Source organism: Lathyrus oleraceus, chromosome 6, assembly GCF_024323335.1.
Source record: "Lathyrus oleraceus cultivar Zhongwan6 chromosome 6, CAAS_Psat_ZW6_1.0, whole genome shotgun sequence".
NCBI classification, from domain to species: Eukaryota; Viridiplantae; Streptophyta; class Magnoliopsida; order Fabales; family Fabaceae; genus Lathyrus; species Lathyrus oleraceus.
In genome coordinates, this window is record NC_066584.1 from 154,690,654 (window position 1) to 154,834,832 (window position 144,179).

The 144,179-nt window shown below is 38.6% G+C and overlaps 1 non-coding gene across 1 annotated transcript; it reads right to left on the bottom strand.

Annotated features, from left to right (window-relative positions):
* Positions 1–119,860: 119,860 nt before the first annotated feature.
* On the bottom strand, positions 119,861–119,967 carry LOC127098826 (small nucleolar RNA R71). The gene has a single exon (XR_007793519.1). It is a non-coding gene; the product is annotated as a small nucleolar RNA R71 (small nucleolar RNA).
* Between the last annotated feature and the right edge of the window lie 24,212 nt (positions 119,968–144,179).

Below are 144,179 nucleotides of genomic sequence, written 5' to 3' on the forward strand. Positions count from 1 at the left end.
CCGCGGTAGCTAGACAACGATGCTCCATAATCTTTAACTCAACCTTAAAGGTTCTATTGGCAGCTGTAACACCTCAAAATTTGCCCTCCTCTTCTTGGGACTAGTTTGGCATATTGCATTTCATTTTTTAGGACATTAGGCATTGCATTTTTGAATTTCATGAAAATAAGAAAGTCATCCTCCAAAGTCTTTTCAGAAGATGGAGAAGCTACATGATTCAAGCCTGAGGGTTTCTGTGAATTGATCCTAACCATCTGAGGGTTTGCACTTCAACTAGGGTTTCCTGATCCTTCAATGGTCTTGAGTATAATTTTTGTTTGCGAGGGTATATCACCATCATCATGGTTCTATCATCATCCAGGGTTTCATGATTCATGCTCAGGTTCCTTTGGATTAGGGTTTTGACCTCTGGTCAACCCTTATCAATTGCATTCTTCCAGCTGGGGTTTCTCAAGGAGATGAGGTATTTTTATTGGGATGAGGATCAAATGAGTATCATATTAAGCTTACATGAGTTAGTGGTTCATTTCTGAGCAAATTCCTCAAGTGGTAGAGGCTCAAGCTGATCAGAGCATTTCAAGGTCATTTGTGGACCAAAAAGTCAACTGTGCAAGAGCTGAGGGCTATGAGGTGGGGAAATGAGTTTCAACATCTCGATCATGTTCATAAGAGGTTCATTTGTCATTTCAAACCTCTATCTTGAAGATTTTGAAGTCAGGGCAAAAGTTTCCAAAAATGGAAAGTGACCTGTAATTGGAAGTTTCCAAAAATGGAAAGTTTTTGGTCCATATTCAACTTGATTTTTCAAAATCAAATAAGCTTCAAATGGATTTTTGGTGAACATGAAAGTTGAAGATATTTCTTTCCCTTTTTCAAAAAGTCCTATATCATGTTCATCTGATAATTGGTTGAGAAGTTATGGCCAAATGATCACAAAGTGTACATGGAAGTTCAACATGGCATAACTTTTGATTCAAAACTCCAAATTGGTCCACTCTTTTTGCAAAATGCTTGTTTTGACCAATACTTTCCAAATCAACCATTGCCTTGCATGAAAGAAGCTCATAGGCCAACTTGTTCATTCATGTACATTTTGGAGGGAAATTCAAGAATTTGAATTTGGTTGATTATGCAAGCCATTTGATCATTCCATCATGTTTATTGGATGTTTTTAAGTGAACTTGAAGCATAACATCGCACTGTTCACGTGCACATGTCCATGCATAAGCTCATTTTTCATTTTTTGTAATCCATTTCATAACTCACTAATTTTAATTAACCAAGCCTAATTTGGATTAGCATTGTCATTAACACCTCATATAAAAGCCTAATCATAACAGAATTTGCCATAACAACACATTCTAGATCTGAAAATTCATCTTTCCCTCCATTTTTCTCTCTCTTCAAATCTCAAAATTCTTCACACAAACACACAATTTCTTCATAGATTCATGATCATGGAAGAGTTTTGAGCAAGAAGCATTCATCATTCGTGGCAATTGAGCTGGTTTTGAAGCTATTCAAGTGCATGGACATGGTGATGGAACTTGAAGATTGAGCAAGATCCAAGTGCTTTCAACCATTAATTCTTATTCAAAGCTTCAAATCAAGGTTCAGGAGGTTGATCTGGAGCTGGAGGAGGCCTGAGAACACGATTTCAGTCACTGCCATTCCAAGTAGGTGAAATTTTCGTCCTCACCTTTTGATGTTTCATGAACATGATTGTATAGATCCTGTTCTGGTGATCATGCTGATGTGTTTAGATTTAGAAATGAGCAAGAAATGAGTTAGATCTGATGAATTAAAGTTTCGATGTTGAATTTGTTTTCGTTCGATCCGTAAAATATATGATGAATTAGGCTTAGATATTATGATATTCATGATCCTCGTGGCGAGACCTTTCGAATGATGTATGGTACGACAAATTCTGGAAAAAATTTGCTTCTCCGCCGTGTACACGGCCGGAGAAGACGGTTGTAACCATCGTCGCCGGCTCTGCAACTGTGCGCTAGGGTTTTTGCCCTATCAGCGCTGACTATGCGCTTGCGTGGCATTTCCGTTGGCCAGGATCCTTTTGACTGCCCTGCGTGTGCATTGACCACGCTGATTCGGATGCCAATGCATTAGTGAAACGGTGCGTTTCACAAGCGTTTCTTGATCCTTGCTTCCTGTGTTCGATTCCTGGCCTCGTGTGGTTTGTGAATTTATTTTGAGCGTTCTTCTTGAACCATGTGTGCACCTGTTCGATTCCTGGCAATGTGATTTCTGAATTTCATTTTGAGCGCTCATTTTGATCTTTAGGGCGTGAGTTCAATTCCAGGCCATGACATTTTCTGAATTTAATTGTTATATTCGCCATTGGTCCTTGAGACATGTGTTCGAATCCTGCTGAATGCTCATTCTGATTTCCATGTTGATTTTCATTTTCCATATTTCTTTTGTTATTTCAAATATTTCATGCAACTTCAAAAATCCATAAAAATTTGTAAAATGCTTCAATTTCACTTCAATTTTTTTTCACATTCTTATTTTAATGTCTAGTATTTTTTGATACTAATTTCATGATTTTTGTGTTTCTGGATTTTTAATTGTGCTTGTTTGATTGAACATGATGCCATATTGATATGTTGCATTCATTTGCTTGTGAAATGCTCATGTTTAATCCAATTGCCTTGAAATATTTCATGCTTAATCCTAACATGTGATGTGATTTTATGGCTTTGGTTTGGAATTTTTATCATATTCCATCACTGTTTTAGACACATGAACATATGGTGTGACAATTTGTGTCACATATTTGATGATGCATTTGTGCATTTTCATTTGCCTATCATCTGAGCTCTTCTGGATCTGATTTTTTGCATGATGTATGTTCATAACAGGTTGAATTCACATAAAAATTTTCATGATCAGTGGATGCTTTTCTGTTTTGATTTGGATTTTCTATTTTTGATGTTCAATTTTGATCACTTTGCTTGCCTTTGCTTTACATGATTTGTTTGAAGCATTTGCCTTATGTAACACCTCAAAATTTGCCCTCCTCTCTTGGGACTAGCTTAACATATTGCATATCATTTTTAGATCATTAGGCATTGCATATTGCATATCATGTGGTTACATTGTGCAAGTCATCCTCTTAAGTCTTGATCAGGAGATGAAGAGGTCATGTGCAAGCTAGGGTTTCATTGGACTGGTCATTAATCATCTGAGGATGTGGAGGTCCAAATTAGGGTTTCATGATTCTTAAGGGGGATTGATCTAGATCTTGGTTGAAGTGGTACATCATCATCATCATGGTTCTGATATCAGCCAAGAGATTCAAGTGTTTGATCAGGATACCTTGAGATTAGGGTTTTGACCACTGGTCAACCCTAATCAGTTGCATTGGGCCAATCAGGGCATAGCAAGGAGATGGGGTCTATGATTGATATGGGGATCAACATGTGATTGTATGGAGATTATTGAGGCTAGCGTTTCACCCTTGAGCCATTTCATCAGAGAATTGGGGCTCAGATTGATCAGTGCATTGCCAGATTCATCTATCAGTTGAAAAAGTCAACTGTGGTCAACTATGCTTGATTTTATGGATTTGGAGGTGGAATTGAGTTGGAGACACTTCATTCATGTTGGAACAAGTGTTATTTGACATGTCAAAGCTCAAGAATGGAGAAAATCAAGTCAGGACAAAAATTGCCAAAAATAGAAAGTGACTTGTAATGGAAGTTTCCAAAAATGGAAAGTTTTTGACCACAAAATTACATGTCCAAGGAAGCTTCAAATGAAAATTTGTTCAACATGAAAGTTGTAGATCTTGGTCTCACCTTTCCAAAAAGTCCAAGAACATGAAAATCCCATGTATGGTTGGCAAGTTATGGTCCATTCAATTTCAAAAATGACCCATAATCAAAGTGGCATAACTTTCACATGGAGTGTCCAAATTGAGTGATCTTTTTATGAGCAAACTCCATTTAACAAGTACTTTCATGGTGCATAATTGGAATTCATCAAAAATGGTCAATGCAAAAGGTCATTTTTCAAGTGTGCAATTAAAAATCCAAGGGCAAAATGGTCCAAGTTGAGAAATAATTGGAATTTTGGCATGGGAGTTTTTGCAACACACCACATATGCCAATTAGAGATGGTTTCAATTGTCATAACATTTCAAGGTCCAATATTTGGCTAGGTCACTTTTGAACTTCACTTGAAAATGCATTTTTTTGGTATGACATAGTGAAAATGAAAATTACAAGGCCAATTGATGTGGGACCAATGCCAACACATCACAACTGATAATTGGAGAGTGTGTGAGCTGTCATACAGCTGTCACAAGGCTTAGGGGGAAATGTCCATTTTGCCCTTGCATTGAAAATTGCATTTATGCTAATTACAATTCATTTTTGTTAATTGGAGATTAAGGAGGTGGATTAAGTGGAAGTATTTAAACTTAATCATAACTGAATTTGGATGAGAATCACAAATCACAAGAAACTCTAACAACTTTTCCCTCCAATTCTCCAAATTCATCAAGAACCTTCAAGAACAAAATTCATCCAAACTCCTTCAATTCTTCATCAATTCGAGTGATTCTTTTTGCTGTGTGCTCTATGAACATGGATCTTCAACTGTTTTGAGAAAGCATCTCCATAACCATCACGAATCTCAACTGTTCATTCTTGGTGCATCAATGGCAAATTGCATTTTCTTCCAATAGAAGCAACCTTGAGCTTACCTGATCATTCCAACTACCTTGCTGAGCTTCAATCTTCACCTGTTTCAAGGAATCACGCGCAGAAACCTCAAGATTCAACACTGTCTCCAATTTAAGGTGTGATTTCGAATCTCATCATTTTGTGAATTGTGATATGCGTTCTATAGTGCTTTCCATGTAGATGATCGTGCTAGATGTAGTTTTTGAAATGATGAACTGTAGAGCAAGATATCTTGATTTTAAGATTGGATGTCAAAACCTAAAGCGCTCGATCCGTGAGCTACAGTGAGAATTAGGCCATTTAGATGACATATCCATGATCCTGGCACTTAGACCTTTCCAATGACTATAGGCTTGTGAATTTTTGTTGAAATTTGATGTTCATGCGTTCTTGGCATTTTCTGGAAAAATGATGATGATGATGATGATTTTCTGGAAAAAAAGCTCGTTTGATCCGTTTACTCACATATGCCAATTTGAAAATGTGTTTGGCGCCACTGTTGGCCAATCACAACATTTCCAGGCCGTGTCTCAAAACGGCATCGTTTTGGCTCTGGTGTTAAAAATTACAAATATGCCATTACGCTATTTATTTAATAATTATTCTATTTTCTTTTTCATTCCATTTTTAATTTTGTTACCAAATCTTAGAAAATTGATATCTCATTCAAAAATCATCCAAATTGAGTGCAATTTTTTGCATTATTCTCATGAGAATGTGTAGAATTTAATGGTATTTTTTGTGGATTTTTTGCATGTGTAGAAAAATAAAATGCTTAGGGATTGTTTGATGTGTCACATTTTTGTACACTTTGCCATTTTCATCATGAAATGCTCATACTTTCAAAGAAATGAATGAAAATTTTTGTGCTTGTTCTGGATATGCTGATGGTGATTTTCATGTAGAGTTTGTGAATTTTGGATACTTGGTTGATTAGATATGAATTTTTGGAGTAAGGTGTGACAATTTGTGTCACACCAAGCTAGGTCAACTTTCTGATTTTATTTGCATGACCTAGGATTGTTGAATTGCTCCAATTTTTTGCGTGAATGATCATTGATTTGTCAAGATAACATGTGATTTTTGCTGGAATTTTTGATATCATTTTCTAATTGATTGATAATTTTCTTCACTGTATGCTCATTTTGTGAATTTATGTGACACATGTTGGCATTTTGCTTGTGAAATTCTCATAGTGTATTGGATGAAGATGAAATTTGATATGTGGATTGTAGACACATTGTAGGACATCATGATTTTGGTCCCATTCATTTCTTAATTGTTGTCACTGTTTTATGAATTATTGAAATGGATGCTTGCTTGGATGTCTTGAATTGGCTTACATAATTGTGTCTGGACTTTTTGATTTTCATTGACCTACTTTCTTTTGTCCAATTGAGCTGAAAATTGACATGCTACTTGTTGATTTTGTCCTGTTTAGGTGTGTATTATTTGAGGATTTTTGGAATTGTTTTGGTATGCCTTTGATTGAAGTCATTCTGTTTGGACTTTTGGTGTTGTATTTGACCTAGTTTGTGGTATATTGTGCATGAATTGATATTGGTGAATGGTATAAGCATGGGACCAATTGCATTTGCTTTTGAATGGTTTTAATTTGATTTTGGATTGGTTTTGCTTGCTGTTTAGATTTTTTTTATCCCTTTGGACCCTAGGCTTGGCCTAGTGGTCTAGTTTCTCACATTTGGTGTGGATTTTCAGGATGAAATGCACAATGCTTAAGGAGATTGCTTCAAGGCAATTTGAATTGAGTTTGGTTGATGTTTATAAACTAACTTGACTTTGTTTTGTAGGGATTGATGCTTGAGCTTGAGCTTATAGCTTGCACTTATGTGCATTAACTTGTGTTGTCTGTATAGATTGACTTTTGCTGTTTATTGTTTGTCTGTCTGAGTACTGATGATACTTGATTGATTTCAGGTACATTAAGTCGCTTACAGTTCTTTAAGAACTTGCTTGCTGCTGCTTGGTTTTTAAACCACTTGAGGTAGGACTTCTATTCTTCATGTAGTCTGGAAGACCTGGCCTGTTACTTGGCCAGGCAACTGTCTGAAGTCCTCCTTAAGAGGCGATGTTTGTGGTTGTTTACATTTGTGCCAAGCAGGTAAAGACCTCTATGAGGCAATTGGTGGATCAAAGGGATATGCAATCTATCCCCCACTATTCTGTGAGTCGTCCTCTGCTCACACGGCTGTGTGTTGATGCATTGGGACACAAACCCAAGATCTTGTACTTTGTACAGTTGTGTCAGAGTCTTGAGCGTAGAAGGGTCCCTCCATTCTGGACCCACGCTCCTTTGTCTGAAGCTCTCCCTGGTCAGGGATAAGAGCTGTGAAGTCTAATCTTCACTCACCTTTCATCTGCTTCACCTTAGCCCCGCAATGGCAAGGTTAAGAGCGAACACTACCCATGTACAGATGACTTGCTTCGGCAGTCAAACCCATTGTTTGAGCCTCACTTGACTGGATATAGTGTGTGCTTTGTGAATATTTGAAATGCGGTTTGCTTGTATGCTTGTATGCTTGCTTTCTTCCTGGATAGGATTAGCTTGCAGTTGTGCAAGTAGGTAGAAACCTCAACGTAGGGCAACGATACATGACAACACTAGGCTCGAGTCCAGCTCCCTGGTAGTGTGTCTTCCCTTGGTTTCTGGCTAGATTTTCTTTCCCTTTAAGGGGAACTACATCGCCCTGATCCTCGTTCCAGACGAGGTATGTAGGCAGGAGGTCGTGCGAGACCTCTCCGGGCACTTTTTTTCTTTTTGTGTGTGTTTGCCTGTTATCTTCTGGCATGTGTTTTGGTTCGGATGCCGACGTAAGTCCAGTGATTGGCGGTCGGGCTCCCCGTTTGCCTTCTGGTGTGTGTTTTGGTTCGGATGCTGATGTAAGTCCAGTGATTGGCATTCAGGCTCCATGTTTGTCGGTGTGTCTTGTTTGGCGTGCGTGAGCCGAACTACAGCAGCTCTAATTCTCGTTCCAGACGAGATATGTAGGCATAGGATGCGATGTCCTATCGAGCTCCCTTCCCTTAACCCCACCTGTGTTGTCTTCGGTGCGTGTGTGTGTGGTGTTTTAGCAACCTTTTCTTTTCTTAGAGCATGGATCCCGTCGAGTACGACGGACGTGAGGGGTGCTAATACCTTCCCCTTGCGTAACCGACTCCCTTACCCTTTCTCTTTGGTCGCGAGACCATTTCCTTTCCAGGTTTCTCTGAGCGTTTCCTTTCCCTATCTTGGGATAAATAACGCGCAGTGGCGGCTCTGTGTTGTTTTGTTTTAGCCCGCCGATTGTTTTTTCGCGGATGCGACACCTTATGATTTGGTTTTGGTCCTTTTGAGGACACTTTCTTGTTTGTTTAAATGTGCTTCGTGTGAAATATTGACTTCTGTTTTGGTCATTTGACTTGCCTTTGACCCTAGTCTTTGAACTAGTGGTTTGTACTCACCAATTGTGTTTTGTGTTTCAGGTATTGAGCATTTAACACTAATGTTTGGTTTGGTCTCATTACTTGAGATGCAAGTTGCTTTGATTACTAACTCTTGTTGTCTTGTAGGTCAATTGATGTGATGAATTCACTTGAGTTCTTGCACTTATGACTTGCATTGTGTAGATATTGGAAAGTTCCACTGTTGTTGTTTGTTGGTTTTCTGAATACAATATTAACTATTTGGCTTTTGTACAGGTACATTAGTTGCTTGCTAGATAGCTTTTGCTTAAGCTTTGGAGTGTGGTTGATACACCACTGAGGTAGTTTAGCCTTCTCACTCCATGTAGTCTGGAAGCCCTGTCGCTTTTTTGGCAGGCATTTGGCTGAAGTCCTCCTTAAGAGGCAATGTTTGTGTTTGTTTACATTTGTGCCAAAGACCTCTAAATGAGGCATGATATTTGTTAAGTCCTCCTAAGTGAAGAGGCAATTGACAGATAGAAGGGACTAGTAGCCAGTCCCCTGTTATTCAGTGAGTCGTTCATTATGCTCGCACTACGTGCTGATGCTCTTGAACATAACCCAAGATCTTGTATAGTGTCAGTCAAGTGGAATAGGGTCCCTCTTTCTGGACCCCCACGCTTTCTTTGATTTGAGCTCACCCAGGCCAGGGTTAAGAGCCATGAGGTCTAGCCATCATTACCATTTTTGATCTGCTCACCCTGACGGTCAATGTCAGTGGTTAAGAGCTTCAGCATACCCCTACAGTTTTGGCTTGTTTGTCGAGGTTGATATGACCCCTTGACTAAAGCCCAACCATTTGTCTGAGCCTCTTGTTTGTATATAGTGTGTGATGCTTGATCATTTGTGATTGGTGTTTATTTGCTGCTTGAACTGACTTGCTTCCTGTGTGAGTTAGATGCATGATTAGAGACCTCAACTTAGGGATATCTGATTGCATGACAACTTTTAGGCTCGAGTCTTAGTCTCTCTATTAGTTTGTTTGCTTCCCTGGTCTCTGGTTAGGAGAGAGTTTCTCCCCTGTTAAGGGGAACTACGTCGCCCTGATTCTCATACCAGATGAGATACGTAGGCAGGAGATCGTGCGAGATCTCTCCGGGCAACCTTTTCTTTTTTTCTTTTGTTTTTGTGTGTGTTTTTTGTGACAACTATTAGGCTCGAGTTCCAGACTCCCTATTAGCTTGTTGATATGATAACCTTTTGCTTTGGTGTTCGCTGGTTAGCGTGTGCTATTGTTTGGAGTCGGATGTAAGTCCATGTATTGGCATTCTGTTTCCTGGTTTGTGTTGTTTGTTTGGAGTCGGATATAAGTCCATGTATTGGCATTCTGTTTCCTTTTTGTTGTCAGGAGTCGGATGTAAGTCCATGGATTGGCATTCCGTTTCTTGTTGAGTGTTTCTTTTGACGTCTCAGTGTCTCCTTTCAGTGTTTTGTTTCGGCGTGCGTTAGCCGAACTACGAGTGTTCTGATTCTTACTCTGGATAGAGAAGATACGTAGGCATAGGATGCGATATCCTAGCGAGCATGTTTCCTATTTCCCCGAACTACGTTGACTCTGATGTTTGTTTCTGACAAACTACGTAGGCCCAGGATGCGACATCCTGCCGAGTCCCCTTCCTCCGTCTCCTTTCACCTGTTTATTATTCCAGTGTGTGCATTCTCTTTGAGCAGTTATTTGGCAACCTTGTCCTATTCTTTTGAGCGTGGATCCCGTCGAGTACGACGAATGTGAGGGGTGCTAATACCTTTCCCTTGCGTAACCGACTCCCGTGCCTTGCAATCTCTGCTCGTAAGACCGTTCCTTTTCCCTTTCTTAGGTTAGTCCTATGCTTCCTTTCCGTCATAGGATGAATAGCGTCAGTGGCGGCTCTGTAAACTTGTTTTTTTCCGCCGGTTGTTTTTTGCGTTGCGACAGCAGCCATCAACGCTTTTAAAATCAACACACCATTTGAATCCAAAACGCGTAAAATCTTGTCCTCCAAAAGAATTTTGTATCGTCTTTCAAGTAATTGGCTAATGCTTAAAAGATTACACTTAATTCCCAGTATACACAAGACATCTTTGATCCTTGAATGTCCACCATTCCTTTTTTCGATCAAAACATCTCCTACCCCTTCAGCGCTTAAAGTGGTGTCGTCGGCAAATTTGACTTTACTTTTTGCCGCTTGATTGATTTGCACAAACCAATCTTTTCGACCCGTCATATGTGTTGAACAACCGAAATCCAAGTACCACTCATCTCTCCCTTGGACTCCATCACGAACGGTAACCAATGCACTTTGATCCGAATGCGTTTTTTCGCTATTTTCCGGAACAGTACAGCTACTGTCCCGCAAACTGTCACTACTATAGTTGCTGCCCGGAACATCCCTAATTCCATAACTATCCTTCGTGATCATTACTAGAAGTGTGTCCTCATCATCTACCTCTTCCCTAGCAACCTTGGCTTCATTATTGTGATTCTCATTTGATTTACCACGACACGAATTTGTAAAGTGTCCAAACTTTCTACACTTGTAGCATTGCACCTTACTCACATCACGCTTCTTAAAACCATTGCTATGACCACTATCCTTGGAGCTACTTTCACCCTTTTCACTCGTCAAATGCTTTGAATTTTGCGAATTGTTTGAACCAAAATTCTGAAAATTTGATTTACCTCTCGTCGAAAATTTTCCTTTCGACCTCTTATTCTTTTCACTGAAACGCGCTTGCAAAGCAATCTCCGCTTTGGCTTTGTCGGTGCCTCTCTCATCCATCCTTTGTTCATGTGCCTCTAACGAACTTTGCAATTCATCCTTGCTCAAAGTTGTTAGATCCTTGGATTCTTCAATAGCCACAACTATGTTGTCGAAACATGACGTTAACAAACGCAATACTTTCGATACAACATTCTGCTCAAGAATCGTTTCCCCACAAGATTTGATTTGATTAACTAACCGGGTAATGCGCGTAATGTAGTCGTTGATCGTTTCTTTGTCTTCCATTTGTGTTAACTCGAATTGTCGCTTGTAAGTTTGTAACCTTACAACCTTTGCTTTGACGACACCGACATATGCTTTCTCCAAGATTTCCCATGCTTGCTTCGCCGATTCACAATCGCCAATTTTCTCGAAATTGTCGTTATCAACACACGAATGAATCAAGAATAGGACTTTGTAAGCCTTCTTCTTCTCTTCTTTGTGTGTAGCTCTTTGAATGTCGGTAGCTCATTGACGACGATCTCAAGCACCTCTTGATAACCAAACAAGACCTTCATTTGTTTCGCCCATTTATCATAGTTCTTCGAATCAAGAATCGGAAGATTGGTGGGAATTCGATCATTGGAAACGGTTGTCATTGTTGCAGCGAATTAGGATCAATAACCAGGCTCTTGATGCCAAATGTTAGAACATAAAACTCAAATTGAAGGTTTGACAATGGTGGAAGATAAGAAATTGGGGAAGATGAAGTTGAGAGAGAATTAGAGAGAATAGAGTAATATTGGATGAATAGTAATTTTGGCATTAATTGGAATTGAGAATATTACAAGAGTATTTATACATTGAGAGAATAAAATGATACAACTCAAAAATACAACTAAAGTAACTCAACAAATAAATTTTGTTAGTTTTTTGGAAAGGTAATAACAAAATTTAATTGCATTTAACACTATTTTCTCCAATAAAAGAGTACATAGTAAATGAAGAAAAGAAAATCTGAAAGAGTAAAATGGAAACTTTTCACCGTAATGACTGTCGGAGAAGAAACCGTGGTCGACGATGATATTGCTCGAAACAAAAGTGTAGCCGGTTCATTAGGAAGCCATTGAGATGAGGAATACAAATATGAATTTGGTATTTTCCGTTTGAGGAAGTGATAGTCGGGGACAGGGCGAAGAAAGGGGCGGTGGCGCTAGGGTTATAAGGGAAAAGAGACCAGAAAAGAGAGAAAATGGGAGAGAGAAATTGAAATGGTAAAATAGGTAGTACTGGATTTTTGAAAAGTGGAAATTGACAAATGGAAAAGAAGTACTCTAACATTTTGCCACTTGGTGGTTTTCGTGCATTTCATTGGACAATTACTATGGTATTAGTCAATTACATAAATGAGCTTTATTAAGTGTGATTAATATTTATAATGAAGGGTATATTAGGTAGTAGTGTCTTAGTATGTTTTGTGCATAGTTGATATACCAAATAAATAGATAATGTACTACCAAATTACGCAAGCATCCTTTGAAATATAGCGTCATGAATGCAGTTTTTGGAAATATAGTCGTATACCGTCCAATTCAAATTAAAAAATCCGTTTTCTATACTTAATTATAAGGATTTAATGGACCATCATAAAACATCAGTTTGACAATACGACTCCCTTCGTCCGTTGTTTTAATAGAAATTACTTTGAAATTTTAACATATTCAAAAATATAACACTCTGTATAGGAAAAAGAGTACAAAAGATTTTTAAATCAAACCGGACTTTTTGTGGGTATCGGTGGAATTCCACGAAAATTGAAGGATGATTAAGAGTGCTAATAGTTCCTTTGCGGTGTTGATTATCTCATATTACATGCCAATTTCGTTGATAGGGGCATTTACAAGGTAATTTCTAAAGTCATTGCTAACACATTATAGAAAGTGATAAGATTGGTTATATCAGAGTCTTAGTCATTAATTTTATCAAATAGGCAATTCTTTGATGGAATATTAATTGTAGAATTGAATATTAATTGCAAATCAAATTATGGATGTGAATAAGTCTTATTATTTAAAGTTGATTTCGAGAATATGACTAGGTGGATTTGAGTTTTTTGAACTGTGTGATGTCAAAGATGAGATTACATGAGAAATGGATGAGATGAATATGTAGCGGGAAATTCATGATCATCAAGCTATGGATAAGTTAGAGATCAAATAACAAGAGTCGCCACCGCACTTTTATTGTTTTCAAGGGAAAAGGGAAAAAGTACGAACAAAATCCAAAAGTAAGAAATTTTCAAATCAAAACTAATAAAATGTCAGAGATTACAGGTAAGGGGGTTGGTTACACAAAGAGAAGGTGTTAACACCCAAAGTGTCCTAGGTACTCCTAGGGAGCCCTTTTTGTGTGCATATGTAATTGGTATAAAGTGGTGTTTACAAACAAATAGAATGGGAGGATGAGAAAAGAATTCGTTAATTATATTTTTGCGTTTGACAAGACTTTCGGTCTTGTGCCTACGTACCAACATAAAAATGAGGGATCGAAACCTCGTAGTTCGTGATAAAAATTTCAAAGTGGATGCATTGTTTTTAACAAAAATTAAGTTTGAAAGGCACAACGGCCTAAAAATTGTTTGAATGAGTTAGTTCTTTTTGTCTTTTTGAAATTTTAAGTCAAGTATAATTAAGTCTATTTACAAGTTTGATTTAAGAAAATAAGTTTGAAAATGCAATGGCATAAGGCCAAAGTTTCTATCTTTTTTTGCAAAAGTGGTCAAAGTTTAGAACCAAAAGTAGTTCACACAAAGAAGATTTTGAAAAATGGAGAGAGAGATTTTGAAATTAAAGAAATGGGGAGAAGATGAAGAGACTATCCTATGTACAAAATTAAAAGTTTTAGAGTTGAAAAGATCTGACCAAACGGGTAGCATTCCAATAGACAAGAATGTCAATAGAAACCCGGAATTCCCTTGGACTTTTAGAATCAAGCAACACACAAATGCACAATCATATTATCTTGAAGAGCAAGGCATCAAATAAAGATGGCCACATCCAAGCTTATTCATTCCATGATCTTCTCCAAAATAGCCTATGTAACAGATGAATTCCACAAGTCATAGGTTCAAAATAACAGCTTCACAATGATCATGTTGCAGATGAACTTAGAGATGTCTTCAAAGATGTGTCAGATGAATTTCAAATTGCAAGCACTTGATTTCTCAGCAAGTTGGCATTGGCTAAGTCCTTTAGCATAGGAAGGTTGCCTAGATTCTAAGTCCATTTGTCCAAGATCAGGCCAACAGTCCACACAAAAGTTTTTTAGGGTTTTTTGTTGTTATTATGTACGTTAATGGTCAAAGACCATACATACAAGCAAAGTATACACAAACAAGATATATCACACAATATGGTCCAAATGGACAAAGTGAAAATTGCATTAACATAAACAATTAGAATGATATGAACAATGACAAATGAATAGGGGGCAAAAATTAAATGGCATTAAAGTAAAGGACTTGAAATTAAAAGTTAGTTGTTAATGAGTTAGAAGTTAGTATTATTTTGCTTTTGCTTTTCATTTTCGAGACATTATTTGGAGAACACTCAACCCACTCATCACAAGCATGAATCCTTGAGCCAAAACATCTTCCAAAGGAAGGAAAGAAGGCCAAGTTTCCACACAATACCATGAAAGAGGGGAGACTTACAATCTCACTAACTAGAATGCTTATGCCTTTTATGTCACAAATTTAGCGCTATGTTAAGCAATCGTAATTGGACTTATGCAGAAGTCACAACTATTTGAGGTCGGGCAATAGAATTTTGATGTTAATGAATGTTAGAGACATAGTATAATGGACTATGCTCATGAAACATACCACACACAAAAAGAATATGCAAAAGGTGTGGCCTAATCTCATCCATACTAATGTTAATTTTTCAATCAACTAGCATTAGGACTTTGAGATGTCATATGCCAAATGGAATGAATGAATGAAGAAAGGGAATAAGATAAAGTGGGAGAGGGGTGATCGGGAAAATAGCAAGTGTACTATTTTGCCTTTTATAGTAATAATGGGGAAATTCCCCGAATGTCGATCTCTAGGATTGCACGTTAGTATGGAGTTTAAATTATCATTCAATTAAACAAAAAGTGTTAAAATGGGTTTTTGAGTGTAAAAAGAAAATAATAAAGAAATATGAAAATAAGGGTTTATAGAGAAAAAGGAACAATGCCAGGGAAGGTGTATGATTTATCCCTGTAATAACTCTGAGTTACTATTGCATCAACAAGTATCAATTACTACCAGTTCTCAAGGGTATTTTCTCCCAAGTCCTTGATGAGAAAACCTTTAATCAATCTACCCTAATTCCTATGTCCATAGCCAATTAGGGTGAAGTTAAGCTGTATAATATCAAGAATGCTCTGGTTCATACAGGATATCCCTAGTCCTAGGTGATATCTACTGCAGTGTAACCTGATGAAAACCTTATCATTGGCGGTCCAGCCTAAGTGATAACCATAGATCAATCTCAATTGGTCCGAAATAGAAAGCAATAAACACATCAAAAGGTTACCGTAAATAAAATATTATAAATGCAAATGTAAACTCAAATTCATTACAATTCTAAATCAGGGACACCCCCCTAGCATTGGGGGATTTAGCTACTCATAGTGTTTAAAACAAATTCAAGATAAAAATTACACATTACAAGTAATTGGATGACTTTGATCTTCAATCGCTCCCGCTTATGAATCTCTTCAGCTCTCCAAATTCCTTGATCTCTGTAATACTTGATTGCTTCACAATACTGTGGTTTGCTGTATTCCAAGATGATTTTTCCTTTGGAAGAAGACCTCTTTTTATAGTGAAAGTTCCCAGCAGCAGTTGGACAGGTCCAAAGATGTATCCACAAAGCCCGAAGAATGAAAAGCCCGAGAAAATTGGAAATATTGGGCTTGGGCTGACACGGGTGGCCGTGTCAGCCTACTGTCTCTCCTGACACACCCATGGCAAGCCCAACACGGGGGAGGGGGGGGGGGTTCTGCCTGACACGGGTGGCCGTGTCATGCTACTGTTTTTCTCCTTCTGCTTTCCTTGTCCTGACACGGCCCGTGTCAGGCCTCCTGTACCGGGATTTTCTGCTGTTCTGCGTGCCGAACTCTCGCACTGTCGTGTTCTCAGTTCTCCGGTTCTTCTACCTGGATCTGTCGGACAAAAACACAGCTATCCCACGCATAAAATCAAGATAAACAAAGTAAAACATAACAGAGATTAAAAATGCGCAAATAAAATAACGGAAGTAAAACTAATCGAATTGTACCTTAAATGCTTGCACAGTGTATCAAATGTCTCTGTTTTGCGTCGGATCAGTAATGAAAACTTACTATAAATGGTGACTGATCACAATCCCAAACCTAACTCATTGCTTGTCCCAAGTAATGTTTCATTATCACTCCCCAGAATTCTCTATGCTTTCCACCACTGCTGAGATCATTCGCAACGTCTTCCCTTTTTCTTTCAGAAGTCCTACCCATCCTCGTAAGTCATCACTCACACTTCCACTTTAAAGCACCGTTTCACCTGTCAGCTTATTTCACATTCTCACCAATTCTCTCGGGATTAACTGTTTACACTCATAATTCAAAGTGTGAAATATCACTCACAAGTTTGAATAGTCTCTCTTTTCTCATCACCCACAAACAACACACACACTTTTGAGGTCTTTAGGGTTGTAGCTTGGCTTGGGTTAGGGTATGGATTAAAAAGGAAAATAAGGGGCTTTTGGTTCAGAGTCGATGTTACATCCTGTGTTTGTTTCTTTTATTTCCTCGGCTTTCTTTTCTTATTTCTTGAATTTTTATCGACTGCCCTTTTCAGTGCTTTTTCTTTTGAATCATCGATTATTTGATTTTTATTTTTCTTTCTTTATCTCGATTCCTCAATTTTTCTTATTTCTTTTATTTTTGCACTTTCTAGGGCTTTGAGAGCTTTTGGGGTTTTTACCCCAAACTTAGCTTTTTAACACAGTTGGAATGTATTCTCATGACTCTGAACAGGGTGAGGAAGTGTTTTTGGCCAATGGTTACATTCATGGTGTTTTAAACAAAAAAAATGGATATAGGCTCAAAGGGGGTTAATGACGGATATAATAATGCGGGATGGCTAGAAAGGCTCGGGGTTAATTACAAACAACGTGCCTCAGTGTGTGTATCATGCAGTGACAGTCCCAGAGAGTCTATGCAAATTCAGAGTGATAAAGACAAACCTGAATGATGCTCATGATGATTATTGTGTTTGGCCTTTTCTGACTCACTTGGTTTGGTTCAGCTTTGACAGGATCCACAGTGCTTCTTAATTTGGTGCAATTGCTTTCTTACTTCGGAGTGTGCAGGATACTCGTGTCGGTTAAGCTGTGTACGTTGCGTCCGATCTTTACTTTCAGCAGTGTCACTTTCTGGGGCGATTCTTTACAACAAGCCATGGTGAGTGGTGTGATCTTTCATCCAATCTCAGTTGTGATCATTACTTTTCCAACCTGTCAACACAGACTTGACACACACACACTTGCATCATAATGTACATTCAACGGGCAAATGCAATTAAAAAGTAAAAATAACAAACAAATTACAACTAAAAGACATAAAATCTCCCCCACACTTGAACTCAACATTATCCTCAATGTTTGTGAAGAAGCGCGGAGGAGGGAACTCACAGGGTCCTACTGAGGAGGAGGGTGCGGGAAATGCAACATCAACTGCCGCATCATGCTGCTCATGTCATCCAACATCGCGCCCTGACGGGCTTGCTCGATGCCTTGCCTTTGCTATTCAGCCCTCAAGTCACCTATTTCGGTCTGTATCCAGCCCCATTGGTCAGTTGACCAAGATGAGGAACCCGCCGCCTGCTGGTTGGGTTCCTGATGCTATGGGGCAAACTGCTCAGGTGGTGCTTGAGGATCTTCCTCTTCTATTGCCGTTCCTTCTGCCTGATCATCTATAAATTGGTCACCTACATAAAAATGGTTAGTGTCATGGCCCTCATCCGCATCGAGATCAGCGCTCACATACAGCCAATTCGCACAATCAGTGATAGCCACTCTGTCGGGATCCGGTAGAGCGATGATAAACCGTTTATGAATGAGGACGGAATAATAGGTAGGGGCAACCGCAATCATACCATGGGCAATCAGAGCATACATGTCAATTTTTGTATTACCTGCGATTGGCGTGTCCTCGAGTAAAACAGCCTGATACCCGAAATGCAATGCAATTTGGGTGATCATACCTCCCACGGAAATGCCTCTGAAGTTTGCACGACCGACTCTCCCCAGGTAGTCTGCTGCAAAGGCAGCTACATTGATGGTCTTGTTTTGAGCCATCGAGTGCATGAAGAATAGCTCTCTCTGAGTAGCTACTCCAGTGCTGTCACCTCTACCAAACAATGTGTAGGCTAAACCTTTTTGGGCGTACCTGAAACAGGGATTCTGGATGCCTGATGCTTTTGCACCTTTGGAGGAGTAATCCATCATCCCAGTTATGGTGATCCAGAAATCCTTAGGAGAAAACCCGTCTGGGACCGCTCCGGGTCCGTTCAGCGGGAGTCGGAGTATAGCAGCTAACTCATCAACAGACAATTCGTGATAATTGTTAAACAATCGAAAGTGTAAGGTGCCGAAATAATACCTGGTGGTGTTAACCCACCGCCTTTCTAGCTGGAATTCCAAGGTGCTAAGGAACTCGAGAGTAATGCGTTCGTAGGTCGGCGCCTCCAAACTCATAAACTCGAGCATGCCCAAGACGTGGAACATTCGGTCTACCTTAATTTTCAGCCCTAGATCGGTCAGAGTCTTCTAACACATATACCGGGTCGGCGTAAGCTTGCGTTTTCGGTGAATTTGGTAACGTCGCTCTTGCTCCGGGTTGTCAAACACAATATTGTGCGGATTAGGATTCCGGCTCGGGCGCTTTCGGGACTTTGCCATCTCTGCACGTTGTTGCTTTCCGGAAAGGATTCTGTTCGAGGATATTTTGGACCTGCAAAAATAGTAAAATTCGGAACTTTCGAATTAGAAAAATCTAAAACAGTGGTTGTGACCGGGACGGCAAGGTGAGAAATATTTGTGAATGGTGTTTGGGATATAGGTGAGTGGAACTTGGTTGCATGTAGGGTTTTGTGTGGTGATGTGAGTGAGTTTTAATGGAGTTTGTGAGAGTGAGAGAAGAAGATGAAAAAGTATGAGAGAGAATGATGATAATTATGGTAAAAATATGATAATGATGAGTGATAAGGGAAAAAAGAGTGGTTAAGAGTGGTTTAAGTGGGTGGGCCCCACAAAAATTTAAAATTTTCAAAAAAAAATTCAAAAAATTTGCATGCCTGACACGGCCGTGTCAACTGACACAGGTGGCCGTGTCAGGCCACTATTTTTCAACCTTCTTCAAACATTTTCCGTCTCCTAACACGGCCCGTGTCAGGTGACACGGGTAGCCGTGTCAGGCTGTCCTTTTGGCCGTTTTTTTGGTTTTTTTGTCAGGTCAACCGCTGGTTCCTCTGGCTCCACCTTGTGGGACTCTTGTATACCTATAGACACACACAAATGCTTAGAAATAAAAAGCGTGGGTTGCCTCCCACGAAGCGTTGCGTTTAACGTCGCATGGATCGACAGTTCATTTCCCTTATCATGGGGGGTATTTCAGGTTTAAAACCTTGTTGCACCTCTTGTCTATAACTCAGACGTTGTCTCTTTTATTAGTGTGAACTCCTTTGTACCATGATTCCTTTTTAACCTTCCTTTCGGTGTTAGGAATCTTTCCGTTTAGGGTGGCTACTGGCAGTGGTGAGATTTTAATAGTATTCAATGTTCTGATTAAGCCTACTTGATACTGAGATTCTGTATCGTCCTCCAGCTCCTGGTCTTCAATAACATTCAATGTTATTTCCTTATTGTGAACTTTCAAGGTTAACGTGCACTCATCCATGTCGAGCTTGCATCGAATCGTCTTCATGAAAGGTTGACCCAGAATGATGGGTGCCTCACTGTCTTCAGGTATGTCTATGATTGCAAAATCGAATGGAAAATTCAAGTCCGCTATTGTTACCAGCACATTTTCAGCTATACCATATGCATCTTTTCTTGAGTGATCCGCAAAATTCAGATTGGTCTTTATATCACTGATACTTTTAATACCCAACTTGTGATAAATCGATAATGGCATCAGATTCACACTAGCTCCAGAATCTATTAGTACCTTTTTGAAGGTTCTTTCTTTGATTGTGCATGGTACTGTGACAGTTCCTGGATCCTTTTGTTTGTTAGGAATGTTCTGCTCTAGTGAGTTTGCATTATATTGTTCCTTACCGGATACCTGTTCTTCAGTGGTTGGTTTCTTTTCAGCCATTACCTCTTCCACGAATTTCTTGTACACGTGCATCCTTTCAAGTGCTTCAAACAAGGCCATATGACCCTCAATCCTTTTAAACATTGTCATGAATTTCTCCAAGTCTGACTCACTAGGTTCCTTCTTTGTCATTCTCTGAGGGTAAGGCAACTTAATCACCGGTTTAGTTCCTTTTTTAGTTTCTTCTTTAGTCGGCTCGCTCGGTGATATAATTTTTTTCTTTTTAGCAGCCTTTTTCTCTGTTGTCGTGACAGTGTTAACATTCTCATAACCTCTCGGATTTTGAACTGTTTCACTTGGAAGGGAACCTGGTGTTTGAGAACTTGCCAATTGTTGTGCTATCTGCCCTAGCTGGACTTCAAGATTCTTTAGGGAGGCGGTGGTGTTTTTCTGATTGTTTCTAGTCTCTTCTTCAAATTGCCTATTTTGAGCTGCCAGGTTTTCAATGGCAATCTCCCAGTCTGCCTTCTTGGGTGCCTGTTGTTATTGTTGCTGATACTGAGTCTGATATTGCCCTGTACCCTGTTGCGGAACATTTCCTCTCTGATCTTTCCAGGAGAAGTTTGGATGATTCTTCCACCCTGGGTTGTAAGTGTTAGAGTAGGGATTATTCTGCTTCAAGAATTTGATCTCTTCAATTTGTTCGGGGGTTGCAAAGCAATAGACAATATGGTGAGGTTCATTACAGATTTCACAAGTGCTCTCCTGAACTGGTTGAACTTGCGCTATCTGTTGAATACCTATATTCATAGATTTCAACTTTTGTCTATTTCGGCAGCAACAGTGTCTTCCAGACGGATTTTATTTGTCTCTAATTTTAGATCAATCACCCCATCTGGTTTACTGGTACACCTGTCATATAGCTCGAGATGCTCATTTGCAGCTATTGCTTCAATAATCCTCTTGATACCAGTGGCTGTTGAGAAATTTGTTGAGCCACCGGCTACTGTATCAATTAACTGTTTTGTCTTTATTTTCAGCCCATTAACAAACATCTGCATTTGTTCTGTCTGATCCATATTATGAGTGGGACACGCGACTAAGATCCTTTTGAATCTTTTGTAAGTGTCTCCCAATGATTCACCATCCTTCTGTTTGAAATTCAGAATTTCATACCTTTTTCTCAGGAATACTAATGCTGGAAAATACTCATTTAAGAATGCAGTTTCCATCTCCTTCCAGGAAGTGATACTACCAGCAGGGAGAGAATAGAACGATTCTTCCGTGTCTTCAGCTAAAGTGAACGTGAACATTCTTAATTTTTTTGCTTCATCAGTCAGACCATTAATTTTCAAGGTGGTGCTTATGGTCAGAAATCTTTGCAGGTGTTTGTTAGCATCTTCATTAACCTTTCTGGTGAAATGTTTTCTTTCCAATTGATTGATCGTGCTAGGATGCAGTTGAAAATTTGTCACATTCATCGGTTGGTTAACTATGGTCAGTCGACCACCCGACGCGTTTGCACTTGTAATACCCAAAAATTTACCCTTCATTTTTCCTGGAAGCATGGGATTATGTTTTACACTTCATTAGCATCATATTAGGTCATACTCATTGCATACTGCATTAGTGACATGGAGATCAGGTTTTGATCGATCACTCCTTAACAGAAGGAGCCCATACAAAGCAAGATTGAGAATTGGACTTCATTTTCTAAGTATACAAGTCTCAAGGGTCTCAGGGGGGTCCAAGTATCTTATTATGGTCCTTAGTTCATCAGTGAAGGATTCAAAGCTATCAGAGTGTTCATCTGAATTTAATCAAAAATTAGGGTTTCATGGCTACCTACAACAGACAATGTTTGGTTGGAAGTAGAGGAGCTCATCCATGTCATGATTAGAGAGGCATCTTGGCCTAGGAAGATTCACAATTATCTCAGAAAGATCCATTGGCAATCAGTGCAATCAGTTCCTGATCATTTTGCCCTAAAACTAGGGTTTGGTATAAAATCAGTTTATTTCTGATTGTTTATGTGAAACTCTTTTCCATGGCCCTCTATATGTCCACAAGGGTCTACATACAAAAAATAATCTCTTTATTTGAGCTAGAAGTGCTTCAATTGATCAATGGAATTAGGAATCAGACAGTTTGGGAAAAGTCAACTATGGGGCTAGAAAAGTCAACTCCTAACATTTTGAGAGTGGAATCTCAAAATCCATGCCTAGGGGATCCTACATGTGAAATTTGATCAAGGTTGGATCATGGATTCATCATTTAATCAGGAATTGGAAAAGTTACTTAATTTGGAATGGTTGACTTTCCATTTAGGGCAAGTTTTCATGATCGTTGCACTCACTTTAAGCTCATTTTGCATCAAGATAAAAGCTCCATTTGAACATTTCTCCAGCATGAAACTTGTTCCTCTTGTTCCAAGATTTCTATAGATATAAAGTTTGCTCCATTTGGATTAGAATTGAGAAAGTTATGCTTAGTCAAAGTGAGACATTTTTTTAGGACACTTAGAAAAATTTCTAAGTCCAAAATCTTCAAAATTTGTCAAGACTTCTTGGCCAGTTTTCTTGCACTTCAATGAATTATTTTAAAATACTTTTTTCACAACAATTGTACCTTGCCATGTCCTCTTTCACATCCTTTTGGAATCATCTCATTTGGATCCATGGTTTGAGAGATACATTCATTTAAAGTGGGCACCATGATTTGATTTTCTAGGCAGATTTTGGGTCTGGCTGGCCCAATCAGATTTTCTAAGCATGCTGCACAAACCAGTCACGTTTTTTTACCTATTTTGGCCATGCATTGAACATCCATTCACTTATGTTAGGCCCAAAATAACAACATTTTACACCTCACTTCACACTTTTATTCTTATGGATAAATCACTTATTAAAAAGCCCATGAGAACACCCAATCCACCCTATTTAAGAAGCTAAAACCCTAACCCTAAAGAAGCATTGGAATTTCGTGGCAAGGAGGCAAAGCTTCATCACATATCAGATTCCATTCCACTTCTATTTTCCATTAGGTAATCATCTCTTCCATGGCCATGTTTTGATATATCTACGCTTGCTTACCATGTTCATCACCATTAATCCTTCCATTTTCATATTTCTTTTTCTTATTTAAAATGTTTTCTTCGTCCATAAAATTACCCAAAAATATTTTTCACTTTTCTTAGCGTTTTACTTAATTTTATATAATTTTTATTTTTGTATTTTTTTAATATTAATATTTTATTTTAATTATTTATTCTAAATGGTCCATTTTAACACACTTTTTTTTATTGATTTTATTTTTATGACTTAAAAATATTGTTAGCATTTGATTTTTAGGATTAAAGTTGAGCACTCACTCGTGGTCAACCTGACCATTTCTTGGAATTTTATTTCACATTTTCAATTTATTTTGGATTTATTTTTGACCTGGTTTGGTTGGTTGACTTTTAATTTGATTTCTGCTTTATTTTAATTAATTCACGTACCAATTTTCATTACTTTTAAAATCTTTTTGGGGGGTGATGATGTCTTGCCCCACCTTATTTATTTTAATTTTTCATAATTTTCTTGATTAATTTACTATTTATTCTTGATTTATTTCTAACCTAGTCTTATTAATTGACTTTTGGTTTGACCTATGTTTTGTTTTAATTAATTCACGTGCCAATTTTCATTATTTTAAAAATCTTTTTGGGGGATGATGATGTCCTGACCCCACCTTATTTAGTTTAATTTTTCATAATTTTCTTGATTAATTTGCTATTTATTTGTTATTTTTTAAGTTGACTTGAATTTTCAGTTGACTTCTTTATGATCGATGTTTGACTTAGGGATTGCTTATGGCAATTGAAGAGATCTTTTGATCCTCCCTCGTTAATTTCATATGCCATGTATTAGAGGCCTTTTACCTTGATTTTATTTGGTCCTTAACTCATTTCCTGATTAAATTATTCAGTGGACCCTTCGTGTGCATATTTTCATCTGTTTGATTCATTTGTTATCTTTTATACTTGTTTCTCTCATTCATGCTTTCTATTGCTTGATTATTTAACATGTTAATACTCCCATGAATTCTTTAAATGCTCCATTATTTTATTCTTTGGTTTGATTATATATTGTTTATTTATCCGATCTGATTGATAACTGTTGCCTACTTGTATGATGTATGAGGCATATATTCTTATTGTTCGTTTGCCATGAACAATCCCCATTCATAACAAATGTACCCCTCTCCTATAAAGTGTATAATATTTATTTCTTTATTTCTTTAGTCACCTGTTAATACAAGAATTAAAACGAACATCCGATCACCATTTCAAAATAAGATCAAAAGCTCGATCCAACGTCGAGTAATCATTTTCAAAACTTAACAGAACCAGCACGCATTCATCCATCCTCTTGTAAGTCGATTGCCTCAGGCATCGCCATCTACCTGTAAGTCGATTGCCTCCGGCATTGCCATCTACCCTTATCCATAACTCCTCTCCGCGCTCCATCCGTCGACTCTTGTTCCGTTTAGGTAGCACCCATTAGGTAGAACCCTTTGTATGATAACATAGGTAGAATTCCCTTATTCTTTGCATGCTAACATTAGGTAGATGTTCCCCTTTGTAAATCCTAACACATAGGTCCATATTGCATGACAACTCTAGAGTAAAGCTTCCCCACTTTTAGACCTTCCGTGCGTCTCCGATCTTGTGGCATGTCAGTCCGTTCTATTACAAAGAGGTAACTGCCTAAGACTCGATTCCGCGAGCTGTGACACCTACTGCTAGGACGTGAACGCATTGCCCACTTTCCTTTGACACAGATGGTGTCCCCTTCTGTAAGTCCATGTTCAGATGGCAATCCTTAACCCCTAGTTAGCCGAACTACGACAACTCTGATTCTCATGTTCAGATGAGATACATAGGCACGAGACGCGATGTCTTGCTGAGTTTGACTGACGACTAACAACTAATCCTTGCTTGCTTTCGCCCTTGTTGCGATTCTTTTCTCTCGCCTTCGTTGCGATCAAGACCGTCCCTTTCCCTTGCCCTAGTTGCAATCGAGACCCTTGTTCCCGTAGTTAGCCGAACTACGTTTTGCTCTGATTCTCATTCCAAATGAGATACGTAGGCATAAGACGCAACGTCTTACCGAGCACACTTCTCTTTAACCCATAGGTAACCGAGCTACGAAGACTCTTTTATTCTCATAATCATATGAGATACGTAGGCAGTGGATGCGACATCCTTGCAAGTCATTTTCTTTTAACCTTCCTTTTAGTAAATAGTACTTTAGATATACCTACACCCTTTAGACTAGAACAACACTTATGAAAAGGGCTCCCTAGGAGTACCTAGGATGTTTTGGGTGCTTAAAACCTTCCCATTGCATAACCAACCCCCTTACCCAGATCTCTGACATTTTTACTAGTTTTTGATTCGATAAAACTTTTAGGTTTTTGTTCGCTTTCTAACCATTCCTTTGGATAAATAGAAGTGCGACGGCGACTCGACTTGTATGGTTTACTTTGGATTTAGTCAATATCTCTAATGGTAACGAATACCCCGCTACAAAAAAATGGCGACTCTGCTGGGGAATATCATTTGCCTAGTGGGTTTTGCCTACTTTTCATATTTGTTGTATTGTATGGTATATTGCTTTGTGACATATTTTTGTACAATTTGGGATTACTATATTGTATGTAATGATTGAATTGTTTGAATATTAATTCCTTGTATGCTTGGTGATCTTCGTGAGATGAGTTCTATACCCGAACTCGAGTGCACTTAGGATAAGAGAATGGCATAGTCTTGTTGACTTGTGTGGAGTTATTCCTTAGCAAGTTGACTTGCAAGCCCATTCACTTAATGGAGGTTATGTTGGGATCAATAATGTCACACGAGTAGTCATGGTTAGGCATTACTCTTTCCAATATATGCCTTAGAAGCCAAGGACCTTAGTTTACCACGCCCATCTTGGCCTATTTTTAGGACGTAGTGCAAAGATCGTTCAAGTGTAAGATTTGATACGATTGTTACGCGATACTACACTCATAAGAGTCTCTCTTGAGAATATTTTTGGAATACGAGTAGTTGTTTATCCGATAATATCCGAAAGATGGGATGATGACCATGGGAACCTCTTGTAGAACATGATTGTCAGGTTTAACCATAGTACACTCCCTTTGGGTGGTTCTTGACCAAGACTCCATGCTCGCGACTCGCAACAAACCCTTGATTCGTGGTTGATCCGTTCTTGTGTATCCTTAATATCAATGGAACTTAGGTGTTGATAAGGTGTAAACCATAATCCACCAAAATGGATGATTGATATTAATGATGACTTGATCCATCCCATGACCTTTGTGTGGTGTGATTTGCTTGATCCTTAAGTGTGATTGTTGCATCCATGCATTCATGCATTCATACACATCCATATCATCAACAATGAGAAAACTTTCAAGGAACTTAAGAGGTCTATTTGCAAATTTTCAGACATGGATAAGCAAAGAAGGAATACGAAGAAGTACAGTTTCAGACAACTCGACTTGAAAGAGTTAAGGAGTTTGACATCCTATGTATTAGATCCCTTGGAATTCAAGGCTCGTCATGGGAATGTTTTGTCTATTTTGGCTACTCAAGTGGATGAAGGTCTACTGAGTGTGTTGGTGCAGTTCTATGATCCCTTGTACCGTTTCTTCACTTTTCCGGATTTCCAGCTTTTGTCCACGCTTGAGGAGTATGCCTATCTTGTGGGCATACCTATCCTAGACCAGTTGCCGTTTAGTGGCTTGGAGAGAGTTCCTTCTTCTCAAGAGATTGCTGATCTGTTGCGTGTAGATGAATCTATTATTTGTGCTCATATGACTACCAAATGTGGAATTCAAGGTCTCTCGTCTGGTTTCCTCATTGATCAAGCTAATATGTTTGGGAAGGGCATGAGTGAGGACGCCTTTGAGGCCATATTTGTACTTCTCATCTATGGGCTAGTGCTATTCCCCAACATCGACAAGTTTGTGGATGTGAACGCCTTAAGGATTTTCTCTACTCTTAATCTCGTTCCTACTCTGTTGGGTGACACTTATTTCTCTTTGCATATGAGGAATGCAAAGGGCGGTGGTACCATTGTGTGTTGTTTGCCTCTGTTGTACAAGTGGTTTATTTCGCACTTGCCTCAGACTCTCGCCTTCAAGGAGAACAAAGGATGTCTACGGTGGTCCACGAGACTTATGTCTCTCACTAATGATGATATCTTTTGGTACAACCGTGTATATGATGGTGTGCAGATTATCGACTCTTGTGGTGAATTCTCCAATATACCTCTTCTTGGTACATGCGGTGGAATTAACTACAACCCTATTTTGGCACGTCGTCAGCTTGGGTTCCCCCTAAAGGATAAACCCAATAACATTCTGTTAGAGGGTGTGTTCTTTCAGGAGGGTAAAGATCCCCAAGGCTTGAAGGGCAGGATGGTCCACGCTTGGCGCAAGATCCATAAGAAAGGAAGGAAGGAGCTACGTCCGAAGAACTGTATCGCTTTGGAACCCTATACCTCTTGGGTTAGGAGGAGAGAATCCGAGTACCTCATGCCTTATGAGTATCCAAGACCCACACCTTTGGTTGTGGCTGGGCCTTTAACCCTTCCTAGTCAAGGAGTAGAGGAGTTGAGAGACGAAGACCGTTCGCGTGCTTGGATCCGTGAACGAGAGGAGTTGCTTCAGCAGATCAGAGAGAATGATGCTTTAATAGAGTTCCTTGAGCACCAGGTTATTGATGATCCTGATGATGCATTGACTTCTCAACTTCCTTCGTCTTCCAAGTTTTGGAAGAGGAAGTATGATCGACTCGCCAAAGAGAAGGCAAATATGGAGGCAGCCTATGAGAGGGAGGTGAAGAGGCTTCGTGCAGCTTATCTTCCGGTCTCGAGGGCTTTGGACTATTGCTTCTAGGGATCCATAGGATGTTTATTTTCCTTCTCTCTTGTATTGTATTTGGTTACCGAGACTATACTTCTTTGGCGTAAAAACATTTCCAAATATTAATTGACGTGATATTTCCGTATGTGATAAACGTTTAATATTTCCAAAATTTGCAAATAAGACTCTAAAGTTCCTCTGATATAAAAATTAAATCATAAGCATTGCATGCATCATGTTTATATATTCCTAGGGGTTTATATCTTCTTCTTGATTCTAGTCGGGGTTTTCTTACACTGTTTATCTAATGTGAGACTGGAATCAAGGGGTAGAATACCCTTTGAAATTGATAAACATGTCATTGCATTTGCATATTCATTAGCATGTCTTGCATAACAGGTACCGCCGCAGTGTTCTCATCTTGTTTGGTATTCCATTATTAGGATAGCTGACTCAGGCATTCACCGATACGGTACCCGAAGGAATCAACAGAGAGCAATGGAAGGTTTACAAGCAGAGCTCGCTGAGATGAGGATTCACATGAATCAGTTCATGGAAGTGGTCCAAGGAGTGGCTCAGGGACAGCAGGAGATTAGATTGTTGGTACAAGGGAATCCCCCTACTACTCAATCGGAGGTTGTGGCTGATCCTCCCGTTAGAGAGGCTAATGGACCCAATAGACCGGGGCCTATCCCAATCCCACATGGAAACCTTGGTCAACAACCCATCCATGATGATCAGGAGGATCAATTCCCCCTTCTTCAGGAGGACTTTGGCATGGGCCATGGTATGGACCCTATGTTTTGGAGACTAGAAGAGAGGTTGAAAGCTGTGGAAGGGCAGAATGCTCTTGGTGTGGATGTTGCTGACTTGGGGCTGGTCCCAGGCGTGAGAGTTCCGCCAACATTCAAAGTCCCCGTGTTTGATAAGTACAATGGCAACTCTTGCCCAAAGACTCATGTACAAGCTTACTTCTACAAGATGATCGCGTATTCTGATGATGAGAAGCTGCTCATGTACTTCTTCCAGGACAACCTAGCTGGGGCATCCTTGGAGTGATATATGAGGCTGGACATAGCCCATATTCGCTGCTGGAGAGACTTGGCTGAGGCCTTTGTGAAGCAATATCAGTACAATACGAATATGGCACCTGACAGGACTCAGCTCCAGAATCTGTCTCTCAAGAGCAACGAGTGCTTCAAAGAGTATGCTCAACGCTGGAGAGAGTTGGCTTCCCGTGTTCAGCCTCCGATGTTGGAAAAAGAGATGGCCAACATGTTTATGAACACACTGCCTGGATCTTATTTGGAGCGTCTGGTGGGTTGCAACGCCTCGAATTTTGCTGATGTGGTCTTTACCGGTGAGAGGGTGGAGAACTACTTGAAGACATGTAAGATCCAAAATGGGGTTGGATCATCCTCAGGGACGAAGAAGCCATTTATAGGAGGGCAGAAGAGGAGACAAGGGGATGCAAATGCCATATCTTCTTATCAGAACAGGGGTAACCGGAGGAATAACTTTCAGAATTACCATCAACAACCTTATGTTGCAGCAGTGACCATTCCAGTTGCAACACCAATGCAACAACAACAACCTCAACGTCAACAAAATCAATACCAACAACAACAGGGTAACAGACCTGCTTATCAACAGAGACAGAGGATGATGGATAGGCGTTTCGACACTCTTCCGATGGCGTATGCCCAGTTGCTTCCCAACCTTCAACATTTGCAACTTGTGTATTTACGCACTTTGGCTCCTCCCGTTGGCAGGCTTCCAGTGGGTTATGACGCCAATGCTAGGTGTAATTTCCACTCTAGGGCACCTGGCCACACTATTGAGAACTGCAAAGCTTTTAAGCACGTAGTTCAGGACCTTATTGATTCAAAGGCCATTAACTTTGTGCCGACTCCTAATGTTGTCAACAATCCCATGCCGCAGCATGGTGGAGCAAATGTTAACATGGTTGAAGGAGAAGCCAAACTAGTCAAGGAGGTGTTGAAGCTGAAGACTCCGCTGTTAGAAATCAAAGAATACTTGCTAAAGCAAGATGTTTCCCCCGACTGTGGGAGCGGTTGTTTGGGTTGTGTTGCACAGAGTGGGGGTTGTGTGAAGCTGCAGCAGGGTATCCAGGCCTTGCTTGACGATGGTATCCTCGAAGCTGAAGACTTATCTGCCCAAAGGTCTGTTGAAGGGGTTGTTGAGAATGCATATGTTGATCCTTTATTTCCTGAAGATGCTGAAGAACTTACAAATGTTATTCCTGCTGATTTTGTAATTCCCAATGATGTAATTAATTTTTCTGATGCTGTTGCTGATATTCCAAACATGGTGTTTGATTCTGATGTACTTGCTGAACTTGATTCCGATGTTTCGGATGTTTGTACTTCAATAAATAAGATTTCTGAGTATGACTGTGACGTTGCCACTATCACAATCTTCTACCCGACCGCTCAGATCAGTGCGCCAGTAGCGCAACCGGTACCACCAGTGCGACCGCATCAATCCACTATGACCATCACGACCTCTGGTCCTTTACCTTTCACCAGCGAAAGGGCCATTCCTTGGCATTACGGGGGGAGTGTGTACACGCATGATCATGGAGCGGAGCAGCCACTAAAAGTAGAAGAGGTGCAGGATCAGAAGTCTGAACCTGGAATTGAGATAAAAGAACCCGCAGTGGACAATGTTGGTGGAATCGGGCGATTCACCAGAAGTGGTAGACTGTTCTCACCACCGGTTACCCAACCTGATAGTGCTGACGCCGCGGCGAAGGCCAAAGGCAAGCAAGTTGTGAATGAGGGTACCTCTGCACCACAGGCTGGCTCTGAGCCTGCTTTTGCGAAGGATGTGGACGAACTTTTGAGAATTATAAAGAAAAGCGATTACAAGGTAGTCAATCAGTTGATTCAGACGCCATCCAAGATATCTATTCTCTCACTCCTGCTGTGTTCGGAGGCACACAGGGAGGCACTCCTAAAGGTCCTTAATGCTGCATATGTGCCTCAGAAGATTTCAGTGAACCAACTAGAAGGGATCGTTGCAAATGTTCATGTAAGCAATGGGTTGGGTTTTACTGATTCTGACTTGACACCAGCTGGACGCGATCATAACAAGGCTTTGCACATTTCGATGGAGTGTAAAGACACTGTGCTATCCCATGTTCTGGTGGATACAGGTTCCTCTCTCAATGTGTTACCCAAGAGAGCCCGGTCAAAGTTAAATGTAGAAGGTTTGATCTTGAAGCCTTCCGATCTTGTGGTAAGAGCCTTCGATGGTTCTAAGAGGTCGGTGTTCGGAGAGGTAGAATTGCCAATTCAGATTGGATCACAAACCTTTAACACCGTATTCTATGTGATGGATATCAGTCCTTCGTATAGGGGCTTGCTTGGTCGTCCTTGGATCCATAATGCTGGGGCAGTCTCCTCGACCTTGCATCAGAAGATCAAGTTCCCGGTCAACGGAAGAATTATCACTGTCTGTGGTGAGGAGGATATTCTGGTCAGTAATTTGTCTACATTCAAGTATGTAGAGGTAGAAGGTGAGATTCATGAGACCCTGTGTCAGGCCTTTGAGGCAGTTCAAGTCAAGGATGCAGCTCCAGTGGAAGAGGTTGAAGCAGGTGCATCTTTGTCGTCCTTCAAGCAGGCACATGCCTTGGTAAATTCAGGTGTTGCTCCCGGTTGGGGACGTCTGGTGGATTTACCTGTAAAGGAAGACAAGTTTGGGATTGGGTATCAGCCGACATTGACTTCTACAACTTCAACGCCTCAGACTCGTCAGGGGCCGATTACTTTCTCCAGTGCTGGCATCATTCAGTACGGCCAAGTCTCTACAATCAACAAAGAAGATGGGGATAGTGATTGCGACATTGACAACTGGGTGCGTCCAAAGGTCCTGGGTGAAGTTCTCCGCAACTGGTCTTCTGAAGAGATTATCCAAGTCACTCTTCTTAAAGAGTAATTTTCTTTGTTTATTCATGCATATCCAAGTCTTACGTTCCGCCCAGGGCGTGATGACTCATTGTAGGGCTCATCTATGTGGATACCTGCATTTTTTATCATAAATAAAGGACGTCTTTTTGCATTCAAATATTTTATTCACTGTCTTTCTATTTTTGCAGTTTTCAAAAATCAAAAAAAAAAAAAAAATACATTTGGCAATGTTTTGTTTAGTTTCCACTTCTTGTTCACACTCATAAGCATATACCATCACTCATACAGATGCACGTCACCGGATCCTATTAATAACAGTTCTGCTATGGCTCGCTTCGACTTTGAAAATCCAATCTTTTAAGCTGAAGAAGAGGGTGATGAAGACTGTGAACTCCCTGAAGAACTTGCCAGGTTGTTAAAACAGGAAGAAAGGGTCATTTAACCGCATCAAGAGTCTGTTGAAGTGATTAATCTCGGCACCGAGGACGCCAAGAGAGAAATCAAGATAGGGGCTGCTTTGGAAGATAATGTGAAGAAGGGGCTGATTGAATTGCTGCAAGAGTATGTTGACATCTTCGCTTGGTCTTATCAGGACATGCCAAGGCTTGACACAGACATTGTGGTACACCGTTTACCTCTCAAAGAGGATTGTCCTCTGGTCAAGTAGAAGCTCAGAAGAACAAGACCAGAGATGGCTGTCAAGATAAAGGAAGAAGTGCAAAAACAGTTGGATGCAGGGTTCCTAGCAGTTACAAATTATCCGCCATGGGTTGCAAATATCGTTCCAGTACCTAAAAAGGATGGAAAGGTACGAATGTATGTTGACTACCGGGATCTGATAGAGCTAGTCCTAAAGATGATTTCCCATTACCTCACAACGACGTTTTGGTGGATAACACGGCTCAGTTCTCGGTATTCTCCTTCATGGATGGATTTTCTGGCTATAATCAAATTAAGATGGCACCAGAAGACATGGAGAAGACAACTTTCATAACCCCATGGGGCACCTTCTGCTACAAGGTGATGCCGTTTGGTCTGAAAAATGCTGGGGCAACATATCAACGAGCTATGGTAACTCTTTTCCATGATATGATTCATCATGAAATCGAGGTTTATGTTGATGATATGATTGCCAAATCTCAGACGGAAGAAGAACATCTGGTGAATTTGCAGAAACTGTTTGAGCATTTGAGGAAATTCAAGCTGAGGCTTAATTCGAACAAGTGTACTTTCGGGGTGAGATCTGGAAAACTGATGGGTTTTATTGTTAGTGAAAAAGGGATTTAGGTGGATCCGGACAAAGTGAAAGCGATACAAGAAATGCCTGAGCCAAGAATAAAAAAACAAGTCCGTGGTTTCTTAGGAAGGTTGAACTACATTGCAAGGTTCATCTCTCACCTAACAGCCACGTGTGAGCCAATATTCAAATTGTTGAGAAAAGATCAGGCTATCAGGTGGAATGATGATTTCCAAAGGGCTTTCGAGAAGATAAAAGAGTATTTGTAGAATCCTCATATCCTTGTGCCTCCAGTCCCAGGGAGACCGCTGATTATGTATTTGATAGTACTCGATAATTCCATGGGTTATGTTCTCGGTCAACACGACGAGACAGGTAGGAAGGAGCATGCCATCTACTACCTGAGTAAAAAATTCACAGCTTGCGAGTCGAGATACTCAATGCTTGAAAAGACATGTTATGCACTTGCATGGGCTGCTAAGCGATTGAGACAATACATGCTGACTCACACAACCTTACTGATCTCCAAAATGGATCCAATCAAATATATATTTGAGAAGCCAGCTCTCACCGGAAGGGTTGCTCGTTGGCAAATGGTACTGACAGAGTACGACATCCAGTATACATCCCAAAAAGCCATCAAAGGGAGTATTCTGTCATACTATCTTGCTCAGCAGCCGATTGATGATTATGAGCCGATGAAGTCTGGTTTTCTGGATGAAGACATCATGCTCCTCAAGATGAAAGACTGTGAAGAGCCAGTTGTTGAGGAGGGACCTGATCCGGATGAAAAGTGGACTTTAATATTTGATGGGGTCGTCAATGCCAAAGGAAGTGGAATTGGTGCTGTCATTACCACTCCGAAAGGTGCCCACATGCCTTTCACCGCCCGTCTGACTTTTGAGTGCACCAATAATGAAGCTGAGTATGAGGCTTGTATCTTGGGTATTGAGCAAGCCATTGATTTGAGAATCAAGACTCTGGACATCTTTGGAGATTCAACTGTAGTGATCAATCAAGTGAATGGTGATTGGAATACTCTCCAGCCTAATCTGGTCCCCTATAGAGATTACACGAGAAGACTGTTGACTTTCTTCACAATAGTAAAGCTGTATCATATACCTCGTGATGAGAACCAGATGGAAGATGCTCTTGCTACTCTGTCCTCCATGATCAAGGTGATTCGGTGGAACTATGCTCCCAGGATCGATGTTATGCGCCTTGATAGGGCCGCGTATGTGTTTACTGCTGAACTGGTAGTTGATGACAAGCCCTGGTACCAAGACATCAAGTGCTTTCTGAAGAATCAAGAGTACCCTGCAGGGGCATCCAACAATGATAGAAAGACTTTGAGAAGATTGGCAGGCAGTTTCTTCTTGAACAAAGACGATGTGCTGTATAAGAGGAACTTCGACATGGTTTTGCTCAGATGCGTGGATAGACATGAAGCAGACATGTTAATGCAAGAAGTTCATGAAGGCTCCTTCGGTACTCATGCCGGCGGACATGCAATGGCTAAGAAATTATTGAGAGCGGGTTATTACTGGATGACCATGGAATCTGATTGTTTCAAATATGCTCGGAAGTGTCATAAATGCCAGATTTATGCTGATAAGGTGCATGTGCCGCCAAATCCTCTGAATGTGATGTCTTCGCCGTGGTCGTTTGCTATGTGGGGAATTGATATCATTGGAAAGATTGAGCTGACTGCTTCCAATGGGCATCGCTTCATCCTTGTTGCCATCGACTATTTCACCAAGTGGGTCGAAGCAGCGTCATTTGCGAAGGTCACCAGACATGCGGTTGCCCGATTCATCAAGAAAGAAATCATTTTTCGTTATGGGATTCCCAAAAGAATCATTATTGATAATGGTTCTAATCTCAATAACAAAATGATGAAGGAGTTGTGCAAGAACTTCAACATTGAACATCACAACTTTTCCCCTTATCGTTCTAAGATGAATGGTGCTGTTGAGGCAGCAAATAAGAACATAAAGAAGATTGTGTAGAAGATGGTCGTTACGTACAGAGATTGGCATGAGATGCTACCCTTCGCCTTGCATGGGTACCGTACTTCAGTACGTACATCGATCGGGGCAACCCCTTATTCCCTTGTGTATGGTATGGAAGCAGTCCTACCTGTTGAAGTGGAGATTCCTTCTCTAAGAGTCCTGCTGGATGTCAAGTTAGACGAAGATGAATGGATTCAGACAAGGTTCAATGAGTTGAGTCTTATCAAAGAGAAGCAAATGGCAGCCATTTGTCATGGGCAGTTGTATCAAAGTCGGATGAAGAGAGCCTTTGATCTGAAAGTGCGTCCTCGATGCTTCCAAGTCGGAGATTTGGTGTTGAAAAGGATCCTTCCTCCTCAGACAGATCACAGGGGCAAGTGGACTCCTAACTATGATGGACCGTATATTATCACGAAGGTTTTTGATGGTGGAGCCTTAATGCTTGCAACTATGGATGGTGAAAACTTCACTTCCCCTGTCAACTCAGACGCAGTTAAAAAATACTTCGCATAAAATATACCCGCTGGACGATAAAAAGAATAGTCCAGGCAAAAAAATGGGCATCCCGGCGAACCAAGAAAATGAAAAAGGTTCGGGCAAAAGTTAGGGATTAAAAAATGAAAAGATTGTACACCCGGGAAGTTGAAAACCTGAAAGGGCAACTTATGCAAAAATGGGTATCCCGGTGGATTGAAAACCCGAAAGGGCGATCCAGGCAAAAGTTAGGGATTAAGCGAATGACTGCGTTCTGAGTAGTTCTGAATATCATCTCGTGTCGATAACCGGAAACTTCCGAAGGATAGGAAACAGACCAATCACTTTTTTCGGAAAGCTGATCATCTGGAGGATCTTGAGACGAGCGAATCATAGCAGAATTGGAACCCGATAGAAATCCATTTCACATTGCCATTAGATTAATTTCTATTTTTATCTGTTGTGCAATTACCTCTTTCCAGGGATTGCTTCCTGATGTAAATACCTATTCAGAGGCCACTCAATCAATAAAATCATGTTATTCAGTACATCTCTGTGTTCATTTTCATTTTACTGTTTCGTTTGCAAAAGTGACGTCCGAATTTTTGATAAACATTGCATCATGAAACATAAGAGCTTTACAGGTACGTGCTTAATAAACATTGAAAATTGTTGTAAATTTTAAGTGCTTTGGATCGTCTATTCAGAATAGGTACACTCAGGGCATTTCTTTAAGGTCCCCATCAAATGATCGCAGATATTTTTCCTCAACAATTGGAATTTGGTATCTTATCCCTGCAGAACTGGTCCGAGCGTTGGATTCTTCAATCCCCAACAGGCTCTCACTGTTGTACTTCCCCAAGCATTTGTTTCAGATTATACATTCACCAGTAGAGTCGTCAGTGTCAGACTGTATCTCCCTAGTAGAGTCGACAATGCCAGACTGTATATCCCCAACGGAGTTGACAGTGCCATACTGTATCTTCCCAGCAGAAGCGGCTGCTCCTCAGAGTTCGATGCCAGATTGATGATCTCGACGCTAGACCCATGGTCTCTTTCCTTGAAGCAGAATCTCGGTACCGTATCGGTGTTTGCTTCCCCCGCTGAGTCGTCTCTCTCGTAGATTATGGTTGCCAGAACCACTGTCGCATTCCTCAGCAACAAGTTTTCAGTGCCATTCTCTCCCTAGTCAGAGCCTCGATATTTTGTTATTTGCCAGAACACCGTATGGCGGGTCATTTCCCCACAAAGTTCTTTGTGTTGTGCATCTCCAAGAGCCTTGCCAGGGTCCAGAAGATTGTGATCATTTCCCCAGCATAATTCCTTGCCTCAGCTTGGCGTTTTCTCTAATCAAGCATTTCGCATCCCTGCATGTAGAATCATATTGCATTACGTCCTCCCAAATTGCGTAGCATTTCCATTTTCATGGAGCATTACACCATTGAAAAATTCAAACATAAGCATGTAAAGCATAAGGCATTCTCGGTATCCCAAGTGATAAGCCAGAAGTTGTTTCCAATACTCAAACTGAAGAATGTTCATGACTTATCTTTATAATTCCCAGCAGGGGTCGTTGGCCCACGCGCCGCCTCAATGATCATTTTCCCTATTTCTGCCGATGCTGACAGGCATGAAAGTTTCCGGTATTCAGACTGAAGTGGCATTCAGGCCAGTTTTCCGATGTTCAGATCGAAGAAGTTTCCGACATTCAGGTCGATGCAACTTGTGGCATTCAGGCCAAGTTTCCGGTATTCAGACCGAAGTGGCATTCAGGCCAATTTTCCGATGTTCAGATCGAAGAAGTTTCCGACATTTAGGTCGATGCAACTTGTGATATTCAGGCCAGTTTTCCAGTATTCAGACCGAAGTGGCAATTAGGCCAGTTTCCTGATGTTCAGACCGATGTTTGATAATCAAGTAACGTCCGATGCTCAGATCGAAGTCATTTCCAGTATTCAGATTGATGAGCGGCATTCAGGCCATGGTTATGTCTGTGTTACCATTTATTTTGGTGTTCAGGCTAACATTCCTTGTTTCGGTGTTCAGACCGACTCTCACCGTACCAGACAGATTCTTTTTCAAGACCACCTCTTGGCCGATTCTGACAGGCATTGTTACTTCATTTTTCACTTCAGTGTAAATTTTCGGGCTTTTATCGTATTCAATCACTTGATACCTCGAAAGTGCGAAAGCCATTGCTATCTTCCTTTCGGGTTTCCAGTTGATTGAATAGGGGCAGCTGTAATACCCTAAAATTTACCTTTCATATTTCCTGGAAGCATGGGATTATGCTTTACACTTTATTAGCATCATATTAAGTCATACTCATTGCATACTGCATTAGTGACATAGAGATTAGGTTTTGATCGATCACTCCTTAACATAAGGAGCCCACACAAAGCAAGATTGAGATTTGGACTTCATTTTCTAAGTATACAAGTCTCAAGGGTCTCAGGGGGGTCCAAGTATCTTATTATGGCCCTCAATTCATCAGTGAAGTTATGCTTAGTCAAAGTGAGACATTTTTTTAGGATACTTAGAAAAATTAAGTCCAAAATCTTCAAAATTTGTCAAGACTTCTTGGCCAGTTTTCTTGCACTTCAAGGCATTATTTAAAAATACTTTCTTCACAACAATTGTACCTTGCCATGTCCTCTTTCACATCCTTTTGGAATCATCTCATTTGGATCCATGGTTTGAGAGATACATTCATTTAAAATGGGCACCATGACTTGATTTTCTAGGCAGATTTTAGGCCTGGCTGGCCCAATCAGATTTTCTAAGCATGCTGCACAAACCAGTCACGTTTTTTTACCTCTTTTGGCCATGCATTGGCCATCCATTCACTTAAGTTTGGCCCAAAATAACAACATTTTACACCTCACTTCACACTTTTATTCTTATGGATAAATCACTTATTAAAAAGCCCATGAGAACACCTAATCCATCCTATTTAAGAAGCTGAAACCCTAACCCTAAAGGAGCATTGGAATTTCGTGGCAAGGAGGCAAAGCTTCATCACATATCAGATTCCATTCCACTTCTATTTTCCATTAGGTAATCATCTCTTCCATGACCATGTTTTGATATATCTACGCTGGCTTACCATGTTCATCACCATTAATCCTTCCATTTTCATATTTCTTTTTCTTATTTAAAATATTTTCTTCGTCCATAAAATTACCCAAAAATATTTTTCACTTTTCTTAACGTTTTATTTAATTTTATATAATTTTTATTTTTGTATTTTTTTAATATTAATATTTTATTTTAATTATTTATTCTAAATGGTCCATTTTAACACACTTTTTTTTATTGATTTTATTTTTATGACCTAAAACTATTGTTAGCATTTGATTTTTGGGATGAAAGTTAAGCACTATCTCATGTTCAACCTGACCATTTCTTGGAATTTTATTTCACATTTTCAATTTATTTTGGATTTATTTTTGACCTTGTTTGGTTGGTTGACTTTTAATTTGACTTCTGTTTTATTTTAATTAATTCACAAACCAATTTTCATTATTTTTAAAATCTTTTTGGGGGATGATGATGTACTAACCCCACCTTATTTAGTTTAATTTTTCATGATTTTCTTGATTAATTTACTATTTATTCTTATTTACTTCTAACCTAGTCTTATTAATTGACTTTTGGTTTGACCTATGTTTTATTTTAATTAATTCACATGCCAATTTTCATTATTTTTAAAATCTTTTTGGGGGATGATGATGTCCTGACCCTATCTTATTTAGTTTAATTTTTTATAATTTTCTTGATTAATTTGTTATTTATTTGTTATTTTTTAAGTTGACTTGAAATTTCAGTTGACTTCTTTATGATCGATGTTTGACTTAGGGATTGCTTATGGAAATTGAAGAGATCTTTTGATCCTCCTTCGTTCATCTCATATGCCATGTATTAGAGGCCTTTTACCTTGATTTTATTTGGTCCTTACCTCATTTCCTGATTAAATTATTCAATGGACCCTTCGTGTGCATATTTTCATCTGTTTGATTCATCTGTTATCTTTTATACTTGTTTCTCTCATTCATGCTTTCTATTGCTTGATTATTTAACATGTTCATACTCCCATGCATTGTTTAAATGCTCCATTATTTGATTCTTTGGTTTGATTATATATTGTTTATTTATCCGATCTGATTGATAACTGTTGCCTACTTGTATGATGTATGAGGCATATATTCTTATTGTTTGTTTGCCATGAACAATCCCCATTCATAACAAATGTACCCCTCTCCCATAAAGTGTATAATATTTATTTCTTTATTTCTTTAGTCACCTGTTAATACAAGAATTATAACGAACATCCGATAACTATTTCAAAATAAGATCAAAAGCTCGATCCAACGTCGAGTAATCATTTTCAAAACTTAACAGAACCAACACGCATTCATCCATCCTCTTGTAAGTCGATTGCCTCAGGCATCACCATCTACCTGTAAGTCGATTGTCTCTGGCATCGCCATCTACCCTTATCCGTAACTCCTCTCCGTGCTCCATCTGTCGACTCTTGTTCCGTTTAGGTAGCACCCATTAGGTAGAACCCTTTGATTGATAACATAGGTAGAATTCCCCTATTCTTTGTATGCTAACATTAGGTAGATGTTCCCCTTTGTAAATCCTAACACATAGGTCCATATTGCATGACAACTCTAGAGCAAAGCTTCCCCACTTTTAGACCTTCCATGCGTCTCCGATCTTGTGGCATGTCAGTCCGTTCTATTGCAAAGAGGTAACTGCCTAAGACTCGATTCAGCGAGCTGCGACACCTACTACTAGGACGTGAACGCATTGCCCACTTTCGTTTGACACAGTTGGTGTCCCCTTTTGTAAGTCCGTGTTCAGATGGCAATCCTTAACCCCTAGTTAGCCGAACTACGACAACTCTGATTCTCATGTTCAGATGAGATACGTAGGCACGAGACGCGATGTCTTGCCGAGTTTGACTGACGACTAACAACTAATCCTTGCTTGCTTTCGCCCTTGCTGCGATCCTTTTCTCTCGCCCTCGTTGCGATCGAGACCGTCCCTTTCCCTTACCCTATTTGCAATCGAGACCCTTGTTCCCGTAGTTAGCCGAACTACGTTTTGCTCTGATTCTTATTCCAGATGAGATACGTAGGCATAAGACGCGACGTCTTACCGAGCACACTTCTCTTTAACCCATAGTTAGCCGAGCTACGAAGACTCTGATTCTCATACTCAGATGAGATACGTAGGAAGTGGATGCGACATCCTTGCGAGTCATTTTCTTTTAACCTTCCTTTTAGTAAATAGTACTTTAGATATACCTACACCCTTTATACTAGAACAACAGTTATGAAAAGGGCTCCCTAGGAGTACCTAGGATGTTTTGAGTTCTTAAAACCTTCCCATTGCATAACCAACCCCCTTACCCAGATCTCTGACATTTTTACTAGTTTTTGATTCGATAAAACTTTTAGGTTTTTGTTCGCTTTCTAACCATTCCTTTGGATAAATAGAAGTGCGGTGGCGACTCGACTTGTATGGTTTACCTTGGATTTAGTCAATATCTCTAATGGTAACGAATACCCTGCTACATCACCTCCATAGTCACCTAGGAGTCTTTCCTGAGGTGGAGGAGGTGGATTTGGAGGAACTTCAGCCATTGGTTCCTTGACTTCTGGTTGATCCGAGGTACTTTCTTCTGTAGAATCCTATCTTTGCTCTCTGCGTCTTGTGTGAAGGGTTCTCTCGGTCTCTGCGTCAAAAAGAATTTCAGCTGAGGGTTTTCCTCGCATACACTAGTTAGTAAAATACAAATGAAAGAAAAATAATTTTATTGCAGAGCAACAAAATTTTAATTGAAATAAAATTAAACTCTATATTTTTGGCAGTCCCCGGCAACGGCGCCAAAAACTTGATCGGGAAAATAGCAAGTGTACTATTTTGCCTTTTATAGTAATAATGGGGAAATTCCCCGAATGTCGATGTCAAGGAATGCACGTTAGTATTGAGTTTAAATTATCATTCAATTAAACAAAAAGTATTAAATTGGGTTTTTGAGTGTAAAAAGAAAATAATAAAGAAATATGAAAATAAGGGTTTATAAAGAAAAAGGAACAATGCCAGGGAAGGTGTATGATTTATCCCTGTAATAACTCTGAGTTACTATTGCATCAACAAATATCAATTACTACCAGTTCTCAAGGGTATTTTCTCCCAACTCCTTGGTGAGAAAACCTTTAATCAATCTACCCTAATTCCTATGTCCATAGCCAATTAGGGTGAAGTTAAGCTGTATAATATCAAGAATGCTCTGGTTCATACAGGGTATCCCTAGTCCTAAGTGATATCTACTGCAGAGTAACCTGATGAAAACCTTATCACTGGCGGTCCAGCCTAAGTGATAACCATAGATCAATCTCAATTGGTCCGAAAGAGAAAGTAATAAACACATCAAAAGGTTACCATAAATAAAATATTGTAAATGCAAATGTAAACTCAAATTCATTACAATTCTAAATCAGGGACACCCCCTAGCATTGGGGGGTTTAGCTACTCATAGTGTTTAAAACAAATTCAAGATAAAAATTACACATTACAAGTAATTGGATGACTTTGATCTTCAATCGCTCCCGCTCATGAATCTCTTCAGCTCTCCAAATTCCTTGATCTCTGTAATACTTGATTGCTTCACAATACTGTGGTTTGCTGTATTCCAAGATGATTTTTCCTTTGGCAGAAGACCTCTTTTTATAGTCAAAGTTCCCAGCAGCAGTTGAACAGGTCCAAAGATGTATCCACAAAGCCCGAAGAATGAAAAGCCCGAGAAAATTGGAAATATTGGGCTTGGGCTGACACGAGTGGCCGTGTCAGCCTATTGTCTCTCTTGACACACCCATGGCAAGCCTAACACGGGGGGGGGGGGGGGGGGGGGGGGTGGTTTCTGCCTGACACGGGTGGCCGTGTCAGGCTACTATTTTTCTCCTTCTGCTTTCCTTGTCCTGACACGGCCCGTGTCAGGTGACACAGGTGGCCGTGTCAGGCCTCTTGTACCGGGATTTTCTGCTGTTCTGCGTGCCGAACTCTCCCACTGTCGTGTTTTGAGTTCTTCGGTTCTTCTACCTGGATCTGTCGGATAAAAACACAGTTATCCCACACATAAAATCAAGATAAACAAAGTAAAACATAACAAAGTCTAAAAATGCGTTAATAAAATAACGGAAGTAAAACTAATCGAATTGTACCTTAAATGCTTGCACAGTGTATCAAATGTCTCTGTTTTGCGTCGGATCAGTAATGAAAACTTACTATAAATGGTGACTGATCAGGGGGAATGGATCAAATCACAAATTGGTCAAAGGAGGACTTTTACCAAATTAATATCATCCATTCATTTTGGGAGATGGAATGTACCTTCCATCAATCCCCTAAATCCAATGATATTAATTTGAGATAGTCAAATCAACCTTGACCAATGCCCAACAACAAGAGTCAAACATAAACAAGTCATCACAATTAGTCAACAAATTTATTTGGCATTTATTCAAATTAAAGTACTAAAATAGTGCATTCAAATTAAATATGGTTTGTCCAATTCCTAAAATCTCATCAAAACACCAAAGAAATGGCCATGAGATTTATCATAGGTCAAACAAGGTCAAAGGACCTTGGAGAAAAAATTTCATTATTTTTGGACATTTAAAAATATTTTTTAACAATTAAAAACAAATGTCAAATCAATTAATTCATGAAAAATATTAATAATGATCCAAAAAATAATTTTAATTCAGAATATGAAAGAGAAAAATATTTGAATTTTTTTGGTGAAAGTCCCATATTTTTTGGATCAATATTGAATTTAATATGAATCATTGAAAATAATGCAATAAAAATGAAAATTAAAATATCAGAAAAAACGTGGACCACTTGATCTCCCTCATTAATTGAGGTGGCAGATCAAGTGGCCAAAAACACGCGTTCTACCGTGCACATGAGTCAGCGCGCCATAACATTGATATTCAAAAGGAACGATCGTGATTAAAACAAATTACATGGATCATGTGGTTGTGAGACATGTCAGCGCATGGTCGGAGTTGTAGCTCCGGTCTTCTTCTCCGGTGGACCTCACCGGACTGGTCCACCATCGACCATCACAAAAATTAAAAACAAGGACATGATTTCAAAGTAAAAATGACACTGAGTTCGAATCTGGCCTCAATTCACTCTAACTCCAAGTATATTGAGACATATAGGGAGTTGAAATTTGAGGTACATGAACTGAGTTGCTTCGATTTGGCCTCAAAGCAACTCAATCTTCTTGCCTACATTGGTAGGACTTCAGACAACCAAAGAATCAATAGAATTGAGCAAGAATTTTAGAGAATCGAAGAGATCAAAATTTCTGGAAAATACCTTCAATGGAGGTCTGGATTCAACTGATCTTGATCTTGCTCGTGCTTGATCTTACTCCAAATGCTTGCAGAAGAAGGATTAAATGCTTAAAAGGTTGTGGATTCCTGGAGATTTGAATTTCAACACACTGGAAATTCAACCTCAAATTCAAATGAATTTCTCAGGTTTATCCTTTGCAAAGTGAGGGTTAGAGATGGGGGATCAAAGCTGGCGCGAATCTCTTGATTGTTAAGCATATGAGGCTCTATTTATAGCTGAGTCCATTGCGTTTTGCACACTTGAAATCACTTTGCAAATTTGGTCATTGATGATGCATGGGTGCATGGGTGCGCATATGCCCATAAAATCATTGCCATAAGTCCACAAATGAATGTTAGATAGTCTGAATTCAGCTTGGATTGCATATCAAGTGTACATTTGGATTTGAAGTTTGATATTTGCCAAGTGATGACACCATGTTCATGCCATGCGCAACCTATGCATTCCTTGTCCAAAATGGATGAATTTGAGTTCTTTGGAAAGGTGAGATCAATAGGAACAACTTTCATGTTCGACACTTTTCCATTTGGAGCTTGCAACTTGGAGAAATTTGAGGTGGAATTTTGGAAATTTTTGACATATCAAAATGTTTCTAAGTGTCAAGCCATATGTCTCACTATTACACCTTGCTTAACTATTTATATGAGCTTCAAATGAGAAAAGTGTCTTCATCAAAGTTGTATCTCTCTCAAAGACCTTAAAAATGGTCATCAATTTCATGTCATATGGATTTGAAATGATAGATTTATGAATTTTTGATGTTTGGAAAAATCACTTGATCAATGGTATAGGTCAAAAGTGACCTATAATGTAACCTCATATCACATGCTCAAAAAGTGACCTATAATGGTATAGGTCAAAAGTGACTTTCTAGGCTCATAGTAGATCATATATGCATAAGATGATGAGTTTTGAAGTGTCCCTTGAGAAATTTGATCAATTGGTGAGATAGCTTGTTGGAGAAGTTACTTAAGATACCCAGTCAAACTAGGGTTTCCAAGGAAAATCACCCTCAAACTCTTGAAGAAAACTTGATCAATATAACATGTAGAGAACATTGGGACTCATATATGATGCTCATAACCATTCTTGGATCAATTCTTGGTTGTGCTCTTTGTTCATGAAGGTCTCAAACCCTAGATGTGAACTTGATAGATTAATGGAGATCATGCCCTTCCTACAAACAAAATACCAACCTTACAACAGGTATGAAAAGGGCTCCCTAGGAGTACCTAGGATGTTTTGGGTGCTTAAAAACATCCCATTGCATAACCAACCCCCTTACCCAGATCTCTGACTTTTTTACTAGTTTTTGATTTGATAAAACTCTTAGGTTTTTGTTCGCTTTCTAACCATTCCTTTGGATAAATAGAAATGCGGTGGCGACTCGACTTGTATGGTTTACCTTGGATTTAGTCAATATCTCTAATGGTAACGAATACCCCGCTACAGAAAAGTGGCGACTCTGCTGGGGATATTTGCTCAGTGGGTTTTTGCCTACTTTTCATATTTGTTGTATTGTTGTGTATATTATTTTGTGACATATTTTTGTGCAATTTGGGATTACTGTATTGTATGTAATGATTGAATTGCTTGAATATTAATTCCTTGTATGCTTGGTGATCTTTGTGAGATGAGTTCTATACCCGAACTCGAGTGCACTTAGGATAGGAGAATGGCATAGTCTTGTTGACTTGTGTGGAGTTATTCCTTAGCAAGTTGACTTGCAAGCCCATTCACTTGGTGGAGGTCATGTTGGGATCAATAATGTCACACAAGTAGTTGTGGTTAGACATTACTCTTTCCAATATAAACCTTAGAAGCCAAGGACCTTAGTTTACCAAGCCCGTCTTGGCCTATTCTTAGGATGTAGTGCGAAAGTCGTTCAAGTGTAAGATTTGACACGATTGTTACGCGATACTACACTCATAAGAGTCTCTCTTGAGAATATTTTTGGAATACGAGTAGTTGTTTATCCGATAATATCCGAAAGATGGGATGATGACTATGGGAACCTCTTGTAGAACATGTTTGGCTAGTTTAAACCCTAGTACACTCCTTTTGGGTGGTTCTTAACCGAGACTCGATGCTCGTGACTTGCAACAAACCCTTGATTCATGGTTGATCCGTTCATGTATCCTTAATATCAATGGAACTTGGGTGTTGATAAGGTGTAAACCATAATCCACCAAAATGGATGATTGATATTAAGGATGACATGATCCATCCCATGACCTTTGTTTTGTGTGTTTTGCTTGATCCTTGAGTGTGATTGTTGCATTCACGCATTCATGCATCCATTTGCATCCATATCATCAATAATAAGAAAATTTTCAAGGAACTTAAGAGGTTTATTTGAAAATTTTCAGACATGGAAAGACAAAGAAAGAATACAAAGAAGTACAGTTTCAGACAACCCGACTTGAAAGAGCTAAGGAATTTGACATCCTATGTATTAGATCCCTTGGGTTTCAAGGCTAGTTTTGGGAAGCTTCTATCTATTCTGACTACTCAAGTGGACGAAGGATTGATGAGTGTATTGGTGCAATTCTATGATCCCTTGTACCGTTGCTTCACATTTTCGGATTTTCAGCTTTTGTCCACGCTTGAGGAGTATGCTTACCTCGTGGGTATACCTATTCTAGACCAGTTGTCGTTCAGTGGCTTAGAGAGTATTCCTACTTCTCAAGAGATAGCTGAATATTGCATATAGATGAATCTCTGGTTGGTGCTCATATGACTACCAAAGGTGGAATTCAAGGTCTCCCTTCTGAGTTCCTCATTGCTCAAGCTACTATGTATGGGAAGGCCATGAGTGAGGACGCCTTTGAAGCCATATTTGTACTTCTCATCTATGGGCTAGTGTTATTCCCCAACATCGACAAGTTTGTGAATGTGAACGCTATTAGGATTTTCTCTACTCTTAATCTCGTTCCGACTCTGTTGGGTGACACTTACTTTTCTTTGCATACGAGGAATGCAAAAGGTGGTGGTACCATTGTGTGTTATTTGCCTCTGTTGTACAAGTGGTTTATTTCGCACTTGCCACAGACGGTCGCCTTCAAGGAGAACAAAAGATGTCTACGGTGGTCCATCAGACTTATGTCTCTCACTAATGATGATATCTTTTGGTACAACCATGTGTATGATGGTGTGCAGATTATCGACTCTTGTGGTGAATTCTCCAATGTGCCTCTTCTTGGTACATGTGGTGGGATTAACTACAACCCTATTTTGGCACGTCGTCAGCTTGGGTTCCCCCTAAAGGATAAACCTAATAACATTTTTTTAGAGGGTGTGTTCTTTCAGGAGGGTAAAGATCCCCAAGGCTTGAAGGGCAGGATGGTCCGCGCTTAACGCAAGATTCATAAGAAAGGAAGGAAGGAACTAGGACCGAAGAATTGTATCGCTTTGGGGCCTTACACTTCTTGGGTGAGGAGGAGAGCTTCCGAGTACCTGATGCCTTACGAATATCCAAGACCTACACCTTTGGTTGTGGCTGGGCCTTCAACCCTCCCTGACCAAGGAGTAGAGGAGTTGAGAGACGAAGACCGTTCGCATGCCTGGATCCGTGAACGAGAGGAGTTGCTTCAACAGATCAAGGAGAATGATGCTTTGATAGAGTTCCTTGAGCACCAGGTTATTGATGATCCTGATGATGCATGGAGTTCTCTACTTCCTCGGTCTTCCAAGTTTTGGTAGAGGAAGCATGATCGACTCGCCAAAGAGAAGGCAGATATGGAGGTAGCCTATGAGAGGGAGGTGAAAAGGCTTCTTGCATCTTATCTTCCTGTGTCCAGAGCTTTAGATGACTGCTTCTAGGGTTCCATAGGATGTTCATTTTCCTTTCCTCTTGTATTTGGTTACCAAGACTGTACTTCTTTGGTGTAAAAATATTTCCCAAATATTATTAATATGATATTTCCATATGTGATAAATGTTTAATATTTCCAATATTTGCAAATAGAACTCTAAAAGTTCCTCTGATATAAAAATTAAATCATAAGCATTGCATGCATCATGTGCATCAGCAGGTTTTACTCCAGGCTTCTTGTTCTATGGTCTAACTCTGTGTTCTTCATTTATTTTGAAGACAAGCTGACTCACCGTTACTACACCAGAGCCAACATTTCAAGACTGATGGATCATTTAGAACAAGAGAACCGCGAGCATAAGGAGGAAGTAGCAAGATTGACTACCCTGATGGAGTCATTCATGGCTGCCCAGAGCCAGTCTTCTCCGACACCTTCAACTCCTCCCCAGAGGACAGTCATCTATGAGATTATCTCTTCAACTGTGCATGCGGCCAGTGCACACTTTGCTTCAACGGCCATGCCATACGGATTCCCGTGGGGGATGCCTCCTAATTTCATGCCTGAGGGTCCTGCACCCACCTTTGCTTCTCTGCCGGCATCTAGCCCGATCCTTGTTGTTCCTCCTCCTGTCGTCTATACTATGCCAGAGTAGACGACACCATCTATCATTCTGAGCCGTCTGAGGGCCCAGATGTCTATGAGAAAATGGACGCTATGAATGATCAATTTCTTGAGCTTCGCAAGGAATTGAAAACTCTCAGAGGAAAGGATCTTTTCGGCAAGTCTGCTGCTGAACTCTGCTTCGTCCCTAATGTGAAGATCCCTGTAAAATTCAAGGTCACTGACTTTGAAAAGTACAAGGGAAATACTTACCCTCTCATCCACCTGGTCATGTATGCTAGGAAAATGTCGACTCAGACCGACAATGACCAACTGCTCATCCACTACTTCCAGGACAGTTTGTCCGGTGCTGCCCTGCGTTGGTATATGGGCTTGGACAATGCGAACATATGATCCTTCAACGACCTTTGCGAGGCCTTCGTCAAGCAATACAAGTACAACATGGATATGGCTCCCGATAGGGATCAATTGAGGGCCATGTTCCAGAAGGATAAAGAAACGTTCAAAGAGTACGCTCAGAGGTGGCGAGAGGTAGCAGCACAGATCGTGCCCCCGCTGGAAGAGAAAGAGATGACCAAGATATTTTTGAAGACCTTGAGTTCTTTTTATTATGAGCGGATGATTGCCAACGCTCCTTTTGACTTCACCGAGATGGTGAACATAGGGATGCGTTTGGAAGAAGGAGTCAGGGAAGGGCACCTGACCAGAGAAGAAGGCTCTTCTGCCAAATGATATGGGACGTTTGGGAAGAAGAAAGATGGTGAGGCACATGTTGTGACCTCCCATATGAAACCAATAAGACCCTTAGTAAGGCGGAAGATCGTGCATCCTGCCGGTAACCAGCATTAGGTGGCTCATAAAGCACCTGTCTTTAGAGACAATCAACAGTACCAGCATCACAATAGTAATCAACAATAACAACATCCGCAATATCAACAACAACAGCACCGTCCTCAACAGCAGGCCTACCAGCCTCAAAACAGTAATCAAGCCAGCACGAGTTACGAGGGGAAGAGGGTCACCTTTAATCCTATTCCTATGACATATGCAGAATTATATCCCTCTTTGATAGAGAGGAAGTTGATTACTCCACGAGACCCACCGGCTATACCTACCAATCCTCAGTGGTGGTATAAGCCAGAATACACTATGTTTATCATTCTGGTGCTCCCGGACATGACGTGGAAAATTGCTACCCTTTGAAGACCAAGGTTCAAGACCTTGTGAGGTGTGGTATTCTATGTTTCGAGGATGTAGGTCCTAACATGAAGAAGAACCCATTGCCCGAACATGGGAAATCTGTCAACATGGTCCAGGGCTGTCCTGGTAAATACAAGGTCAAAATGTCAGTCATATTCGACAATCTCTGGTCGAGATGCATAGACTACTGTGTGATTATAGTCATTATGAGCATGACCATGATAGATGCCGAGTTTGTTCTATTAACCAAAGAGGTTGTCGCCAGGTGCGCAAAGATGTTCAGGAAATGCTGGATGAAGGAGTCATTGAGATACTTCAAAACAGAAATGTTGACGAAGATACTGATGAAGTCAACGTAATTTCTCTGGTGTTTCGGATCCCTGAGCCTGTTGTCATCAAGTATGATGGTAGCAAGCAAAAGGCTTCTCCTGCTTTGACCATTAAACCAGCTGGCCCTATGCCATACTCTTCTGAGAAGGCAGTTCCCTATCGCTACAATGCTGTAACATTGGAGGGTGGGAAAGAGGTGCCCCTGCCCTCTACCTCTGTTGTTAACATTACCAACGTCAGCGGCCTGACCCGTAGCGGTCGTGTCTTCTCGGCTCCGCCGAAACCTCAAGCTAATGTTCGGAGGGCTGATGCTGCTGATTATGTTGAACGCCCGGTTGGGAATGCTGTGAACGCTCCAAATCCGACACTTGTTGCCAAACCTGCCTCTATGTTGAAAACTTATGTCTCTGTAGGCCCGAGTGGCAATACGAAGGAAGACTGTGATGAGATGCTGAGGCTCATCAAAAGAAGTGAGTACAACGTGGTAGATCTGCTTCTACAGACTCCATCCAAGATCTCTGTACTATCCTTGCTGATGAATTCAGAACCATACCGAGAAGCTCTACAGAAGGTGTTGGATGTGGCGTATGTGGATCACGACGTCACGATTGAATAATTCGACAGTATTGTTGCAAACATTACTGCTTGTAACAATTTAAGTTTTTGCTATGCTGATCTCCCCGAGGAGGGAAGAGACCACAACTTGGCACTACACATCTCTATGAGCTGCAAAGATGATGTCATGTCCAATGTACTGGTGGACATTGGGTCATCATTGAATGTGTTGCCAAATTCCACTCTTGCAAAGTTATCATATCAGGGGCCTCCCATGAGGCAGAGTGGAGTAGTTGTGAAAGCTTTCGATGGGTCGCGTAAAACTGTGATTGGAATGGTTGATCTCCCAGTCAAAATCGTACCAAGTGATTTCCAGATTACCTTCCAGGTTATGGGCATTCACCCATCGTATAGCTGTCTCTTAGGCAGACCATGGATTCACGAGGCAGGCGCCGTGACATCCATCCTACACCAGAAACTGAAGTTTGTGAAGAATAAGAAGCTGGTGGTGGTAGGGGGAGAAAAGGCTCTCCTGGTTATCCATTTGTCTTCCTTCTCTTATATAGATGTTGAGGATGAAGTTGGAACGTTGTTCCAAGATTTATCTATTGCTGAGCCTATTAAGAAGGGAACTTCTTCGTTTGCTTCCTATAAAGATGCAAAGTTGGCCATTGAACATGGTGCAACTGCTGGATTGGGGCAAATGATTAAGTTGGAGGGCAACAAATCCCGGGCTGGCATAGGCTATTCTTCTGGTGTCTTCAACAAGCAAGGGCTGTTCAAGAGTGGTGGATTCATCCACACCGGTCAAGATGAAGAGGCTGCTGCCATTCTAGAAGAGGATGAAGAGGATTCTGGAAACTTCATCATCCATGGAGGGGTCTGCATACATTGGGTTGCTGTTGATATTCCAATAGTTATCCATAAGTCAAAGTAATGATCATTGTGTTTGAAAACCCTTCTCCCATGCCAGAAGGAGAAGTGATGACATTGTTGGCGCATAAATACAATGATATTTTCATTCAATAAATTCATGTTAAATGTTTGTTTTTCCAATTATTTTTCCTTTTCGCTTTTGCATGAAATTGGTGATCACATAAAATCCAAAAATAAGAATAAAATCAATCTTTTTCATCTGCATAATGATTTGCCTTGTTTGAATTCTAAAATCTCTTTTATATCCAAAATCATTATGCAGGTTGATCAAACCCATTGAACATAATGGTCCAACACCATCTCCCAACTTTGAATTTCCTGTATTTGAGGCGGAAGAGGATGATTTTGAAGAGATTCCTGACGAGATCACCCGTCTACTTGAGCATGAAGAGAAGATCATTCAGCCGCACCTTGAGAAACTGGAAAGAGTCAACTTAGGGTCTGAAGATTGTGTGGGAGAAGTGAAGATTGGGGCACTCCTGGAAGAATCTGTTAAGAAGGGGTTAATTGAGTTGCTACGAGAATATGTCAACGTCTTTGCCTGGTCATATGAAGACATGCCTGGTCTAGATACGGATATCGTGCAACATTTCCTGCCTTTGAAGCCTGAGTGCGTGCCTGTGAAGCAGAAGCTCAGAAGAACTCATCCTGATATGGCAGTGAAGATCAAAGAGGAAGTTTAGAAGCAAATTGATGCAGGGTTTCTGGTGACTTCTACATATCCTCAATGGGTGGCCAATATTGTGCCAGTGCCTAAAAAAGATGGAAAAGTCCGAATGTGTGTGGACTATAGAGACTTGAATAAAGCTAGTCCAAAAGATGATTTCCCTCTACCTCATATTGATATGTTGGTAGATAATACAGCTAAATTCAATGTCTTCTCATTTATGGACGGATTTTCCGGATATAATCAGATTAAGATGGCACCCGAGGATATGGAGAAGACAACATTCATCACACCTTGGGGAACATTCTGTTATCGAGTGATTCCCTTCGGTTTGAAGAACGCCAGAGCCACGTATCAACGAGCTATGACTACCTTATTTCATGATATGATGCATAAGGAGATCGAGGTGTATGTTGATGATATGATTGCAAAATCAAAAACGGAAGTTGAACATGTAGAGCACTTGTTGAAGTTTTTTCAGCGTTTGAGGAAGTATAAGCTTCGTCTGAACCCTAACAAGTGTACATTTGGAGTCCGTTCCGGCAAGTTATTGGGCTTTATTGTCAGTGAAAGAGGTATTGAAGTTGACCATGCAAAGGTCAAAGCAATACAAGAGATGCCTGCGCCTAAAACTGAGAAGCAAGTCTGAGGTTTTCTTGGCCGCTTGAATTATATTTCCATATTCATATCCCACATGACTGCCACATGTGCGCCGATATTCAAGCTTCTCCGGAAAGATCAGTCTCATGATTGGACCGAGGATTGCCAAAAGGCCTTTGACAGTATTAAAGAGTATTTGTCTAAGCCTCCGATTCTGTCTCCGCCGGTGGAAGGGAGACCGTTGATTATGTATCTGACAGTTCTTGAGGACTCAATGGGTTGTGTCCTTGGTCAGCAAGACGAATCAGGAAAGAGAGAGTATGCTATCTACTACCTGAGTAAGAAGTTCACTGATTGTGAGTCTCGATACTCGATGCTTGAGAAGACATGTTGTGCTTAGGCTTGGGCTGCTAAGCGCTTACGCCAGTATATGTTGAATCATACGACTTGGTTAATATCCAAAATCGATCCAATCAAATATATTTTTGAGAAGCCTGTTTTAACTGAGAGGATTGCCTGTTGGTAGATGTTATTATTTGAGTATGATATTGAGTATCCAACTCAAAAAGCTATTAAAGGTAGTATCTTCGCTGACCATTTGGCGCATCAACCAATTGAAGATTATCAGTCTGTGCAATACGACTTCCCTGATGAGGAGATTCTGTATTTGAAGATGAAAGATTGTGATGAACCTACGCTCGATGAAGGGCCAGAGCCTGGTTCCCGATGGGGTATGGTGTTCGATGGTGCTATTAATCAATATGGAAATGGTATTGGGGCAGTGATTATTTCTCCTCAAGGCACACATTTTCCTTTTACAGCAAGTCTAACTTTCAAATGCACGAATAATATGGCGGAGTACGAGGCTTGTATTATGGGATTGGAATAGTGTATTGATCTTAGGATGAAACATCTTGATGTTTATGGTGATTCGGCCCTGGTTGCTAATCAGATTAAGGGTGAATGGGAAACGAATCAGCCTGGCCTCATCCCATATAGAGATTATGCGAGGAGGACTTCAACGTTCTTTACTGAGGTTGACATCCATCATATTCCTCGAGATGAGAATCGGATGGCAGATGCTCTTGCTACGCTTGCTTCAATGATTGTGGTAAGGCTGTGGAATGAAGTTCCCAATATCATTGTGATGCGCTTGGACAGACCAGCTCATGTATTTACAGTAGAAGAGGTGCAAGATGATAAGCCATGGTATTATGATATCAAGTGCTTTCTTCAGAGCCAGATTTACCCTCCTGGGGCATCTGTGAAAGATAGAAAGACTTTAAGGAGATTATCAGGAAGTTTCTACCTCAACGACGATGTGCTTTATAAGAGAAACTTTGACATGGTTCTGCTCAGATGCGTGGATAGACACGAAGCAGGCCTGTTAATGATTGAGGTCCATGAGGGTTCATTTGATACTCATTCCAATGGACATGCCATGGCTAGAAAGATGTTGATAGCAGGCTACTATTGGATGACAATAGAGTCCGACTGCTGCAAATATGTGAAGAAATGCCATAAGTGTCAGATTTACGCGGACAAGATTTATACTCCCCCGACACTTCTGAACATGATTTCATCACCGTGGCCCTTCTCCATGTGGGGAATCGACATGATTGGCATGATAGAGCCGAAAGCGTCCAACGGTTACAGATTTATTCTCGTAGCAATTGATTACTTCACCAAGTGGGTTGAAGCGGCATCATATGAAAATGTGACCAGGCAGGTGGTCGTGAAGTTCATCAAGAATCAACTCATATGCCGTTATGGTGTGCCAGACAAGATCATTACTGATAATGGATATAACTTGAACAACAAGATGATGAAAGAGCTGCGTAGCGAGTTCAAGATTGCACATCATAATTCTTCTCCTTACAGACCCAAGATGAATGGGGTTGTTGAAGCTGCTAATAATAATATCAAGAAGATTATCTAGAAGATGGTTGTTACGTACAAAGATTGGCATGAGATGCTGCCATTTGCTTTGCATGGATGCGGTACGTCTGTCCGCACTACAACAGGGGCAACCCCTTTCTCTCTTGTTTATGGCATGGAGGTTGTGCTCCCAGTAGAGGTGGAGATCCCGTCAATAAGATTCTTGATGGAAGCCAAGTTGACTGATGCTGAATGGGTTCAGAGTCGTTATGACCATTTGAACTTGATAGAAGAGAAGAGATTGACGGCCATGTGCCATGGTCAGTTATATTAGCAAAGGATGAAGAAAGCCTTTGATAAGAAGGTCAGGCCTCGTGTGTTCCGAGAGGGTGACCTTGTGCTCAAGAAAGTCTTGTCTTTCGCGCCCGATTCCAAGGACAAGTGAACTCCAAACTATGAAGGTCCATATGTTGTTAAGAGAGTCTTCTCAGGCGGTGCTTTGATACTTACAACTATGGATGGGGAGGATTTCACTCGTCCTGTGAATTCAGATGCAATCAAGAAATACTTCGCCTAAAAAAATAAAAACAGAATAGCTCGCTAAGTTGAAAACCTGAAAGGGCGGCTTAGGCAAAAATAAGCGTCTCGGTGGATTGAAAACCCGAAAGGGCGATCTAGGCAAAAGTTAGAGACATAAAAAAATGAATATGTATCCCGCTAGATTGAGTCCCTCACCCTGGGGAAATCTAGGTAAAAAATAGGGATTTGGCAAGTAACTGCATCTTGACAAGACTTTGTTCTACAAGCTGTCATCTGTCAAAAATTCTTGTTCAGTCATCGTCAACTGAAGCTTCAAATACATCGGATTCAGAGTTGGTGGAGAATGGTCATTATGTTCAATGTAGCCCTTTTCCAATATATATCACCAATTTCAAATTTGTAAAGATCTATGGAGTCTTGCCATTTGCAGACTACCATTCCATCAAATAAATTTGAGCCTTTATCCAATTATTTTCACTCTTATTTGTTTCTATTCAACAAATGTGTTGCATGTTTCAATTGAGAAATATCATTATTTTAAATAAATAAATTTTCATGACTTGTTTTTAAACAAAGTGAACATTCACAATGATAAAAAAGATATTGGGGATGTCTTTAGTGCTCTCCCAAAGATGGTATGATTCCCAACAGGGTAAGACATTTGTTCATATTCCTGGCATGCTTGTATCCTCTTCCGCCGGAGCCTTTTGTGTTTTTTTTTTCCGAGCAGAGTGTTTGGTAAAGATATTCATCTCTTGTGCCTTCAGCAGAGTAGCGATCCTTCCTCCTCAGCAGATGTGATCTGTTTGGTAGTGCAATATTTAGTGGTGACCTTGGAAGCTTCTGATTGGTGGTTGTTCCCCACAGAGTTCCATTATTCCCCTTTGATGATTTCCCTAGTAGAGTTGCTTCTACAGTGGATTTGATCCATGTGATGATCCTGTCCTCAGCCGGAATGACTGATGTTCATTCCCCTGCAGAGGTCTTTGTTTCCTGGTATCTCTTGCCCCCATCAGATTAGATGATTATCCATTGGGCCTGGCTTTCTCTCTTGAGATGTAGTACCGGAGTTTTGTTGATTGATTCTTGGACCTGTTTGTGTTAGATATGTCTGTTTTGTTAGCATTCATCATACATAAACCACACATATGCATATAATGTTAACATTCAGATATCCATGTTGCATTCTTTGCCATATATCTTTGTTTGTTATCTCCTTCTAGTTGGTAATATGTTTCCCCAAGCAGATGTTTGTGTCTGATCTCCCCATGTAGAGTCAGCCCCATAAGCAAAAAGTGTTTATCCTTTCTTCCATACTCCCCACTGAGTTATGTCCTCGTGGATGATGGTTGTTTCTGTTTCCTCCCAACACATATATTGGGATGGAGCTCTGCCCTGAGTTATATCCTCATTGGGATGAGTCTTGTTTCATCGCGCCTCTCTAGTTTGTTCCTAGGTTGGCTTTTTGCGTCTTTCCTTGCGTTTCCCCATAGTTCAGATGAATGATTGCTCGGTAACCAGTAATTGTCCATCTTTTCCCCGGCGGAGTCTATGGTTTTCTACCCTTATACCGGTAGTTGTAAATCCTATTTTTTATCCCCTTGCAGAGTTAACCTTATTTTCGTTCATCCTAACCGATGACGGTTACTCTTCCGTGGTTTTCTACCCAGTATCTGGTAGATGTAATCCCCTCCTTGACGGTTATCTTTATCTAATATTCGGTATTAACAGTCCTTCCCCTTTTTTTTTGAGTATATCTCCCAGTAGCCTGGGATATATCTCCCGGATCATTGCCTTTGTCAATGTATCCCCAGCGGGACATCTTTCATTTGCCTTTCGTCAGCAATGATCGTTTCTCTCTTTGATTGGTCATCATTTTATACCTAGTATCCCGATGTCCTTTTTTTCCGGACGATTTATCCTTTATTAACCCAATAACCAGTTGTGGATAATCTTCCATGGGAGTGTGTTATCTACGTTCTGACGGTAATAGATAATATATCTCATGCACTCTTTGGTCGAAGTCTTTTGTTCTTCCTCAATCGAGTAAGACCCGTATCCCCTTTTCGGAATCGAATGTCCATCCTGTAATCGAGTTTTCTTTTCAACCCTCTTTTGGATGATGAGTGTTTGGAAATATTCCCCAATTCACGCCTTGGTCGGTCACCTATTATATGCCCAGTAACCGGTATCCCTGGTGTTCCTTCCCTTCTGCTCCCTATTATGACTTTTTGTCCCCTGTGGAGTCAGATTTCCCTGAGTTGAAATATACCTTTTTAGGTTCTCCTCAGATGATTTTGGAGGTTTAATATCTCTCACTCTTATACCGGTCTTAGATATTCATTCTCTCCGAGCATGTTGTTCTTTCACCCTCATACCGGTGTTTTGATCACATGTCTCCTTGAGCTTATTACCCAGTAACCGGTAATACCTCGCCCTGGTGTTTCCCCAGAGGAGTCCTGTTTGGACATTTCTCAGTGGAGTCCCTTAGTGGATTTTCCCCATATGAGTCCAGATTTTCAACCAAAGTATCCTTTGTGGATAGCTCCGCTGTATTGGCATATTCCCCAATACATGCCTCTTTGAGTCAGCTCGAGTCCTTCCATTGATTCATTTTCATGGAATCCCTCTTGTGTCTCAGCAAGTTCTAAGTCGTGACCTGCTCACGCAATTTATCTCCTTTTCTATCCCCATAAGAGTCCCAGAGTCTCTGTCCCATGGAGTGTATTACTCATACGGGTTGTCAGTTTCTCCAGATTTCTTTTCTTCTTTTCGGACACATATCCCCACAGAGTATTACCTTTTGCATACATACATCTGCATCATGAGGTCTCTTAGGGACCAAAATTCGTCTCTTTGTTATTATTTAAGCCCATTGTACCTCGTCGAGACGAAGATTTTAACCTTCACTTCTCCGGCTAGAATGACCTTAAATAAGGGCATCTGTAAGACCCTAATTTTGACCCTAAGATCCCTCATGGCATCATTACATTGCATTTGCATTGCCTCAAGGATCATAAGCATCTTGGTTCCCTTTGCCCTTTGGGTGGGATCTCTTGTGAGTGGTTTGATATCACCAAGCATACAAGAATTGTATATTATTGATTTTTCTCATTTCATTTACTAATCAAAAGCACAAAAATATGTCACTAATCTCTTTTGTTTGTAGCTTGAGCAGTCACAAGGTCTAAAGGCTTCTAGGAGACCCTTTGTGCAATGATATTGGCAAGAGAAGATGAAAGCAAGCATGGTAATGGTTCCCAAAGCTCTCATCCATCAAATATGCCTCCCAAGTATCTCAATTCATCATTTTGATCAAAGCAAATCAAAGGGTTTGAGGTTTGTTTCCCAAGGAAACCCTAATTCATCTGTTCATCAACTATGCCTTGCTCATGAAGCAACCTCAACCCATGGTCAAATAAAATCAAGGGAAGTTCTTTAATTCATCATTTCATGCATATTTGAACTTAGTTGAGTGTTCTCAATCATCAATTCATCAAGATATGAGGTATGGACTTGAGAAGTTGATCAGTCAATTCATCTGACTATTTGGAAATATACTAAGACCTAACTTTTTTTTTTATTTTTTGGTCAAATGGATATGACCCCAAGATAAAAAATGGTCTTCAGAACAATATGAACAACTTTCATGTTCATCAAAAATTTATTTGAAACTTGGAAGGTCATTATCCATTCCAACACATTATAGGTCATTTTGACTGAAACCCTAATTTTGGGTCAACTTCCCAAGAACATAACTCATTCATTTTTCATTATTTTTAGGTGAGACTTAATGAATTGGAAAGCTTAATGTGTCTACTTAAAATGTTATGTTGGGAAAAATTGCAAAATCGCAAAACAAATACATGTGATAATGCAAAACATTATAGGACATTTTGGGCCAAGTGCATTGAAATGTGAAAAACTCCAACTTCAAGTGCTCATAACTTCTTCATTAAAAAATCAAATGATTCAAAATTTAAGTCCAAATTTATTTTCTTGAAAAGATCTATAACTTTCTTGTTGAGGATTTTATCATTTGGAGCTTGCATCATTGAGACAGAAGGGCTTGAACATTGGCAAATTTTGGAAATTTCACATATGCATGTTTTGCACCTTACACTTCAAGCTAAATTTTCATTAATTTCCAAGGCCCAATTGGAGTTTTGATCAACATAGAATTTGTTCCTTATGCAACAAGCTTTCCAACCATTACCCATAAGCCTATGTTTCAATTGTGGAAATATCATTTTCGAAGAGGAGAACTTTTTAGTGCATTTTGGGAAACTTGATTCAATTGCCATGCATGAGCTTATTACATCTATGTTGCACGTCCATTTCATTCATTTGTGATCTCAGCTTGCCAAATCAAGTGGAATTGGGCCCTCCATGCGCCTGTACAGGCCCATGCATGGAGGCCCTTTCCATTCATGAAAATTTGAAATCACACTTTCAGCATGGCTTTGGCTATAAATACATGGCATGTGAGCTCTCATTTCTCAATCTAAAGGGGCCTAAACCTCCATTGAACTCAAAACCCAACCCTCACCAAAGGAACTTTTCTCTTTCTTTCAAAAATTTCAGATCTGAAATTCAATTGCATCGATTGATTTTTAAGATCCATAGTTCCTAAACCTTCTTCATTTGATCCATAGAAGCTTCTGTTTGCAAAAGCACTCAAATATAGTGACTCAATTCTTCACAATTCAAAGGTTTTGCTCAACTACATTTTGCTTCGAAACAACTTATATATTGCTCCATTTGCCTTGATTTTGTGTGATCTGAAGTCCTCTGCATAGAGACATCCTTGTTATGTTCTTAATTTTTGAAATCAAGCAAGTTCAGTTGAACACCACCAAAGTTCCATCTCTGATTTCTCTCTCAATAGGGATCTAGAGTGGAATTGAGTGGCGTATGAGTGATGTACATCACTCCACCTTTCGAATGGTACCTGGATCGTGGCTTTTCATGAACGTTTTTTCCTCTACAATTTTGAACTCTCACCGGATCTAGCTGGAGAAGACGGTGGCGCTGACCACCGTCCTTTTTCCAGATTAAGTCGTGGTCGTTGGATCATACTTCCAGATCTAATCAGATCCATTGGATGTTATGACTTTATTTAATTCATTATGTTACTCAGTGACTTTGGACCATGGTACGTGCGCAACTCATTGCCATTGGATTCTCCACGTCATTTAATGAAGTTCAATCCAACGCGTGTGGATTTTTGGTATTTCTGAATTAATCCATTTTATTTTCTAAATTCCATTTTATTTCTAAAATTCATATCTCCTTCATTATTCATCCAAAAATTATGGGACCAATTGCATTATTTCTCTTTTAATTTCTAGTTTCTAAAAATGATTTTTAATATTTTTTATTTTATCATTTGCTATTTTTTAGTAATTTTCTCTTTTCTGGTTATTTTTAATTCATTTTAAATAGTTTTTGATATTTAAAAAATACAAAAATATTTTCTCAACCTCTTTGAATGATGATAGATCTATGAAAAATATTCTCATCAATTTATTAATTGATTTGAGATTTATTTGAGATTTTAGTTCAATTAAGTTATTTTTATACATTTTTAATTGATGTAAAATAGTTTCTGACTTTTAAAAATGCTGAAATTTTTTGTCAAACTTTGTTTGACCTTGTTGAACTTGGGATAATTCACTTGGACTTTTCAAAGTTGATTTGAAGTGAATTTGAAGTTTGACCTTTCTTTATTATTTTAATTCAAGTTTTATTTTAAATATTAAAAATGCCAAAAATATTTTGTTTATTTCTTGACTTCTAATTCTCATTTTGCTTCTGTTTTATATTGTTTGACCTTGATCTCCTCTATCTTTGGTCAATGCGTGTTGATTAATACATTCTATTTCACTTAATGCACTTTAATATTCTTCATCTTCTTCTTCTTCTCCTTTTCTTATTTTGATCAATGAGTTAAAGATTGATGGTAAGCCTTGATTAGGGAGGTTTAATCTTCCTTGATTCCAATCTAATTCATCTTAATCATGGATCAAGTGAATGACTTTGCATTAAGGATAAATTGCTTTCTAAATCATGCAAAGAACCTAAATCAATACAAGATCATTTCTCATCTTCTTTTTGGCATGGCAAGTTGTTGGAGTTTGATTCACTAATCAAGACCTCTAACTTGTGTTGTTGCCTACATTATTATTGACCGGCCTCAAATAGTTGTGACTTCTACATAAGTCCAATTACGATTGCTTAACATAGCGCTAAATTCGCCTTATGGCACACTAACTACTAACACTAACCATTAACCATTAACATTTAATCTGTGCTCTTTACATTTATGCAATTTACTATTCTTGCACATATTATTCATTTGCTTTTCCCCCTTTGCTCATTTGAGCACATGTTTATGTTAATGCAATTTGCCTTTTGCTCACTTGAGCACATAATTGTGTATATATTATTGTGCTTGTGTTTTGTTTTGATTGTTGTGGACCAAATGCAAAGAAATGGACAATTGGACTTAGTTTCTAGAACACTCCCTATGCAAAATTGGAGTAAAAGGAACTTAATGTTGAAGATGGATTAAAAGGACCAAACCTCTAAACTCACTCTTGTCCATTCTTGATTTGCTTCATAAGACTCTTTGATGTGTGTGTGCTTTTGTGCTAGGGAATCCTATGAGAGCTCAAATTGAAGAACCATTGCCATGTTCATCCAAAGTGAAAGATACAAGTTACATTGGGGAACTTCTGAGAAGCTTGTTTGATTGTGTTGATTGCTTGAGCTTACTATTATTTTGCTTGCATATTCCAAAGGATGAAAGCTACTTGGATCATCAATATGATCTCAAGAGAGGAACTCCATGTGTGGTCTTGTTTCTTATCCCTTATCTCTTGTATGATTAGGACTTTAGTCATTCTTCTTCTTCCCTCCACTCTAACCCAAGCCAAAACTTTTGTGCAAACATTTAACACTTCTTTTCAAACATTAGAAACCTAAGCCTTATGCTTTTGATTTTCAAACTTTCTTTTCATAACACTTATTTTGAATTGAACTTCTAAGTCAACTTTGACCATATTTTGTACATACTTTTCATTGGTAAATACCACTCATTCAAATACCTTTTTATGGTTTCAATGACCACTCTCTTAATTAAACTTTTTTTATAACCTTTAGCTATTACGTTTGAGTTATCCTTGAGGTAGATGTAATACTCACCTATATCCTTAGTGATGGACAATGAGCCTTCCATGCTTATTATAGGGTTAACCCCTCACTAGCATGTTGAAGCTATCCTCACATGATGGATTTTGTGGTTTTTAGGTTGAGTTTTCTCCCTTGGATAACAAAAGACCATAAGGCTTTTGGACCAATCAATTCACCAACTCATTTTGAGATTTTTACCCCTAACTACGAGGTTTTGATCCTAATCTTTTTAAGATGGTACGTAGGCAATGGGTTTATCCATCCAAACACAAAATGTAACTAACTTGTATATTCTCTTCTCATCTCTTCAATCATGTTTGCACAAATAAATTTTCACAAAATACCAACCTTACAACAGGTATGAAAATGGCTCCCTAGGAGTACCTAGGATGTTTTGGGTGCTTAAAACCTTCCCATTGCATAACCAACCCCCTTACCCAGATCTCTGACTTTTTTACTAGTTTTGATTTGATAAAACTCTTAGGTTTTTGTTTGCTTTCTAACCATTCCTTTGGATAAATAGAAGTGCGGTGGCGACTCGACTTGTATGGTTTACCTTGGATTTAGTCAATATCTCTAATGGTAACGAATACCGCGCTACAGTTTTGTTTTTTGATTTCAAGACATTCTTTGGAGAACACTTAACCCACTTGCCACAAGCATGGATCCTTGAACCAAAACATCTTCCAAAGGAAGGAAAGAAGGCCAAGTTTCCAAACAATACCATGGAAGAGGGGAGACTTACAATCTCACTAACAAGAATGCTTATGCCTTTTGTGTCACAAATTTAGAGCTATGTTAAGCAATCGTAATTGAACTTATGTAGAAGTCACAACTATTTGAGGCCGGGCAATAAACTTTTGGTGTTAATGCATGTTGGAGACATAGTATTAAGAACTATGCTCATTAAACATATCACACATAAAAATATGCAAAAGGTGTGGCCTAATCTCATCCATACTCATGTTAATATTTCAATCAATTAGCATTAGGACTTTGAGATATCATTGGCCAATTGAAAATGAATGGATGAAGAAGGGGAATTAGATGAAGAGGGAAAGGGATGAATGAGATCACAAATTGGTCAAAGTAGGACTTTTACCAAATTAATATTATTCATTCATTTTGGGAGATGGAATGTACATTCCATCAATCCCCTAAATCCAATAATATTAACTTGACGAAGTCAAATCAACCTTGACCAAGGCCCAACAACAAATGAGAAACTCAAATAAGTCAACCCAAATGGTCAACACAATTAAAAATGACATTTATTCAATTAAAAATATTAAAATAATGCATTAAATTCAAATATGTTTTGTCCAAATCCTAAAATATCATCAAAACACCAAATAAATGGCCATGAGATTTATCATAGGTCAAACAAGGTAAAGTACCTTGGGTAAAAAAATTCATAATTTTTGGACCCTTAAAAATATTTTTAAACAATTAAAAATAAATGAAAAATCAATTAATTCATGAAAAATATTAATAATAATCCAAAAAATAATTTTAATTCAGAATATGAAAGAGAAAAATATTTGAATTTTTTTTGTGAAAGTCCCATATTTTTTGGATCAATATTAAATTTATTATGAATTATTGAAGAAAATGGAATTAAATGGAAATTTAGAAAATGCTAAAATACGTGGATCATCAGATTTCCCTCATTAATTGAGGTGGCAGATTTGATGATCCACAACACGCGTTCCACCAACACCTTAGTCAAGCACGCTGTAATATGAGTAATCAAAAGGAATGGCTGAGATTAAAACAAGAGAATTAGATCACACAGTTTAAACCAAAGGCACATCATCACTGGAGCCAGAGCTCCGGTTGTCTTCTCCAGCGAGCTTCGTCGGACTGGTCATCATAAACCATCACCAAAATTTCAAACAGGGACATGATTTTAAAGAGAAAACATCACTGAGCACGAATATCACCTCCATTTCTTCCAATTCCAACTATATTGAGAGATATGTGGAATTGAAAAATGAGGTTCATGATCTGAGTTGCTTTGATTTGACCTCAAAGCAACTCAAACACCTTTCCTACATTGGTAGGACTTCAGACAACACAAGAATCAGTGGAATTGAGCAAGAAACAAAGAGAATCGAAGAGATCAAATTTTATGCAAATTACCTTCAATGGAGGTCCGAGCTTGCTAGATCTTGATCTGAATCGTGCTTGGCTTCACTTCAATTGCTTGTAGAAGAGGAATGGAAAGGCTTAGAATCAATGGACTCCTGGAGAATTGAATTCCAAAACAGTGGAGATTCAAGCTCAAGTTCAACTGAATTTTTCAGGTTTACCCACTTAGTATGAAGGGTTTTCAATGGAGATTCAAAGCTGGCGTAGTGTGTGTGTTAATTCTGAGCACCGGGGCTTCAATTTATAGAGAAATTGGATGATATTTGCACACTCACTTTCACTTTCCAAATTTGGCAAATGATGAAAGCATGGTGCATGGGCGTGCATAGGCCCATGGAATGATTGTTTGAAAGTCCAAAATGAAGTTCAGATGCTTTGGATATGGATTGGATTGCAAGGCAATTGAGCATTGTCATTTGAACTTTGATCCATGCCACATGATACCAGCCTGTTTAAGCCATGCGCAGCCTATGCATTTCTCATCCAAAATGCATGAATTTTAGTTCCTTGGAAATATGAGATCAAGAGGAACAAGTTTGATGTTGAACACTTTTTCATTTGGAGCATGGAACATGGAGATATTTGAGATGTAAGTTTGGAAAAAATTGACATATCAAAATTTTTTTGTGTCAAGCCATATGTCTCAATATTCCACCTTGCTTAACTTTTTATATGAGCTTAAAATGAGAAAAGTGTATTCGTCAAAGTTGTAGCTCCCTCAATGATCTTCAAAATGGTCACCAATTTCATGTCATTTGGATTTGAAATGATAGAGTTATGCATTTTTGAACTTTGGCAAAATCACTTGATCAACGGTATAGGTCAAAAGTGACCTATAATGTAGCCTCATATCATATGTTCAAATAAGTTGAATTAGATCTCACTCTAAACATAAAAGTTGAATTAGACACATTGAATTTGATTTCGCAACTTGTAAATCTTTCATCTCATAAAAATTAAGCAAGTTATGGCCTTGGGAAATTGACTTTCAAATTAGGGTTTAGACAAAATGACCTATATTGTTTCAACATAGAAAATGATTTTCCAAGAAAAACTAGCTCTAGGTATAAACATGAAAGTTGTTTTTAATGTCATTTATAGTAATTTTTCTCTTGGAATCATTTTCATATGGTGAAAATTGTAGGAGATAAGGTCTAGGGAGACCTAGTTTTGATCAGATGAATTCATCTGGCCAACCACCATCAACCAACTTGCTAACTTCCAATTCTCTTGACTTTCTTGGATCATGGTAGATAATATATGAATAAGATAATGAAATTTGAAGTGTACCTTGAGAAATTTGATCAACAGGTGAGATAGCTTGTTGGATAATTACTCAAGATACCTAGTCAAACTAGCGTTTCCAAGGCAAATCACCCTCAAACTCTTGAAGCAAACTTGATAAATATAACATGTAGAGAACATTGGGACTCATATATGATGCTTATAACAATTCTTGAATCAATTCTTGATTGTGCTCTTTGTTCATGAGGGTCTCAAACCCTAGATGTGATCAATGAATCAATGAGATCATGCCCTACCTACAAAAGAGTTAGGCAAATGCAAATACATATTTTTGGTATTTTGGTTAGTAAAATGATAAAATACAAGTATGATATAACTACAAAGTGCTTGGTGATCTCTCCCAAAACAAACCCAATGAAAAGGGGTAAAGAGGATGCCAAGGTGTGATCCCAATGCTAATGCTTATGATGAAATGTCATGAGGGATCTTAGGGTCAAAATTTGGGTCTTACACTTACCAACCACAACATTCTCCACAAAGTTCGGGGATAACAGACCAAATACGTGACCGATTCAGGTCACTTTAACAACATCTGCAATGCTCACTACTGAATTTGCCGCAGGAAGAGGAACCTCTTGCCCATTCTCAATCATAGTAGAATTATATTTGTGTGGAACAGATTTATCAGATGCATACGGGATTGGGCCTACTAACTGTATTACCAACGGCGATACTGATCTTTCATTTCTTTTGCTGTTGTCAAACTGGATTATTACCCGCTCGGGAGTCTTAAACACTTGCACAATAACATTCACATTATTACCCATATCTCTGGATTGTTGAATTTGAATAAAACCTTCATCTATCAACTTCTGAATGTCCCTCTTGACAATCATACATCCTCGAGGATTAACACTGCAGATAATACAACCATCATGGTCATGTTCACAATCACTAATCAAGCATAGGGTTTTATGCATCTCTACCATATTCACAGAAGCACACGGACATCAAAAACTCTGAAATTACCAAGACAACCATCTACCATATTCACAGAAGCAATGCCATGAGTAGGAAATGGATTAGCTTTGACATTAGGTGTGTGGCCCTTGAAGGACACCATTCCACTCTTAATCAGATTTTGGACCTCATACTTCAATGGATAGCAATTTTCTATGTCATGGCCAGGTGTCCCCTGATGAAAAGCACAGTGCAGATCATGTTTGTACCACCATGGCAAAGGCTCAAGTGTATGTGGAGGATTCCTCGGCTGAATCAAATTCTTGACAACCAGTGAAGGATAAAGGTTGGCATATGTCATCGAAATGGTATTAAAAGTGACCTTCTTCCTTTCAAAATTATTATGCTGATTGTTTTAGTTGTTGTGATTGTTATGAGTGTGTTATTGTTGTTGTTATTATTGTTGTCGTTGATGAATTGGTACTGATCGAATTGTTGAATTGTTAGAAAATACAAGAATAACTGAGGATACTTGATGATGTTGTTGTTGGGATCGAGAATTCTTTCTCACATGAGGCCTCATTTGCCTCCCTACAGACACTGAATTGGTTTCCCCCTCCTTCGTCTTGGAGAAACTACCACGATACTGCTTGCTTGTAGATGCTTCATCTTTAGACAAACGGCCCTCTCGGACGCCCTCTTCTAACTGCATCCCCATGTTCACCATTTCAGTGAAGTCGTTGGGAGGACTGGAAATCATATGTTCGTAATAGAATGAACTCAGGGCTTTGCGGAAAATCTTCGTCATCTCCTTCTCTTCCAATGGGGGACTGATTTGAGCAGCAAGCTCCCTCCACCTCTAGGCATATTCCTTAAACGTATCCTTATCCTTCTAAGACATAGACCTTAACTGATCGCGATCGAGAGCCATATCAACGTTGTATTTGTACTGTTTGGCGAAGGCCTTACCCAAGTCTTTAAAAGTACGGACACTAACACTATCTAAACTCATATACCATCGAAGCGCAGCACCAGTCATACTTTCTTGAAAATAATGGATAAGTAGTTGATCATTATCTGTCTGGGTAGACATCTTGCGCGCGTATATCATAAGATGACTCAAAGGATAAGTATTCCCTTTATACTTATCAAAGTTTGGGACCTTGAATTTGACAGGGATTTTCACGTTTGGTTTCATCAACACGTAGCATAACATGTACCACAGGAGGAGGAACATACATGACCGGGATAGATGTCGGCATGGGAGCAACAGTCGGAGCATAACCTTCAGACACGAAATTTAGAGGCATTCCACACGGAAATCTTGCTGGCATGGCTTATACAGGTTGGCTGGTAGAAACAGTAGACATTGGCGTCACAATGATCTCAGAAATGACAGTCCTTTGCTGAGGAGTTGCACGAGTTGGAGCTGGTTGATTCTGAGCAGCAACGAGAGACTCCATCAGAACGGTGAGTCTGGAAACTTCTTCCTTGAGCTCTCGATTCTCTTATTCCATTTGATCCATCCTTCTTTGACGATTATCGCAAGTATTGTAGTGATGAGTCAGCTTGTCTAATACAAAGACGAAGAATAATGGGACATCTGGCCAAAGGGCTGGAAGGCAAGAAACCTGTTATGCAAATGATGCGTGAAATGTGATATTTTTATTTTTATTATTTCAAGGAACATATAAAGCTTTACTTGCAAATACTTCAATAATAATAATCAATAATAACATTTGGATTTACCATAAAAATCTCTTTTTATTCATAAAATTCGGAAGAATTACACTGAGTATAATTTCAGAAACCAAAAATAGAAATACAAGAGAAAATGAAAGTATCATCCTAAGGATCCCTAGCAACTGAATTAGCTGTACTAGCCAATGGAGTGTACTTCCTTTGGATGCGTCGAATCTCTGAATCGTAAGAGGTCGTCATCTGAGCTTTCTCAATGACGAGTTGATCGACGATCTTCTTCCAAGCACCGGAAGATTGAGGCATACTAGAGGAAGATAAATCCTCTGGATCTCTCTGTCTTCACTACATGCTCTTCAAGAACCTCAATAAGTGCATCCTTGTCTTTCAACTGAAGCTGCAACTTCAAATGCGTTCGGTGCAAGGCATGGAACCACTCTTCCCACAGGTCCCTGTCTTGCTTCATCTTAGCAAGTGCATCTTCCAACTCCTCTACATCTTGGTTAGGGAGAGTTGATGGCTCATCCATAACCATAGACATAGGTCTCTCGCAGGCGTACATCATCTTAAGCTTCAAAGCTCTCTTCTTCACCCATCTAGTGTAAGCTTTCAAAGCTACACAATTGCACGGGCCAAGCTCGGCTCAACCCTTCATATGAACATTGTGCCAAACACGCACCATCCTACTCTTCAAACTTTGGGGCTCTTTACCCTCTTGATAGAACAAACCTTATAACTCAATGTTATTAGGTTTATCCTTCAAGGGGAACCCAAGCTGACGACGAGCCAAAGTAGGCTTGTAGTTAAGTCCTCCTTGTGTACCAATAAGGGGTACATTAGGGAATTCACCACAAATATCAATAATATTCAAGCCATCAAATACATAATCATACCAAGTAATATCATCATTAGTGAGAGACATGAGTCTCTGAGACCACCGTAGACATTTCATGTTCTCCAAGAAGGAAGATGTCTGAGGCAAGTTCGAAATAAACCACTTGTACAAAAGAGGAATGCAGTACACAATGGGTCCACCATCCTTAGAATTCCTTAAATGCAAAGAGAAATATGTGTCACCCAACAAAGTCGGAACAAGATTCCCAATCAAGAATATTCTAATGGCGTTAACATCAACAAAGTTGTCAATGTTAGGGAATAATGTTAAACCATATATAAGCAAGGCAAAGATGGCTTCAAAAGTGTTCATACTACAAACTTGAGCAAAAGCAGTGGCTCTACCAATGAAAAACTCATAAGTAAGACTTTGGATCCCTCCTTTCTTTGTCATACTAGCATTAATCTTGGATTTCTTCAAATGAAGAGCTTCAGCTATGACTTGAGATCTCGGAATCTCCTCCAATCCACTGAAAGGTACTTTGTTAAATATGTGTATACCCAAGAGATAGGCATACTCATCTAACGTAGGCATGAGATGATAGTCAGGAAAATTGAAGCACCGATAGAGAGAATCATAAAAATGCATCAAGACACTTAAGAGTCCTTCAACCATATTAGTAGACAATATAGACAAGAGCTTCCCATGACGTTACTTGAAATACAAGGGATCAACTACAAAGGATGATAGATTCCTTAAATATTTTAAGTCGGGACATCTGAAACTGTACTTCTTAGTGTTCCTTCGTCCATAATCAATAGTCTGAAAATATTTGCAAATACGACCTTAGTTCCTTGAATGCAGCAATCACACACAAGGGATCACACACAAGGCAAACACAAACAAAGGTCAAGGGATGGATAAAGTCATCAGCAATATCAATCATCCATTTTGGTGGATTATGGTTTTTCACCTTATCAACATCCAAGTTCCATTGATATTGATGAGACTGATCGGATCAACCAAAAATCAAAGGGTTTGTTGCGAGTCACGAGCATGGATTCAGGTTAAGAACCATCCCAAAGGAGTGTACTAATGATAAAAACCTGTAGATCATGTTCTAAAAAGTTCCCAGAGTCGTGATCCCATCTATAAGATACTATAGGTTAGGATGACTGACTCATCAACCCATAGTATTCTCAAGAGAAACTCGTCTGAGTGTAGTATCGTGTAACAACTGTTATCAAGTCTATAATTGAACAGTATCCGCACTACGTCCTAAATAGGCCAAGTTGGATTAAATGTTCTATGGTCCTAAGCTTCTCGGACCCCCAAATCAGAGAAAGTAATGCCTATCCACGACTTACTCGTGTGACATCAGTAACTCCAAAGAGGTATCCACTGAGTGGCGGATCTCATGTCAACTCTTTCAGGACTACTCCTTCAAATCCAACATGACTATACCACCCTGTAAGACCCTAATTTTGACCCTAAGATCCTTCATGGCATCATATCATTGCTCAGTGCATTGCCTCAAGGATCATAACATGTTTTTCTCCTTAACCCTATGGTTGGGACTTGTGTGAGTGGTTTGAGACCACCAAGCATGCTTGTATTATATATTATTGCTTTTCTTATTTTTTATTACTAACCAAAAGCACAAAAATATGTCACTAACTCTTTTTTGTTTTGAAGCTCGAGTGATCATGTGCTCCAATGCTCCTAGGAGGCTCCTAAGCCCAATGAAATGGCCAGATGAAGATAAGGAAAAGCATGACAATGGTCCAAAAAGCTCCTAATCATCATATATGTCTCTCAAGCATCTTAATTTTCCAATTTGATTAAGATAACCCAAAGGGCTTGAGGATTATTTCCCAAGGAAACCCTAATTCAACTGTGCTTTGATTGTGCCTTGCTCATGAAGCAACCTCAACCTATGATAAAATTTAATCAAGTTAACTTCTTTCATTCATTATTTTATGCATATGTTAGCCTATTTTAGAGTCCTCAATCATTTATCCATCAAGGTTGGAAGTTTGGCCTTGGAAAGTTGACCAGTCAAGTCATCTGACTAAACTGAGGATCACTGAGATACAACGTTTGATGTGTTTCTCAAATGAAGATGACCCCAAGAGAAAAAATGTTCCTAAGAACCATATGAACAACTTTAATGTTCATGAAAAATCCATTTGAAACATGGAAGGTCATCATTCATTTCAAAACATTATAGGTCATTTTGACTGAAACCCTAATTTTTTGTCAACTTCCCAAGGACATAACTTCCTTAATTTTTATGATTTTTAGGTGAGATAAAATTCATTGGGAATCTTGAGATTTCTAATTCAAATGTTATGTTGGAAAAAATTTCATAATCCTAAAATAAATACATGTGATAATACAAAACATTATAGGTCACCTTGGACCTAAGTCATTGAATTTGAAAAAGGTACCCAACTTAAAATGCTCATAACATTTTCATTGAAAACCCAAATGATGCAAAATTTGAGTCTAAATTGATCATCTTGAAAGGATATACAACTTTTATGTTTGAGGTTTTTCTATTTGAAGCTTGCATCATGCAAACAGAGGGGTTTGAATAGGCTTGCTTTTGGTGAAAATTTTCAAAGGTGACTTAAACAGGTTTTGTACCTAAACTTTCACAGCCAGTTTTCATTAATTTCCAAATGCCAATGAATTTTTTCCCAACATGACTTTTTTTCCTTATTTCAAGGGCTTTCCAACCATTATTCACAATGCTATTTTGGATTTACCAAGTATGAGTTTCGAAGATCTCTTTCTTTATGTTCGTTTTTGCATTTCATGATGAAACTTAATGTGCAAGCTGATTACACTTCATGTACACATCCAATTCCATTTCAAATGAGTTCCACTTGGTTTTGCACCCACCTTTCGGCCTCACATGCGCCTGTACAGGCCCATGCATCAACGTTCAGATTGCCATGCACACGAGGGAATCATGAACTCAACCCTCTTCAGCTATAAATAACTGCTCATTCTCATTCATTGATCAACCTTTTGGAGACCTGAAATGCTGCAACACTGAAATCCCAGCCAACACCAAAGGAATTTTCATATTTTTCTCTCATTTTCAAGCATGAAATTCAACATCAGTAGTTGATTTTCAAAGCTCAATTCCTTAACCTCTCATCTCCATTACATCTCCAGAGCAAAAAGGGATCAAGATCTTGAAGAATTCGTGGCCTTAAGAGCTCCAATTCAGAGGTAGAACTTCAAACTTTTTGGATCTAGATCTTGCAATTCAATGTAGTTTTCTCTTGTTTGTTTGGTTTTCTGAAGTCCTCACACTTGAGGCAAGCCAATGGTGGTTTCAATTTTCCATTTCGTGCATTTTCAGTTTGAACACCATGATCTTCCACTTCACATTTCTCTCAAAATAGGAAGACTGAGGAAGATTCATGGATACAGTGGTGATGTACATCACCTGAGCTTTAATTTGATGTCCTTGTTTTTCATTTTCGTTACAAAAAATTTCTCTGCAAGTGGTGGCCGGATTCTGGTAGCTCACCGGAGAAGATGGGGGTTTCCACCACCATCACCACGTGTGCACCTTCCTAACCATTGGATTGCCTTGCCACGTTATAACCTCATGCGTTCATTATGTTTACTTCGTTTTATCTATGCCGCGCGATTGACTCAAGTGCACGCTGCGCCCTCACGTCTGAGCCTTTGATCCATGCCACGTCAATTAATGTAGTTGATCATGTGACGCTGGATTTTTCATTATTTCTATTTTCAATTTAATTTCAGATAATTCCTTTTATTTTCAAAAATTCATAAAAAATTTAATAGAAGTCACAAAAATATGAGACCAATTCCAAAAAAATTCTTGAAAAATCTAGTTTCATATTTTGATTTTTTAATATTTTTTTGACTTCATTTAATATTTTTTGTGAATTATTTGGTTTTTAATAGTTTTAATTCATTTTAAATTACTTTCTGATATTTGAAAAATCCAAAAATATTTTCCTAGCACCTATGGATCATGATAAGTCAATGAATAATAGTCTCATCAATTTATTATTTGATTTGATATTTATTTGAGATTTTAGTTCATATTGTGTTATTTTTTAGTGTTTTTTTAATTGTTTTTAAATACTTTCTGATTTCCAAAATTGTTGAGAAAATTAGTCAAAGTTTATTTGACCATGTTAGACCTATGAGAATTTAATTGGACTTGTTGAAGTTGATTTGAATTAAATTTGAGGTTTGACGTTATTTTGATTATTTTTATTTGCATTTTATTTTAATTCAAAAAATACCAAAAAAATATGGTTGACTTGTTGACTTGTAATCTTCATTCCTTTTCTGTTTGGCATTGATTGATGATGACTTGGTTCACATTTAATGAATTGAATTTGATACTTGTGTTCTCTTTCCCTCCCTTTCATCTCCATCCCATTCGTTTCATCATTTGGCCAATGAGTTAATGTCTTGTGGTTGGTCTTGACAAATGAGAGGTTTAACCTTTTTTGATCCAAACCAAACTCAACTTGATCCATGATCAAGTGAGTTGTTTTATGTCCAAAATAGGTTGCTTCTTGGTCAAGCAAATAACCTAAAGTCCATAAAAGGCCCTTCCCCTTTTGTTTTGGCATGGCTAGTTTAGTTGAGCTTGGCTTACTAGTCATGGTCTCTAACTTGTGTTTATTTGCCTATATTTTTATTGATCGGCCTCAGATAGGTGTGACTACTACATTAGTCCACTTAAGATTGCTAAACATAGTGCTACATTGTCTTATGACAAACTAACATAACTTCACTAATTACTAACTTTAATTTGAGCATTTAATTTCCTGCCCTTTACTTTTAATGCAATTTATTTCTTGCTCATTATTCATATTGCTTTTCCCTTTGCTCACTTGAGCCCATATTTTATGTTTATGTCATTTTTCTTTTGCTCATTTGAGCCCATTATTGTATATAAATATATTATTATCTTGTTTTTGCTTTATCCTAGGAGTTCCTAGGAGTTTGAATCCAAATTGTTTGATTGCTTAATTGTTTGCTAAGTCCAAAGGAAAGGAGCATCTTGAATCATCTTTATGATTTCAAGAAAAGGAACTCCAAAGGTTTATCTTTCCTCTCTTATCTTTGTATGCTTTAGGAATAACCCTTCTCTTCTTCTCCCCACTCTAACCAAGCCAAAAAATCTTTTCTTTAAACTTTGACTTTGTTTCAAACTAGAAACCTAGGCCTTATGCCTTTGACTTTTAAAAATCTTTTCATAAATACTCATTGTGAATAAACACTAATCCAACTTTGAATTCATTTTGTAAATAAATTTAACTTGTAAATACAACTCACTTCAAGTTGTTTTATGGTTCCAATGGCTACCTTATTAAAACATTCTCATAAATACTAGTCATAGGTTTGAGTTATCATAGTGGTTGATGTAAACCTCACCTCATCCTTAGTGATTGGATTATAAGTCTTCCATACTTATTATAGGGTTAACCCCTCACTAGTATGTTGAAGCCTTCTTCACATGGTGGATTGTTGGTTTAGGTTAAGTTTTCTCCCTTTGATAACAAAATACCTTAAGGCTTTTGGTCAAATCCATTCATCAATATTTGAGATTTTTACCCCGAACTACGAGGTTTTGATCCCCCTTTGTGATGGTACGTAGGCAATGGGTTCATCCATTCAAACAACAAAATTTGTAAATATAATTTATTCTCTTCTCATCCCCCCAATCTTTTTGTACAAATCTTTTCATAAATACCAACCTACAACACATGTTTGCAAAAAGGGTTCCCTTAGAGTAGTAAGGATGTTTTCGGTGCGTAAAACTTTCCCATTTCATAACCAATCCTCTTACCTAGATCTCTGACATTTTTATTAGTTTTTGATTTGAAAAACTTCTAACCTTGGCTTTTGTTCTCTTTTTAGCCTTTCCTTTGGACAAATAAAAGTGCGGTGGCGACTCGAATTGTATGTTTACTTTTGGTTTAGTCAATAAACCTAAAGGTAACAAAAACCCCGCTACAGAAAAGTGGCGACTCTGCTGGGGAAATCAGCTCTCTAGTGGGTTTAGCCTACGTTTTGCTTATGTGTGTTGTATGTTTATATTTATTTGAGCCATATTTTTGTGCAAATTTGGGATGAATGTATTGTTTGTAATGTACGAATTGCTTGATATATTAATTGCTTGTATGCTTGGTGGTTTCTTGTGAGATGAGTTCTATACCCGAACTCGAGTGCACTTATGATAGGAGAATGGCATAGTCTTGTTTACTTGTGTGGAGTTATTCCTTAAGAAGTTAACTTGCAAGTCCATTCACTTGGTGGAGGTCTTGTTGGGATCAATAATGTCACACGAGTAGTCGTGATTAGGCATTACTCTTTCCAACATAAACCTTAGAAGCCAAGGACCTTAGATACCTAGCCCATCTTGGCCTATTTTAGGACGTAGTGCGAAGGTCATTCAAGTGTAAGATTTGATACGATTGTTACGCGATACTACACTCATAAGAGTCCCTCTTGGGAATATTTTTGGAGGACGAGTAGTCGTTTTATCCGATAATATCCGAAAGATGAGATGATGACTATGGGAACCTTTTTAGAACATGATCGTCAGGTTTAACCAATAGTACACTCCCTTTGGGTGGTTCTTAACCAAGACTCCATGCTCGTGACTTATAACAAACTCGTGATTCGCGGTTGATCCGTTCTCGTATATCCTCAATATCAATGGAACTTGGGTGTTGATAAGGTGTAAACCATAATCCACCAAAATGGATGATTGATATTGATGATGACTTGAGCCATCCCGTGACCTTTGTGTGGTGTGACTTGCTTGATCCTTGAGTGTGATTGTTGCATCCATGCATTCATTCGCATTCATGTCATCAACAATAAAGATTTTCAAGGAACTTAAGAGGTCTATTTGCAAATTTTCAGACATGGATAAGCAAAGAAGGAATACGAAGAAGTACAGTTTCAGACAACCCGACTTGAAAGAGTTAAGGAGTTTGGCATCTTATGTATTAGAGCCTTTGGAGTTCAAAGCTCGCCATGGGAAGCTTCTGTCTATTCTTTCTACTAAAGTGGATGAAGGTCTGATGAGTGTGTTGGTGCAGTTCTACGATCCTCTGTATCGATGCTTCACTTTTCCGGATTTCCAGCTTTTGCCTACACTTGAGGAGTATGCATATCATGTGGGTATACCTATTCTTGATTAGTTGTCATTCAGTGACTTGGAGAAGATTCCGTCTTCTCAAGAGATTGCTGACATGCTTCATTTGGATGTATCTGATATTGTTGCCCATATGACTATCAAAGGTGGAATTCAAGGTCTCATATCTGATTTTCTCATTGCCAAAGCTACTTTGTTTGGGAAGGCCATGAGTAAGGAAGCTTTTGAAGCCATATTTGTACTCTTATTTATGGGCTAGTGTTATTTTCCAACATCGACAACTTCGTGGATGTGAACGCTATTAGGATTTTCTCTTCTCTTAATCCTGTTCCTACTCTGTTGGGTGACACTTATTTCTCTTTGCATATGAGGAATGCAAAGGGTGGTGGTTCCATTGTGTGTTGTCTTCCTCAGTTGTACAAGTGGTTTATTTCTCACTTGCCTCAGACGCTTGCCTTCAAGGAGAATAAGGGATGTCTACGGTGGTCCACGAGACTTATGTCTCTCACTAATGATGATATCTCTTGGAATAATCGTGTTTATGATGGCGTTCAAATTATTGACTCTTGTGATGAGTTCTCCAGTGTAGCTCTTCTTGGTACATGTGGTGGAATCAACTACAACCCTGCTTTGGCTCGTCGTCAGCTTGGGTTCCCCTTAAAGGATAAACCTAACAACATTTTGTTGGAAGGCTTGTTCTTTCAAGAGGGTAAAGATCCCCAGAACTTGAAGAATAGGATGGTCCGCGCCTGGCGCAAGGTTCATAGGAAAGGGAGGAATGAGCTTGGTCCAAAGAATTGTGTTGCTTTAGAATCTCACACCGCTTGGGTAAGGAAGAGAGCTCTTGAGTACCGCATGTCGTACGAGTATCCGAGACCTACCCCTATGGTTATGGTTGGGCCTTCAACCCTCCCTAATCAAGGAGTAGAGGAGTTGAGAGATGAAGACCGGTCGCGTGCATGGGTTCGTGAGCATGAGGAACTTCTTCAGCAGCTCAAAGATAAGGATGCAGTGATAGAGTTTCTAGAGCATCAGGTTATGGATGAGCCTGATGATGTGGTTACTTCTCTTCTTCCTCACTCATCTAGGTTTTGGAAGAGGAAGTATGATCAGCTCGCCAAGGAGAAGGCCGATATGGAAGCAGCTTATGAGAGGGAGGTGAAGAGGCTTCGTGCAACTTATCTTCCGATCTCGAAGGCTTTGGACGGTTGTTTCTAGGGCTTCATAGGATGTTCATTCTCCTTTTCTCTTATATTATATTTGGTTACCAAAACTGTACTACTTCTTTGGTGTAAAAAGTTTCCAAATATTATTGCTATGTGTATTCCATATATGTCTTAAAAGATTCAATATTTACAAATATTTACAAAAGATCTCTATAAAGTTCCTCTAATAAAAAACAAATCATATGCACAAACATTGCATGCATCATATGTATAAGCAGGATTTGTTCCGAGCTCTTGATCAATGGTCTAACTCTTTGCTCTTCATTTATTTTGAAGACAAGCTGACGCACCAGTATAAAACCAGAGCAAATCATCCAAAGATAATGGAACATCTCGATCAAGAGAACAGGGACCTAAAGGAAGAGATTGCTAGGCTGACTACCATGATGGAGTCAGTTCTGGCCGTACAAAGTCAAGCTTCACCAACTCCTGCAACTCCTCCCACGAGGACAGTCATATCTGAGGTAGCTACTTCAACAGTGCCTGCTGCTACAACCCACTTTGCTCTAGAGGGTTTTGCTCCTACTCTTGCTTCTATGCCGACATCTAGCCCGGTCCTGTTTGTGCCACCTCCCGTTGTGCACACTCTTCCCCGTGTAGAAGACACCATTTATCATTCTGAGCCGTCTGAGGGCCCGAACGTATATGAGAAGATGGATGAAATGAAAGATCAATTCCTTGAGCTACGCAAGGAACTGAAGACTTTGAGGGGTAAGGACCTCTTTGGGAAAAGTGCTGCTGAGTTGTGCCTAGTGCCCAATGTTAAAATCCCTGTTAAATTCAAAGTACCTGACTTTGAGAAGTACAAAGGAAATACATGCCCGCTCAGCCATCTTGTGATGTTTGCTCGCAAGATGTCAACACAAACTGACAACGACCAACTACTGATTCACTACTTTCAGGATATCCTGACAGGTGCTGCGCTCCGGTGGTATATGGGGCTGGAGAGTGCAAGCATCCACACTTTCAACGATATATACGAGGCCTTTGTGAAGCAGTACAAATACAATGTGGATATGGCTCCAGACAGGGACCAATTGAGGGCGATGTCCCAGAAGGATAAGGAGACCTTCAAGGAATACGCCCAGAGATGGAGAGAACTGGCAGCTCAGATAGTGCCACCCCTGGAGGAGAAGGAGATGACAAAGATCTTCTTGAAGACTTTGAGCTCTTTCTATTACGAGAGAATGATTGCTAGTGCTCCCTCAGACTTCACCGAAATGGTGAATATGGGGATGAGGCTAGAAGAAGGGGTCCAGGAAGGACGTTTATCTCGAGATGATGGTTCCTCAGCAAAGAAGTATGGAGGATTTGCTAGGAAGAAGGAGGGAGAGACTAATGATGTGTCCTCCCATGTTAAAAGAAGGCCCTCTATGAAGAGGAGAGAGGTCTGTCCGACTATCAACCAACACCAGGTGGCTCATATAGCACCTGCGTTTAGAGAAGCTCAACAACCACAACAACAACATCGTCAACAACAACAGGCTTACCAGCCTCACAACAATAATAACACCAGCACCAGCAACTACAAGAGGAAGAGGGTGACTTTTGACCCAATTCCGATGACTTATGTTGAGCTTTATCCTTCCTTGATTGATAGGAAGCTGATAACTCCTCGAGATCCTCCTGCTGTACCAGCCAATCCTCAGTGGTGGTATAAGCCCGAACTCCATTGTGTGTATCATTCCGGTGCTCCCGAACATGATGTGGAGAATTGCTATCCATTGAAGACCAAGGTGCAAGACCTTGTGAGAAGTGGGATACTGTTTTTTGAGGATGTAGGTCCGAATGTGAAGAAGAACCCATTGCCCGAGCATGGGAAAGTAGTTGTTAACATGGTCCAGGGATGCACCGGCAAGTACAAAGTCCTTTATGTGAATGGCATAAGGTAGTCCTTAGTAGAGATGCATAAGTTGTTGTGTAAACACGACCATTATGAGCATGATCATGATAGGTGCCAGGTGTGCACTATCGATGAGAGAGGATGCCTTCAAGTAAGAAAGGACATCCAAGAGATGATAGATCAATGGATAATTGAGATACTTCAGAATCGTAATGAGGACGAAGTCGATGTTATCACTCCCGTGTTTAAAATTCCTGATCCTATTGTTATCAAGTATGATGGCAGCAAGAAGAAAGTATCGCCAGCTCTTGTGATTAAGTCAGTGGGTCCTGTCCCGTATGTATCAAAAAAAGTTGTTCCCTACTGATATAACGCAGTCATGCTGGAGAATGGAAAGGAGGTGTCGCTGCCCTCAACTTCTGTGGTAAGCATTTCAGATGTCAGTGGAGTGACCCGTGGTGGTCGTGTTTTCTCGGCTCACCCGAAATCCCACGAAGATGTTATGAAGAGAACTGTTGTTAATCCTGCCAGTCCCGTGGGGACTTCTTCTTCAAATATTTATGTTCCTGTTGCAAAGGGTGTTGACCATGTTGTTTGTTAAAACCAATAATGCTCCTATCCTAGTTGGCCAGTCTGGCATTTTGAGAGAGGATGATGATGAGATGCTAAGGCTCATCAAAAGGAGTGAATATAATGTTGTTGATCAGTTGCTACAAACTCCATCAAAGATATATGTCTTATCTTTGTTGATGAATTCAGAGCCACACCGCGAAGCGTTACAGAGGGTGTCGGACGTGGCATACGTGGATCACGATGTCACAATAGAGCAGTTTGATAGCATTATTGCAAATATAATCGCTTGCAACAATTTGAGCTTTTGTGATGCTGATCTTCCCGAGGAGGGAAAAGACCAAAATTTGGCTTTACATATATCTATGAATTGTAAAGACGATGCCTTGTCCAATATGTTGGTGGACACAGGGGCCTCCCATGAGGCATAGTGGAGTGGTAGTAAAAGATTTTGATGGATCGCGTAAAACTGTGATCGGCGAATTAGAACTCCTGATCAAGATTGGACCTAGTGATTTCCAGATCACTTTCCAGGTCATGGATATTCATCCGCCTTATAGTTGTTTGCTTGGCAAACCATAGATTTCACGAGGCAGGTGTCGTGACATCCACCCTACACCAAAAGTTGAAGTTCGTGAAGAACAAGAAGTTGGTGATCATAGGGGGAGAGAAGGCTCTCTTGGTCAGTCATTTATCTTCCTTCTCCTATATTGATGTTGAGGATGAGGTTGGAACGCTGTTTCAAGCCTTGTCTATTACTGAGCCTTCGAGGAAAGGACTTTCTTCATTTGTCTCCTATAATGATGCAAAGTTGGCCATTGAGCATGGTGCAACTACTGGTTTGGGGAAAATGATCAAGTTGGAAGATAACAAGTCTCGAGCTGGCATATGGTATTCTTCGGGTATTTCCAATGATCTTGGGATGTTTCAGAGTGGAGGTTTCATCCACACCGTTGAAGATCAGGAAGCTGTTGCCATTGTCGGAGATGATGAAGAGGAAGATCCTGGAAACTTTGTCATACCCGGAGGATTCTTCAATAATTGGGTCGCTGTTGATGTTCCAACAGTTATCCATAAGTCAACGTAATGTGTTCATTTTGTTTAAAAACCCTTCTCCCATGCCCAAAGGAGAAGTGAAGACATTGTTGGTGTAATTTGATTAATACAATGATATTCATTCAATAATCTCATGTTAAATGTTTGTTTTTCAAATTATTTTTGCTTTTTGTTTTTTGCATGAAATTGGTGATCACCATAAAACCCTAAAAAGAGAATAAATCAATGTTTCATCTGCATAAAGATTTGCCTTGTTTGAATTCTGAAATCTCTTTTATACCCTAAATCATTATGCAGATTAATCAAACCCATTGAACATAATGATCCAACACCATCTCCCAACTTTGAGTTCCCTGTATTTGAGGCAGAAGAAGATGATGTTGAAGAGATTCCTGATGAGATTACTCGTCTGCTTGAGCACGAGGAGAAGATCATTCAACCGCATCTCGAGAATCTGGAAACAGACAACTTGTAAGAACAAAATTTGTTCTATAATAAAATTCCAAGCTTTTGATGATAACAAAGGATGAAACCAAAAATGGCACCCTAACGAAATTTTTCTAAGTGTGCAGGACTCTGAACAACAACAAAGGACTCTGATCTTTTTATCAGATACAAACATTGATCAGATACAAAGTGCTAGAAGATCAGACGCATCTGAGGAAGAAGTGCGCCCAAGAAGTTCTGAATCTGAGCAAAGCAAGACAGTAAAAAGAACCAGAAGCTCTAACATCCACTGGTCTTAGTTCTGATGATCTAGAAGACTAGTACTCCGAGAAGCTCTGATGAAACTTCAACATAATCTCTTTCTGACGCATGACTCCGATCTAACAAGACTCTGATGAAGATTCACCAAGTCCAAAAAGAGTAACGAAAAGAATTTCTCAATATGAAAAGGAAGTATTTTAAGAAAGAAGTTATTCAAGGAGACAAAATGGTTATGGCAAGAAACACAGAAGTAATGACATTGAATGCTCATTAAAGACCAATATTCTGTCATCACTCCAACGGTCCTTCTCACTACTATATAAAGGACAGTCTACCTCATTGAGAGACACAACAACAACGCACAAAAAAGTCTTTCATATTCTCTCTCAGTTTTTTCACGAGCTGTTGCTCATACGTGAAAACACTTGCTTAAATATTCTGTTGTAATACTTGCTTACTCTTAGAAGCACCTTCTATTACAAATCCTTTTTGCTAAAATTATTTTTGTTCCTCAAGTGAATCTGCGTAGTCTGTATACTTGAGAGGACTAAGAGATCATTCTCTTAGAAGTTTGGTTGTATAATCTTTCAAGATTAGTGGATTAAGTCCTTTTTGAAGGCGAAATCACCTTGGCCGGGTGGACTGGAGTAGCTTTGTTTTCTAAGCGAACCAGTATAAAATTCTGTGTGTTCTTATTTTTGAAAAAAAAGCTTTTATTTTCTAAAACAATTCAAACCCCCCTTTCTTGTTTTTCTCACCTTCAGTTGGTATCAGAGCTTCGACTCTGTTATTGATTTTCTAATCAAACACTTAACAGTGTAGAGAGATCCAGAACGAGAAAAACTATGGCCAACACCAATGAAAGAGATAGTTACAACGCTAAGCCTCCAGTCTTTGATGGAGAGAAATTCGATTACTGGAAAGATAGAATTGAAAGCTTCTTTCTGGGCTACGACGCTGATCTCTGGGACATTGTCACAGTTGGATACATACCACCTGTAACAGATGCTGGAGTTGCCATTCCCAGAAGCAAAATGACAGATGATCAGAAGCGCGAATTCAAGAATCATCACAAAGCTAGAACGATACTTCTCAATGCCATATCCTACAATGAGTATGAAAAAATCACCAACAGGGAAACAACTAAAGAAATACTTGACTCCCTGAGGATGACTCATGAAGGAAACTCTCAAGTCAAAGAAACAAAGGCTCTGGCTCTAACCCAGAAATATGAAGCCTTCAAAATGGAGGATGATGAAGCTGTAGAGGTAATATTTTCTAGATTTCAAACTCTAATTGTAGGTCTCAAAGTGCTAGATAAAGGATACACAACTGCGGACCATGTCAAAAAGATAGTCAGAAGCTTGCGAAAGAAGTGGAGACCCATGGTCACAGCCTTTAAGCTATCAAAGGATCTGAACAACATCAACCTTTAAGAACTTGTCAGTTCACTCAGAAGTCATGAGATAAAACTGGAGGAAGATGAGCCTCAGAAGAAGATCAAGTCTGTAGCACTAAAGTCTAGATCTGAAAGGCGCAAGTCTGACAGAAACAAAGCCTTCCAGGCCGAAGAAGAAGACGTTGATGACTCTGAAAAGGAAGATTCTGACGATGAGAAAGAATTATCCCTTCTGACCAGAAGAGTAAAACAACTCTGGAGAAAAAGGAATAATAACTTCATAAAACCAAGATCCAAAGGAGATCGATCAGAATCAACCTCAAAAGGTAAATCTAACAAAGATGTTACGTGTTATGAATGTAAGGAAACAGGTCATTACAAAAACGAATGTCCCAAGTTGAAGAAAGACAGTTCCAGAAAAAATAACTTCAAGAAAAATTCCTTCATAACCAAAAAGGGACGGATGGCTACCAGGGACGACAATGAATCTGACTCATCAGAATCAGACTCTGATGAACAGGCAAATGTGGCACTCATGGCTACCACATCCAAGAATACTTCAGATGAAGAATCTGAATTTGAAGAGGTATTTTCTGAACTTTCTCGATCTGACCTAGAATCATTCCTATCTGAAACTCTAAACTCATATAAGAAACTCAAACACAAATTTAAAGCTATAAAAGGTGTGCTTGAAGAAACACTAGAAGAATGTGGCAAACTTGAGATAACAATTTTAGAACTTAAAGATGAAAATAGAACCTTGATATTAGAAAGAGATTCAACAAAGAAAAATTGCTCAAAACTTGAAGAAGCGTTATCTCAAGCTCCACAAACTTCAAACACAATAATTTATGAATATGAAAAATCTTTTCAAAAGTTTCTGAAAAATGGGATAGAGAGGAGCAGAATGGCATCCATGATTTATGGGGTCAGTCAGAACAATAGAAGAGGAATTGGGTATGATCCTAGTGAAGATAAAACTTCTACTAATGACCAACCTAAATCTCCATTTTCCTATCACTGTACACATACATAAGCACAACGATTTAATAATGCTAGAAAACCCAAAGTGTTAAGAAACTCTGGGAAAACTAATCACAAAGGACCCAAAAGATTCTGGGTACCAAAGGATAAGATTGTTTATGTTGCAGATATCTTATGCAACAGAGTTAAAACACCAGTCATGGTACCTGGACTCTGGATGCTCGCGACACATGACAGGAAGAAAATATATGTTCCAAAACCTGGAACTTAAAGACGCTGGATTCGTAGGCTTCGGAGGAGATCAGAAAGGAAGGATCAGAGGATCTGAAACTATTGGTAATGGTACTCTTCCCTCTATATCTGATGTTCTCTATGTAGAAGGATTAATGCATAATCTGTTATCAATAAGTTAATTAAGTGATAACGGGTATGATGTAATCTTCAATCAAAAAACATGTAAAGCCATAAATCAAAATAATGGATCTGTCCTATTCACTGGCAAGAGGAAAAACAATATTTATAAAATATATCTTTCGGATTTAAAAGAACAAAATGTAAAATGTTTGATGTCTGTTCACGAAGAGCAATGGGTATGGCATACACGCTTGGGCCACATTAGCATGAGAAAGTTATCTTAGCTAAATAAACTCGAGTTAGTCAGAGGTCTACCTAAGCTGAAGTTTTCTTCTGATGCTCTATGTGAAGCATGTCAGAAAGGAAAATTTTCAAAATCATCTTTTAAAAAGAAAAATATTGTTTCTACCTCTAAGCCTCTGGATCTTCTTCACATTGATTTATTTGGTCCTGTGAAAACAACATCAGTCAATGGAAAGAAATATGGACTAGTCATTGTTGATGATTTTAGTCGTTGGACATGGGTAAAATTCTTAAAGCACAAGAGTGAGTCTCACTCTGTATTCACTAGCTTCTGTTCCAAAGTGCAAAATGAATTGGACTCTAAAATCATCAGAGTCGAAAGTGACCATGGTAGGGAATTTGAAAGTAAATTTTGTGAGGAATTATTTGACTCTAATGGAATATCCCATGATTTCTCCTGCCCTAGAACTCCACAACAAAATGGAGTTGTAGAGAGAAAGAATAGGACACTCCAAGAGATGGCAAGAACCATGATCAACGAAACAAATGTGGCTAAGCACTTTTGGGCTGAAGCAGTAAATACAACGTGTTATATTCAGAATAGAATCTCCATAAGACCTATTCTGGATAAGACTCCCTAAGAATTATGTAAAGGAAGAAAACCCAACATTTCTTATTTTTCATCCTTTTGGATGTTCCTGCTTTATTCTAAATACTAAAGAACATCTGAACAAGTTTGATTCTAAAGCACAAAAAGGTATTATGTTAGGATACTCATAACGCTCTAAAGGCTACAGAGTATACAATACAGAAACCAAAATTGTGGAAGAATCAATTCATGTCAGATTTGATGATAAGCTTGACCCTAAAAAGTCAAAGCTAGTTGAGAAACTTGCAGATCTGGAGATTACTCTTGTAGGTTCTGACGAAAAGATCAAAGCACCTGAAGCAGCTGCCACTCAAACCTCAGAAGGAACTAAATCCCCAGCAATCCCAAAGAAAGCTAAAAGTCGCCTCAACATATCTAAAGAGTTGATTCTGGGAAACAAGGATGAACCTATCCAAACTAGGTCAACCTTCAAGGCACCTGAAGAAACTCCTCTGGGACTAGTATCTCTGATCGAACCTACTTCCTGTGATGAGGCAATTCAAGATAGCGACTGGGTTCTAGCCATGCAAGAAGAGCTAGATCAATTCACAAAGAATGACGTATGGGATCTTGTTCCTAAACCTAAAGGCACTCACATTATCGAAACCAGATGGGTGTTCAGAAACAAGCTGAATGAGAAAGGAGAAGTTCTCAGAAACAAAGCTCGGCTGGTGGCTCAAGGTTACAGTCAACAAGAAGGCATTGACTACAATGAAACCTTTGCCCCAGTCGCCAGGTTAGAATCTATTCGCTTACTTGTCTCATTCGTTATAAATCATTCTATCAAACTGTATCAAATGGATGTCAAGAGCGCATTCCTTAATGGTTATATATCAGAAGAAGTGTATGTCAACCAACCTCTAGGTTTTGAAAATTCAAATTGTCCAGAACATGTTTTTAAACTTAAAAAATATTTATATGGACTAAAACAAGCTCCCAGAGCTTGGTATAAAAGATTAAGTAATTTTCTTCTGGAACATGATTTTATCAGAGGGAAAGTTAACTCTACACTCTTCTATAAAAACATTAATAATGATCTCATGATATACCAGATATACGTTGATGATATCATTTTTGGTTCAGCTAACGCCCCTGTATGTCAAGGATTCTCTGAGCTAATGTAGGCAGAATTTGAAATGAGCTTAATGCAAGAACTAAAGTTCTCTCTAGGAATTCAGATTAATCAAGCATCAGAAGTCACCTACGTTCACCAAAGTAAATACATAAAAGACATTCTGAAGAAATTTGAAATGGCTGAATGCAAACCTGCTAAGACACACATGCATCCAACTTGCATTCTTGAAAAAGAAGAAGTTAGTCAAAAGGTTTGTCAGAAGCTCTACCGTGGTATGATAGGCTCTCTTCTCTATCTGACTGCTACACGTCTTGATATTCTATTTAGTGTTTGTCTCTGTGCCAGATTCCAATCAGATCCTAGAGAATCTCATTTAACAGCAGTTAAGAGAATACTCAAATATCTTAAAGGAACTCCTAACCTGGGCCTGATGCATGAGAAAACATCAGAGTATATACTATCTGGTTTTTATGATGCAGGTTACGCAGGAGACAGAATGGAACGAAAAAGTACATCTGGAAATTGTCAGCTCTTGGGAAAGAATCTGATGTCCTGGGCCAGCAAAAGACAATCAACCATAGCCCTGTCTACTGCAGAAGTGGAATACATTTCAGCATCATTGTGCACTACCCAGATGCTCTGGATGAAGAATCAACTAGAGGATCTTCAAATCTTTGAGAGTAACATTCTTATCTTCTGTGACAATACTGCTGCCATTTGTTTAAGCAAGATTCCTATTTTGCACTCCAGAGCTAAGCACATAGAAATAAAACATCATTTCATTAGAGACTATGTTCAGAAAGGGGTAGTAATATTGAAATTCATTGATACAGACCATCAATGGGCTGACATCTTTGCCAAACCTCTTGCTGAAGATAGATTCCTTTTCATCTTAAAGAATCTGAACATTCAAAATTGCCTTGAATAAAATGTGCCTCTGAGTTAGCAAAATAAGATTCTGATGTAAACAAAGTGGATTCTACATCTGACTCTGATACTCCTACCAGTTAGAAGTCATCTGAGTTAGAAATCTCTAGGAACCAACACTTTGGTATTCCTAAAGATCAGATAAAGAAAACACGTGGAACACCTTGCGTCTGACCTTGGAACTTGTAGACAGCTGTCTAGCAGTAATCAAGAAACAGTCTTTTGAGATCTCCTCGAGCAGTGTATTGACTGTTGGGATTAGACATCATTTATGAGCTGTAATCATTCTCCCTCTAACGCGCATACTTGGTTTTTGTGCTAAACTCATGTTTTGTGTTTCGTTTTGCATGCACCCTAATTTGGGTATTTAAACACTTTTCTTCACACATTGCACACTTTTCACTCTCACAAACACTCTTAACCCTCTTGCAAGTTCTTTTCTCCCTCAAGGCATTCCTGCAGCGTGCATTCAAGTTCTTCACCCTTCAACTCAGTTCCTCAACAACATTCGTGGATTCCCAACAACAATCAGTGTATAACTTCTCTCAACAGATGAACTCCAACGAGCAAGCTCCAAGTTCAAGCACTCCAAACCCAGCTGTTACCGGTGTCGTCACCACTCCCATCTACAAAGAACCTCACATTCTTGATCGTGAGCCTCATATTCACCTTGCAACACCTTTTGAGAAACTGAAAGTCTTGTGTGAATCACTGGTAGATTTTGAAAACATGCGAAGGAATGGTGTTGACCTCACTGAAGAACTGAAGAATCAAGGTTGGGGAAACTACTTCCAACGTCTCTATGGTCCAGTTTACACAAACCTGGTTAAGGAATTCTGGAGATTCGCTGACGCTGACGATCACTACATCGTCTCCTATGTTCTGGGAGTCAAGATGGTAATCACTGAGAAGTTCATTGCTGCTCTTCTGGGCATGGAGAAAGCTGGAGGAAGAAGAATTTACAACATTAATCCTAGGGCAAAGTATCTGCCCCATGAGATTAATCCAACAATCTTCCAACAGAACGCTGAAGGCAAACACTCCAAGAACAAGGAACTACATCAAAACCTCTGGGTATGGCTGAAGATCATCTTGGGCACCATACATCATCGCCCATCCTCCAACTCCTCAGATTACATCAACACAGACCAGAAGTGCATTCTGTACTGTATCCACAAGGGGCTGAAGCTTTGCCTTCCTGCACTCCTATTCAAGTACCTCAGAGACTCTGTAAGAGATACAAGAAACAACATGAAACCTAGAAACTACATCCCTCTGGGGAGGCTGATCTCTAACGTTCTGATTGAAAGCGGTCTCGTGGACCATCTGATAAAGTTCAGACTCATGGAAGACGTGATGATAGATACTATAAGAGCTCTGAACGCCCGCAATCTGAAAAGCATGGGGATTCTGAATCAAGTAAGGGTCAAACCTACTCTGGACACCTCCTGGGATGCTCTCAAAGATCAGAGGAAGATCCCAAATGGACTCTATCTATTCTCAAAGATCGACCCTCCAGAGGTAATCTTGTATTACTTAGATGATCTGCGAAAACAAGGAGTAGAGTTCTCAGACTTCAACTTAAGCCAGCAGCCAGAATATCCTTCCAACTTCATGAAGCGACCACGAGGACCATCTGAGAAGGCAAAGCAAGCGAAGAAAGCGAAACTGGGAGAATCCTCTGGATCAAGACCTCCAGTACCTCTGACTGGATCTTCGGGTAAGTCTGTATCTCTCGCTCCTTATGTACAACTTAAGCCTATTGCTTCCTCTATCCCTCAACCAACACCCATATATACCAACTCAGAAACTCCTCCCTCAACCACCAGACCATCTAACCAACCCTCTCAAAAATTTAACCTAGCCACCACCTCCCTACCCCTTTCGGAAGCAGAAATGCTAAACGAAACAACCTCACCCTCTTCATCTTCCTCTCCAGAATCGCCACCCTACTATAATAATTCCACAGATACTGAACCATCTAACCCTCACTCCCCAACTCTGGCCTAGCTCCAAACACATGCTCTGGCCTCTCAACAGCCAACACAATCCATACCTGAACCAGAAGTCACCTCATCACCCATAAAAGAACCAAACACAACCACTTCTGACCCTCCACCATCTGACACAATTCACGCTGAAACACAACCACCCAACTCTGACATACCCCCACCAAATACATCCGCTGAACCACAAACTCCCACACTAAATCTTAGCCCTCCCACTTCTCCACCCCTAGCCTCTAAACCTGAAAACACCCTTCCAACCCTTGAGGAAGCAATAATGGTGTTTGCAGAAGCTTCAGTTGACAAGGTCAAGTCTCTGACCATCAACACTGGCATCAGTGATGATCCTTCCTCTATAAGGACACACTGGAACAAAGTGATTAGTTGGATGACCTCTGAAGCCTTTAAGCTGAAGGCCCTCTCTGAGCAAGTCCGCAACGAATTCATCAGAGACACTGAGATCAGACTTCAGGAGCGCCTAGCCGGAGAAGCTAAGGAGAGAGCACGCAAAGAAGCAGAAGAGAAAGCCAAGCCAGAAGAACTACAGAGGATCAAGGAAGCTGAAGCCAAAGCTCTAGCTGATGCCGCAGCTGCCGCTGAAGCAGAAGCACGCCTAGCTGAAGAGTCTGCCACCAGGGTAGAACAGGATGATCTGACTCAGGGGGAGTCCTCCACTTTTGTCCCTCTGGTTCTAAGGACTCTTGAAGATCTTCAGAAAGAACAGAAGGAAGTCCGAGCCAGATTGGATCAACAGGACACAGTAAATGTCAACATTCAGAATCTGCTGACCCAGCTGCTCCAGAGGATGCCTCCACCTCCAAACCCTTAGACACCTAGGACTTGTTTATGTGTTCTTTTGCTTGTTGCTCTGATTTGTTTGTTTCTTTCTATTTTGCTTGTTTGTTGTCCGTGTTTCTAGCATCTGTACCTGCTATGTGATTATATCTATATATCTTTTTGCTCTTTCATTTCACTAAGTCTTTTTGATTCTGACAAAAAGGGGGAGAGCTAAAAACAACTCTAATGAAAACATATCTAAATCCTATCAGAACTCTGCAAACATTGTTTCTAAAATTTTTACCTTAGAAATTTGCAGGAGAGTATCAAGAAACACCATATCATGGAAGGTCCGGTAAGAACTTGTGAACTCCCAAACTTATCTCAGGGGGAGCTCACTTCCATCTGATCTATAACTCTTATCTAAAAATTGTTTCATCTCTGAATTAAGATTGTTTTGTCATCATCAAAAAGGGGGGAGATTGTAAGAACAAAATTAGTTCTACAATAGAATTCAAGGATTTTGATGATAACAAAGGATGAAACCAAAAATGGAACCCTAACGAAAATTTTCCAAGTGTGCAGGACTCTGAACAACAACAAAGGACTCTGATCTTTTTATCAGATACCAACATTGATCAGATACAAGTGCTAGAAGATCAGACGCATCTGAGGAAGAAGTGCACCCAAGAAGTTCTAAATCTGAGCAAAGCTAGATAGTAAAAAGAACCAGAAGCTCTAACATCCACTGGTCTTAGTTCTGATGATCTAGAAGACCAGTACTCCGAGAAGCTCTGATGAAAATTCAACATAATCTCTTTCTGACGCATGACTCTGATCTAACAAGACTCTGATGAAGATTCACCAAATCCAGAAAGAGTAACAGAAAGAATTTCTCAATATGGAAAGGAAGTATTTTAAGAAAGAAGTTATTCAGGGAGACAAAATGGTTATGGCAAGAAACACAGAAGTAATGACATTGAATGCTCATCAAAGACCAATATTCTGTCATCACTCCAACGGTCCTTCTCACTACTAAATAAAGGACAACCTACCTCAATGAGAGACACAACAACAACGCACAGAAAAGTCTTTCATATTCTCTCTCAGTTTTTCACGAGCTGCTGTTCATACGTGAAAACACTTGCTTAAATATTCTACTATAATACTTGCTTACTCTTAGAAGCACCTTCTATTACAAATCCTTTTTGCTAAAATTATTTTTGTTCCTCAAGTGACTCTGCATAGTCTGTATACTTGAGAGGAATAAGAGATCATTCTCTTAGACGTTTGGTTGTATAATCTTTCAAGATTAGTGGATGAAGTCCTTTTTGAAGGCAAAATCACCTTGGCCGGGTGGACTGGAGTAGCTTTGTTTTCTAAGCGAACCAGTATAAAATTCTGTGTGTTCTTATTTTTGAAAAAAAAAAAAGCTTTTATTTTCTAAAACAATTCAAATCCCCCTTTCTTGTTTTGTCTCACCTTCACAACTTGGGGTCTGAAGACTGCATTCGTGAAGTGAAGATTGGGGTACTCCTTGAAGAATCTGTTAAGAAGGGGTTGATCGAGTTGCTACGAGAATATGTCGACGTCTTTTCCTGGTCGTATGAAGACATGTCTGGTCTATATACTGATATCGTACAACATTTCTTATCGTTGAAGCCTGAGTGTGTGTATGTAAAACAGAAGCTCAGACGAACTCATCCTGATATGGCAGTGAAGATTAAAGAAGAAGTTCATAAGAAAATTGTTACGGGGTTTCTGGTGACTTCTACATATCCTCAATGGGTGGCCAATATTGTGCTTGTGCCTAAGAAAGATAGAAAAGTCCGAATGTGCGTGGATTACCGTGACTTGAATTAAGCTAGTCTGAAAGATGATTTCCCTCTACCACACATTGATATGTTGGTAGGAAATACAACTAAATTCAATGTCTTTTCATTTATGGACGGATTTTCCAGTTATAATCAGATTAAAATGGCACCCGAGGATATGGAGAAGACAACATTCATCACACCTTGGGGAACATTTTGTTATCGAGTTATGCCCTTCGGTTTGAAGAACGCCGGAGCCACGTATCAACACGCTATGACTACCTTGTTTTATGATATGATGCATAAGGAGATTGAGGTGTATGTTCATGATATGATTGCAAAGTCGAAAACGGAAATTGAACATGTAGAGCACTTGCTAAAGCTTTTCCAGCGTTTGAGGAAGTACAAACTCCACTTGAATCCGAACAAGTGTACATTTGGAGTCCGTTCCGGCAAGTTATTGGGCTTTATTGTCAGCGAGAGAGGTATTGAAGTTGATCCTTCCAAGGTCAAAGCAATACAAGAGATGCATGCGCCCAAAACTGAGAAGCAAGTTCGAGGTTTTCTTGGTTGCTTGAATTACATTTCGAGATTCATATCCCACATGACCGCCACATGTGTGCCTATATTCAAGCTCCTCCGAAAAAATCAGCGTCATAATTGTGTAGTGGGGTATTCGTTACCATTAGAGATATTGACTAAATCCAAGGTAAACCATACAAGTCGAGTCGCCACCTCACTTCTATTTATCCAAAGGAATGGTTAGAAAGCGAACAAAAACCTAATAGTTTTAACAAAAACTAGTAAAAGAAACAGAGATCTGGGTAAGGGGGTTGGTTATGCAATGGGAAGGTGTTAGGCACCCAAAACATCCTAGGTACTCCTAGGGAGCCCTTTTCATATTTGTTGTAAGGTTGTTGTTTTTTGTGAAAATTTTGTTTGTGCAAACATGATTGAAGAGATGAGAAGAGAATGTACAAGTTATTTACATTTTGTGTTTGGATGGATAAACCCATTGCCTACGTACCATCTTACAAAAAGATTAGGATCAAAACCTCGTAGTTCGGGGTAAAAATCTCAAAACAAGTTGGTGAATTGATTGGTCCAAAAGCCTTAAGGTCTTTTGTTATCAAAGGGAGAAAACTCAACTAAACCACAAATCCACCATGTGAGGATAGCTTCAACATGCTAGTGAGGGGTTAACCCTATAATAAGCATGGAAGACTTATTGTCCATCACTAAGGATATAGGTGAGTATTACATCTACCACAAGGATAACTCAAACCTAATAGCTAAAGGTTATGAAAGATTTTTGATTAAGAAAGTGGCCATTCAAACCACAAAAGACATTTGAATGGGTTATATTTACCAATTAGAAGTATATACAAAAATGGTCAAAGTTGACTTAAAAGTTCAATTCAAAATAAGTGTTATGAAAATAAAGTTTGAAAATCAAAAGCATACGGCTTAGGTTTCTAATGTTTAAAAACACTGGTAAAATGTTTGCACAAAGAGTTTTGGCTTGGGTTAGAGTGGAGAGAAGGAGAAGAAGGGCTAAATCCTAAACATACAAGAGGTGAGGGGAAATAGAACAAAACCACACAAGGAGTTCCTCTCTTGAGATCATATTGATGATCCAAGTAGCTTCCGTCCTTTGGAATAAGCAATCACAAAGCATAAGCAATCAAACAAGTCTCCTAGGAGATCCTCAATGTGTCTTGTATCTTTCACTTTGGATGGACATGGCAATGGTCCTTCAATTAAGCTCAAAGCATCCCCTAGCACAAAAGCACACACATCAAAAGTTCCATGAAGTAAAACAAGATTGGACAAGAGTGAGTTTAGAGGTTTGGTCCTTCTAATCCATCTTCAACATTAAGATCCTTTTACTCCAACTTTGCACAAGGAAGGTCCTAGAATCTAAGTCCAATTCTCCATTTCTTTGCATAGGGAATGTCCTAGAAACTAAGTCCATTTCTTTGCATTTGGTTCACAACAATCAAAACAAAATACAAGCATAATAATATATACACAATTATGTGCTCCAGTGAGCAAAAAGGCAAATGACATTAACATAAACATGTGCTCAAGTGAGCAAAGAGAAAAGCAAATGGATAATATGTGCAAGAATAGTAAATTGCATAAAAGTAAAGAGCAAAAAAAATAAATGTTAATTGTCAATAGTTAGTGTTAGTAGTTAGTGTGCCATAAGGCAAATTTAGCGCTATGTTAAGCAATCGTAATTGGACTTATGTAGAAGTCACAACTATCTGAGGCCGGTCAATAATAATATAGGCAAGAAACACAAGTTAGGAGTCTTGATTAGTGAACCAAGTCCCAACAACTTGCCATGCCAAAAAGAAAATGAGAATTGATCTTGTATTGGTTTAAGTCTTTTGCATGATTTAGGAAACAACATATCTTTAATGCAAAGCCATTCACTTGATCAATTGATCAAGATGAATTAGATTTGAATCAAGGAAGATTAAGTCTCCCTAATCAATGTTAACTTATCAACCTTCAACTCATTGATCAAAAAGAAAAAGAAGAAGAAGAAGAAGAAGGAGATGAATAAATGGAGACAAAAGAAGGCAAAATGATACAAATGCATTAAATGAAATACCATGTACCAATCATCATATGTTGACCAATAACATTGAAATTCAAAGTCAAACAATCAAAAACAGAAGTGAGATGAAGATTGGAAGTCAAGAAATGAATAAAATATTTTTGGCATTTTTTAATATTAAAAATAAACTTGAATTAAAAATAAAAGAAAGGCCAAACTTCAAAATCACTTCAAATCAACCTTGAAAGGTCCAAGTGATTTATCCCAAGTTCAACAAGGTCAAACAAAGTTTAACAAAAAATTTCCGCATTTTTAAAAGTCAGAAACTATTTTTTATCAATTAAAAATGAAAAAAAATAACCTAATTGATCTAAAATCTCAAATAAATCTCAAATCAATTTAAAAATTGATGAGAATATTTTTCATAGATTCATCATCATTCAAATAGGTTAGGAAAATATTTTTGTATTTTTTGAATATCAGAAACTATTTAAAATGAATTAAAAATGACCAGAAAAGAGAAAATTCACAAAAAATATCAAATGACAAAATAAAAAATATTAAAAATCAGAAATAGAAACTAGAAATTATTTGGAGACTAATGTAATTGGTCCCATAATTTTTGGATTAAAAATGAAAGAGATATTGTTTTTTGAAATAAAAGGAAATTAAAGAAAATGAAATCAGAAATTAAAAATGGCAAAAAAACGTGAACCCTTGGATCTGAGCTCATCAATTGAGCTGGCAAATCCAAGCATCCAGAGGCGCGCGCCTATTGTAGTCCACGATCAATGCAATCACATGGAAACCAATAAAAAGTCATAACAATGAAGGATCCAGATTAGATCTGGCAAATCCAATCACACGGTCCAGATTTGATCTGGCATTGAAGCAGCCACCGGAGCCACCTTCTTCTCCGGTGAGCTTGCATTTTCCGGCCACCATAGCAGACAACCAAAGCTTAACCAAATCACGCGATTTATACATCATTGGAAAGCTGGGATGATGTACATCATCCCTGTACCATCCATTTTCACTCTAGATTTCCATGGTGTGAGAAATCAGAGGTTGAAAAATCTGGTGTTCATCATGAACTCAATGGATTTCAAAAATTGAATGCATAAACATGATGCCTCTATAAAGAGGACTTCAGCCAACACAAGATCTAAGCCAATAGGTCAAAGGATGATGAGATTCGAATGAAATACCAGTTGAAGAGTAAGCTTGAATTCTGGTAACTTGAGCTCAATTCCTTGCTTGCTTTGCCAAAACAGAAGATTAGTGAGATGAATGATGAAGGTTAAGAATCTTTAGATCTAAGAATTCAACCAGATGAAGTTGAATTTTGGATCTGAAAAATTTGAAGAAAAATGGAAATTGCTTCTTTGGTGAGGTTGGGGAATCACTTCAGCAGGGTTTCAGGCGCCTTTAGGTTGATTTTGAATGAAGCTGAACCCTTCTATTTATAGCAAAACAAATTGCAAGCAAGGTGAATTCTCATGTGCATGGAATTTGGATCCTTCATGCATGGGCCTGTACAGGCGCGTGAAAAGCCCAAGAGATGATGCAAATGCATGTTGAATACAAACCAAGTTGAATTGGACGTTTAGTTTGAATGGCAATTGCTTGTGTATCAAGATTTCATGTGCATTCCATAATTATGCCTAAATGTTCAACTCTTCGAAAATACCATTTGCCAAATCCAAATATGATCATGTGAGTAATGGTTGGAAAGGTCTTGATGTAAGGAACAATTTTTATGTTGGGAAAAAATCCATTTGGAGTGTGGAAATTTAAGAAATTTGAGTTTAAAGTGTGATGTGCAAAACATGTCAATGCAAAGTTTCCCAATTTGGCCAATGTTCAAGCCCTTATGTTTAGATGATGAAAGCCTCAAATGAAAAAACCTCCAACATAAGAGTTGTATATCTTTTCAATACACTCAAGATGGACTTAAATTTTGCATCATTTGGATTTTTGATGAGAGAGTTACGGGCACTTGAAGTTGGACTTTTTTGCCTTTTAATGCTTTTGGTCCAAAATGACCTATAATGTCTTGCATTATCACATGTATTTCCTTTAATATTTTGAAATTTTGTTCAACATAACATTTTAATTAGACATCTTAATATTTCCAATTCATTTGATCCCACATCAAAATCATAAAAAATGAATGAGTTATGTCCTTGGGAAGTTGACCCTCAATTAGGGTTTCAGTCAAAATGACCTATAATGTATTGGAATGGGAGATGGCCTTCCAAGCTTCAAATCAAATTTTGATGAACATGAAAGTTTTTCATATTGTCCTTAATAACATTTTTTATTTTGGAACCATCTCCATTTGACCAACACATAAAACGTTACGTCTCAGTGCATTTCAAAATAGTTAGATGGATTGACTGATCAACTTCTCAAGTCCACAACCCATATCTTGATGAATTGATGATTGAGTACACTCAAATAAGTTCAAATATGCATGAAATTAAGAATTAAAGAACTTCCCTTGATTTTATTTGATCATGGGCTGAGATTGCTTCAGGAGCAAGGCATTGTAGTGCACATATGAATTAGGGTTTCTTTGGGGCACAAATCTCAAACCCTTTGATTTGCTTTGATCAAAATGATGAATTCAGATACTAGGGAGTCATATTTGATGGATGAGAGCTTTGGGAACCATTGCCATTCTTTCCTTCATCTTCTCTTGGCCATATCATTGCACAAAGGATCACCTAGAAGCTTTTAGATCTTGAGACTGCTCAAGCTACAAACAAGAGATGTTAGTGACATATTTTTGGTGCTTTTGGTTAGTAAATAAAATAAGAAAAGCAATGATATACAATTCAAGCATGCTTGGTGATCTCAAACCACTCACAAGGAGTCCCACCCAAAGGCAAAGGGAACCAAAATGCTTATGATCCTTGAGGCAATGCCAAATGCAATGTTATGATGCCATGAGGGATCTTAGGGACAAAATTGGGGTCTTACAGATTGGACCGAGGATTTCCAAAAGGCCTTTGATAGTATCAAAGAGTATTTGTCTGAGCCTCCGATTCGGTCTCCTCCGGTTGAAGGGAGACATTTGATTATGTATTTGATTGTGCTTGATGATTCCATGGGTTGTGTTCTGGGTCAGCAAGATGAATCTGGGAAGAAAGAATATGCAATTTACTACTTGAGTAAGAAGTTCACCGACTGTGAGTTTCAGTACTCAATGCTTGAGAAGACATGTTGTGCTTAGGCTTGAGCTGTTAAGCGCTTACGCCAGTATATGTTGAATCATACGACTTGGTTAATATCCAAAATCGATCCAATCAAATATATTTTTGAGAAGCCTGTTTTAATTGAGAGGATTGCCTGTTGGTAGATGTTATTATTTGAGTATGATATTGAGTATCCAGCTCAAAAAGCTATTAAAGGTAGTATCTTCGCTGAGCATTTGGCGCATCAACCAATTGAAGATTATCAGTCTGTGCAATACGACTTCCCTGATGAGGAGATTCTGTATTTGAAGATGAAAGATTGTGATGAACCTACGCTCGATGAAGGGCCAGAGCCTGGTTCCCGATGGGGTATGGTGTTCGATGGTGCTATTAATCAATATGGAAATGGTATTGGGGCAGTGATTATTTCTCCTCAAGGCACACATTTTCCTTTTACAGCAAGTCTAACTTTCAAATGCACGAATAATATGGCGGAGTACGAGGCTTGTATTATGGGATTGGAATAGTGTATTGATCTTAGGATGAAACATCTTGATGTTTATGGTGATTCGGCCCTGGTTGCTAATCAGATTAAGGGTGAATGGGAAACGAATCAGCCTGGCCTCATCCCATATAGAGATTATGCGAGAAGGATTTCAACTTTCTTTATTAAAGTTGACTTTCATCATATCCCTCGAGATGAGAATCGGATGGCAGATGCTCTCGCTATGCTCGCTTATATGATTGTAGTGAAGTATTGGAATGAAGTTCCCAATATTAATGTGATGCGCTTGGATAGACCGGCTCATGTGTTTATAGTTGAGGAGATAAAAGATGATAAGTTGTGGTATTATGATATCAAGTGTTTTCTTGAGAGTCAGAATTACGCGCCTGTGGCATCTGTTAAAGATAAGAAGACTTTGAGGAGATTATCTGGAAGTTTCTACCTTAATGGTGATGTGCTTTACAAGAGGAATTTTGACATGGTTCTGCTCAGATGCATGGATAGAAACGAAGCAGACCTGTTAATGATTGAAGTCCATGAAGGTTCATTTGGTACTCATTCCAATGGACATGCTATGGAAAAGAAGATGTTGAGAGCAGGCCACTATTGGCTGACAATGAAGTCTGACTGCTGCAAGTATGTGAAGAAATGACACAAGTGTTAGATTTATGCAGATAAGATTCATGTTCCCCCGACACTTCTGAATGTTATTTCCTCACCATGGCCTTTCTCCATGTGGGGAATTGACATGATTGGCATGATTGAACCTAAGGTGTCGAACGGTCATCGTTTTATTCTCGTAGCCATTGATTACTTCACCAAGTGGGTTGAAGCGGCATCGTATGCAAATGTGGCCAGGCAGGTGGTTGTGAAGTTTATCAAGAACCAACTCATATGCCGATATGGTGTGCCAGACAAGATCATTACTGATAATGGATCTAACTTGAACAATAAGATGATGAAAGAACTGTGTAGTGAGTTCAAGATTGCGCATCATAATTCTTCTCCCTATAGACCCAAGATGAATGGGGTTGTTGAAGCTACTAACAAGAACATCAAAATGATTATCCATAAGATGGTTGTTACGTACAAAGATTGGCATGAGATGCTGCCATTTGCTTTGCATGGCTATCATACATTTGTCCGCACTTCAACAGGGGCAACCCCTTTCTCGCTTGTATATGGCATGAAGGTTATGCTCCCCATAGAGGTTGAGATCGCATCAATGAGAGTCTTGATGGAAGCCAGGTTGACTGAGGCGGAATGGGTTCAGAGTCGTTATGACCAACTGAATGATTGAAGAAAAGAGATTAACTGCCATGTGCCATGGTCAGTTGTATCAGTAGAGGATGAAGAAAGCCTTTGATAAGAAGATTAAGCCTCGTGTGTTCCGAGAAGGTGACCTCGTGCTCAAGAAAGTCTTGTCTTTCGCGCCCGATTCCAGGGGCAAGTGGACTCAACCTATGAAGGTTCATACGTTGTTAAGAGAGCCTTTTCAGGCGGTGCTTTGTTGCTTACAACTATGGATGGAGAGGATTTCACTCGTCCTGTGAATTCGGATGCAGTCAAGAAATACTTCACCTAAAAATAAAAACAGAATAGCTCGCTAAGTTGAAAACCCGAAAGGGCGGCTTAGGAAAAAATGAGCGTCTCGATGGATTGAAAACCCGAAAGGGCGGTTCAGGAAAAAGTTAGAGACATGAAAAAATGAATATACATATCCCGCTATATTGAGTACCTCACCCTGGGGCAATCTAGGCAAAAATTAGGGATTTGGCAAGTAACTGCATCCTGACAAGACTTTGTTCTACAACTGTCGTCTGTCAAAGATTCTCGCTCAGTCATCGACAACTGAAGCTCGAATACAGTGGATTTAGAGTTGGTGGAGAAATGCTCATTATGTTCAATGTAGCCTTTTTTCCATGTATATCACCAGTTTCAAATTTGTAAAGATCTATGGAGTCTCGCCATTTGCGGACTACCATTATATTAAATAAATTTGGGCCTTTATCCAATTTTTTGCACTCTTACTTGTTTCTGTTTAACAAATGTTTGCATGTTTTAATTGATGAATATCATTGTTTTAAACAAATAAAGTTTTCATAAACTGTTTTAAACAAAATAAACATTCACAATGACTGAAAGGATAAGTGCAATGTCGTCAGTGCTTTCCCAAGGATAGTATGATCACCAAAGGGTAAGACATTTGTTCATATTCTGGCATGTTTATATCCTCTTCATCAACTTTCAGTTGTCTCCCAGTTGAGCGCTGAAAAAGTCATCAGTTCCCCAAAGACTCTGATATGAGAAGTTTTCTCTGATAGCAGTAGATTGTTCTATCTTGTTGGATTGCTTTCTCCTAGCAGAATATGTGGATGTTCATTCAAACAGTTCCCGGATAGTTTGTTTGTGCATACATGCTTGTAGTGGGGTATTCGTTACCATTAGAGATATTGACTAAATCCAAGGTAAACCATACAAGTCGAGTCGCCACCGCACTTCTATTTATCCAAAGGAATGGTTAGAAAGCGAACTAAAACCTAAAAGTTTTATCGAATCAAAAACTAGTAAAAATGTCATAGATCTGGGTAAGGGGGTTGGTTATGCAATGGGAAGGTTTTAAGCACCCAAAACATCCTAGGTACTCCTAGGGAGCCCTTTTCACATTTTTTGTAAGGTTGGTATTTTGTGAAAATTTATTTGTGCAAACATGATTGAAGAGATGAGAAGAGAATATAAAAGTTTATTTACATTTTGTGTTTGGATGGATAAACCCATTGCCTACGTACCATCTTGAAAAAGATTAGGATCAAAACCTCGTAGTTCGGGGTAAAAATCTCAAAATGAGTTGGTGAATTGATTCGTCCAAAAGCCTTAAGGTCTTTTGTTATCCAAGGGAGAAAACTCAACCTAAAACCACAAATCCACTATGTGAGGATAGCTTCAACATGCTAGTGAGGGGTTAACCCTATAATAAGCATGGAAGACTCATTGTCCATCACTAAGGATATAGGTGAGTATTACATCTACCTCAAGGATAACTCAAACCTAATAGCTAAAGGTTATGAAAAATTTGATTAAGAAAGTGGCCATTTAAACCACAAAAAGACATTTGAATGGGTTATATTTACCAATGAAAAGTATTTACAAAATATGGTCAAAGTTGATTTAAAAGTTCAATTCAAAATAAGTGTTATAAAAAGAAAGTTTGAAAATCAAAAGCATAAGGCTTAGGTTTCTAATGTTGAAAATAAGTGTTAAATGTTTGCACAAAAGTTTGGCTTGGGTTAGAGTGGAGGGAAGAAGAAGAATGGCTAAGGTCCTAATCATACAAGAGAGAAGGGATAAGAAACAAGACCACAAATGGAGTTCCTCTCTTGAGATCATATGGATGATCCAAGTAGCTCCCATCCTTTGGAATAAGCAAGATAAACAAATACTCAAGCAAGCAAGCACACAATCACAACAAGCTCCTAGGAATCTTCCAATGGCTCTTAGATCTCTCTCTCTTAGAAGCTCATGGAAATGGTTCCTCAATTTGGCTCAATGTTGGAATCCCTAGCACAAGAACACACACATTAAAAAGTTCCATAATGCAATCAAAGAATGGACAAGAGGGAATTTAGAATTTAATCCTTTCAAAGTTCATCTTCCAGTTTTAAGCATTCTAAAGGCATGAGGCCTAGTTGCTCTTTGACATTTTAAGCACTCTAAAGGCATGAGGCCTAGTTGCTCTTCAAACTCCATTAGCTTGGGGAAAGTCCTAAAGTCTAGGTCCATTTGTCCATTTCTTTGCATTTCATCAACAACAATCAAAACACAAACACAATGATATATAAACAATTATGTGCTCATGTGAACAAAAGGCAAATTGCATTAACATAAACATGTGCTCAAGTGAGCAAAAGAAAAAAGCAAATGAATAATATGTACAAGAATAATAAATTGCATAAATGTAAAGTGCAAAAAGTAAATGTTAATGGTTAATGTTAGTAGTTAGTATGCCATAAGGCAAATTTAGCGCTATGTTAAGCAATCGTAATTGGACTTATGTAGAAGTCACAACTATCTGAGGCCGGTCAATAATAATGTAGGCAACAACACAAGTTAGAAGTCTTGATTAGTGAACCACGTTCCAACAAATTTCCATGCCAAAGAGAAGAAGAGAAATGATCTTGTATTGGTTTAAGTCCTTTGCATGATTTAGGAAGCAATCTATCCTTAATGCAAAGTCATTCACTTGATCAATTGATCAAGATGAATTAGATTTGAATCAAGGAAGATTAAACCTCCCTAATCAATGCTAACTTGTCAACCTTTAACTCATTGATCCAAAAGAAGAGAAGAAGAAGAAGATGGATAATGGAAATGAAAAGAATAAAGTGCATTAAATGAAATGGAATATACCAATCAACAAATGTTGACCAATGACATTGAGGATCATGGTCAAACTATCAAAAACAGAAGTGGGATGAAGATTGGAGGTCAAGAAATACACAACATATTTTTGGCATTTTTAATATTTAAAATAAACTTGAATTAAAATATTAAATAGAGGTCAAACTTCAAAACCACTTCAAATCAACTTTGAAAAGCCCAAGTGATTTATCCCAAGTTCAACAAGGTCAAACAAAGTTTGACAAAAAACTTCAGCATTTTTAAAAGTCAGAAACTATTTTTAATCAATTAAAAATGAATAAAAATAACCTAATTGAACTAAAATATCAAATAAATCTCAAATCAATTAAAAAATTGATGAGAATATTTTTCATAGATCCATCATCATTCAAAGAGGTTGAGAAAATATTTTTGTATTTTTTGAATATCAAAAACTTATTAAAATGAATTAAAATAACCAGAAAAGAGAAAATTCACAAAAAATATCAAATGATAAAATAAAAAATATTAAAAATCATTTTTAGAAACTAGAATTAAAAAGAGAAATAATGCAATTGGTCCCATATTTTTTGGAATTAAAATGAAAGAGTTATGAATTTTTGAAGTTAAATGAAATAAAGGAAATAAAATGGAAATTAGAAAAATTAGAAAAATCAGAAAAAAGGAGAGGCGTTGGATCCAGTCTCATTAATTGAGCTGGCACATCCAAGGGCTATCAGTACGCGCCTACCAAAGTCCTCAGTCAAACGCATCACATGGACATTTAATAAAAGTCATAAGATCATATGGTTGTGATATAAACTGGGAAATGCATCCAACGGCTCAGGATTGATTTGGCAATGAGACGGTGGCCAGCACCACCATCTTCTCCGGTGAGCTCCTGCGAGGGCCAAAAAACACAGGGATTCAAATGCTCATTAAAATGGACGATCTAGGCACCGTTCGAAAGAGGAAGTGATGTACATCACTCCTATACCACTCACTTCCACTCTAGATTCCTATCAAGAGAGAAATCAAAGATGGAAGCTTGGTGGTGTTCATCATGAACTTGCTTGATTTCAAAAATTAAACATACAACAATGATGCCTCTATAGAGAGGACTTCAGACAACACAATATCAAGGCTAATAGATCAAAGAACAAAGAGATTCGAAGCAAAAACCAGTTGATCCACACCTTTGGATTATGAAGCTTTGAGTCCCTTTCCTTGGTTCCTTTTGCAAAACAGAACTTCTATGGATCAAATGATGAAGGTTTAGGAACTTTAGATCTGAAGATTCAACCAAATTCAATTGAATTTTAGATCTGAATTTTTTGAAGAAAATGGATTTAGTTCCTTTGGTATGGCTGGGAATTCACTCTTGCAGCATTTCAGGCGCCCTTAGGTTAGTTAATTATGAAGCATAACACATGTATTTATAGTTGGAATTGGCTGAACAAGTGAGTTTACTCGTGTGCATGGCAAATGGATTTTCCTTGCATGGGCTTGTATGATCATGTGGAAGGCCCAATGAGTATTGGAATGACTTGTTGAGCTCATGTGGATTGCAAATGAACGTGTACATTGAGTATAAACAGCTCATGCATGGCAATTTGAATTGAATTTCACAAAATGCATTAAATCTTCATGCCTTCGAAAATGGTGCTTCCAAACTCCAAATGCTACCTCATGAGTAATGGTTAGAAAGCTTGTTGCATAAGGACAAATGATAGTTGATCAAAATTTCAATTGGGCCTTGGAAATTAGTGAATTTTGAATTTAAAATATAAGGTGCAAAACATGCATAAGTGAAGTTTCCAAATTTGGCCAATGTTCAAGCCCTTCTGTCTCAATGATGCAAGCACCAAATGATAAAACCTTCAACATGAAAGTTGTAGATCTTTTCAAGACAATCAATATGGACTTACATTTTGCATCATTTGAATTTTTTATGAAGAAGTTATGGGCACTTGAAGTTGGACTTTTTTCCATTTTAATGCATTTGGCCCAAAGTGACCTATAATGTTTTGCATTATCACATGTATTTCTTTTGAGATTTTGAAATTTTATTCAACATAACTTTTGAAGTAGACACAATAATCTTTCCAATGCATTTAGTTCCACCCCAAAATCATAAAAAATGAATGATTTATGTTCTTGAGAAGTTGACCCAAAATTAGGGTTTCAGTCAAAATGACCTATAATGTCTTAGAATGGATGATGATCTTCCAAGATTCAAATCCAATTTTGATGAACATTAAAGTTGTTCATATTGTCCTTAAGAACAATGTTTCTCTTGGGATCATCTCCATTTGACCAACACATAAAACGTTAGGTCTCAGTGCATTTCAAAATAGTCAGATGAATTGACTGATCAACTTCTCAAGTCCACAACTCATATCTTGATGAATTGATGATTGAGGACACTCAAATAAGTTCAAATATGTATGAAATAATGAATTAAAAAACTTCCCTTGATTGTATTTGATCATGGGCTGAGGTTGCTTCATGAGCAAGGCATTGTTGGTGATCAGATGAATTAGGGTTTCCTTGGGAAACAAACCTCAAACCCTTTGACTTGCTTTCATCAAAATGATGAATTGAGATGCTAGGGAGGCATATTTGATGGATGAGAGCTTTGGGAACCATTGTCATGCTTGCCTTTATCTTCTCTTGGCCATATCATTGCACAAAGGATCGCCTAGAAGCTTTTGACCTTGTGATTGCTCAAGCTACAAACAAAAGATGTTAGTGACATATTTTTGTGCTTTTGGTTTAATAGAAAAATGAGAAAAGCAATGATACACAATTCAAGCATGCTTGGTGACCTCAAACCACTCACAAGAGGTACCAACCAAAGGCAAAGGGAACCCAGATGCTTATGATCCTTGAGGCTTTGCAAATGCAATGTCATAATGCCATGAGGGATCTTAGGGCCAAAATTGGGGTCTTACGATGCTTGTTCCTCCCTGCGGAGTCTTAGCAATCCATGATTTAGTTATATGGTTGATATGTGGGTGACCCCTTTTGTTGTTCCAGTTCTTGCCTTGATCTTTTAGAGACGTGTATCCCTCTATATTAGGCACTAGCATTTGTGTTTTATCAATTATATGGTTGTCACCCCTTTTATGGGCTGACTTAAAATCCCGTATAGATTGATAAAATTTGATATGTTATTCTACTAACGAAGACTTTGTCTTTCCCCAGCATGAGTAGAAGCTCTCAGCGGAGTAAGCATGCGTTCCCTGCAGAGCTATCTTTCAGACAGTTGTCTCCTCAGCAGGAAGTTATCTAGGGCAATTGATGAAGGGCTTGTTTCCCCTTTCATCCCCAGCATGTCACGTGTTGACGAAGGATTCATTTCTGATTCCCTTAGCCAAGGAAATTCCTTTGAGAATACTTGCAGTTTATCTCTAGTAGGGTTGCCTTATCCGAGTTTGATAATTTGTATCCCCTATGAGTCTGAAGATTTCTTCTAGTATTGAGAGATGATGTGGAAGATGTGTTGTTTCCTTCCCCAGTGGAGCAAATTGTTCTTTCTCCCCTTAGCAGAGTTTCCTCTCCAGCAGATAGAAGGGAGTGTTTTGATTGATGTGTATCTGGTTGGTATTTGTTCCCCATGGAATTTCACATCATTTCTTGATAAGTTCCCCAGTAGAGTTTCTTCTACGGCAAGTCTTATTGATATTCAACTACTTGTTCCCGAGAATTGACAGAAAGTCCTTGGAAGGTTGTTTTGCATCTTTCTTGTGTCAGGATTGTTGGCCCCTGGAAGAATCCTCTTGTGTAGAATTTTGTTTCTAGCAGTTGGAAGCTGTGACTTTGCCTGTCCCCAGCTGTGATTGATGTCTTCCCGTGTTTGATCATACCCTGTAGGCTTTGCCTTTCTTGTTGAGATGCTATACTGGATGTCCTTTCGTGATTCTTGGACCTGTTTGTGTTATATATGTCTGTCTGTTAGCATTAATCGTACATAAATCATGCATATACATGCACAATTATAGAATTCAGATATTCATGATAGAATTCTTTTCCATATATCTTTGTTTGTTTTCTCCTGCTATTGGTGAAATGTTCTTCCCCAAGCAGATGTTTGAGTGTGATCTCTCCATATAGAATCAGCCCCATAGGCAAAAAGTGTATATTTCTCCTTCTTTCTTCTCCACTGAGTTGTGTCCTCGTGGATGATTATTGTTTCAGTTTCCTCCCCGAGTATGTCGGGATGGAATTACTCCCCTGAGATATATCCTCATTGGGTTGAGTCTTGTTTGATTGTGTCTTTCTAGTTTGTTCCTGGATTGACTCTCTTGTTAGCCCCTGCAGTTCCCTATGGTTTCGGTTGTTCAACTGCTCAGTAACCAGTAATTGTTCATCCTTTCCCCAGCGGATTTTTGTGGCTTTCTACCCAGTAACTGGTAGTTGTAAGTCCTATTTTTGTGGTTTTCTACCCAGTAGCCGGTAGATGTAATCCCCTCTTTGTTGGTTATCTTTACCCAGTAACCGATATTGATACTCCTTCGTTTTCGAGTATTTCACCCAGTAAACGGTGATATATCTCTTGGATAATTGCTTTTGTTAGGAAATTGATCCCTTGCGAGTCATCTTTCATTTACCCTTGTTTGGTAATGATTGTTTCTCCTTCTGATAGGTCATCATTTTATACCCAGTAACCGGTATCCCGATGTCCTTTCTTTTCGGTAGATTTATCCTTCATTAACCCAGTAACCGGTTGTGGATAATCTTCCATGCGAGTATGTTATCTACGTTATGACGGTAATAGATAATATATCTCATGCGCTCTTCAGTCGAAGTCTTTTTCTTCCCCAGTTGAGTAAGATTCATATTTCCTTGTGGAATCGAATGCCCATCCTGTATGTCGAGTTTGCTTTTTCAGCCCTCCTTTCGGATGATGAGTGTCTTGGATATGTTCCTAATTCACACCTGGTTGGTCACCTATTATATGCCCAGCAACCGGTATCCTTGGTGTTCCTTCCTTCTGCTCCCTATTATGACTTTTTGTCCCCTGTGGAGTTAGATTTTCCCCTGAGCATGTTGTTCTCTCACCCATTAATCGGTGTTTTGATAACATGTCTCACTTTGAGTTTATTACCCAGTAATCGGTAATATCTCATTGTTTCTTTCTCAGCTGAGTCCTTTATGCACATCCCCGTCTGAGTCCGGATTTTTTTATCCGATGTTTCCTTTGTGGATATTTTGCTGTATTGGCATATTCCCCAATACATGCATCTTTGCGTCAGCTCAAGTCTTTCCATCGATTTATTTTCGTGGAATCCCTTCGTGTCTCCCAGCAAGTTTTCCAGTCGTGACCTGCTCACGCATTTTTACCTTATTTCCCCCCCAGAGTCTCTATCTCTCTAGTGGGTGTGTTACTCCTATGGATTTTTTCGGTTTCTTCTAATTCCTTTTCCTTCATGGCAATCATTCACCGTGAAGATTTTATTTTGCATGCATACATTTTCATCATGGGGTCTCTTAGGGACCAAAATTCGTTACTTTGTTATTATTTAAGCCCATTCTACCTCGTCGAGATGAAGTTTTTAACCTTCATATCTCCGGCTAGAATGACCTTAAATAGGGGAATCTATAAGACCCTAAATTTGATCCTAAGATCCTTCATGGCATCATATCATTGCTCAGTGCATTGCCTCAAGGATCATAGCATGTTTGGCTCCTTAACCCTAGGGTTGGGACTTGTGTGAGTGGTTTGAGACCACCAAGCATGCTTGTATTATATATTATTGCTTTTCTTATTTTGATTACTAACCAAAAGCACAAAAATATGTCACTAACTCTTTTTTGTTTTGAAGCTCAAGTGATCATGTGCTCCAATGCTCCTAGGAGGCTCCTAAGCCCAATGAAATGGCCAGATGAAGATAAGGAAAAGAATGACAATTGTCCAAAAATCTCCTAATCATCATATATGTCTCCCAAGCATCTTAATTTTTCAATTTGATCAAGATAACCCAAAGGGCTTGAGGATTGTTTCCCAAGGAAACCCTAATTCAATTATGCTTTGACTGTGCCTTGCTCATGAAGCAGCCTCAACCTATGATCAAATTTAATCAAGGGAAGTTATTTCATTCATTATTTTATGCATATGTGAGCCTATTTGAGAGTCCTAAATCATTTATCCATCATGGTTGGAAGTTTGGCCTTGGAAAGTTAATCAGTCAAGTCATCTGACTAAACTGAGGATCACTGAGATACAACTTTTAATGTGTTTGTCAAATGAAGATGAAACCAAGAGAAAAATCTTCTTACGAACCATATGAACAACTTTCATGTTCATCACAAATCCATTTGAAACTTGGAAGGTCATCATTCATTTCAAAACATTATAGGTCATTTTGACTGAAACCCTAATTTTGGGTCAACTTCCCAAGGACATAACTTCCTTAATTTTTATGATTTTGAGGTGAGACAAAATGCATTGGGAAGCTTGAGATGTATACTTCAAATGTTATGTTGGATAAAATTTCATAATCTTAAAAGCAATACATGTGATAATACAAAACATTATAGGTCACCTTGGACCTAAGTCATTGAATTTGAAAAAGTACCCAACTTCAAATGCCTATAACTTTTTCATGAAAAATCCAAATGATGCAAAATATGAGTCTAAATTTATCATCTTGAAAGGATTTAAAACTTTTATGTTTGAGGTTTTTCCATTTGAATCTTGCATCATGCAACCAGAGGGGTTTGAATAGGCTTGGTTTTGGTGAAAATTTTCAAAGGTGACTTAAACATGTTTTGTACCTAAACTTTCACAACCGGTTTTCATTAATTTCCGAACTCCAAATGAATTTTTTCCCAACATGACTTTTGGTCCTTGTTTCAAGGGTTTTTCAACCATTACTCACAATGCTATTTGGGATTTACCATGTGTGAGTTTCGAAGAGCTCTTTCTTTATGTTCATTTTTCCATTTCATGATGAAACTTAATGTGCAAGCTGATTACACTTCATGTACACATCCAATTCCATTTCAAATGAGTTCAGCTTGGTTTTGCACCCACCATTGGGCCTCACATGTGCCTGTACAGGCCCATGCATCAAAGTTTCAGGTTGCCATGCACACGAGGGAATCATGAACTCAGCCCTCTTCAGCTATAAATGACTGCTCATTCTCATTCATTGATCAACCCTTTGGAGACCTGAAATGCTGCAGCACTGAAATCCCAGCCAACACCAAAGGAATTTTCATATTTTTCTCTCATTTTCAAGCTTGAAATTCAACATCATTAGTTGATTTTCAAAGCTCAATTCCTTAACCTCTCATCTCCATTACATCTCTAGAGAAAAAAGGGATCAAGATCTTGAAGAATTCGTGGCCTTAAGAGCTCCAATTCAGAGGTAGAACTTTAAACTTTTTGGATCTATATCTTGCAATTCAATGTAGTTTTCTCTTGTTTGTGTGGTTTTCTGAAGTCCTCACACTTGAGGCAAGCCAATGGTGGTTTCAATTTTCCATTTCGTGCATTTTCAGTTTGAACACCATGATCTTCCACTTCACATTTCTCTCAAAATAGGAAGAGTGAGGAAGATTCATGGATACAGTGGTGATGTACATCACCTGAGCTTTAATTTGATGTCCTTGTTTTTCATTTTTGTTATAAAAAATTTCTCTGCAAGTGGTGGCCGGATTCTGGTAGCTCACTAGAGAAGATGGTGGTTTCCACCACCATCACCACGTGTGCACCTTCCTAACCATTGGATTGCCTTGCCACGTTATAATCTCATTCGTTCATTATGTTTACTTCCTTTTATGATCTATGTCGCGCGTTTGACTCAAGTGCACGCTGCGCCCTCACATCTGAGCCTTTGATCCATGCCACATCAATTAATGAAGTTAATCATGTGACGCTGGATTTTTCATTATTTCTATTTTCATTTTAATTTCAGATAATTCCTTTTATTTTCAAAAATTCATAAAAAAATTATTAGAAGTCACAAAAATATGAGACCAATTCCAAAAAAATTCTTGAAAAATCTAGTTTCATATTTTGATTTTTTAATATTTTTTTGACTTCATTTAATATTTTTTGTGAATTATTTGGTTTTTAATAGTTTTAATTCATTTTAAATTACTTTCTGATATTTGAAAAATCCAAAAATATTTTCCTAACACCTATGGATCATGATAAGTCAATAAAAAATAGTCTCATCAATTTCTTATTTGATTTGAGATTTATTTGAGATTTTAGTTCATATTGTGTTATTTTTTAGTGTTTTTAATTGTTTTTAAATACTTTCTGATTTCCAAAATTGTTGAGAAAATTAGTCAAAGTTTATTTGACCATGTTAGACCTATGAGAATTTAATTGGACTTGTTGAAGTTGATTTGAATTAAATTTGACGTTTGACCTTATTTTGATTATTTTTATTTGCATTTTATATTAATTCAAAAAATACCAAAAAAATATGGTTGACTTGTTGACTTGTAACCTTCAGTGCTTTTCTATTTGGCGTTGATTGATGATGACTTGGTTCACATTTGATCAATTGAATTTGATACTTGTGTTCTCTTTCCCTCCCTTTCATCTCCATCCCATTCTTTTCATCATTTGGCCAATGAGTTAATGTCTTGTGGTTGGTCTTGACAAATGACACGTTTAACCTTCTTTGATCCAAACCAAACTCAACTTGATCCATGATCAAGTGAGTTGTTTTGTGTCCAAGATAGGTTGCTTCTTGGTCAAGCAAATAACCTAAAGTCCATACAAGGCCCTTCCCCTTTTGTTTTGGCATGACAAGTTTCGTGGAGCTTGGCTTACTAGTCATGGTCTCTAACTTGTGTTTATTTACCTATATTTTTATTTACTGGCCTCAGATAGGTGTGAATACTACATTAGTCCACTTACAATTGCTTAACATAGTGCTACATTGTCTTATGACAAACTAACATAACTTCACTAATTACTAACTTTAATTTGAGCATTTAATTTCTTGCCCTTTACTTTTAATGCAATTTATTTCTTGCTCATTATTCATATTTATTTTCCCTTTGCTCACTTGAGCCCATATTTTATGTTTATGTCATTTTTCTTTTGCTCATTTGAGCCAATTATTGTATATAAATATATTGTTATCTTGTGTTTGCTTTGTCTTTATTTTGTGTGAACCAAATGCAAAAAGGAGAAAGGACTTAGAATTAGGACATACCTATGCTTAAAGGAGTTCAAGAGCAACTATGCCTCATGTCTTTAGAATGCTAAATTTGTTGAAGAGCAACTAGACCTCATGCCTTTAGAATGCTAAATTTCAAAGTTGACTTTAAAGGACTTCTTATCTAAACTTATTCTTTGTCCATTCCTCTTATTGTGTTGTGAACTTTTTGATGTTTGCTCTTGTGTGATAGGGATCCTACCTTGAGATTATGAAAAGAGGACCATTGTCATAAGTAGCCAAGTTAAGAGAGACAAGCCAAATGGAGATCGTAGGAGCTTGAATTCAAATTGTTTGATTGCTTAATTGTTTGCTAAATCCAAAGGAAACGAGCATCTTGAATCATCTTTATGATTTCAAGAAAAGGGACTCCAAGGGTTTATCTTTCCTCTCTTACCTTTGTATGCTTTAGGAATAGCACTTCTCTTCTTCTCCCCCACTCTAACCAAGCCAAAAAATATTTTCTTTAAACTTTGACTTTGTTTCAAACTAGAAACCTAGGCCTTATGCCTTTTACTTTTCAAAATCTTTTCATAAATACTCATTGTGAATAAACATTAATCCAACTTTGACTTTATTTTGTAAATAAATTTAACTTGTAAATACAACTCACTTCAAGTTGTTTTGTGGTTCCAATGGCCACCTTATTAAAACCTTTTCATAAACATTAGTCATAGGTTTGAGTTGTCATAGTGGTTGATGTAAATCTCACCTCATCCTTAGTGATTGGATTATAAGTCTTCCATACTTATTATAGGGTTAACCCCTCACTAGTATGTTGAAGCCTTCCTCACATGGTGGATTGTTGGTTTAGGTTGAGTTTTCTCCCTTTGATAACAAAAGACCTTAAGGCTTTTGGTCAAATCAATTCACCAATATTTGAGATTTTTACCCCGAACTACGAGGTTTTGGTCCTCCTTTATGATGGTACGTAGGAAATGGGTTCATCCATTCAAACAACAAAATTTGTAAATATAATATATTCTCTTCTCATCCGCCCAATCTTTTTGTACAAATCTTTTCACAAATACCAACCTACAACACATGTTTGCAAAAAGGGTTCCCTTAGAGTACTAAGGATGTTTTGGGTGCGTAAAACCTTCCCATTTCATAACCAACCCCCTTACCCAGATCTCTGACATTTTTATTAGGTTTTGATTTGAAAAACTTCTTACCTTGGCTTTTGTTCGCTTTTTAGCCTTTCCTTTGGACAAATAAAAGTGTGGTGGCGACTCGAATTGTATGTTTACTTTTGGTTTAGTCAATAAACCTTAAGGTAACGAAAACCTCGCTACAGAAAAGTGGCGACTCTGCTGGGGAAATCAGGTCTCTAGTGGGTTTAGCCTACTTTTTGCTTATGTGTGTTGTATGTTTATATTTATTTGTGCCATTTTTTGTGCAAATTTGGGATGACTGTATTGTTTGTAATGTATGAATTGCTTGATATATTAATTGCTTGTATGCTTGGTGGTTTCTGGTGAGATGAGTTCTATACCCGAACTCGAGTGCACTTTTGATAGGAGAATGGCATAGTCTTGTTGACTTGTGTGGAGTTATTCCTTAACAAGTTAACTTGCAAGTCCATTCACTTGGTGGAGGTCTTATTGGGATCAATAATGTCACACGAGTAGTCGTGATTAGGCATTACTCTTTCCAACATAAACCTTAGAAGCCAAGGACCTTAGATACCTAGCCCATCTTGGCCTATTTTAGGACGTAGTGCGAAGGTCGTTTAAGTGTAAGATTTGATACGATGGTTACGCGATACTACACTCATAAGAGTCCCTCTTGAGAATATTTTTGGAGGACGAGTAGTCGTTTTATCCGATAATATCCGAAAGATGAGATGATGACTATGGGAACCTTTTCAGAACATGATCGTCAGGTTTAACCAATATTACACTCCCTTTGGGTGCTTCTTAACCAAGACTTCATGCTCGTGACTTACAACAAACCCGTGATTCGCGGTTGATTTGTTCTCGTATATCCTCAATATCAATGGAACTTGGGTGTTGATAAGGTGTAAACCATAATCCACCAAAATGGATGATTGATATTGATGATGACTTGAGCCATCCTGTGACCTTTGTGTGGTGTGACTTGCTTGATCCTTGAGTGTGATTGTTGCATCCATGCATTCATTCGCATTCATGTCATCAACAATAAAGATTTTCAAGGAACTTAAGAGGTTTATTTTCAAATTTTCAGACATGGATAAGCAAAGAAGGAATACGAAGAACTACAGTTTTAGACAACCCAACTTGAAAGAGTTAAGGAGTTTGGCCTCTTATGTATTAGAGCCTTTGAAGTTCAAAGCTCGCCATGGGAAGCTTCTGTCTATTATTTCTACTAAAGTGGATGAAGGTCTGATGAGTGTGTTGGTGCAGTTCTACGATCCTCTGTATCGATGCTTCACTTTTTCTGATTTCCAGCTTTTTCCTACACTTGAGGAGTATGCATATCATGTGGGTATACCTATTCTTGATCAGTTGTCATTCAGTGGCTTGGAGAAGATTTTGTCTTCTCAAGAGATTGCTGACATGCTTCATTTGGATGTATCTGATATTGTTGCCCATATGACTATCAAAGGTGGAATTCAAGGTCTCCCATCTGATTTTCTCATTGCCAAAGCTACTTTGTTTGGGAAGGCCATGAGTAAGGAAGATTTTGAAGCCATATTTGTACTCCTTATCTATGGGCTAGTGTTATTTCCCAACATCGACAACTTCGTGGATGTGAACGCTATTAGGATTTTCTCTTCTCTTAATCTCGTTCCTACTCTGTTGGGTGACACTTATTTCTCTTTGCATATGAGGAATGCAAAGGGTGGTGGTTCCATTGTATGTTGTTTTCCTATGTTGTACAAGTGGTTTATTTCGCACTTGCCTCAGACGCTTGCCTTCAAGGAGAATAAGGGATGTCTATGGTGGTCCACGAGACTTATGTCTCTCACTAATTATGATATCTCTTGGTATAACCGTGTTTATGATGGCGTTCAGATTATTGACTCTTGTGGTGAGTTCTTCAATGTACCTCTTCTTGGTACATGTGGTGGAATCAACTACAACCCTGCTTTGGCTCGTCGTCAACTTGGGTTCCCCTTAAAGGATAAACCAAACAATATTTTGTTGGAAGGCTTGTTCTTTCAAGAGGGCAAAGATCCCCATAACTTGAAGGATATGCAATTAAACTATTTAATTTCAATTTTCAAATGAATAAAAATGCATTTTTAAAGATGAAAAAACCTCAAATTCCTTCAAATCACCAAAGAAATGGCCAAGGGATTTATCATAGGTCAAACAAGGTCAAAGGGCCTTTGACTAATTTTTTTTGAAAATTTTGAAAGTCTAAAGTATTTAAAATCAATTAAAAACAAGTCAAAAATCATTTAATTCTCAAATAATATAAAATCAAATCCAACAAATTATTTTAATTCAGAAAATGGAAGAGGAAATTATTTTAAAAAATTTTATGAAAGTCCCATATTTTTTGGGTTAATATTTAATTTATAATTAATTAAATAAGAAAATGTTAATTAAAATATTAAAACAGAAAATCAGTTAATTCAAAAAAACAAGGGTCATCAGATCTCCCTCATTAATTGAGGTGGCAGATTTGATGGCCAAGCGTGTATCATCTATCGTGGTCATCATTCAACGCGCTCGCACACATGGTAATTACATTGGATGGCTCAAATTAAAATATGGACCAAGGATCAGATGGCCTGGACACTGCTAGTGCACCACCGGAGCCCTAGCTCCGGTCATCTTCTCCGGTCACCCTCACCGGACTGGTCCAACCAAAATATTCACAAAAATGAAAGATCCATACACTATTTTGAAGAGAAAAATGTCAGGATTTTGGATCTGACCTCCATTTTCTCCAATTCTCACTATACATAAAGATATGTGGAATTGAAAAATGAGGTATGCAAACTGAGTTACTACGATTTAGCCTCAGAGCAACTCAATCTTGTTGCCTACATTGGTAGGACTTCAGCCAACCAAAAATCAATAAAAAAGATGGAGAAATGAGAGAGAATCGAAGAAGGAAGGTTTGAGAAATTCCACCTTTGGTTTGTAGTGGTGAAGCTCGATCTCGATCCCAATCCTCTTGGTCTTGCTTCTTCTTGCTTACAGGAGATAATTTCAACGTAAATGGTTGTGAGCCCTTGGAGTTTTAGCTCAAAAATAGAAGGTTAACTAAAACTCGATTTCAAAGAAATATTCAAGGTTGTTCTTTCAATGAAAGTAAGGAGATTTGCAGATCAAAGTTTAGGCCAGGGTCCTCCAATTCTGAGGCAATGGACATGTATATATAGGCTCTTAAATTCATTTCCACACCAATTCAAAATTTGGCCAAAAATAGCAATGTTGTACATGGGTGCATGGGTATGGAATTAGGCCCAAACAATGATGCAATCCACTTCCAATTCGTGTACAAAAGTTGCTAAAGTCATAACATGGAAGCATACAAAGGGAATTATCATTTGAATGCCAAAGTTGCCAAAACAAACCAAACAAAGGAACCATCTGCAAGTCCCTCAATATTTGTCTAAATGAAATGATCTTGGATTCTTTGGAAAGCTAGCATGAAGGGGAACAACTTCGATGTTGAAAATCTTTCCATTTAAAGCTTGAGTCATGATGAATTTTGGTGTTGAAGTTGGAGGAATCAAACATACTTGAAAATTTTCTAAGTTAAAAGTCAAATGTACCCTTTTTCCACCTTGAATAACTTTTGCTATGAGCTTCAAATGACTTTGGTTCCTTCTACAAATTTGTATCTATTTCAATTATATTCAATTTGGTCACAATGTTGACACCATTTGGATCTTGCATGATGGAGTTATGGATTTTAGAAGTTGAAGAAAAATGCATGTTCAATGATAATGGCCAAAATTGACCTATAATGTTTCCTCATGGCACATGCCCTTGCAAGTGGAATTTGACCTTTCTCAAAGAAGAAAAGTTGTAGAAGCCATCTTGAAGTTAATCATGAAACTTGGATCATATTAATATCATAGAAATTGAGCAAGTTATGGTTCTTTGAAGTTGACCCTCTATCTAGGGCACACACAAAATCACCTATAATCTTTCACCATACAAAATGACTTTCCAATCAGAATTAGCCCTTTATGCCAACATGAAATTTGTTTAGAATGTCATAGATAGTAACTTTTCTCTTGCAATCATTTTCATATGACAAAAATTGTAGGATATAAGGTCTAGGGAACACTAGATTTGACTAGTAGACTTTTTTGGTCAACCCCCTTGAACCAACTTGCAAACTTGAAGTTCTTTTGCTCTTTGGGGCTCATGGAGGATCATATATCCTTAAGATGATGTTAAATGAAGTATACCATAATATTTTTGACCAATTATTGAAGAAACTTTCTGAGGAAGGCACACAAAATACCTAGATGAATTAGGGCTTCCTTAACAAACAAGCTTCAAACTCTTGATGAATTCTTGATCAAAATGACAAGTAAAGAACATGGGGATTCATATATGATGCTTAGAACTCAATTGGACTATTGCTTTCTTGATTATTTGCACTGAGGGTCTCAAACCCTGGTTGTGAGCTTGATGAAGCACATGTGGACATAGACACTACTTACAAAGGAAACAAAGCTACACTAGACACATTTTTGGTATTTTAGTTAGTAAACAAATAAAAATAAAGTATGATACAATCAAATGTGCTTGGTAATCTCTCCCAATGCAAACCCAATGAATGAGGGGTGAGGAGGATACGAAGATATGATCCCAATGTCATGAATGGAGCCCACCACATTTGAAGAAGATGGTGCCCACCACATGGAAGAGTGGCACCCGCCACAAGGAATTAAGAAGGGTGGCGCTCGCCACAAAGCTTGGGAATGTGGCGCCCACCACACATGAAAGTGGCCCCGCCACGTACATCAAATTAGGGTTGTGGCTGCCTCCACCAACCCATTCCTCCTTCTTTCTCTCCGCAATTTTCTCCTTCTTTCTCTCCATAATTTTCTCCACAATTTTCTCCACCTTTGACTCTTACTTTTTCAACCAACCATTCCCCACTAGAAGAAATCTAATGCTACTTTTAAGGAGAGTGGGGAGTATATATGGGAAAGTTAGTTTTTACGAAATGGTGTATTTTTTCAGTCAGATTCTTTTGGTTAGTTTTCTTAGGCAGTTTCTTACTTTGTAAATGCAATAGATTCTCCATATCGGGGACTATTGCAACTTATTGTTTACGCATTTGATTTCGATTGTAAAGGTGTAATTGATCGCCAAAGCTTGTCGGCATTGTTTAATTTGAAGAATCAAGATTTATTTCAAGTTCTCGATTTATATTCCAGGTTTTATTTTAATTTCCATTTTAATTATTTATGCCTTATTGCATGCCTGATTATCTAAATACCATGTATGTTATCGAATCCATGTCTGGCTAAACCTTTAGGTATCGGTATGTAAAGACTTTCGAAACGACGGGATTCGTAAATAATTGGTGTTGGCTTTTATAAATTTTACTTTTCCGGTTTTAGTTTCTTGTTTTATTCACACAAAAAATTGTACGAGAGTACAAAACAAGCAAAGGTCACGATCAATAAGAACGAGAGTTTGAGATTTTAACCTGATAGCTAAAACTAGGCATTAATCCTAAACACAGCGAGAGCGCTTTAGGATTAATTAGAATTTATTCATATTCAAAAATTAATTTTAAATTCAAAATGAGACCGCGAGAGCCATGCATTCTGGTTTAAGAGTATGGTCAGAGTCAATAAAACGAGAGTGTGAGACTAAGTCCTTTTTATAAAGAATTTCTACTGAAGAATATTTTGACCCATAAGATTACACCAACTATCTATCAACTCCCCGAAGTTTGATGCCTTACATACCGATATCCCTTTATCAAGTATCTTTATTAATATTTTGTTCACATTATAGTTATTTCTCTTCATCCCTACAATCTTAGAACGATCATCAGCCTTAGATTTACATAGTAACATTAGATAACGATACGTTTGATTATTAGTCCTTGTGGGTTCGATAATCTTTAAAACTACGCGATACGACTGTGCACTTGCAGTCACGATTCCCGTAGACTTACTAAGTCACGCGACCAAGTTTTTGGCGCCGTTGTCGGGGACTATTTTAGTCGATATCGTAACTCCAGTGTTGCCCAGTATAGACTAAGGCAAACAATTCAATTTTCATTTCTAATTTGTCGAGTGTATGCCAAGTACTCGCTCTCAAGGAGAGAAATTAAAGCTACCATTCACGAATCCGACCGTTATCTGAGGTTAGAACGTCGGATACGAGACCTGATACGAGAACATCGTATCAAGCTAAATCTTCCCAATCCTAATATCCATATTCCTGAACCAGTTATTCGACCAGAGATGGCCGAAGGACCGCAGAACCGTCCTCTTAAGTACTATGCAATCCCTTCGCAGGATGAACCACATAACAGCATCGCTGCCCCTGCCATCGAGGCCAATAATTTCGAGCTAAAACCTTCGTTGTTATCAGCCATACAACAAAACCAATTTTCAGGCAGCCCCACGGAGGACCCGAACCTACATTTGTTAGTGTTTTTGCAATATGCAAACACAGTGAAAGCAAATGGTGTCATCCCCGAAGCTATAAGACTATGTCTTTTCGCATTCTCATTAAGAGATAGAGCTAGAACTTGGCTCTAGTCTCTTCCATCCAACTCTGTCACTACGTGGAACGAGGTTAAGAATGTTTTCTTAGCACAATATTTCCCACCTAGTAAGACGGCTATGCTAAGAGCCCAAATAAACGGGTTTAAACAAAAAGATAATGAATCCCTTTTTGAAGCTTGGGAGAGATACAAAGACATGATGAGGCTTTGTCCACATCACGGCCTAGAAGAATGGTTGATCATCCATACCTTTTACAACGGTCTCTTGTATAACACAAGATTGACGATAGACGTCGCCGTAGGTGGTGCACTGATGGATAAACCCTACAATGAGGCCTATCAACTTATCAAAAGTATGGCCCAGAATCATTACCAGTGGGGAAGAGAAAGAACCTCCATAGAGAAACCTCCAACGAAAGTCGGTATGTACGAATTAAGTAGTCTTGACCATGTCAATGCTAAGGTAGACGCTCTTAGTCAAAAGATAGACAACTTTACCATAACACCCGCAGCCACCGTGGCTGCTGCAGCACCAAACTGCAAGATATGCGGAGTTCCAGGGCATGCTTCCCTAGAATGTCAACTCTTGACAAGAACCTCCACAGACCGGGTAAACAATGCTCAAGGAAACCCTCACTCAAACACCTATAACCCAGGTTGTAAGAACCATCCTATCTTTTCGTACAAAAACAATAATGCATTGTATGCACCTAACCAAACACCTGTTGTACCACCAGGATATCATAAAGCTGCCACAAATACTCAAAATGCTCCTAGGAAGTCAAACCTATAAATAATGATGGAAAACTTCATAGCTACCCAAGCCCAAACAAATAAGGATTTCCTAAATCAAAATGTACACACTAGTGAGCAAATCAAGCAGTTAGAAAACAAGGTAGACGCATTAGCCACCCATAACAAAATGTTGGAAACACAAATCTCACAAGTGGCTCAATAACAAGCACCTACTTCTGCTCCTACAGGCACATTTCCTAGACAGCCGTAACCAAACCCGAAAGGTCATGCAAATGCTATTAGACTACAAAGTGGGACAGAACTAGAGGGACCGACCGACCCTAGAATTCAAAACCCATCCATGCACCAATACCCTGGTAAGGTAACTAAGATGGAAGACGATCAAGAGGAAGATAAAAACGAAGAGGCCGTAGAGAAAGAAGAACCTTATGTGCCTCCACCACCATATAAACCCCCTATACCTTATCCTCAAAGACTTGTTAAATCTAAAAGTGTAGGGAAATTTAAAAAATTCGTAGAGCTTCTAAAATAATTGAATATCACAATACCCTTTACATAAGACATCACTCAAATGCCCTCATATGCTAAGTTTCTCAAAGAAATCTTATCTAACAAGAAGAAGATAGAGGATAACGAAACTGTTACACTTACTGCTGAGTGTAGCGCTATAATACAAAACAATATGCCTCCTAAGCTGAAAGACCCAGGTAGTTTCTCCATACCCTATGTAATCGGAAAGTTTGTCATAGACAACGCACTATGCGACTTAGGAGCCAGTATTAGCTTAATGCCCTCTCCATATGCGAAAGGCTCAAAATGGGAGAGCTAAGACCTACGAGGATGTCCGTACAACTTGCAGATCGTTCTGTTAAATTTCCCGTAGGTATGTTAGAAAACATTTCGGTACGTATAGGACAATTCTATATTCCTACTGATTCTATAATCATTGATATAAAAGAGGATTCTAACATCCCTGTCATATTAGGAAGACCATTCCTAGCTACTGCCGGAGCCATTATAGATGTTAAGAAAGGCAAGCTAACCTTTGAAGTTGGTGAGGAGAAAGTCGAATTCATTTTGACACAATTCTTAAAGGCATCAGCTATAGATGATACTTGTTGTCTATAGATGTCATCGACGAATGTATAAGAGAAATGGAGAATGAACAAACATCATACTCCGAAATACTAAAAATTCCAAGGCCTCCTACTTTTGAAGATGAAAATTGGAGTGAGGAATACCAAGATGACATCCTAAGAGAATTCCTAGCACTAACGCCTGATCATATGCCTTACCCAAAGAAACCAGCCCTAGAACTTAAGACGTTACCCAAAAATCTAAGGTACAAATTCCTAGACACTGAACTCGAGCGACCTGTAATAGTCAATGCAGACTTAGGGCATAATGAAACCGAAAATCTTCTACATGTTTTAAGAAAATATCCAACTGCTTTAGGCTACAATATCTCAGATCTAAAAGGAATAAGCCCTTCCATATGCATGCATCGCATAATGCTAGAGGAAGACAATAAGACCTCTAGAGAACATCAAAGAAGGATAAATCCTATTCTGAGTGATGTAGTAAAGAAATAAGTGCAAAAGCTGTTAGAAGCAGATATTATCTACCCAATATCCAATAGTCAATGGGTCAGCCCAGTACATGTTGTACCGTAGAAGGGAGGCATCACAGTTGTTAATAATGAAAAAAGTGAATATATAGCACAAAGAGTGGTTACTGGAAGTAGAATGTGCATTGATTATAGAAAATTAAACAAAGCCACTCAGAAGGATCATTTTCCTTTACCGTTTATCGATCAAATGCTTGAACGATTGGCTAAGCATTCTCACTTCTGCTACTTAGACAGTTATTCGGGATTTTTACAAATTCCTATTCATCCTGACGACCAAGAGAAAATGACCTTCACATGTCCCTATGGTACATTTGCCTACCTACAAATGTCGTTCGGACTGTGTGTAAGACCCCAATTTTGACCCTAAGATCCCTCATGCAATTTCATCATATACATTAGCATTGGGATCATACCTTGGCATCCTCCTTACCCCTCTTTCATTGGGTTTGTTTTGGGAGAGATCACAAAGCACTATGTGATTGTATCATACTTGTATATCATCATTTACTAACCAAAATACAAAAATATGCCTTTGCATTTACCTAACTCTTTTGTAGGTAGGGCATGATCTCCATTGATGTATCAAGTTCATATCTAGGGTTTAGGACCCTCATGACAAAGAGTACAACCATGAATTGATCCAAGAATGGTTATGTGTATCATGTATGAGTTCCATTGATTCCCACATGTTATGTTGATCAAGTTTTCTTCAAGAGTTTAAGGGTGATTTGCCTTGGAAACCCTAGTTTGACTGGGTATCTTGAGTAACTTCTCCAACAAGCTATCTCACCAATTGATCAAATATCTCAAGGTACACTTCAAAATTCATCATCTTATGCATATATGATCTACCATGAGCCAAGAAAGTTCAAAGAATTGAAGGTAAGCAAGTTGGTTGATGGTGGTTGGCCAGATGAATTCATCTTATCAAAATTGGGTCTCCCTAGACCCTATCTCCTACAATTTTCACCATATGAAAATTATTCCAAGATAAACGTTACTCTAAATGACATTCCAAACAAATTTCATGTTGAGACCTAGAGCTATTTTTACTTGGAAAATCATCTTTTATGTTGAAACATTATAGGTCATTTTGTCTAAACCCTAATTTGAAAGTCAACTTCCCAAGGCCATAAATTGCTCAATTTTTATGAGATGAAAGATTTCCAAGTTGCACAATCAAATTCAAGATGTCTAATTCAACTTTGATGTTTAGAGTGAGAGCTAATTCAACTTGTATGAGTATGTGATATGAGGTTACATTGTAGGTCATTTTTGACCTATACCACTGAACAAGTGATTTTTCCAAACTTCAAAAATGCATAGCTATCATTCCAAATCCAAATGACATGAAATTGGTGACCATTTTAAAGGTCTTTGAAATATCTACAACTTTTATAAAGACACTTTTCTCATTTGAAGCACACATAAAAAGTTAAGCAAGGTGGAATATTGAGATATATGGATTGACACTTAGAAAAAATTTCAACATGTTGAAGTTTCCAAACTTCCACCTCAAAATTATCCATGTTCCAAGCTCCAAATGAAAACGTGTTGAACATCAAACTTGTTCCCCTTGATCCAAGCTTTCCAAAGAACCCAAGTTCATGCATTTTGGATGAGGTTTGCTAGGTATGCGCATGGCTTTAACAGAGTTTCATATTTGGCAAGAATCAAGCTTCAAAACTTCAGTTCACTTTGCCTTGCCAATCAAGCTTCCATTCAGACTTCATTTGGATTTATTTTGGACCCTTTTGCATTGCATCATGGGCCTGCACATGCCCATGCACTCGTGCCATCAACATTGCTAAAATTGGACAAAATTTGAAGTGTGCAAATATCACTCATTCATGCTATAAATACATGACCTCTATGCTCATTTGAATCACACCTTGTGCGCCATCTTTGCCCCCCCCCCCATTGAAACCCTCTCATTCTAAAGGAAAACCAGATAAATTTCAATTTAAAATTTGAGTTTGAATCTCAACTGTTGGAGATTCAAAAACTCCAGGATCCAAAGCCTTGCAACCTCATCAATCACTTCCTACTAGCTTCTCAAGTGTGATCAGATCGTGTTTGGAGAAAGCAACATCAAGAAATTCATAGCATTGAAGGTAATTTTCAGAAAACTTCATCTCTTTGATTCTCTCTCAATTCTACTCAATTCTCTTGGATCTTTGGTTGTCTGAAGTCCTACCAATGTAGGCAAGAAGATTGAGTTGCTTATAGGTCAAATCGAAGTGACTCAGTTGACACACCTCAAAATTCAACTCCTCATATCTTTCTATATATGTGGAGTTAGTTAAAATTGAGATCAGGTTCGTGCTCTACGCCATTTTTTCTTTCAGATCATGTCCTCCTTTTTCATTTTCTTGATGGTGATGAGTGAACCAGTCCGGCCAGGGTCACCGGAGAAGATGACTGGCCTTTGGACTCCGGCGATGTGCTGGAAGTGTTCAGAGCCATTGATCTGTTTTAAAATGTTTTAATCTCACGCGTTGGTTCTGATTACCATCTCTGTGGCGCATTGACTTAAGTCCACGGTGGAATTCGCATTGAGGACCACTTAATCGCCACCTCAATTAATGAGGGAGATCAAGTGGTCCACGTTTTCTTGCAATTTTCTGTTTTCTTTTATTCCTTTTATTTTTATTAATTCATATTAATTTTAATATTGATCCAAAAAATATGAGAGTTTCACAAAAAAATTCAAATAATTTCCTCTTTCATATTCTGAATTAAAATTATTTTTTGGATCAATATTAATATTTTTCATGATTTAATTGATATTGTGATTATTTTTAATTATTTAAAACTACTTTTAAGTCTTTAAAAATTTTGAAATTTTTTCTCCAAGGTCCTTTGACTTTGTTTGACCTATGATAAATCTCATGACCATTTTCTTGGTTTTTTGATGAGTTTTAGGAATTGGACAAACCATATTTAATTTAAATGTATTATTTTAGTCTTTTTAATTGATTAATGCCAGATAATTTTTGTTGACCAATTGTGATGACTTGTTTGAGTTTGACTCTTATTGTTGGGCCTTGGTCAAGGTTGATTTGACTTTGTCAAGTTAATATCATTGGATTTGGAGGATTGATGGAATGTACATTCCATCTCCCAAAATGAATGGATGATATTAATTTGGCAAAAGTCCTCCTTTGACCAATTTGAGTTTTGATCCATTCCCCTCCCTCTTCATCTCATTCCCTTTCTTTATGCATCCATTCCATTTGGCCTATGATATCTCAAAGTCCTAAGGCAATTTGATTGAAAAATCAACATAAGTATGGATGAGATTAAGCCACCTCTTTTGCATTTTTTTGTGTGGTATGTTTCATGAGCATAGTCCATTATACTATGTGTATAACATGCATTAACACCAAAATCTTATTGCCCGACCTCAAATAGTTGTGACTTCTACATAAGTCCAATTACGATTGCTTAACATAGCGCTAAATTTGTGACACAAAAGGCATAGCATTCTAGTTAGTGAGATTGTAAGTCTCCCCTCTTTCATGGTATTGTGTGGAAACTTGGCCTTTTTTCCTTCCTTTGGAAGATGTCTTGGCTCAAGGATCCATGCTTGTGATAAGTGGGTTGAGTGTTCTCCAAATAATGTCTTAAAATGAAAAGCAAAAGCAAAACAATACTAACTTCTAATTCATTAACAACTAACTTTTAATTTCAATCCATTTACTTTAATGTCATTTAATTTTAGTCTTTATTCATTTGCCATTATTCATATCATTCTAATTATTTATGTTAATGCAATTTTCACTTTGTCCACTTGGACCATATTGTCTGATATATCTTGTTTGTGTATACTTGCTTCTTTTGTGTGGTCTTTGACCATTAATATACATAATAACAACAAAAACCCTAAAAAACTATTGTGTGGACTGTTGGCTTGATCTTGGACAAATGAACTTAGAACTTAGGCAACATTCCTATGCTAAAGGACTTGGCCAATGCCAATTTTCTGTGAAACTAAGTGCTTGCAATTTGAAACTTCATCTGATACATCATTCAAGATCCCTCTAAGTTCATCTGCAACATGATCATTGTGAAGCTGTTATTTTGAACCTGTGACTTATGGAATCCATCTGTTACATGGGCTAATCTGAAAAAGATCATGTAATAACTAAAGCTTGGATGTGGCTATCTTTATTTGATGCCTTTTCTCTTCAAGATAATATAATTATGCATTTGTGTGTTGCTTGATTTTAAAAGTCCAAGGGAATTCTGGGTTTCTATTTACATTCTTGTTTATTGGATTGCTACCCATTTGGTCAGATCTTTTCAACTCTTAACTTTTAATTTTGTGTATAGGATTAGTCTCTTCATCTTCTCCCCATTTATTTAATTTCAAAATCTCTCCCTCCCTTTTCAAAATCTTCTTTGATTGAACTTATTTTGTTATAAACTTTGACCACTTTGCAAAAAGATAGAAACTTTGGCCTTATGCCATTGCATTTTTAAACTTATTTTCCTAAATCAAACTTGTAAATAAACTTAACTATACTTAACTTAAACTTTCAAAAATCCAAAAAAAGAACTAACTCATTCAAACCATTTTTTAGGCCCTTGTGCCTTTCAAACTTAATTTTTATTAAAAGCAATGCATCCATTTTGAAATTTGTATTACGAACTACGAGGTTTTGATCCCTCATTTTTATGTTGGTACGTAGACACAAGTCTGAAGGTCTTGTCAAACACAAAAATATAATTAATGAATTCTTTTCTCATCCCCCCATTCTATTTATTTGTAAACATCATTTTTGTACCAAATACATATGCACACAAAAAGGGCTCCCTAGGAGTACCTAGGACACTTTGGGTGCTAACACCTTCCCTCTATGTAACCAACCCCCTTACCTATAATCTCTGACATTTTATTAGTTTTGATTTGAAAACTTCTTACTTTTGGGTTTTGTTCATACTTTTTCCCTTTTGCCTTAGAAACAATAAAAGCGCGGTGGCGACTCTTGTTATTTGATGTCTAGCTTATCCATAGCTTGATGATCATGAATTTACCGCTACAGAAATTAAGTGGAGACTCTGTTGGGGAGTAGTCTCCAGTGGGTTTAGCTTACTTTTTGTGTGTATATATTTATATATATGTGATGTTTGTATATATGTATGTGTGATATAATCTGCTTGTTGTGCTTGGTGATCTCTTAGTGGTGAGATAAGTTCTAACCCGAACTTGAGTGAAATTAAGATAGGAGGATGGTATAGTCATGTTCGACTTGTGTGAAGTAGTCCTTAACAAGTTGGCTTGAGATCCATCTCCTCAGTGGAGACTCTTTTGCATTTGGAAATGTCACACAAGTATTTATGTTTAGGCATTACTATCTCTAATTTGGGTCTGAGAAGCTTTGGACCGTAGAACATTTACCCCCTCTTGGCCTATTTAGGACGTAGTGCAGAAACTGTTCAAGTGTAGAGTTGATAACAGTTGTTATGCGATACTACACTCAGACGAGTTTCTCTTGAGAATATTATGGGTCGATGAGTCAGTCATCTTAACCTGTAATATCCGATAGATGGAATTAAGACTCTGGGAACTTTTTAGAACATGATCTACAGGTTTTATCCTTAGTTCACTCCTTTTGGGATGGTTCTTACCCACACTCCATGCTCGTGACTTCCAACATACCCTTGATTCTTGGTTGATACAATCAAGTCTTGTCAATATCAATGGAACTTGGGTGTTGAAAAGGTGCAAACCATAATCCACCAAAATGGATGATTGATCTTGACAATGACTTGATTCATCCCTTGACCTTTTTTTGCTTGCCCTGTGTGTGATCCCTTATTTGTGATTATTGCATTCCTGCATTCATGCGCATCATAACATTCATCACACAAAATTTCAAGGAACTGAGGCATTATTTGCAAATATTTTCAGACCAGGGATTATAGACGAAGGAACACTAAGAAGTACAGTTTCAGATGTCCCGACTTGAAAGAGTTAAGGAAGCTAACATCTTTTGTATTAGATCCCTTGGACTTCAAACAACGTCATGGGAAGCTTTTGTCTATCTTATCTGCTAATGTGATTGAAGGACTTCTGAGTGTGTTAGTACAGTTCTATGATCCTCTCTACCGTTGTTTCACTTTCACAAATTTTCAGCTTGTGCCTACCTTTGAGGAGTATTCTCATCTTTTGGGGATACCTATTTCTAGTAGAGTGCCTTTTAGTGGATTGGAGGAGATTCCTCGATCTAGTATTATTGCTGAAGCTCTTCACTTTAAGAAGTCTGAGATAGATGCTCATTGGGTGAAGAAAGGAGGATTGTTTGGGTTGCCATCTAATTTCCTCAACAAGGAAGCTACTGCTTTTGCTCAAGCCGGTAGTGTGGACGCTTTTGAAACTATCTTTGTGTTGCTCATTTATGGATTGGCTTTGTTCCCTAACATTGACGATTTTGTTGATGTTAACGTCATTGGACTTTTCTTGATTGGGAATCATGTGCCTACTTTATTGGGTGATATGTATTTCTATTTGCATCTAAGTAATTCTAAGGGTGGTGGAACTATTGTATGTTGTATTCCTCTTCTGTACAAGTGGTTTATTTTGCACTTGCCTCAGACACCTGCTTTTGTGGAGAACAAACAATGTCTACAGTGGTCTCAGAGACTTATGTCTCTCACTAATAATGATATAGTTTGGTATGATCCGTCTTTGAGCAGTTTGGAGATTCTTGATAGTTGTGGTAAATTCTCTAATGTGCCTCTCATTGGTACGCAAGGAGGAATTAACTACAAACCTGCTTTGGCTCGTCGTCAACTTGGGTTCCCCTTGAGAGACAAACCTAATAACATTTTGTTAGAAGGTCTTTTCTATCAAGAGGGTAAAGATCCCCAACATTTGAAGCAGAAGATTGTGCATGCTTGGCATACTGTGCATAGGAAAGGAAGATCCGAGCTTGGTCCGTGTAATTGTGTAGCTTTGGAGGCTTACATTCTTTGGGTGAAGAAGAGAGCTTTGGAGTTGAAGATGCCTTATCCTTGTGAATGACCTATGTTTATGGTTGTGGTTGAGCCATTAACTCTCCCTAACCAAGATGTATAGGAGTTGGAAGACGCGCTCGTCAAGATGAAGTAAGAGAAGGATATGTGGGAAGAGCATTTACGTGCTTTGAGCAAGAAGCATGAAGAGTTGCAGTTGGAGTCTAAGGACAAAGATGCACTCATTGAGCTACTTGAAGACCGAATGACAAAGAGACAGAGAGAGCTAGAGGTTTCATCTTCTAGCATGCCTCAGCCTTCCGTTGCTTGGGAGAAGATTGTTGATCAGCTTGTCCTCGAGAAGACTCTGATGAAGGCTTCTTTTGAGACCGAGATTCGATGCATTCGAAGGAAGTACGCGCCTTCATCCAGATCTTCTGACATCGTTGTTAGGGATCCTTAGGATGACTAGTCTCATTTCCTCTTGTATTTTTCATTTGGTTTCTGAAATTATACTCAGTGTAATCCTTCCAATTATATAAATGAAAAGAGATTTTTGGTCATATAAAAATTATTGCAATTGTTGATATATATGTTTGCAGATGTCTACTCAGACCGATAATGATAAACTGTTGATTCATTATTTCCAAGACAGTTTGACCGGTGTTGTGCTCCGTTGGTATATGGGATTGGATAGTGCTAGCATTCATGCTTTCAATGACTTTGGGGAGGCTTTTATAAAGCAATATAAGTACAATATGGATATGGCGCCTGATAGAGACCAGTTGAGGTCTATGTCTCAGAAAGATAAGGAGACATTTAAAGAGTATGCACAAATATGGAGGGAATTGGCTGCCCAGATCACTCCTCCTTTGGAGGAAAAAGAGATGATAAAGATCTTTCTGAAGACCCTGAGTTCATTTTATTATGAAAGAAAATTTTCTAGTGCCCCCAGTGACTTTACCGAAATGGTAAACATGGGGATGAGGCTTGAGGAATGAGTCTGAGAGGGACGTTTGTCGAAGGATGAAGCGTCAACAAGCAAGAGGTATGGCAATAATTTTGGGAAGAAAAAGGACAATGAAGTGAATGTAGTAAGCAGTGGGAGGCAGAGGAGGCCTCAGATTAGAAGGAATCAATCATCCTGTCAACATCACCACCAAGTATCTTTCGTTATCCCGGTATTTTCTAATCAACAATCCACACTAGTTCAACAACCACAATGTCAACAACAGTAACCGCAACAACGAACAAACACCTACAACAACAACAATACCAACAACAATCATCATCAACAAAACTTTGAGAGGAAAAAGGTCTCTTTCGACCCAGTTCCTATGTCTTATGCAGAATTATACCCGTCTTTGGTTCTCAAGAACCTAATCCAACCGAGAAACCCGCCGCAATTTCCAGAACCACTTCCTTGGTGGTACAAGCCTGAACTCCATTGTGCTTTTCATCAAGGAGCACCCGGACATGATATCGAGAACTGCTATCCACTCAAGTATGAGGTTCAAAAGCTGATGAAGAGTGGAATGGTGTCCTTCGAAGACCGTGCGCCGAATGTGAAAGCAAATTTGTTGCCCGCTCGTGGGAAATCTTCTATGAACATGGTGGATGGTTGTCCTGGCAAGTTTAAGGTTTTTGATGTGCGCTTTATTCGAAGATCCTTGGTGCAGATGCATAAGGATGTCTGTTTGGCGATTGATTATGAACATGACCATGACAGTTGTGTTATCTGTAGTGTTAACCTGAGGGGTTGTGAAGTTGTGAAAAGGGACATCCAACGACTGATGGATGAAGGCATGATTCAAATTGTTCAATCCCGTCATGTGGATGACGACGTGAATGTCATAGTGCCCATTTTTAAGCATCTAGAGAGATTGGTAATTTAGTACGACAGCAACAACAATAACAATGTCAGCAATGGATCAGTATCGGCGTTGGTTATACGGTTAGTGGGTCCAGTCCCGTATTCATCTGATAAAGTTGTGTTGTATCGGTATAATGCCACAATGGTAGAAGGTGGTCAAGAGGTCTCATTGCCTACGACTAGCTTTGTGGTGAGCATTGTTGATGTTGCCAAGGTGACCCGCAGTGGTCGTGTGTTTGGGTCGGTGTTCCCAAAGGATAAGGAGGAATTAGTTATGAGTAAGAAGGTGGAAGTGCCTGTTGTAGATCCAGTTGGTGCTTCAAAGGATAAGTCTAGTGAATCCAGCGATGCTAAGGCCAATGATGATGATGAGGTACTTCGGTTAATCAAGAGGAGTGAGTTCAATATGGTGGAGCAGTTGCTCCAAACCCCCTCAAAAATCTCAGTGTTGTCTCTGCTCATGAATTCTGAAGCTCACAGAGAAGCACTGCAGAGAGTTATAGAACAAGCTTTTGTAGAACATGATGTTACAGTGGATCAGTTCGATCATATTATGGCTAACATCACTTCGTGCAATAATCTTAGCTTTTGTGATGAAGAACTCCCTGAGGAGGGAAGAAATCATAATCTGGCTTTGCACATTTCAATGAATTGCAAAGAGGATGCTTTGTCAAATGTGCTTGTTGACACCGGGTCGTCGCTAAATGTGCTTCCGAAGTCAACTCTGTCAAAGCTATCATACTAAGGAGCGCCTATGAGGTATAGTGGTGTAATTGTCAAAGCTTTTGATGGTTCACGCAAGACAGTTATTGGTGAAGTGGACCTTCCAGTTAAGATTGGTCCGAGTGACTTCCAAATTACTTTCCAAGTAATGGATATCCACCCGGCCCATAGTTGCTTTTTGGGGAGGCCATGGATCCATGAGGCAGGAGCTGCTACTTCAACTTTTATACCAGAAGCTCAAATTTGTGAAGAATGGGAAGCTTATGACTGTTGGTGGAGAGAAGGCGTTGTTGGTTATCCATTTGTCATCTTTCTCTTATGTTGAACCTAAGGATGAGGTTGGAACTCCGTTCCAGGCCTTAATTGCTACTGAAAAGAGAGTTGGGGCACCTATGTCCTTGTTGAAAGATGCTAAGAAGATTTTGGAAGAAGGCAATGTTGATCAGTGGGAGCGCATGGTAGAGGTCTCCGACAACAAAGGCAGAACCGATTTGGGGTTCCAGAAAGGTTCATCAATTGCAAGGTCTGAAGATATGCAACTTAGCTTTCGTAGCGGAGGGTTTATTCATGGCAATGAACAACACTCAGCTGCTGTGCTAGGAGATGATGAAGAGGAAGACTGCACCAATTTTGTGACGCATGGAAAGGCTTGCAACAATTGGACTGCTGGTGATATTCCTGTTATTTTGCATCAATCTAAGTAATTGCTTTTATGTGTTTTTAAAATCCTTCTCCTATGCCTAAGGGAGAAGTGAACATTGTTTGGGCATTTTCAAATTGGTCATTAATAAAATTAATTATATTCATCCACATCTATGATGTTTTGTTTTTACTTTTTTCTTTATTCTGAAAATGGTAATCACAGAAAATATAAATAAACAATATAATTGTCCATCTGCATAATATTTGGTCACAAATCCACTTCTCTAAAATCAAAATATCAAATCATTATGCAGGTTGGTTCCTAACCGCATTGAATACAATGATCCTTCTCCTTCTCCAAATTTTGAATTCCCTGTGTTTGAAGCCGAGGAGGAAAGTGATATAGAAGTGCGTGACGAGTTATCTCATCTTCTTGAGCAAGATGAAAAGACCATTTAGTCGTTCGAAGAGCAAATTGAGTTAGTCAACTTGGGTTCCGAGGATGATGTGAATGAAGTCAATATTGGGTCTCGCCTGTGTCCAGATGTCAAGAAGGGGTTGATTGATCTTCTTCGAGAGTATTCAGATGTGTTTGCTTGGTCCTATCAAGACATACCTGGTTTGGATTTTGAGATTGTGGAGCATAGATTGCCGTTGAAACCAGAATGCCCGCCAGTCAAGCAGAAGTTGAGAAGAACGCATCCTGATATGGTTGTGAAGATCAAAGAGGAAGTGCAGACACAGATTGACGTCGGTTTCCTTGTGATCGCTGAGTATCCGTAATGGGTGGCCAGTATTGTGCATGTGCCGAAGAAAGATGGAAAAGTCTGCATGTGTGTCGACTATAGAGATTTGAATAAAGTCAGTCCGAAAGACGATTTCCCTCTTCCACGCATTGATATGTTGGTAGACAATACTTCTAAGTTCAAAGTCTTTTCGTTTATGGATGGATTTTCCGGATATAATCTGATCAAGATGGCACCCGAAGATATGGAGAAGACTACATTCATTACACCTTAGGGAACATTCTATTATAGAGTGATGCCTTTCGGTTTAAAGAATGCTGGTGCAACTTACCAAAGAGCAATGACTACTCTTTTTCATAATATGATGCATAAAGAGATTGAAGTTTACGTCGATGACATGATTGCTAAATCAATTGATGAAGAGGAACATGTTGAGCATTTGTTGAAGCTATTCCAGCGTTTGAGGAAATATAAACTCCGCTTAAATCCTAATAAGTGTACTTTTGGTGTTCGTTCTGGTAAGTTGTTGGGCTTTATTGTCAACGAGAAGGGTATTGAAGTTGATCCTTCCAAGGTCAAAGCAATACAAGAGATGCCTGCGCCCAAAACTGAGAAGCAAGTCAGAGGTTTTCTCGGTCGCTTGAATTATATTTCCATATTCATTTCCCACATGACCGCCACATGTGTGCCTATATTCAAGCTTCTTCAGAAAGATCAGTCTTGTGATTGGACCGAAGACTGCCAGAAAGCTTTTGACAGTATCAAAGAATATTTGCTTGAACTTCCGATTTTGCCTCCACCTGTTGAAGGAAGACCGTTGATCATGTATTTGACTATGCTTGAAGATAGTATGGGTTGTGTTCTTGGTCAGCAAGATGGGACTGGAAAGAAAGAATTTTCAATTTACTACCTCAGTAAGAAGTTTACCGACTGTGAGACTCGGTATTCTATGCTTAAGAAGACTTGTTGCGCATTGGCTTGGCTGCTAAGCGTCTGCGTCAGTATATGTTGAATCATACCACTTGGTTGATATCCAAAATGGATCAAATCAAATATATATTTGAGAAGCCTACTTTAACTGGGAGAATTTCCCGTTGGCAGATGTTGTTATTAGAGTATGATATCGAATACCGATCTCTGAAAGCAATCAAAGGTAGTATCTTGGCTAACCATTTGGCTCACCAACCGATTGAAGATTACCAGTCAGTACAGTATGATTTTCTTGATGAAGAGATTTTGTACTTAAAAATGAAAGAATGTGATGAACCATTGCTTGAAGAAGGGCCAGAACCTGGTTGGTATTTGATGGAGCTGTTAATCAGTATGGTAATGGCATTGGGGCAGTGATTATTACTCCTCAAGGCACGCATCTACCATTCACAACTAGCTTGACTTTCAAGTGTACAAATAATATGGCTGAGTATGAAGATTGCATTATGGGGCTTGAAGAGGCCATGAATATCAAAATCAAGTATTTGGATGTCTTTGGAGACTCAGCTTTGGTTGTGAATCAGATCAAAGGTGAATGGGAGACGAATCAACCCAGTTTGATACCATATAGAGATTATGCAGGGAGGATTTCAACTTTCTTTACAAAGGTTGAGTTTCATCATATCCCTCGAGATGAGAACCGGATGGCAGATGCTCTTGCAACGTTGGCGTCAATGATTATAGTGAAGTATTGGAATAAAGTTCCCAATTTGTTTGTATGGCGTCTTGATAGGCCAGCTCATGTGTTTGCTATTGAAGAGATCAAAGACGAGAAGCTGTGGTATTACGACATCAAATGTTTCCTCCAAAGTCAGATTTACCCGCCTGGGGCATCTTTGAAAGATAAGAAGACTTTAAGAAGAATAGCCGGTAACTTCTACTTGAATGGTGATATACTGTACAAGAGGAATTTCGACATGGTTTTGCTCAGATGCGTGGATAGACACGAAGCAAACTTGTTGATGACTGAAGTGCATGAAGATTCCTTTGGTACTCATTCCAATGGACATGCAATGGCAAAGAAGATGTTGCGACAGGTTATTATTGGCTGACAATGGAATCTGACTGTTGCAAGTTTGTGAAAAAGTGCCACAAGTTCAAATTTATGATGATAAGATTCATGTTCCTCTGACACTATTGAATGTTATTTCTTCCCCATGGCCCTTCTCCATGTGGGGAATTGATATGATTGGGATGATTGAGCCCAAAGCTTCGAATGGACATCATTTCATTTTGGTAGATATTGACTACTTCACAAAATGGGTTGAAGCGGCATCGTATTCAAATGTAACCAAGCAAGTTGTTGTGAGGTTTATCAAGAATCATATCATATGTCGTTATGGTGTGCCAAGCAAGATCATTACTGACAATAAATCGAACTTGAATAACAATATGGTGGAAGCTCTTTGCAAAGACTTCAAGATTGCACATCATAATTCTTCTCCCTATAGACCTAAGATGAATGAGGTTGTTGAAGCTGCGAATAAGAACATCAAGAAGATTATTCAGAAGATGGTTGTCACGTATAAGGATTGGCATGAGATGCTCCCATTTGCTTTGCATGGGTATCGTATATCCGTCTGTACTTAAACAGGGGCAACCCCTTTCTCTCTTGTATATGGTATGAAAGCAGTGCTCCCCGTAGAGGTTGAGATTCCTTCATTGCGTGTGCTCATGGAAGCCAAGTTGACTGAGGCTAAATGGTGTCAGACTAGGTTTGACCAGTTGAATTTGATTGAAGAGAGGAGATTGACTTCCATGTGTCATGGTCAGTTATATCAGCAGAGGGTGAAGAAAGCTTTTTATATGAAGGTCAGACCTCGTGTGTTCAGGGAAGGCGACCTTGTGCTCAAGAAGATTCTATCGTTCAAACCAGATTCTAGGGGAAAATGGACTCCTACCTATGAAGGCCCATATGTTGTCAAGAGAGCCTTTTCAGGCGGTGCTTTGATTCTTACAACTATGGATGGTGAAGAGTTCATTCGTCCTGTGAACGCAGATGCAGTCAAGAAATACTTCACCTAAAAAGAAAAAGAACAGCTCGCTAAGTTGAAAACCCGAAAGGGCGGCTTAAGCAAAAAAGAGCGTCCTGGTGGATTGAAAACCCGAAAGGATGGTCCAGGAAAAAATTAGAGACATAAAAACAAAAACAAAAATCCTGATAAGTAGAGTACTCCACCTTGGGGCAACTTATGTAAAAATTAGGGATTATGGCAAGTAACTGCAATCTACTGATCGTCCAATTTTGGAAACACTTTGTTGAGCACAAGGGTTGACGTTGATTCATCATCCCAACATCGGTCAAGAGCATAGTGGATATCAAGAGTTGATAGAAGGACTAAGGATCATTTGTATTCAATGTAGCCCTTTTCCATGTAAACTACCATTTTCAACTTTGTAAAAATCCATGGAGTCTTGTCATTTACAGACTACCATCCCATTAAATAAATTTGAGCTTTTATCCAATTATTTCTACTCTAATTAACTCAGCCAATAGGTTAAATTTTATTATGATCATTTTGAAAATTTGAAATTTTTAATCAAAATCTTTTTCTTAAAACATATAAAAACAAGAAATTTTCAAAGCAATTAAAAAGGAAGTATCAACAGCACTTCAAGAGCAGCAAGTCCTTAAATGTTAAGCATCAGAGGTTCCCCAAGCAGTTAACCCTTCGGGTATCCCTAGTTGTTTGTGTTGATCTGGTTCCCCTGCAAAGTGTTTATTCCCTAGCGGAGTTCCGATTCTTTTCCCCAGCTAAGTTGGTTGATTCAGTACCTTACGGCGTGTTATTTCCCTAGAAATATTTCTGTTTTCCAACAGGGTCCACATTTCTTCAGCAGAGTAAGATGTTTTCCCCATTAGATCGCATTAGTTTCCCCACCAGTCGCCATCCGACTCACTCCTAGTCTGAGTTTCCTCCTGGTTTCTGAGCAGTTATTTGTGTTTATCTTCTGCATGGTTGTCTCCCATTTGATATGGTGTTGACCTAAAATTCCTTGCAGACTCGATAACTTCGCCTCTCCTCAGCAGATCTCCTCCCTCGACTAGATTTGAGCCTTTGGTTTGTCGATTTCTCTGTTCTCCAGCAGTTGTCTCCCTCTTTTTTGTGGATTGACCAAGGATTGTACCGATGATTCAAATTATTTGCGACACCTTTGTAGCCTTTGTGATCATTTTGTCAGCATAACCATCATATACATATATATACATTCATATAATTTCATATTTGCATATTGGCACCATTATATTTGTTTGATCTATCAATTTGAGATTCTCATTCTCTGTATGGTGGTACTTTATCCCCATACAAATCCGGTGTCTGTCCTCCCTCAATTACAGAGTGTCATCCCCTTAGGCAGAAAGACTTTAACCGTTCTCCTCTTCCCCACTGAGTTGTTTCCTTGTGGATGATTATTACTTCAGTTTCCTTTCCAGTTGATTATCTGGATGGAATCACTCCCCTTGAGTTACGTCCTCAGTGGGTTGAGTCTTGATTGACTGTTTCTTTCTAGCTCTTACCTAGATAGATTCTTTGAGTTTCCTAAGAGCTTATTACCCAGTAACTGGTAATATTCTTCTTAGTTTGCAGTTTGTTACTTCTTGCCTAATACACGGTAAAAGTATCCCTGCTTTTCTCCTCAGTAGAGTCCCTAGTGGGTCTGATTCCCCAGGAAGTATATCCTTGATTTGTTCATCCTAATCGATGACGGATATCTTTCTCTCCCCTGCCTGAGTTTATCCTTGATATGTTCATCCTAACTGATGATGGATATTCTCACCTTTTGTATTCTACCCAGTAAAAAGGTAGTTGTAATCCTTATTCTTGTTCCCCAGAGAGTTAATCCTTGATATGTTCATCCTAACCGATGACGGGTTTCCTTCTCTTTGCGGTCTTCTACCCAGTAACCGGTAGTTGTAAATCCTGCTTTTTTCCCCTTCGCAAAGTTAATCCTTGATATGTTCATCTTAACCGGTGACGGATTTTCTCTTTGATGGTATTCTATTCAGTATTCGATAGATGTAATTCCAACTTTTTGTTCAGTTAGTATATCCTTGATATGTTCATCTTAATCGATGACGGATATCCTCCTTGACATTTCCCAGTCAAGTCTATCCTTGATATGTTCATCCTAAACGATGATGGATTTTCTTCCCTGTTGAGTTTATCCTTGATATGTTCATCCTAATCGATGACGGATACTCTCACCTTTGGTCTTCTACCCAGTAATTGGTAGTTGTAAATCCTATTGTTCTGCAGTTTTCCCCAGCAAGGCTATTCTTACCCAGTAACCGGTAATGAATACTCCCTTCTGTTGGTGCCCAGCGAGTCATCCTTGATATGTTCATCCTAACCAATGACGGATGTTCTCTCTGTCATATCTTTATTATCTCCTTACCCATTAGCAGGTAGTAGATAATAGATTTCTGCTCCTCCTGTGTTGAAGTTTATTTCTTCCCCATTTGAGTTGAGTGCGTATTTCCTTAGTGAAATTGCTCTTCCTACATGATTCAAGTACTTCAGTTTTATCCTGACTTACTTGTATCCCCTACAGATGTTGTTGTTTCCCCGCCTGAGTCTTTCCATGTTTGTATGGAATTCCTCGAGTCCCCCAGTAGTTTTAAGTCGTAGTCTGGCCTACGCACAACTCCTTTTTCCCCCATGTAGCGGGGTATTCGTTACCATTGGAGATATTGACTAAATCCAAGGTAAACCATACAAGTCGAGTCGCCACCGCACTTCTATTTATCCAAAGGAATGGTTAGAAAGCGAACAAAAACCTAAAAGTTTTATCGAATCAAAACTAGTAAAAAGGTCAGAGCTCTGGGTAAGGGGGTTGGTTTTGCAATGGGAAGGTTTTAAGCACCCAAAACATCCTAGGTACTCCTAGGGAGCCCTTTTCACAATTGTTGTAAGGTTGGTATTTTGTGAAAATTTATTTGTGCAAACATGATTGAAGAGACGAGAAGAGAATATACAAGTTTATTTACATTTTGTGTTTGGATGGATAAACCCATTGCCTACGTACCATCTTAAAAAAGATTAGGATCAAAACCTCGTAGTTCAGGGTAAAAATCTCAAAAATGAGTTGGTGAATTGATTGGTCTAAAAGCCTTAAGGTATTTTGTTATCCAAGGGAGAAAACTCAACCTAAAACCACAAATCCACCATGTGAGGATAGCTTCAACATGCTAGTGAGGTGTTAACCCTATAATAAGCATGGAAGACTCATTGTCCATCACTAAGGATATAGGTGAGTATTATATCTACCTCAAGGATAACTCAAACCTAATAGCTAAAGGTTATGAAAAAAAGTTTTTTGATTAAGAAAGTGGCCATTGAAACCACAAAAAGAGTATTTGAATGGGTTATATTTACCAATAAAAGGTATGTACAAAATATGGTCAAAGTTTATTTAAAATTTCAATTCAAAATAAGTGTTATGAAAATAAAGTTTGAAAATCAAAAGCATAAGGCTTAGGTTTCTAATGTTTGAAAAGAAGTGTTAAATGTTTGCACAAAAGTTTTGGGTTGGGTTAGAGTGAAGGGAAGAAGAAGAAAGGCTAAAGTCCTAATCATACAAGAGATAAGGGATAAGAAACAAGACCACAAATGGAGTTCCTCTCTTGAGATCATATTGATGATCCAAGTAGCTCCCATCCTTTGGAATATGCAAGCATAATAATAGTAAGCTCAAACAATCAACACAATTAAGCTCTTGGAAAGTTCCTCAATGTCTCTTAGATCTCTTTCTCTTAGAAGCTCATGGTAATGGTTCCTCACTTAGACTCAATATTGGAATCCCTAGCACAAGAACACACACATTAAAAAGTTCTATCAAACAAATCAAAAATGAACAAGCAAGAGTTAGAAATTGGTCCTTCCAAAGTTCTCTTTAGCATTTATAGCACTCTAAAGGTCCAATGCCTAGTTGCTCTTTGACTATTATAGCACTCTAAAGGCCCAATGCCTAGTTGCTCTTTGACTTTCATAGCACTCTAAAGGCCCAATTCCTAGTTGCTCTTTGACTCCAAATTTGCATAGGGGAAGTCCTAAAGTCTAAGTCCATTTGTCCATTTCTTTGCATTTGGTCCACAACAATCAAAACAAAATACAAGCACAATGATATATACACAATTATGTGCTCAAGTGTGCAAAAGGCAAATTGCATTAACATAAACATGTGCTCAAGTGAGCAAAAGGGGAAAAGCAAATGAATAATATGTACAAGAATAGTAAATTGCATAAATGTAAAGAGCAAAAAGTAAATGTTAATGGTTAATGGTTAATGTTAGTAGTTTGTATGCCATAAGGCAAATTTAGCGCTATGTTAAGCAATCGTAATTGGACTTATATAGAAGTCACAACTATCTGAGGCCGATCAATAATAATGTAGGCAACAACACAGGTTAGAGGTCTTGATTAGTGAATCAAACTCCAACAACTTGCCATGCCAAAAAGAAGATGAGAAATGATCTTGTATTGATTTAGGTCCTTTGCATGATTTAGAAAGCAATATATCCTTAATGCAAAGCCATTCACTTGACCAATTGATCAAGATGAATTAGATTTGAATCAAAGAAGATTAAACCTCCCTAATCAATGCTAATCATCAACCTTTAACTCATTGATCAAAAAAGAAGAAGGAGAAGAAGAAGAAAGAAATGAAGAAATAAAGTGCATTAAATGAAATGGAATGTCTCAATCAACAAGTGTTGACCAAAGATAGAGAAGATCAAGGTCAAACAATAGAAAACAGAAGCAAAATGAATATTAGAAGTCAAGAAATAAACAAAAAAAAATGGCCTTTTTAATATTTAAAATAATACTTGAATTAAAATATTAAAGAAAGGTCAAACTTCAAACTCACTTCAAATCAACTTTGAAAAGTCCAAGTGAATTATCCCAAGTTCAAAAAGGTCAAACAAAGTTTGACAAAAAATTTCAACATTTTAAAAGTCAGAAACTATTTTTAATTAATTAAAAATGCATAAAAATAACCTAATTGAACTAAAATCTCAAATAAATCTCAAATCAATTAATAAATTGATGAGAATATTTTTCATAGATCTATCATCATTCAAAGAGGTTGAGAAAATATTTTTGTATTTTTTGAATATCAAAAACTATTTAAAATGAATTAAAAATAACCAGAAAAGAGAAAATTACTAAAAAATAGCAAATGACAAAATAAAAAATATTAAAAATCATTTTTAGAAACTAGAAATTAAAAGAGAAATAATGCAATTGGTCCCATAATTTTTGGACCAATAATGAAAAAGATATGAATTTTAGAAAATGAAATGGAATTAAAAAATGAAATAGAAATAAAAATCATAATTAAAATCAATGGAAAAGCGAGAGCCCTTGGATCTGAGCTCATTAATTGAGCTGGCAGATCCAAGCATCCATAAGCGTGCGTCCAATGTGTTCCACAGTCAATGCCACCACACGCTGAATTAAAATAAGTCATAAGTTTGGACTACTGAGATTAGATCTGGAAATAAACATGGACAGCCACGATTGGATCTGGAGACCAGACGGTGGCCAGCGCCATCGTCTTCTCCGGCTAGCTCCGGTGGAGATAAAAAAATTACAGGTCAAAAAAAGTTAACTAAAATGCACGATCCAGGTACCATTCGAAAGGTGGAGTGAGGTACATCACTCTTATGCCACTCAATTCCACTCTAGATCTCTATTAAGAGAGAAATCGGAGATAGAACTTTGGTGGTGTTCAACTGAACTTGCTTGATTTCAACTATTAAGAACACAATAATGATGCCTTTATACAGAGGACTTCATACAACACAAGATCAAGGCAAATGGAGCACTATATGAGGAGATTCGAAGCAAAATTCAGTTGAGCAAAACCTTTGGATTGTGAAGAATTGAGTCAGTCTCTTTGATTCCTTTTGCAAACAGAAGCTTCAATGGATCAAGGTGAAGAGGCTTAGGAACTATGGATCTTAAAAATCAATCAATGCAATTGAATTTCATATCTGAAATTTTTAGAGAAAAATGATATTTGTTCCTTTGGTATGGGTGGGGATTCATTTCAGCAGGGATTTAGGCGCCATTAGGTTGAATAATTGTGAAGTTATGGAATGGTATTTATAGATGGAGAGAGATGTAAGCAATGCTGAATGTGTGACTTCAAATTTGCATGAATGGAAAGGGCCTACATGCATGGGCCTGTACAGGCGCATGGAGGGCCCAATTCCATATGGCTTGGCAAACTGAGATCATGAATGAATGAAATGGACGTGTAATTTAGATGTAATCAGCTCATGCATGGCAATTGAATTAAATTTTCCCAAAATGCACTAAGGAACAAATGCAATCAGCTCATGCATGATGCTTCCAAACTCCAAATGCAACCTTATGAGTAATGGTTAGAAAGCTTGTTGCATAAGGAACAAATGCTATGTTGATCAAAACTCCAATTGGGCCTTGGAAATTAATGAAATTTGAGCTTGAAGTGTAGGGTGCAAAACATGCATATGTGAAGTTTCCAAATTTGGCCAATGTTCAAGCTCTTCTATTTCAATGATGCAAGCTCCAAATGATAAAATCTTCAACATGAAAGTTGTATATATTTTCAATACAATCAATTTGGACTTAAATTTTGCATCATTTGTATTTTTGATGAGGAAGTTATGGACACTTGAAGTTGGACTTTTTCACATTTCAATGCATTTGGTCCAAAGTGACCTATAATGTTTTGCATTATCACATGTATTTATTTTGAGATTTTGCAATTTTTCTCAACATAACATTTTAAGTAGACACATTAATCATTCAAATGCATTTGATCTCACCTCAAAATTATGAAAAATGAAAGAGTTATGTCCTTGGGAAGTTGACCCAAAATTAGGGTTTCAGTCAAAATGACCTATAATGTCTTGGAATGGGTGATGATCTTCCAAGCTTCAAATCAATTTTTGATGAACATGAAAGTTGTTCATATGGTCCTTAAGAACCTTTTTTTCCCTTTAGATCATCTCCATTTGACCAACACATAAAAAGTTAGGTCTCAGTGCATTTCAAAATAGTGAGATGAATTGACTTATCAACTTCTAAAGTCCATACTTCAAATCTTGATGAATTGATGATTGAGGACACTCAAATAAGTTCAAATATGCATGAAATGATGAATTAAAGAACTTCCCTTGATTGTATTTGACCATGGGCTGAGGTTGCTTCATGAGCAAGGCACAGTTGATGAACAGATGAATTAGGGTTTCCTTGGGAAACAAACCTCAAACCCCTTGACTTTCTTTGATCAAAATGATGAATTGAGATACTTGGGAGGCATATTTGATGGATGAGATATTTGGGAACCATTTCCATGCTTGCTTTCATCTTTTCTTGACCATGTCATTGCACATAGGATCACCTAGAAGCCTTTTGACCTTGTGATTACTCAAGCTTCAAACAAGAAATGTTAGTGATATATTTTTGTGCTTTAGGTTAGTAAATAAAAACGAGAAAAGCAATAATATACAATTCAAGCATGCTTGGTGATCTCAAACCACTCACAAGGGATCCCACCCAAAGGCAAAGGGAACCAAGATGCTTATGATCCTTGAGGCTATGCAAATGCAATGGGTGATGCCATGAGGGATCTTAGGTTCAAAATTAGGGTCTTACACCCCAGAGTCTCTGTCTCCCCAGGGAGTTTTCCTTACGGAAAACACTATACTCTTGTGGACATTCTTCTGAGTCGACATGAAGATTTTAACCTTCGCCTCCTCAGTTAGAATGCCCTTAAATATGGGAAGCTGTAAGACCCCAACTTTGACCCTAAGATCCCTCATGCAATTTCATCATATGCATTGGCATTTGGATCATACCTTGGCATCCTCCTTACCCCTCTTTCATTGGGTTTGTTTTGGGAGAGATCACCAAGCACTATGTGATTGTATCATACTTGTATATCATCATTTAAGAACCAAAATACAAAAATATGCCTTTGCATTTACCTAACTCTTTTGTAGGTAGGGCATGATCTCCATTGATCTATCAAGTTCATATCTATGGTTTATGACCCTCATGACAAAGAGCACAACCATGAATTGATCCAAGAATGGTTATGAGCATCATGTATGAGTTCTATT